General features: G+C 36.1%; 1 protein-coding gene and 1 pseudogene across 1 annotated transcript; one reads left to right on the top strand and one right to left on the bottom strand.

Annotated features, from left to right (window-relative positions):
- Positions 1-59331: 59331 nt before the first annotated feature.
- LOC131043386 (large ribosomal subunit protein bL28c) lies at positions 59332-107971 on the top strand. Its single transcript, XM_057976577.2, has 2 exons — positions 59332-59706; positions 107442-107971. The coding sequence occupies exons 1-2, from the start codon at positions 59502-59504 to the stop codon at positions 107672-107674; spliced, it is 438 nt and encodes a 145-aa protein (XP_057832560.1). The 5' UTR covers positions 59332-59501; the 3' UTR covers positions 107675-107971.
- Positions 107972-113722: 5751 nt separating this feature from the next.
- Positions 113723-115332, bottom strand: LOC131043358 (putative xyloglucan endotransglucosylase/hydrolase protein 13; annotated as a pseudogene).
- Between the last annotated feature and the right edge of the window lie 28847 nt (positions 115333-144179).

The following is a 144179-nucleotide window of genomic DNA, read 5'->3' as shown; positions in this document are numbered from 1 at the left end:
ATGGGTTGTTTTATACTCAGTTGTTTTAGCATCTCAACTTCCATTCTTTTTTACAGGAATGTGTTGGCTATTGGTTTGTATTTGTCGCATCAAGCATAGTTGTTGTTTTGTTTTATATTGTAGCAAATCCTTTGTTGGTATGTGTTGTGTAATTTGTTCGTCTAAAGATGGTTTTAGCAACTTTTGTTGTTGTAGCAAGTTTTCTATGTAGTTTCAGCATGCCACATCCAATCTCTTGCTAATGTAGCGAATTTCATGATTTGTAATTTGTAATTTGTTTTATCTTTTCTTATTCCAATATAAAAAAGAAAGGCATCTCTTAAGTTAATAAACAAATAGCTACCAACTTCCACTTCTCTTTGATGTATATAGTGCTAACATAATAGTAATTAGTTATGATATGTTGTATGGTATATTAAGGATTTTTCTCGTTCATTGGGTCATACTAGTCTGATCTAGGCCATTTGGTCAATGACATTCTACACAAAAAGCTTACAAAAATATCAAAGTTTCTTCACTAGAAATGGAAGTGAATGTATGGTAATTAAATTCATCTTCGTATATAATCCATGTTATAAAAAAAATTGTTGAGTGGTCCATATGAATTATGTTATTAATGTAAGGTTTAAATATTTAAATCTCTAAGTGTGACTAAATTTGGGACCCTTGCCCGAGTTGGAGTTTTTTACATAACTTTTAATTTAACTCTTTTTTTATAGTAAATAGCATTTTTTAAAAGTGATGTTTATGTCATAATGCATAACTTTTTTCATAGAAAGGATAAAATTATAAAAAATATATATATAATTTTGTCACACCAATATCTAGTGCATTGATATCTTTTCATAATTTTTTGTTGCATATATTTTTTTTAATTAATTTTTCAAGTTAGAGTAATTATAATTTGGATAAAGGTGTGTGTCGTATCACATAACTTTTTTCTAGTACATTTGAATTTTTATTTTTTTTGTCAAAATATAATTCAATACCTAGGGTTCATATTTTTTTTTTGAAATGTTTTTCTCCATTTTTCTATTTTTTCACATGTCTGAGATAAAGAACTTAATGTTTGGTGAAAAACCTACATTCATAAAAAATATAATAATCAAATTAAATATATTTCAAAATTTTACTTTTTGTAAAGCTTATAATAAGGACTACATACAAGTACAAAACATAATGAATTCATTTGATCCTCCAAAAGGAAAAGGAAAAGTGGTTTTTTGGTGAGCATTTCGATAGGTGCAAAGGAGACTCAATTGTAAGTATAATTTAAGACTAGAGGGATTCTTTCCAAGGGAGTTGATCTAACCCTTTTCAATTAAAATGTTGTAAATGGAACCTCTCAAGGCTTAAATCATTATATTTTCTTAAAAACTATGGGATTTTAGGCAAACATAGGTTTGGACTGTCTCTTTTCCCCTTTCACAAGTATACTTCGACTTCTACTTAGATTAAGAATGAAAATAACCTATATGTTTGAAACTCATGTGATGTATCATCTCTACAATAATTGAGGTAATATTATCTTCAAGATCAACATTGAATTATTATATCCTATTAAATCATATGATATAAGTTAGTTCTATTAGATAAAAAGTTGATTTGAGTTAATTATGTTTCCTAATATCTATTTTGACAGTCTCTATCTCTCTAACATACTCAAGCAACTCAAAAGGGTTAATTGTGTAATTTACCTCATTATTCTATTACACTTGATATTGCATATGGGTCATTTTAGGAGAAATTTTAAACCTAAAGGGTTAAAACAGCTCTTTGAACATAGATATATGTTTGGATGGCCTAGAGCCTTATTGTGGGAATGATGTATGAAGCAAATTTGTTTATCAAATCTCAATAAATATATACCTTAAATACCCATCAACTCTCTCTCTCTCTCTCTCTCTCTCTCTCTCTCTCTCTCTCTCTCTCTCTCTCTCTCTCTCTCTCTCTCTCTCTCTCTCTCTCTCTCTCTCTCTCTCTCTCTCTCTCTCTCTCTCTCTCTCTCTCTACATGTATATACATAGATACATATATGTCTCTCTATAATATATACAAACATATATGTCTAAATGTATATGTGTGTGCATGTATGTATATATGTTTGTGTATATATGTGTATGTATGTATGTATATGTGTGCATGGATGTGTATGTATGTATGTATGTATGCATGGTATATGTATATATGTATGTGTATGTGTATGTATGTGTGTGTAGAGAGAGATATGTATGTATGCATATCTAACACACACACACACATAATTGTTGGAATAATTTAGAAAATATTACAAAAATATATCTCCAAATCAAGCTAATATCACAAATATCTAAATGGTCACTATGTCTAATTCCATGTGCTCCTTCATAATCTTAAAAAATATGATACATTTTGCAATTATTATTATTCACTAGGGATGAAACTCAATAAGATATAATGAAAATTGATTTCCACATCATGTAATGTTTCTTAGTGATAATCACATTTTCTATGGCACCCATACTATTGTTTTCTACATCAACCACGTGACATTTCATGACCTCAAATATTTATTTTTATAAACAACTATTTTTCTCCACTTAAGGGTAATGAACTTGATGTTTCCACTTTAAAATATTCTCACTTCTTAAAGATTCAAGACCTTGGTGGCATTCCTCCTTTCCCTTGTAAACAAGTAACATGAATATGTGTCCACCCTTGACCTAGTGATACATGTTTACCATTAAATACATTAATAATTTCCTATCATACATTTAGAAGTTTCTAAACACAACTCCACATACATCCAAAGAAACAACATCCACAAGGTCACTTCATTAAAAAGTTAAGAGGTTAACAATAAACCTTTAAAACTATATTTCCTAAATTAATAGACAAATCATCATCCTCTTTAATGCAACACAAGGCATGAGACTTTAGGAGTGTTGATAAGTATTTAAATCGGTATTTTCAAATAATGTTTGTAAAAAGAGGTTTTAAAAAGTATAAGAAATTTAGCATCCTTAACTTGAATAATAATGCTACAATGTTTGGACTACCTCTTTTCATCTTGTTCCACAAGAATTTAAAACTACACTTCTTTGTCTAGTGAGAGAAATTTTAGAATCAACCCATAGAGTAGTATAAATGACATTTCTACCAAAGTTAGGCATAATAATTTTTTACCTTTCTTGCCCTTTTGTTGTGGATGAATCTCTAGATGAGGCTTCTAATAGGTTTCAATTGTTTTAACATCGTCATCACAATGGTCATAATGATTCACAAGATTTTAAATGGTGCTCATAACACTTTCCCTCTTTAAATTTTCCATGGCTCATTTTGGCTTTGGAGAGGTTAAAGGACTATTTGCTTCAAGGTAGTGAGCATATGCAATGTTCCTCCATTCATTTTGACTAGCTAAAAAAACATGGGCCTCTAAAGATGGCTATGAAAGCCTCTCATACATATCATCAACAAATCCTTTTGCACAACCTAGTCTTATTAGACAATCATTCTTTAAAAAACATTAGTGCAATCTTACACACATTTTGGACTTCATTTTATTTCTAAAATCATCTAGAATTGACTTCTCCATTTTCTTTGTTAAGACCAATTTGACCCCATGAGATTTTTTCTGGCTTAGAATAGACTATATACATGACATAGAAATTTCTAAATTTTTTAAATGACCAAACTCCTAAAGTTGGATTTTCCAAAATTTGATTGTTAATTCATTAGACCATACACCAAAAACCTTAAGTTGAGCAAATAAGATCATATACTTATAAACCAACATAGGTCATTTGTAAAATAGATTAAATGTTGTGAAATCATCATAAACTTATTTTATCTAGGGATTATTTCATTGAATACTTGGGTATCTTTGGATATCAAGTGTATTAGAAAAGGGTTATGACTATTATCAAGAAACTCAATAGGGTTCCTAAGCCATACAATAAGTACCACCTTGCTTTTTAGCACAACCAAAGGCAAGAGTGCATCACAAATAGATCCACCATAGAAGTATTGGTTCATATAGCAAGGAAAACCTCCTAAACCAAGATTCATGGAATGACTTAGTCTTATATCAATCATGGTACAATCCAAATTCATTGCAAGGTTTATATTACATATCTAAGTTTAGATGAATCTAATTTCAAATGTCAATTATAATAGAACAACAAAATCATCATAAATTGACACATGAAAAATGATAAGAGTTTTAGACCTCTATTTTTTTTCAATTTATCGTTACGCTTCAATCCCAACTATGTTAATTTGAATACAATTTTAATTACTAGTAATAAATCAAATTATAAAGAATTGTTTTATTTATTTTATTTTTTATTGGTTATTTTAAAACAAATATTTGATATTAAAGCTAAATTAGACATGGAGGAGGAAATTAGAAAGAATATTAGTAGGCTAATCCACTCATAGAAGGCTTGAAGAATGTGGGTAGGCTAATCCATTGATGGCAGACTTGAGAAGGAAAATGGGAAGAATGTTAGTAGTCTAATCTACTCATATAAGGCTTGAATAATGTTGGTGTGCTAATCCACTCATGGTACACTTGAGGAGGAAGTTGGGAAGAAGTTGGGCAGAATGTTGATAGTCTAATCCACTTACAAAAGGCTTGGGAGTGTTGGTGTGTTAATCCACTCATGGTAAACTTGAGGAGGAAGTTGAGAAGAATGTTAGTAGGTTAATCCACTCATAGAAGGCTTTAGGAGTGTTGGTATGCTAATCCACTCATGGTAGGCTCTAGGAGGAAGTTGGGAAGAATGTTGGTAGGCTAATCCGCTCATAGAAAGCTTGAGGAATGTTTTGGTATGCTAATCCACTCGTGGTGAGGAGTGTCGGTATGGAGGAAGTTGGGAAGAATGTTGGTAGGCTAATCCGCTCATAGAAAGCTTGAGGAATGTTTTGGTATGCTAATCCACTCGTGGTGAGGAGTGTCGGTATGCTAATCCACTTATGGTAGAATATTGGTAGGCTAATCCGAATGTTGGTATGCTAATCCACTCATGGTATGCTCGAGGAACAAGTTGGGAAGAATGTTGGAAGGCTAATCTAGACTTGAAAAAACATATGGTAATCAAGATTCCGAGTGCTGGTTCACATCTTCCAAACATTGTATCCCATTGTCCATTCTAGGCTAACATTATGGCAGAACCGTGATCTCCATTTGATTACAGGAGTTAGTGTGAGTCTGTAATGCAAATAACTGGACTTGGGTATAATCCGTATGTTATCGTCTCATTATTTTCCCATAGCAGTGTAATCAACCTCATTACCATACTGCATTTGGGTATAAGTCATATATTATTTTCCCATAGCAGTGTAATCAACCTCATTACCATACTGCATATGGGCATAAGCCATATTTTATGGTCTCATATTCTACCATAGAAGTGTAAGTAAAACTATGCAATTCTGTTTATCAACTTCATGAATATTATGTATAAGAAACATGAATTTTATGTACTAATCAGAAGCATTCGCAATAAATTTCTTGATCAACATCTGACTTACCTGACAGCTAAGCGAAGGTCCAGTCTTCATATCCATCACATCCACCCAACCGCTAGCCGTAACAGTCAGACACCAGCGCTTTAAACTCTTTCTACCCAACTATAACATGGTACAATTGTGTCATCTTCTCTCTGTAACGTAACGTAGATGTACAGAGTTCTGAACTATGTTACAGCGAAGCAAAGAAAGGAATGCATGGAATTTTATAGGGTGGATATGGAATTACGTACCTTGTGAATGAATCCTGAAAGAATAGAAGTGGGAAGAATTGATCCTTTCACCGCCATGGCTGAAAAACTGTGGTGTTCAGAGGAAGATGAAAACTTAACTGCTTCTGGGGAAGAGGATCAATAGGAGGAGTTTGCAGTAATGATTAGAGAAAATATCATCTCAGAAGTGAGATGTGCATGGAAGAGATTTGTAAGCGCCAGGAGAAGAGGGGTGGCCATGTGTTCACAAGAATCTCTGCGCATCGGACAATACATTCTGCCACATTTCAGTTCAATGGAACAGAACTAAACAACAGACGCTTTTTTCATCCACAGACACGTACTCCATATCTAATTAGAGCCTTTTGCTTTTTCTTATTCGTTTCGTGAGTTCTCCCGTGTACGTTAAAGGGAAGGCACTTTTTAAATAAAAAGGCCGTTTGTTTTGTGATTCAATTTTTATGTACAAGTTTATCAAGAGTAGTTTTTGTGTACAAGTTTATAGGCTGAAATTTCTTTCGTCAAATTTGTTCGGGGTACGATCTTGGCTTCATCTATTATGATGTCAAATCCTTGCACTCAGCAAGACTTGATCTCTCGTGGACTCATTTAGAAGCTTTCAACTTCACCAATAGAACAAAAGCCTGCTGTTTTTATTTTTAGAAAAATACAAAAAAAATTATTATTACTTTATTGTAGAAGATTTGAGTTTAGCAATAAATAAATATGATTGTAAATAAGGAAGTAGCCCTTTATGTTATTATAAATTAAAAGTTCATAATAACTTTTAGTTGTTAAATAGATAGAATTTGACATGTGTAGTGGGTCCTAATCAGTAAGGTTATCCCACTTTTTATTAGGGTGATTTTTTATCACTATCTACTTACTCTCAACTGGTGAGAGTGGTGTCAGCTCCCTCCTTGGTAAATTCTTGTAATTGTGAATACTGAACACTAAGAAAAATCTAAGAACTCTTTAGTAAAAAAATGGTGAGATTCCTCTAGTCGTTAGGTGGCCCACCCACATCATTGAGAGGATACTAGAGAGCAATAAGCAAGTTTTTACCATCCTCTGTGTTGACCATTAGATACAAACTAGCTAGAAGTCTATTTGGCTAGTAAAAAAGAAAGACTTTACTAATGACTATGAGGTTGATGCTGACTATTTATCGCATCTCCTATAATGACTATTTATTTATAATTCCTTCTATGTGATGTATATTCAATTATAAACATAAAGAACTATTTAGCCAAGATTTAAAACAAGGTAATCTCAAGGAATCACTCTCTAATATTTGGGAAAAGTGATATCATGATATCATTGAAAGTTTAATACTAATGCATTTAACAATATTGTTGAAAACTTCCCTTGAAATGAGTACATATATATTTAAAGTGGTATTTATATATTTGGTAATTTGTCTAACTCTTGAACAAAAGGGTATTAGTATTTCCTACTTTTGCAGTAAGACATGTTGTGTTCACACACACACACACACACTCTCATGTACACACATATCATGTTAATTTCTTGCTAAATAATTTTGGTCTTATAAGTGTTATGTTAGCTTTGTATATTTTTAAATTATATAGTTCTTTCTTGGGCTCTTTTCACAAGAATTTTTATTTCCTCCAATATGAGAAGAAAACCAAATAAATTTATAAGTGTATCTATGCCACTTAACCTAAATAAAATGTTAGAATCGTTGTCTATTATGAGGTGATATATGTGTACATCACTTTAATCAAGAATTTATATTCTACAAAAACTCTTGGTGTTGACTCGTGAAGGAGACCAATGTATAATATCAGCATCTATAAAATATTGTTTTCTATACTTATTCCCTCAATAAGTTGTTAAAATTCTAAAAAACAAAATTGTCTTCAACAAAAATATGAGTGGATCTCATGGAATAAATCTTCAAAATTTGATACTAAAAAAATCTTGCTCATCATTTTGAATGTTACGTTCATTCTATGGGTCACACAATGAATGACAATAACACTTGAAGATAAAAAGTTCATACATTTCCACAAAGACCTTTCATATGGCCTTGCATTCGTGAATTACCATCCATCCAAGCTACACAAACCATTTTTTTGTGATTGGATAGTTATCTATTAGATTTCTTAGTCATTTGAAAATATCAAATAAGATGTTTAATTCTCCATCATTTTATGAACAACAAGTAGATGAGGCTAGTAGATGTTATTTTTTAGTATATACATGCACGTGTACCCAATAAGTATTATTTACTATTGTTACTTATTCTAAAATTAATATGCAATAAAAGTTGACTAGATTATATTATTTGTACATCTTAATTTTCTACCTCAAAGAGACAACTTGTTCATTCCTAGTTATTGTTTATTAACTTAATATGAATTAAAAAGACTAGGAACACCCAAAAAAGAAAAAAATATTATACTGTACATAATTTCTTGTAGTATGGTCCCTTTTAGGATCAAAATATGAGAAGTAGCATGCTCAACCATTTTAGTCAAAATATAAGAAGTAACATACTCAACCAAACAAGTTTTACCATTTGGGTTGCTTCCAACATCTTTCTAAATTGAATTTGAATTGTACTTTTGCATGCAACAATATTCACCATTTTTTTAACATCACTCATTATATTCCAAGGCATACTTAACATCGAGTCATTGTTTCTTTGTTTTCTATCTTATCATTAATTTTCTCTACATTAATGATTTGTTCATAAATCATCAACATATCTTCTATGGTGTTAACTTTTAGTTTCAATTATCCCTACCATATTTATAACTACTCATATTACTAGCTAGAAGTCTACTCAGCTAGTGAATTAAAGACTTTACTAATGATCGTGAGAGTGATGCTAACTATTTATTACAATATCCTATGATGGTCCTATTTATTCATAATTATTTTCATGTGTTCTCTATTCAATTATAAACTTTTAAAGAACTATTTAGCCAAGATCTACAACTTGTTTTGGAAATTAGACAGCTAAAAATGATTTTCATACTGAGGATACATATAAAACTGATGAATAATGATGAATAGCAGATACCCCAACCGATACTGAGAGGGGGGGTGAATCAGTACATGGAAAAACTCTCTTAACAACTTATCTAGCTAAAGCAAAACCAACTGGTTATCACCATTACTGAACTTAACCATGGCAATATCGGTTAAACATAGTAAGACACCATACACCATAAACTGATAGGTCTGAATACTTTAAATACGATCAATTATGCAACATCAACTTCACCCATAAACATATGCATATGGTATGCTAATACCATAACCTATTAACCCTGAATGCATAATCCTTCAACCAAATACTTCATAAACATCACATGAAAAATGCATATCACATAATGCACAGATTTTTCACATGGAAACCCAAATGGGAAAAACCATGGTGGGGATGAATACCCACAAGCTTGTTTTGAACTCTTTTGAAGCTCGCCCTATTAGGAGCCTAGTCCGGTTAAAGACTTTAAATAAGGTTCTACTAGGAACCGGTCCTGTTAGAGATCACCTGGTTAAGGGATCGCTATATACCCTGTTAAAGGTTGAAACCCTATTGAAGGTTACCTTGCTAGAGGATTTAAAGAACTCAATGATCTTGAGTCACCTGGTTACAGGTTTTACAATAAGCTTGTTAAAGCTACCCGGTAAAGGGATTTTCCATCTATTGAAATGATTAGAAGACAACAGGAAAAACTACTATCTAATAACAACACTACATGCCAAGGCAGATCCTTTTCATATCCTCTACTTTGCAATCACACTCTATAGTTTACCTCTTATTGGTCTGGCAAGTATCAAGTATCTCTTCACTCGGATACATACACACAACATTTTCCAACAACTTTACAATAACAAACATCATCGACCTTATAGACAACAGATAGGTCGGTAACATAAACCCTAAACCCTAAGATGCTTAGGTTTACAACACAAGCGGTCCAATCCTGACTGTCCAAACATATTGCATAGACCATTACAATTTCAAACATTTCACAAGACAATCTGCATCGTTCATTCATCACCGCACATGGGAATCAGTAACCCATCACGCTCTCTTCTCATACCACTAAGAATAATGATCATTCCTGAGGTAGACTTCAAACGTGGTCGATCTTCTTATGCCTTAATCCTTCACGCACACAAAGCTGACATGGCACCTTCGATCACATCTCTTAGCTAACTCATCATAGAGTATCATCGGTTCATCGCACAAGCTGGATCACCAAACCGATAACCATAGAGCTGAGACTACCAACCAGTAATCACACTTAGTGAAACCCCGACACCGGTTCACTGAATCTCCTCATGCCTCTTCATATCGGTTCACCAACTTCTTCAATTTGCATACCGGTTCACTTACACTTATTGACATCAATGACAACATACATTATCATCATATCAACATACCGGTTCATCATATGCCAATGATATCCAACAAAAATATGGCTTTAAGGGAATCATTCTCTAATATTTGGAAAATAAATTTTACAATATCTTTTAAAGTAATACTTATATATCTAACAATATTGTTGAAAACTTTCCTTGAAATGAATACATATTTGATAGTGCAACTAGCGAGTTGGAATAAAAAGATATTAATATTTCATATTCTTGTATTAAGACACATAATTTCTAATTTCTATTAAACTATACAAAATAAGTAGTATTATCCATATTTATCATTAAGTGCCTACTATTAAATTTTGGTCTTATGAGTGTCTTTTTTAATAGATATAGATTATCAAGGAATGTATGCATATAATTTTATGTTTGCTTTGTATATTCTTAATTTACATAGTTCTTTTTTGGCCTCTTTTCACAATAATTTTCATTTCTTCCAATATTCAAGAAGAGCACCACATAAATTTGTAACAGGTGCATCTATATCACTTAACCTAAAATGAAATGTTAGGAGCATTGTCTTTTATGAGATGACATATGAACATCACTTTAATCAAGGATTGATATTCTACAAAAACTCTTTGTGTTGACCCATGCAGGAAAATATGTGTATAATACCAACACATTTAAAATATTATTTTCTATAGTTATTCCACTAATAAATTGTTAAAATTAGAAAAATATTTTAGCTTCATAAAAAATGTTTGTAGATCTCATGGAATAGATCTTCAACTTTTTATACTAAAAAAGTTGTTCTTTCCATTTTGAATGTTAATTTTATTCAATGGGTCATGCAATGAATGATAATAACATATGAAGAATAAAAATATCATCTTTTGAAAAATACCTTTCATATGACCTTGCATTAATGGAATTCAATCCATCCAAGCTACACACCAATTTTTTTGCTATTGCATAGTTATCTATTAGAATTCTTAGCCATTTTAAATAATTTTAAGATGTTTAATTCCCCCTCATTTTATGGACAAAAAGTAGATGAGGCTAGGAGGCCGATAAGTATTATCTACTATTATTACTTATTCTAAAATTAGTATACAATAAAATTTTACTATAATAATGTTTTGTAGATTCTAATATTCCACCTCAACAAGACAACTTGCCTGTTCTTGATTATTACTTATCGACTAATGTGTGTTAAAAAAAGTTAGAAATGTCACAAAAGTAACACTCAACTAAACAAGTTTTAACATCTAGGTTGCTTCCATCATCCTTCTAAGTTGAGTTTGGATTGTACTTCCACATACAACAAGATTTTCCTATTTTTGAATATACTCATTAAATTCCAAGGAATAGTTAATATGAAGTCACTCTTTGTTTTTTCTTCCATCACATCATTAATTTTTTCTCTACATAAATATTTTTTTCTTTGTTGTTTATAAAAAATTAAAATATTTTTTTATGGTGTTAACTTTTAGCTTCAACATCTTATCCCTACCATATTTCTAACTATGAATATTACAACTACATTCTATGGAAGGTTATCTCTATTTTCATTCTCCTTTGATTCAATGAATGGTACTTCAACACTCAAACAATCTAAAAATTCCTTGATAGATCTCTCCCACATGCCTCATTTTTATTTGACCTTCTATGCAAGATGTTCATTTTCCTTATCACTTTTTGAGGTGATTTTATTAAGAATGTTATTCCCACTACCCCAAAACTCTTTTGTAACATCATCTCTTAAACATTGTCATGTACCTCATTACAATATTCCTCTCAAGTATTCTTTTGTTTGTTAATAGGTGAAAATCATAAATCATAATGTTGTAGGTTGATCTACTACATCACACATTGTTAAAATATGACATAATATTTTTTATGTTTTGGTGGCACATTTTGCCACTTCTAGAAACTTGGCTAGACTTTTTGATAGCTTTAATAATTGAAATCTGTAAATAAATATCATTAAATTTACGGTCACTATCTAAAACCAAACATTAATAATTGATTATCATCTAAAACCAAACACTTAGGCCTATATCTATCACTACTCACTATCATCCCTAACAAAGAAAATATATAGATAAATAAACATAATGTATATTTACATAAAATAATAAAAAATTATCACTTGCTTATTGTTGACTCATTAATGCTTGTAAGTTTTTCTCTCACTCTAAAAATAGAATTCTATGTACATGAAGTAATCATTAGGCATAGAAACTAAAGGAAGGAGTCTAAAGTAAAATCCCTAAGAAGAGGTAAGGAGAATCAAATCAATCTCATTGAGTGCAAAATAAAATGTGTAAAAATATTTGAGGGTTTTAATTGTATTTATATGCATTCAAATTTGGTAAAACCTATCAGATTGTAAAACGGTGGGTGAAAATGTGGTGAATCTTATCTAATTGTTAAATGGTGGATGTAATGTTGGGTGATTAAGACCTTAATCCAAATTATAAGTGATTTTTTTAATGTAATTATGATCTTAACAATGAAGTGGATTTATAATGATAATGATAAAATTGGTTGTCATAGAGGATGGATTTTTAATGGTATTGAAACATGCCTCCCAAATTAGAGGTGTTTCCCTATTAATCATGCATCTAATATGTATCATAATATATTTATGTAAATTTTTCATAAATATTAGGAAAAAATTTTAACACCCATTAATATATTTATCATAAATGCATGGTAATTTATCCTCCTACCATTTTATTCTATTTTTCAAAATCATATGATCTAATTTGAATGATTCACCTCTTGGTGAAGTTTTACCAATAAAAATTATAGTTTTTTCATGAAAGAATTTTTAAAATATTCATATAACTCTATAATATAGTTAAGCCTTACACCTTAGATAAGTTTTTATTGAAAATATAAAAGAACTATTAGATATTCATGAGGTGCATAAATACTAATTGTTAAATTCACAACACAAATATTAGAGGATGACCAAAAAGAAAAGCATAATGAACCTCATAATGAATAGATTAGTTGTGAGTATAAAAGAGAAATAATAATGTCTAAAATAGGTAGAGTTTCATGCCTAAAAGCATACTTGGATACCATATAACACTATGTACTAACAATTCATAATAAATTCATAATATATGTACATGTAAAAAATAAAGGTCAGCCAATGCACACAAAAAAAATGTAATATAGAATAATCAAAGAAGAACAAGTAGAAAAATAAATAAATAAAAATATACATGTTAGGATGACGATAATCTTTTAGAGGATGATGAAGAACTATTAATAAACAATGACTATCTTCTCAGGTTCATTCATCAATATGTGAATGTTTTAAGTAAATGCTTATATTTCTTATTTTATTTTATCTTTTAACTTTTTTGCTTTGGCATTTTTACTTGTTTGTTGTGCTTTACATATGCATTTTACAAGTTATATATCTTGTTTCCTGTTTTACCTTTCACAATTTGGAAGCATCTTCCTTTTTTCCTAATTGACATGGTGTTTTATGCTCATTCACATCTTCTTTTGATAATTACTATTTCTAATTACATACTATACCTTTATTGTGCTATGCTTACCTTTTTGTTTCCTAGTTTCATATGTATGCTTACCTTATCATTGGTTTGATTTACCATGATCTATGTTTCCCTTTTTATGCCATTACTATGTACCTCTTCTCTTATCTTTGACACCTTATAATACGACATTGTCATATAATTATAATTTGATACGTATCTTTGATCATGTTTTGATGATATATATTTAGGAGAATCAATGGCCTAAGGTGAATTAAAACCCACTCAGAAGGTCTGAAATAGTATATGAAAATTCATTATACCCCCAACCATTTAAAGGACCTCCCAACTCCCACTTCATAATTTGAGTCAAGTTTCAAACTCAATATGTTTGAGATACTAGTCAATTCATTCAAAATTTTGAGCTAATGCTTGGGGGAACATGTTTATGTTATCTTTATCGTATAAATAGGTATGCTATTATTTGCATACCTATTGCTCACATAATATGTTTCTATATTATGCTCTTATTTCCATATCATCCTAATATACATGGGGTCACCGTGTCTTCCATATACTATATCATGCTTTAAGTAGTCCATATTCCCACTATATTTATCCTATTAGATTAGGGGCATCTTACCTACTCCATTTTATGTTATGCTATCATTACTTATTTTTCTTATATTAGGGGTATTAATGATTTTCCTCATATAAGTTTTTGTCCACATGCCTAATTGAATTCCAAAGCTATCTTATCATAGTATAGTTAACCATGCTTTCCCCTAACCTATTATGTGTGTTTATAGGCCTAATAGCATACTAAGAGACACAATGAGGACACCATATACCCTCCACACCACTTACATTGTACCTATAAAAATAATTTCCACCTTATAGTTTACCCATTTTGGGGGCGACCTTCTACCTTCATTCTTATATCTAGTCCATTTTTTTGCATTTCTATATTTCTATATGTATGACACATTCATAACACTTACACTATTTACATGATCCCTATGCTCACATGCTCGTAGAACTCTTAAACCACACTTACTTTACATATGTATTATTTTGCATCCCCTTTAAGTCCTTAAACACATGGTATGTAACCAATTGGAGGGGGTAAATATTGCCACTAACATTTCCTATGTTGATATTTTATGTAATGAATCATACTGCATAGAGACTCATCACGACGTTTACATAGATACAACATGATAGTGTTTAATATTACATGCAACCTTATTGCCATTTTACTAGGCATATTATCACCACACCACTTTCTCTATAAGTGCAATTTCCTACCCTAGTCCTACTTTTATAAATTCCTAGATAGTTAAAACAAGTTTATAATTGTTCATATTTCACAAGTGAGATAAAGCTTGTGTACATACTTAATTCTCTATTTGCAAGTTCCTATAGAACACACTACTAAGGAAGAACTCACATAAATATATCAATTTGGGTTTATTAATTTACATCCAGGCCCCTATATATCCTTTTTATGTCTAAATTTTTTCTTTACATGCTTGTTTGTGTGTGCTCATTTACTTGGAATATATGTTCATTTGGGTTTTAGAAGCACCTCTAAGTTAAGGCAAAATGTAATGGTGAACGTTGCATACCCTTTAAAATTTTCTCATGTAATTTTATGCCCATTTTGAGAGAATTAAAAAAAAAAATTACATAGCAACATATGCCATGCTTTTGTGTCAATTTTGGATCCTTTGTTGATCCCTATTCATTCTCATCTACTCTTATCTACACATATTCCCAAAAATTTAATTGTATATGTACCCTAACTACACATTTTTCTACATATTCACCTTATTTATTAACCTAGAATTCCATGTGTTCATTGTTGGCAATATTGCATTATAACAGACAATGAAAGATTGTTGGCATTTCATAAGGATATTGAGAAGGTTGTTTATGATTATGGATAAAACTGATTAAAGATATTTACTATCTTGATATTATTATTTTATCATTGATGTCAAGAAATTGATTTTCTAATTCAGTATGATGTTGCCATATCTTGAGAAGTATGATTTAAAAGAGTATAAAGATGTTGGTAAAAGACATAGGAAAGAATATGATGAATAAGGGGATGAATAAGGTATTCAATGGGCAACTACTACCGAGTCAGACAATGATGAGATCATGATGTTTAGATTGTTTTAACATCATACATATGTTGTAAATTGTAAAGGTTAATACTATACTATGTTACCAAGCAAAGAACCTAGTCGGTAAACCCTAAGGTTATCGCTATCGGTTAGTGAAGGCGGAATGTCTACCGAGTGAAGTTTAGTATTCACCGAGTTATAACTGAGTTGTAACTGAGCTATAACAAAATGCATTAAATGTTTGTATGCGTTATTTAATGAAGGAAGCTGATGAGTTGGAACTAATTAAATGATTGGTGAGCTGTGGATGAAGTTTGTTAATGAATCTAAGGCAATGGAAAGTCGGCATGAAGATCTACAATGCAGATTGAACTGCAATACCCTGGCACAAGTTCCAAGAAATGTATGCAAGTTCCAAGGTGGGGTAAAACATTTTTAGATCGAAAGATGCATTGAACCTGGACAAGATTGAAGATCTGATGGCTATGATTGATCATGGGAAATGTGATCAAGGAGATTAAGCGGTTACCTAATTGTTTATAAATAGGAAATTGTTGATAAACAATGTATGCGGGCAAGTGTATGTATAGGGATGCTACATAGTGACTATCGAGCACAGAAGCTTGAAGACCTGTTTGAATAACAGAGTATAGAAGCCCGACAGATAGACAAGATTAGTTCTATGTCTAGATTGTATTGAACAAATAGGAATCTGCTTTAGCATTTTAGATGTGAAGTTGCAAATAGATTTTATTACTGTTATTTTGTGAAAGTGACATAAAATCTCTTAACTGAGTGGACTTAACAGTCTTATTTGTAAAACCCTGTAGCAAGGTGACATTCTGATTGAGTGTTTGAAATCCTTTAACAAGGTCACTTCTAACAAGGTGAAGATCCTAACAGATCTAAGGGAAATCCCTTAACCGGGTCACATCTAGCAATGTGTTTGTAATCTTTAACAGGATTTGCTTTAAACCGAGCATACTCTAGAATAGTATATTTCTTAGTGGGTCCGAAATCCCACAATGGTTTTTCCCTATTTGGGTTTCCACGTTAAATCTGGTGTTATGAGTTTTATGATGTTTATATGCTTTTGAGTTTGCATGTTTGACAGTTTTGGTTATATTACTGATATATATGTTACCGAGGTTGAATCTGATGTTTTTATGGATGATTAAGTTTGTATGATTCACCCCCCCCCCCTCTCATCTTGTTGGCTACTAGATCTGTACTTATATTAAGTATCAAAACTATCAATTGGTATCAGAGTTTTGGACTCTGGAAGGAAAAGTTTAAAGGCACTTGAGTTAAAAGATCCAAAGATGTATAAGAGGGATGCACCAAAGCTGAACAAGTCAAGTTTCTCTACATGGCAGAAAAGGATGAAGCTACATCTATCAGGAGTTGGAGAATATGTTGTATACTATCTGGAGAATGATTTTGTTACGCCGAGCACCTATCCATTGACTATGGAAGAGATAAAGGCAAAGCAAGAACATATTCAAGCACTGATTGAAATAACATCTACATTGACTAATTCAAAGTTTAATGACCTAGAAGTCTACAATGATGCAAAGGCTATGTGGGATAAGCTCATATCAGTATATGGAGGAGATGAACATGTTCAAAGAGCAAAAGTAGATAGTCTAAGAGGACAACTTGAAACTATGAGGATGAATGAAGGTGAGAACATAACTCAGTACAGTACAAGACTAAAGGAGATTGTCAATCAAATCAAAGGAGCAGGTGGAACTATTGAAGAAAAGGATATAACAAGTAAGTTGTTGAGAGCCCTTCTACTAGCTTATGCAATCCGAGTCTCTGCATTCAATGAATTGAGGTCTATACCTAATATGCCAATTTCTTTAGATGCTACTATTGGTAAGCTACATGCATTTGATAAGTAATTTTGATAACAGTGGATCTTCGGTAAATAAAGTTGAATCTGCATTTAGTTCTTTTCATCTTGATGAATCTAATGATTACAATGAAAGAAAGTATAAGTACTCTAAAGGAGATCACAGTGGAGCAAGTGAAAGATTTCACAAGAACATGGAAGAAGTACACAAACTATATGAGGAGATCAGAAAGCAAGAAGAGTTTGAAGCACTACTAGCCAAAAGGTTACCGAGAGGCAAAGGTAAGTATAAAGGAAAACTACCTTTGAAATGTTTCAATTGTGATAAGATAGGACATATGGCTTCTAACTGTCCTGACAAAGATTTTACTGAAAAGAGAGATTACCGAGATGATAGACAGAAAGATAATCATTACAGAGGACACCGAGACTTCAGAAGAAGAGATAGAAAGACATGCTTAATAGCTGATGAGGAATCCAATGATGATAAATCAAATGATATAGATACAGAGGAAGTAGTTTATGTGGCTATCAAAGATGGATCAGATGAAGAAAGGTATGAAGAAAAAGCCCTAATATCTCACATAAACACGAATGACTCTTGGATTATAGATAGTGGATGCTCACATCATATGACAGGAGATAAACACAAGTTTGTTATACTAGAAGATTATGATGGAGGCTATGTTAGATTTGGTAATGATGCACCATGTCCGGTGAAAGGTAAAGGATCTATAACACTTCTTGACTGCAAGATGCAATGATGTTTATTGGGTTGAAGGTTTGAAATACAATTTGTTGAGTGTAGCACAGCTAAACAACATAGGTTACCGAATAGAATTTCAGAAAGGAATTGTCAAAGTTCATGACAAGAATGGAAAGTTAGCTGCTACCGAGACACAAACAAAAGGTAACACATTTCACCTTAACTCAACTCGTAACAAGTGTTTGTATGCAAAGATAGGTGATACCTGGTTATGGCATAAAAGGTTTTGTCATGTCAATTTTGATAATCTGATCAAAATAAGCAAGAAGCACCGAGTAAGAGGTCTATCAAGTCTTAAAAAACCTGAGAATGCTATGTGCCAAGGATGCCAGATGGGTAAGATGACAAGATCAAGCTTTACAAGTAAGTCTTACACTTCTAAGGGAATTTTAGATCTAGTGCATACTGATCTTTGTGGTCCTATGAAAGTTCAAAGTTATTATGGTGATAAATATTTCATATTATTTGTGGATGACTATTCAAGGATGATGTTAGTAATATTTTTAAAAGAAAAATCAGAAGCTTTTCAAATGGTTAAATGGTACAAGGCAAGAGTTGAAAATGAAATAGGAAGACAACTGAACTGTCTTAGATCTGATAGAGGAGGAGAGTTCACATCTGATGAGTTCAACTTATTCTGCAATGATCATGGTATTAAAAGACAAGTCTCTGCACTGAGAACTCCACAACAGAATGGAATAGCTAAGAGAAGAAACAGATCTATTGTGGATTATGCTAGAACACTGATGATTGAAAAGAAGGTGCCAAAAACATTTTGGAGAGAAGCAATAAGCACAGCAGTTTACACCTTGAACCGAGTTCAATTGAAGAAAGGTACTTTGAAGACACCATATCAGATTTGGTATGATAAGAAACCTAATGTAAGTTATTTTAAAATCTCTGGAAGTAGATGCTATGTTCACAAAGATGATAGAAATGGCAAGTTTGATCAGAAAAGTGAAGAAGGAACATTTCTAGGTTATTCTTCTAGAAGCAAAGCATTTAAATGTCTGATCAAATCATCTAACAAAATAGTAGAAAGTGCAAATGTGAAAATTGATGAATTTGCAAAAAGAAATGATGAAGGAAATTCCAAGGAACCAAAAGACTATGATGAATTTGTTTATGTTCAACCAAGAAGTCTTACCGAGAAGACTATTGAAGAAAATGAAGAGAATATCCAGTTACCGAGCCTGTATTAGCCAAGTATGTTAGAAGACACCATGCACCAAGTCAAATTATAGTAGATAAGGATGATTCAGTGATGACAAGGAACAAACTGAGACAGAACACATGTTTGATATCTGTATTTGAACCGAGAATAGTGAAAGAGGCATTTAACAGTGAAGATTGGATAAATGCTATGACAAAAGAGATTGATCAAATCAAGAAGAATGACACATGGACACTGATCCCAAGACCAAAGGATAAAAATGTAATCGGTACAAAGTGGATTTTCAGAAACAAGCTAAATGAAAAAGGAGAAGTCATTCGAAATAAAGCAAGACTAGTTTGCAAAGGTTATGCTCAAGAAGAAGGAATTGATTATGGTGAAACTTTTGCACCTATTGCTAGACTAGAAGGAGTAAGTACATTGTTGGCCTATGCTACTTTCAAAAAATTCAAGGTATATCAAATGGATGTCAAATCTGCATTTCTGAATGGAATATTAGAAGAAGAAGTTTTTATTGAACAACCTAAAGGATTTGTTGAAGACAATAATAAAGATCAGTTATGTAAATTGAACAAAGCTTTATATGGTTTGAAACAAGCGCCTAGAGCATGGTATGAAAGATTGCACTCTTATTTGATTAAGATTGGTTTTATAAGGATGAGTGAGAACAACAACATGTACATGAAGAATGAGGAAAATGGAATACTGATCTCAGCCATATTTGTTGATGATATTATATTTTGTGGAAATGACTCTTTATGCAAGAACTTTGGAAATGAAATGAGCAAAGAATTTGAGATGTCATTAATCGGTGAGATAAAGTATTTTATAGGTTTACAGATACTGCAAATGAAAAATGATATTTTCATTACTCAATCCAAGTACATAAAGGAAATCTTAAAGAAATTTGGAATGGAGGATTCAAAACTAGTAAGTACTCCTATGACTACCAACTGTAAATTATCAAAGAATGATGAATCTGCATCTGTTGATGAGACACTTTACTGATCCATGATTGGAAAGCTACAATATGTTGTTCACAGCAGACCAGACATAGCACATGCAGTAGGTATAGTTGCAAGATTCTATGCAGATCCTAAGGAAACACACATGACAGCAATCAAAAGAATTTTTAGATACTTGAAACGCACTGAGGATTATGGCTTAGTATATCAGAAAGGAAATGATTTTGATTTAAAAGTTTATACTGATGCTGATTGGGCAGGCAACATTGATGACAAAAAAAGCACAAGTGGAGGAGCTTTCTTTTTAGGAGAAAGACTAGTGAGTTGGCTTAGCAAGAAACAAGGATGTGTTTCACAGTCAATAGCAGAAGCTGAATACGTTGTTGCAGCACTGAATTGTACCAACATTGCATGGATCAAACAACTGTTGGAAGGTATAAATGAGAAAGTTACCGAGCCAGTAGCTATATTCTATGACAATACTAGTGCCATTAATATTTCAAAAAACCTTGTTATGCACTCTAAGACAAAGCACATCTCTATCAAATATCATTATCTTAAAGAAGAAGCTCAAGAGAAGAAAGTGGTGTTGGAGTATGTTAGCACAAAGGAACAAATAGCAGATATCTTCACCAAGCCACTACCAAGGGACACTTTTGAATATCTCAGAAGTAAGTTGGGGGTCCTACCCCTATCTTCTACTCACTAACCGAGTTCGGTGAAAGCATCAATCCGATGACTCTATTGAATATCTTTTAGGAGTTGATGTTGCATTACACACTTTAGGATATTTTCTAAAGGTGTACAGGAATTATTATAGGACATTATATAGGGAACAGGAATTAAAGGCAAAATGCTCTGATCGAGACTCAGTTGATACACAACAACAGGAAAATCACTTCATACAGAAAGAAATTATATTTTAGTTCTTTACTTTTTGGCATTGTTGTCAAAGGGGGAGAAGACTAATATCAGAGGAGAAGACTGAGAGAAGACTGACTGAAGATTGGAAAGAAGACTGAAGAAAGAGGAGAAGTCTAATGTATGGGGGAGAGGATTTCAGCATTACAGAATCGCAGCAATCTGAATCTTTTAAGGTCAAATAAATTGGTTTTGCCATCAATGCCAAAGGGGGAGATTATTGGCAATATTGCATTATAACAGACAATGAAAGATTGTTGGCATTTCATAAGGAAATTGAGAAGGTTGTTGATGATTATGGATAAAACTGATTAAAGATGTTTACTGTCTTGATATTATTATTTTGTCATTGATGTCAAGAAATTGATTTTCTAATTCAATATGATGTTGCCATATCTTGAGAAGTATGATTTAAAAGAGTATAAAGATGTCGGTAAAAGACATAGGAAAGAATATGATGAATAAGGGGATGAATAAGGTATTCAATGGGCAACTACTACCGAGTCAGACAATGATGAGATCATGATGTTTAGATTGTTTTAACATCATACATATGTTGTAAATTGTAAAGGTTAATACTATACTATGTTACCAAGCAAAGAACCTAGTCAGTAAACCCTAAGGTTATCACTATCGGTTAATGAAGGCGGAATGTCTACCGAGTGAAGTTTAGTATTCACCGAGTTATAACCGAGTTGTAACCGACCTATAACAGAATGCATTAAATGTTTGCATGTGTTATTTAATGAAGGAAGCTGATGAGCTGGAACTGATTAAATGATTGGTGAGCCATGGATGAAGTTTGTTAATGAATCTAAGGCAATGGAAAGTCTACATGAAGATCTACAGCGCAGATTGAACCACAATACCCTGGCACAAGTTCCAAGAAATGTATGTAAGTTCCAAGAAATGTATGTAAGTTCCAAGGCGGGGTAAAACGTTTTCAGATCGAAAGATGCATTGAACCTGGACAAGATTGAAGATTTGATGGCTATGATTGATCATGGGAAATGTGATCAAGGAGATTAAGCGGTTACCTAATTGTTTATAAATAGGAAACTGTTGATAAACAATGTATGCAGGCAAGTGTATGCACAGGGATGCTACATAGTGATTACCGAGCACAGAAGCTTGAAGACCTGTTTGAATAACAGAGTATAGAAGCCCAGCAGATAGACAAGATTAGTTCTATGTCTAGATTGTATTGAACAAATAGGAATCTGTTTTAGCATTTTAGATGTGAAGTTGCAGATAGATTTTATTACTGTTATTTTGTGAAAGTGACAAAAAATCTCTTAACCGAGTGGACTTAACAGTCTTATTTGTAAAACCCTCTAGCAAGGTGACATTCTGATTGAGTGTTTGAAATCCTTTAACAAGGTCACTTCTAACAAGGTGAAGATCCTAACAGATCTAAGGGAAATCCCTTAACCGGGTCACATCTAGCAATGTGTTTGTAATCTTCAACAGGATTTGCTTTTAACCGAGCATACTCTAGAAGAATATATTTCCTAGTGGGTCCAAAATCCCACAGTGGTTTTTCCCTATTTGGGTTTCCACATTAAATCTGGTGTTATGAGGTTTATGATGTTTATATGCTTTTGAGTTTGCATGTTTGACATTTTTGGTTATATTACTGATATATATGTTACCGAGGTTGAATCTGATGTTTTTATGGATGATTAAGTTTGTATGATTCACCCTCCCCCTCTCATCTTGTTGGCTATTGGATCTGTACTTATATTAAGTATCAGAACTATCATTCATTCCCAATCTTGATATATAACAAATTCCTTCTCCTTAGTCTTTCAGGCATACATGAGTGATCTTGCCTAGTTGAAATCTAACCCAACATTCATATTTTAAAATTCAAAAGATTGACTCCCACCCGTCCCTCATAGTTAGTGTGAGGCAACTTAGTACACACTTGTGTGATTATTCATTATGTCAATATCTACACATTTATTTAAGCCCCTTTTATATATGATTATCATTTGTATTTACAAGGAGCACTTTTATGAACATTTTGAATTGGAGCATTGAAAATAATGGTAATTTTCATTATAACTATTACTTACATGCTTTCCATACTATCAACCCACATTTTTCACAAATGTAAACGTCAATCCAATCTAAGGGGTCAACCTAGTAGAACTTGGCACTTGCGACTTAGAAAATTCCCCTAGATATTTTAAAATCAACCAACCCTTATGCCAATATAGGTAAAAGGGGTCATAGTGAATTGGATGGCAAAATTACATTTTGCACTAGAGACAACACATTAGAGATCATATTCATGTGACCAAAAACTGGTCTAAGGCTACAAAATCAACCCATAATTAGTCACTTGTTTACACAAATTATAAGAATTGAGTATACTAAGAACATCTATTTTTCACACTAAATTATGAATGTTGTGTGCTACATCTTGATTCTACAAACTAAATACCTATTCATTTTATATCTACTTTTCTATTAAATTAAAATTTAATTATTTCAACATTTTACCTAATTATGATTAAATTGTATTTTATTTTAAAATTAATTAATTAATTGAATTGAGTAATTCATTAGGAATTATTATTTTTATATACAATGATAAAAACTAACACATTGAGCATTTTAGAGGACACTAGAGTCTAGAAGTTTATAAAATTTGATAATTGCCCTTGATTTAAACTTGTTAAGGAAAATAGACTTTGCTACTATTAAAGTAAAATGATTCTATTTAAAATTATTAATTAAAATAGCTAATATAAATATAAATTATTGTAGATAACAATATTGTTATTGATGATATCAAGAAAATGAAATTTTAAATGTTAAATATTAAAAAAGTAAATGCAAAAGATAGGGCATCTAGTTCTAGATATGAATTTGATGGACAACTTGTTTAACTTGTTATAAATGTTATTATTAGAGTGTCTCAATACAAGAAATGATAAATCTCAATTTGTACTTCACCTTAGGATTTGAATATCTATCAACTCTAACAAGGGTAAAGTTTTTGAATCTAGGTTGAGTTTGCAAGTTTGGGTTATTCCAATGGACATGAAACTAAGCTTTAGCTATAAATATGATTTGACATATTGTGCACTCATGTTTCCTTGTTTAGCTAATTCTCTATGTTGATGACTAATGGTATTTAAGTATACCTTTAGAGGATTGTAAAATTGCTAAGTTACACATTTTCCTAGGTCATCCCCTAGGACAAGATTAGCTTTATGATTATGTGAATGATCGAAGGCATCACTCTTTAGGCATATAAATACTTCTAAGATAATTGGGAAAATTTGAGTTCTTTGTAGAGCTTGGATGTAAGTGTTCCTAGCATGCCTTTACAAATGGTATATGAATAATCAATTTATTTTTAAAAATGAATCTGTAAATGAATAAAATTAAATGTCTTTGCATATAATGACAACATAAGAAATATGTAAAACTATATTTAATCAACTCCTAGTCGAATTTTGAACCCCCCCAACACAAGCCTCACCGGCGGCCCAGGAATAAACAGTTTTTACTTTATCGGCCCGACCCGTAGGGGTGGGTGGCCCCCTACTATTCTATGGGGTAGTTCCGGGCAGTTCCAACTAGAAGAGTAGGGGTAGGGCTCCAATTTTATCCCACTATCAATCGATATTGAGGTAGGAAAAGAATGGGTAAGAATCAACCAAAATTTGAATTTAAAAATTAACAATTTGGAGGTTAGATTTACAAGTTTAGAACCAATCTCATGCTCATAAGATTGATCTAAGACATGAAAGTAATAACATCTAAGTAGATAATAAATATAAAAAAATGAGTACAATAATGGACAAAATAAATTAGAGATGTATGGACATATGTAGATACATGGATAAGATATGAATACAAGTTGTAGAAATGTGTTTTAATGGATAAGTGATGGCATTGATGAATGAGAACAAATTTTATGTAAAATATACCGTTTATGATCAATGCATAATTGCATTAAGAAATTTTCTAAAAATAAACACAAACCTAAATGAGAATTGGAATATGTATGCAACTTTCACCATTATAATTATTATATTTTTTAGAGTGTCATTGCATATTTAAAAAATGGTTTCACTATAGTTGGAACCCCTATAAACTATTGAGAGAATAGGTTAGGAACCCATAATTATTATATTTTTGGGAGTGTCATTGCGTATTTAAAAAATGGTTTCACTATAGCTATAACCCCTATTAACTACTAAGATAAAATGGTAATATTGTTTGAGTTTTGTATGTAGCTACTTACTAGGAAAAAACGGCTAGGAAAACTATTAATGATTGAGTAAATCTAAGACTAAATATGACAAGAAAGAGAGCATGTACAACCTATCTCATAGTAAAAACTAGTCATAACTTATGGACCAAGACTTCAAGATTGTCATTTTTAGAAAGAGTGTTTTTCAAGTTGGTAATTTCTAAGTTATTTATATAGTATTATTTTATATTTTCTTGAAGATGTTTAGCATTTACATATTTAAGTGTTACACTCCCTAAAAGGGGGCATAAGATTTTGAGTTGGCACTAATGCTACATTTTAGTGCCTTGAAAAATGAGTTATTAGTTGTTAAAAGTTACTAATTTAGTGATCTAGCATGGAAAGCCTATTTTTAAGGGTGTTGTGACATATTTTATGACAATTGTAAGGGCTGAAAATTGGGGAGATCATTTTGGACATGAGAATCAGGTTGATGGATTATTTATGAAAAATTATGACAAAGAGCATCACATACCATTTCCAAATATTTCGCAAGTATGAGGAGTGTGAGAATTTTTACCTCCATTATTTGGAGTTATTTTTGGGTTTATATGGTCATTTTTGCCCATTATTTGGAGTCTATAAGATGGTAGTTTGTATTGGAAGTTGTAAAAGTACATAGATGCCATCTAAATTCAATGCAAGATGGAATGTTGATAAATGTGTTGTAATCTCTTTCTAGATAATACAAAATTGTCCTCTTTTCTAGTGGCTTTTAAACCCAAAGGGGTTTTCTCCACATAATCTCTATGTTATGTGTGAGTGTAAGTGCACAAAGATGGGAGACCAAAAAAATTTCTAGCCTACCGTTTGCCCCCTAAAGACCGTAACACAAGCACATTATAATATGCTTGTTTTATGCTTCAAAGTGATTGAGCATCGTGCTTGATTAATTCAAATCATAATGCAAGCATGTTGTAACATTCTCATGTTTTGGTCATTATAGACTATAACACATGTGAGAATGTTATAATATACTCATGCTATGGTCATTATAAAACATAATGTGAGTGTGTTATAACAAACTTATCTTATGATAAATTTAAACCATAATATGTGTGCATATTAAATGTTACAACCCTAAAGAGTGGGGAGGGAGGGAGAGAGGGGAGGGGAGGAGAGATGTAGAGAAATGAGAGAGAGGGGGAGAGAGGGAGGTAGAGAGAAAGAGGAGGGGGGGAGGGAGGGATATAGAGAGGGGAGAGACAGACAGACAGAGGGAGCTAGCGAGGTAGGTGTGTGTGTGTGTGTGTGTGTGTGTGTGTGTGTGTGTGTGTGTGTGTGTGTGTGTGTGTGTGTGTGTGTGTGTGAGAGAGAGAGAGAGAGAGAGAGAGAGAGAGAGAGATTTTTTGGAAGAGAGTATGTATATTATCCAACAAAGATAATATTATTAGATGGAATATGTAGGAACATCCACCACTATGTCAAAAGTAGGTAGATCTAGAGTTAAGAGGGTAACATCTTCTAGTTTCATTATTGGGTAGAGGGCATGCGAATTTTATTGGGGGGAATAAATTATGGTTGTGGTGAGTATGAGAGTATATGTGTCTTGTGTTATAAAAGGCTTTTTTTGGGGTTGTAGGTTATAGCTTGTGTGTAAAAATATATTAAAGAAAGATAAATAGAATAAAACTCTCTTGGCTTCATTGGTGTTGATGCCTCTTATTTCGCCATCCATGTAGCGCAAAAATCCTCGTGTTGAGGTCCCTTTCAATCCACAAATTGTCGATGATTCATGATGCTTCTCTGCCAGTTTAAGGAGCGACAAAAGCCCGTGGTTGGAGAGATAAGAAGAATTGTAATGGAGTGATAAGGAAATGTTTGGAGAGATAAGGCATATGGAGTGATAAGGAGAGATAGATATAAAAAATATATGTAAGCGTGGCATTCATAGCATCGAGGGGGTGTTAATACCTCATCATACAATCCCTCGGGGAGGGGGTCCCCCATTGTGACCCCCACTGGTTCGTAGCTTCAATTAAAAAAGTGTTCTTAATAAATAAAAATCACAATATTACCAATAAAAAAATAATCCATAGAGCCTTTCCAAACACAATCTAGTGAGCATACCAATTGTAGTGTCGTAAAATTATACTTATTTAATTATTGAGTCTATGAGCAAGAAAATACATGAAACCGTGTAAATTCAGGCACATTCACAACAAGGTCATCAAACGAAGTGTAAATAAAATAAATAAATGAAAAATCCAACCATCCAAGCTCCTTTGACGAAGGCCTCGATGCTCCTCCTTTCTTCTCTAATTTTGTCGGTATGTTGGCTCAATCCATTGTGCAACTCATATGAAGCAAGGGAAAAAGAATGATAGACAAGAATACTTGAATATTCGAAAGCATATGAACTCAAGGGAATGATAGCATAAATGTGAATTCATAAGATGTCAAATGAGGAGACAAGAGCTCAATTTATAGAGTTTTGAAACCACATTGAGTGGACAAGATCAGCTCAATCCGATGGTTGAGATTTTGTGCAAGGATGAGTTAAAAGAGAAATTGTAATTAGAAGTGAAGAGAAAAAGGAGTTAACAACAAAAGAAAATGGAGGATTTTATTTGCACTCCAAACATGTCATTTAACCTCGACTAAGAATCATAGAAGACTATAACATGAACTATGATGACAGGAGAGAAAAGAGGACAGGGAGAAATGAGGTGGAATTAATAATTAAAAAATGTTAATTACACTCATAACTCAAATTAGCCAATTAATATATAAAAATATTAATTGTGACATTGACAAAGAGGGTGAATAAATATATAAATTTATTTATTCAAAAAGGGACATGTTAACAAAGGATTTGAACAATTATTTAATTAATCAACATTGGGGAAATAATTTGAATAATTTAAGATACCAACCCTAATGATTAATTAGGTCCCAATAATGATGATTGATTGGCTAATAATTGATAAAAATTAATCACAATTGACTAAGGTTGACAACAAAATAGGACAAAGGATAAAAAAGACCCAATATTGATAATGATTTTGATAAAACACTGATAAGATTGATAAGATCAATTGACAATGACTTGACAAAGAATTGATAAGATCGATTGATAAAGTGTCATGAAAGGTTGATAGAGTGTCACAGAGGACTGGTTGAAATTGATTGATAAAGAGGTTGATAATCAATGACTGGTTAATTACCAACAAAGAGGGAATTAAGTCTAATTGTCAAGATGAGACCAAGTCGAATTATTTGAAAATAATAAAATGCCAATCATTATTATTTAGGACCAAATGCGAATGAAAAAGACTGATTAGGGTTGGATTTGAAATGAACTAAAACCAGAGGAATGATACAATGCCAACATATGATGAAGATCAAATGCGACATAGAACACATGTTAAAAATTAGGTTAGCAATGTAGGAGTGATGACCAATTCTTAGTGTCTACAGAGTCCAATTTCACACTAAATATTGAACTAAAATGAGTTATAGGAGAGTGTGAAATTGAACTAAAATGAGCTCAATCTGTAGTTCAAGAATATGAGTCCTATCCTAGTTTAAAAATTCAACACATTCCTACTTGGGCCCTTACTTTAAGTGTGCCCTTTTTGCTATATCATTTTACGCTTATATGGGTCTTATCTCATTTTAAATTTCAAAGAAATTTTTTCCCCACTAAAATATTGTCATTCCTAATATACATTACAGATCCAATATTAGGGCCCTATTATCTCATTTCCCTTAAAGTTCAGAAATATTTTTTCAAAAAATATTTGGCTGAAATTTCAGGAGATTAATGTGTCGGCCTTGATATTTCCATATTTATCCTTGAATTTGGGATATGACCATTTTAAGTTGGCAAAAAAGTGAAAATACCTTAAGATCCCTATATAAGATATCATCCTTAATTCATTTATCATCTAAAAGTTTCATTTCAAGAGCAAATCTGAGTTTAAGGAGCATCAAGCTATAGCAAGAAAAATTCAATATTTTTTTCATGATGGATTTTGTGATGATTTATCATTCTATTGCATCAACACTTGGAGGAGTTATCCTAAGAGTATTGCTTCATCAATTAAAGGCATAATCATTTCAATTCAACATTTCTATATAAGCATTTTGTTTCAGATTTAGCCTTGACCCTACTAGTGGTAAGCTATTTTTTTTTATCATTATTGTAGGGTTAATTCCAACCCAGGATTTGAGTTAGCCAAGCCCTTATACAACCCATTACCATTTCCCTCTCCTTTTGTGTATGTGCAAGCTCAAGAATAGGCTTTAGGTCTAGTTTGAAGATACATAAGTGTTCAGGACTTAGAAATAGGACTTCTTAGGAAAGTTCATCAAAAAAGGGCAAAGATACTAACAACAAGTGATCAGTGCCTAGCATCATAGTCTAGGTTTTTTGACTTGAATGTTGACTAGAAGGAAATTTGGAAGCTCTTGAGATCATTTTAACCCATGTTCTGCACCTGGACAACTATTAGGATTAGGGCTCCTAGCCATAGTGTCCACCCATTTTGAGCTCATATTTTAGACACAGGTTCTTCTTTGTATCCCATTTCTAGTTTTACACATATTAGTTGATTCTCATATCTGCATTTGTTTTTTTATGTTATTTATTGTCAGTGTTGCATGATTTAGTCTAGTTCTTTACTTTCATCTTATCTAATCAATCAAATCAAAATAGAACAATCAACCATTGCGCCTAGCTCTCCCAAGGCTTTGTATTTGGGCCTAGTGGCTATTCTCCAATGAAATTTATGGGATTGGGTGTGATTTCTATTTTGTATGTTAGACTAGATAACCTCAGTTCCACTTCATTACACCAACTCTAATACCAAATGATGTAGTTTAGTTAGGGGGTCCAATGAAAGAAGGTATAACCTAGCAACCAACACACAATATAAACTTAAATAAATTCAAAAGATATAATCAACTTTACCAACTATTTGTATCACATTTTAACTTTCTTACAACAATACATTAAGTTGTAGTAAATTGTAACAACTATCTCCAACTAGGTGAAAGGGAAAATAAACAAACCACTATGTTGAAGTGAATATTGCCTACATTGATCTCAAATTGGCTCAAGCTCATGGATTCAAGAGGGTCTGAATTGATGGAGACTCCTTTAACATTATTAATTGTTTAAAGAAGACTATTAATCCTAGGTGGACCATCCAAGGGTTGATCTCAGATTGCATTGATATTATTAAGACATTTGAAGAGAGATACATTACTCATATATTCCATGAGGGAAACCAAGTAGTTGATTATGTTACCAACCTTGGTGTTACTAAGGATGAGTTTCAATGGTGGGGTCCTAATGACCCCCTTCCCCTTGATGCTAAAGCCTTATTTTTCCATGAAAGTCAGTAATGTTACTGTGATAGCTCCTTGCAATTTAACTATGATCACCTATCTTTTTGTCATCATTTTTCTAGGGAGTCTAGGTGGGGTCTTTAAAAAAATTTTGGGTTTGAAGGCCATTCTCTGTGTCACCCAACTCTACATGTTGAGTGCTTTTGTTTTGGATGGTGTACACTAGTGTGGTGAGTGCAACATAGAAATGGGAGGTGAAAAAAGTTGAATGGAACCTAGGTCTTGTGATAAATAGAGGAAGGACCTACAACTTTGGGGGAAATTAATTGAAGGCAGGGTCACTCCCTTCATGGAAAATCTCCATGGAATTGACCCTAAAGCAACCAAGGTTTTTGTGAGGAGTTGGAAGCAACAAATTGTGAAGGTGTTTAACATGGATTTGGAGATTACTAAGGACCTTATTGGTAAAATTACTAGTTTTTCCACTAAAGGTAGAAATATCTTTCAGGACTGTAAAGCCTTGGACACTTCCCTAAAAAAAAATTAGAAGGGAGAAGGATAAGTTTTTGAGGAAGAAATGTGAAGGATACAATAGAAAATCAATTAAGCCCTAGTAGGCTCAGGTTGCGGATGTGATCATGAGGTATTTCATTCTAGACAGTTGTTTCTCCAATTTGTTTGGGCATTTAAGTTTATTCTGAACCATTTTAGGCATAATCAATTAGTCTCTTTTCCTTTTTATTTGGTCTCTTCCCTAGAGGTGAGTATTAAGAATCAAGGGCCCCTGTGTTGCACGAGGGGTTGATTTTTCTTACTATGGATTATATGAAGTGTAATAATGTGTTTGTCAATCTTGAGGTTACCAAGCCTTGAAAAAAATACCCCCCAACCCAATTCCATTATTCTAATATGGAGATTGATACAATGGACAAAGCTTCGTATGACAAGGAGGAATGGGTGGGAAATGAAGAGGAAGAGTATTATGAGTGTTATTCCCCTAAAACTACCACTAATAAATGATCAAATGTCCATATTGATTGGTCTAGTGGCTCCTCTAAATATGAGAGTGCAGAATGATGCTCCTTTGCCATGAAAACTAGGAATGTTGGCAAAGGTAAAGGCCCTACTAAGGAGAAAGAGGTTTGTGGGAAAGGTAAGGAGAAGGAGGGACATGTTGTTGATGTAGTGTCATAAAATTGTGACCCCTACAATTTGCGACCACGTTAGGGTCTTCGCGTTGGCAATTTGAATTGCCAAGCCTGATCAGAGACCCGAGACTTGCCCATCCCCGGAAACTACACTTTTTTGCCCTTCTCACTGCTTGGACCTGCTTCATGTCCTGAGACAAGGGAAGGAAAAGGGCATGGCATCCCTATCCTTGACATGGTGCCCCTATCCCTGCCCTATTTTGGGGCCCCCTCTGTCCTATCTTTGTATTGGTCTTTGCATAAAGAGGGAAAACTTCCCTTGTGTCAGCCTATGACGAAAAATCAGTCAATTAACTCTAATTGATGAGTATATAAGTTGCATTTGTCCTCTCTTTTGCATAAGTTCAATAAGCGAAGAGTGGGCATGAGTTCAAGCATTCAAGCATTCAAGCATCCCTTTCAAGCATCGAGCATTCTCAAGTCTCCCTTTAAGGATAGGTGTTGCATTCAAGTCAAGGATTCAACCATTGAAGAGGAGATCCCTTTCAACATAAAATTTCATACAAGAAATTCTATTACAACCTCCCTTGAGGTGAATTACATTTCAATCTTTCATTTACATTTACTTGCAAGTACTTTCTTTCATCATTTGGTTAATTCCAAAATTGGGGTTTGACCTGAAGGCAAACCCCCAATCCCAACCCCTTTTCCTCTCTTTTCTGTGTGTAGGTTGCAGGTGCACAGCTATGTTTGCATATTTGGACTCCATTTGCAAAGGTGGAAAAACCCTTTTCATTTCGCAGATTTTTCAGAGGACCGTGTGCACTTTCAACACAGTCCCAACAACTTTTCCTCAAATTCGCAAGGCAGCTTCATCTCGACATATTATAGCCAAATCCAGGTGCACAACTTCATCCCACGCTTCTATTTCAAGTTATAATTAGTTCTTTTCTACTTTTACACTTAGTCTCAAAACACGTAACTCAATCATTTTCCACTCTAAACGAGGGGTTAGCTTGTCATTTTAACACTATTATCAATTCATTTAGTATTCAATCTCTTCCCTAAGAGATTGGAACTAGTGAATCCCTCCCCTCCTCTTTTAAATGTAATGTGGATAAAGTGTTTGAAGGGAAATCCGCAGTGAAACTTTCATCTCTCCTCGGAGGGAAGAAAATCTTTCCTCTTGATCTCTCCATCATTCATCTTTTCACCACATCACATTTTGGTGAATTCGACATCTCGCATGCTTTATTCTGAAAATGATTACATATTTTTCATTTACAAGTTTAATTTTTTTGCAAACTTAGTGGTTAATTCATTCAAAACCCTAGTTTTTTTATAAAAAATTGAAATTGAACTTGTGCTTTGTAAAAATCGCTTGTTATTGTCTTAGATTTGAAAATTGCTTTGTTTGTCAAATTCAATTTCTTCATTGTCTTGTTCAATTTACAAATCAAATTCACAAAATTAAGAGGTTAATTGTCAAAACCCTAATTTTCAAAAATCATCTTGAAATTGTGCAAAAATTGAATTTCCATTTAATTTTCAGATTTGTGACTGTTTTCAGACTTATCTTCTATCCTAAAATTCAAATTTTTAATTTCCCTCCTTTTTCAAAATTCAAAATTTTAAAAATTAAGTGGTTAGGTCCTAAAACCCTTTTTTTCAAAATTAATTGGATTTTGTACAAATTTCAATCAATTTTAGTTTTCTAAACATTTTTCAAGGTGTCCCTATCCCTTAGGTTTGACCCTTTTCAAATTTGCAATTCAATTCCTCTTTTTTCTCAAAACCCTAATAGGGTCCTATTTTCACATTCAAACCTTAATTTGGTCTATCTAGAGATCGTAAAATCCACCAATTTTTTGGGGTTAGCCTAAAAATCATTGTAACTTTCATCCCTAAAAATTTCGAAAAAAGTTGGTCGGACTGTGTGTACTTTCAACATGGTCCCTGACTTTTTTCCCGAAATTTTGGGAGATTGTTATGACTGTATTTAATAGCTTAAATCCAGAAGATTGGCTGACTTTGTCGACTTTTGATCACTCTAAAATAAAAAATACCTTCAAAATTCAACATCTCAAATTTCAAGAAATTTTTTCAAATTAAGTGGTTAATTATAATCTGCCCTTATTTCAAAAAAATTGATTTTGACAATTTTAAGATTAAGCGGTATCCCCTAGGCCATAATTTTAAATTCCAATTTCCTTTCATTTTTCATAAAATTATTTTTGGAAATTGTGTCATTTTCTTCTTTCAACAAAGTTCAAATTGTTTAATCATTATTTTCCCAAATTTTGCATTATTCAATTTTTGTACACTTTGTTTCTATAATTCAAAATTCAAATTCAAGATTTCAAATTTTCCCTCTAGTGCATGAGTTTTACCACTATTAGTCCTACCTATACTATCCCCGTTAGACGAAGCATTAGAATTAAAGCTTCCCAAGGCTTAATTATCGAGGAGATGGAGCATAATCTGGGTAACTTCTTTAATGATGATCACGCTAATTCTTCCCATCCTAATCATGTCCCCATCTATCCAATTGATGAATCCCATGATGAAGAAGAAGCTTTGACTAGAGTTTCCATAGATCAAATTTCAAAATTGGACAATCAATTTGATAACTTTCAACAATGGATGCCCCAAGAATACCCTAATAGTGAAGCTCTTCCATTAATTGAAGGCCTTAAACGCATGATTCAAAGTGATAAGAATAGAATTGATATATTGCATGGCATTTCTCATATTGTTGATTCCAATGTCATGCCTATAAAGAGTTGTGCCGAAAAACCTAGGTTATTCACAACCTTCAACACAAATCAATTCTTCTATTCCTTTGATTACTCCTATGGCTAGTATTCCTACTTTTGCCTCAAACATCATGGCTACTTCAACTCAAAATGGCTTTCCTACAATAATTAATCATGGGGGAAATCCCTCTTCTTCATTTAATCCTCCATCTTTACCTATGTCTTCAATAAGCATTCTTATTATCCCTCAACCAATCAATGTGACACAAGGGGGCGATTCATTCAATAATTTTATTCCTCCTTTAAGTGTCCCTCTACCTTCTCAATCAACCATGTCTTCTACTAAAGCGACCATTAACAATCTTGCTCAAACTGTGTCTTCCTTACAATAACAAATTGCTTCCACGAGTCAATCCAAGTTTAGTGTGCCCACATTTGATGTTGTGAGACCACTTTCTCTTGATATTGTTAAAGTCATCCCACCTAAACATGTTAAGGTCCCTCAATTAGAACTCTATAATGAAATTTAAGGTGATCCTCTTATGCATGTCAAAACATTTCAAACCTTGTGTACTGACTTTGCTTATGACCAAAGATTGCTTGCAAAACTGTTTACAAGAACACTAAGAGATAAGGCTTTACAATGGTATTTCTCTATGCCTTCTTGTTCTATCACTTATTTTCAACAATTATCAAATGCTTTCATTCAACAATTTCAAAACAACATTGGTCCTAAAATCACTTTGACTGATTTAAAGCATTGTAAACAAGGTGTTAAAGAAAAAGTGATTGATTTCATTGGTAGATATAATCATTTGTGTGCTCAAATTTATTTTCCAATGCCTCATAATAATATTCAAAGAATTTTTATTTCTAATTTACAAAAAGATATTAGGGAAAAGCTTCTTCTATCTGAGTTTACTTCCTTTCCACAGTTGTGCGCAACACTCCACAATTATCAACTGGTTGTGAGTCAAATGGAGCAATCTACTCCTATGGCTCCGAGTGATAAGGGGGAGAGTGCTCAACAACTGTTTGTGAAGTTCAAACCAACAAAAGGCTTCATAAAGTTCAATGATACAATCAACAACAACAATGTCAATGCTACAATAGGTGTGCCTCCTATTTCTAAATTTTTCAAAAGAGAAAGACAATTTACTCCTTTGAATGAATCTTTACATAGTATTATGTCTCAATTGTTACACAAAAATGTTATCAAACTTCCTCCTATAAAACCAATTGATCCACCTAAGCTAGCATCCCCTTATTTTGATAACAACTCCTTTTGTCAATTTCATCGTCAGCCTGGTCATGATACTGAGAAATGTTTTGCATTGAAGAGTAAGTTTCAAGATTTGATTGATAATAACTATATCTGTGGCAAGTGTGAATGATAAGGGAAACAAATCAGTAGCTCTTCCTAATCAAAATCTTAAGATTTTACTGATCCTTTGCCTTCTCATACCTCTAACGTGATTGAAACTGAATATACCTCTTTCTCTCCTTTTGACCTTACTACCATAGCATCGAATTTAGTGAATATGGTAGAGAAACAAGAGACACCTAAGGATCATTGTATTACATTTGACCCTAGTGAAACCATTAGGGCACTCAATGGCCCTTTATACATAGTTGTGAAGGTTAAGGACAAACCTTGTCGTGGTGCTCTTGTTGATCCCTCTTGCATTGTTAATGTCATCACTGAGGAGTATTTTTTCATGTTATGATTGCATAAATTGATCTATGATGACACTAATGTGGTTGTGAAGCTATTTGATGGATTCTCTTGTCCTACCATTGGTTCTATCACCCTTCTTGTCAAAGTTCACACTAAATCTATGGATGTCAACTTTGTTATCATTCCTTTTTCCGAGCAATTCCATGTGAAGCGGGGCTACCCTTGGCTATCTTCCATGAAGGCTATTGCTTCTCCCATTCATAAGTGTTTGAAATTTCTCCACAACGGAGAAATCATAACTGTTAACCATATCTTATTTCAACCATCTGAAAGAAGCCCGAGTGTTCCTATTGATTTCTTTTAGCCTAAGCAATTTCAATCTCTTCCACAAAAGAGCGATGCTCTTTTCCAATCTTATCAAAAGTGGAAGAAAGATATGATCTTATCCTTAAGTCAACCTAGATCCCCAACAATTGACATTCCTATCATTCTTGAAGATGAAGTTCTTCCCCTAACGGATAGAACTAATCTTCCTCCTAAGGAAGATCCTCAACCTTTTCTTATGGATGTAACTATGCCTTCTCCTATTCCTTCTAAGGTTAGACTTGTACCTCCTCCTCATGATGGACCCGGTCTCCTTCCTATACCTAATATTCCTCGTTTATATGGCGCAGTTCCACCTCCTTTCTCTTATAGAGAGAAGAGATCCACCTCTCCTCTTGTCCAACCTAAAAGACCTCAACCTAAAACTTCAACTATCAAAGAGGAGACTATTCCTTCTTCAACAATTGTTCCCCCTTCTTCCTAGTCTTCTGCTAAGACTTGACGAAATCGTTGTGCAAGAGATCCGACGACAGCATTGTGCTCAAGCTCGTGAAGTTGTTCCTCAAAAAATTCAATCTCCCAAGACTCTAACAGTTGATATGTTTCCCTTTTCTCCTAAGCAAGATGTTGAGCCTACATCTCCAAATCATAAATTTCAAAAAACATGTGATGGTTTTACTCCTATTCGTGTTTGCACTCCTCTGTCTATAAATCTAGATGAAGAAATGAGTGAAAATCTTATTCATGATAGCAATACAACCCCTAATGCTTCTGATAGTGACTATGAATATGTTGATGTGGACAAACATTTATCAACTAAATTTTTAAAAACCCTAATCCTAGCTCCTAGAATTGAACAAAGTGACTTACCACATGAGCATAGTCCTTGTTTGGATCTTGTGTTAGCTCCATTTGTTATGCTCAATGTCACTCCTCTGGCATGTTGCTTGCCTTCCTGAAATAGTGATCAGCAAGATCAAGAGGCAGATGTCGTGCTAGATTAGCAATATTAGCACCGTAGATCTCCCTCTCTCCTTTCTTGCTCTTTTGTGACTATTCTTCTATGTGTATCCCCATTCTTCTATTTTTCCCATAATGTCTACTTAAGGATGATGCAAAGCATTGAGATCTATTTTGGTCTCTTTCATGTTGAATTGAAAGACATCCTCTATTCCCTTTCTTCCAAAGTAATGTCCTTTCTTTGGGGAACGACGATTATTATATGCAAGTATACATATATGATATACAAGAGTTATCATACAACATACTGACCCTGAGGAAAGAGAAACTATCTCGTGTTTTGTGTTCATTATCCTTGGATTTATTCCTCGATTGGGGGACTGAATCCTTGCAATAATGTGCTTCCTCTCTTCTCTCTCTTTTGAGTGTATCCTACCTTAAAGAAATAGCTCCCGATAAGGCATGCACGGTCGCTTTAATGTGGGGGCATACACTTTGCTCATATTTTCCTCCTTGATACTTAGAGTTATTTAGTGAACTTAGCTTTGCTCTATAATTTTGGTATCTTTTCATGACTCATAGTGAGGGGAACCTTGCTACTTGCAGTCATGGTTTTCCCTTCTTGATCGTCCCTTTTACTTTGTCAATCGATGTCGTAAGATCCTTAGTCCATTGGGGGCTTGGTGCATCTTGCCTCCTTGACGTGGTAGAAGTCTTTCAATCTTGTTTCCTTGTACTTTACCGACAGTATTGGTGTATGCTTATACTCCTGCTAAAGTGGGGGCTAAATTTAGTGTCATAAAATTGTGACCCCTATAATTTGCAACCACATTAGGGTCTTCATGTTGGTTATTTGAATCCCCAACCCTAATTGGAGACCCGAGACTTGCTCATCCCCGAAAACTGCACTTTTACTACACTTTGCACTACTTGAACCTACTTCCTGTCCTGAGACAAGGGTAGGACAGGGGCGTGGCACCCCTGTCCCTGCCCTATTTTGGGCCCCCCTCTGTCCTATCTTTGCATTAGTATTTGCATAAATCAGGAAAACTTCCCCTATGTCGGCCTATGATGAAAAATCAGTCAATTAATCCTAATTGATGAGTATATAAGTCACATTTGTCCTCTCATTTGCATAATTTCAATAAGCAAAGAGTGGGCATGAGTTCAAGCATCCCTTTCAAGCATTGAGCATTCTCAAGTCTCCCTTCAAGGCTAGGTGTTTCATTCAAGTCAAGGATTCAACCATTGAAGAGGAGATCCTTTTCAACATACAATTTCATACAAGCAATTCTATTACAACCTCCCTTGAGGTGAATTACATTTCGGTCTTTTATTTACATTTACTTGCAAGTACATTCTTTCATCATTTGGTTAATTCCAAAACTGGGGTTTGACCCAAAGGCAAACCCCCAATCCCAACCCCTTTTCCTCTCTTTTCTGTGTGTAGGTTGTAGGTGCGCAACTATGTTTGCAGATTTGGATTCCATTTGCAGAGGAGGAAAAACCCTTTTCGTTTTGCGTATTTTTTGGAGGACCGTGTGCACTTTCAACACGGTCCTGACAACTTTTCCTCAAATTTGCAGGCAGCTTCGTCTCGATATATTATAGCCAAATCCAGGTGCACAACTTCATCCCATGCTTCGATTTCAAGTTATAATAAATTCTTTGCTACTTTTACACTTAGTCTCACAACACATAACTCAATCATATTCCATTCTAAAAGAGGGGTTAGCTTGTCATTTTAACACTATTATCAATTCATTTAGTATTCAATCTCTTCTCTAAGAGATTGGATCTAGTGAATTCCACCCCCTCTTTTAAATGTAATGTGGATAAAGTGTTTGAAGGGAAATTCGCAGTGAAACTTTCATCTCTCCTCAGAAGGAAGAAAAGCTTTCCTTTTGATCTCTCCATCATTCATCTTTTCACCACATCATAGTTGATAAGGACAGTGGAATTAAGAAAGGGAAGGAGAAATAATTTCAAAGTGATAATATGGATAGAGTTGATAAGGAAGTGAGTTTGGAGGAGATGAAAATTTCTTATGTGAATTAGAGTATGGTGGAGGATGATGACTTTGGGTGTGATAGTAGGGGGCATATTGATGATATTATAGGTTGGTCTATGGAGGGAACTATGGGCCACCTTAGATTGGCTCTTTGATGAAATTGATATTGTTAGTGAGAAGGTTCAGGATCTTCAATGTAGGATGAAAAAAGTGGATAATGACCCTGAGAATGATAAAATTAAATAAGATAAATTTGAAAATGTTGACCATTTTGGAAGATGTTTCTAAGAATGTCTCTACTTTACAAATTAATTATGAGAATAGGATTCAAATTTTGGAGAAGACCATTCTTAAAGTCCATCAAAAGATGAAAAAATGGTGAATGTTAGTAAGTCTTGCATCTAGAATAGTGTTGAGGGACTCAAGGTGTTGAATGAATAGGCTAATAAATTGATGCCCAAGGACAAGAATAAGAAAGGTAAGAGTAGCGGGGTTAACCTAGGTGATGAGAGCACAAACAAAGGTGGTAATACCAGAAGTAATGTTGGTAAGGACAATGAAAAGGACATGAACTATTAAATCGAGGGGCCTTAAACTAAAACTTGTAGCCAGTTCAAAGTGAAGGACACTTAGAGTTAGATGATTTAGGAGGTGTTCAACCTCCATGAAAATCTTATCAAAAAATATTTAGAAGATGCGTGTATTTTGAAGGAGCTCTAGTAGGCCTGGTAGTATTTATTGTTTGTTGTTGTTATTTTATTGATAATTTGTTGCTAGTTATTTGATGTTTATTTTATAAGTAGATGTCTGTTGTAAAGGGTTCCAAGGTCCCTTCAAAGATTTGTTTACCTATATAATAAAAAATTATCTCCAACTAGACTATACTCTCACTATGAAGCTTCTTACAATCTTCTTTTCATTGATCCCCTTATTCAATCTCTAAGGATCTACACTCTTTTCTTAATTAACTAAACAAATATTCCCTTTCCTCTTCTCATTAGATCCTCACTTCTCTCTTTTCAAAACAAATATTAGTCCCCTCTCATGAACAACCCTATTCCCCCACTGAGGTTTATTAGATGATAAAATAAATAACAATAAAAACTAAAAATCACTTTTGTCCAAGAAAAATATTACAAATCATGTTTTAATCCAAGTAAGGAATTAACCACTCATTTCAAGAATTAACTATATACTAGTGGAATAAGAAATCAACCAAGGAATGGTAAAAAAGAAGTCACATTGTCAAAAGAACAACCAAAACCTTGTGAAACAATAGAAAAGATAAATGGCCCAAGAAAATTGGCATGCAATCAAACAATAATAAAACTATTTTTATGCATTGTTGCAAAATTATAATGGCTAGAAAAAACTAAGGAAAAATTGCACATAGCCCACAAACAAGAAAAAGAAATGCTCATGACTAGACACTTCTAGATTACCATATGATCTCAAAGATATAACTATATTGTTTAGAATCTAAGAAAATCTTTGAAAAGGTAGAATGTTTCCACAAAAAATAGAAGGAATATATCATGATGCCCTACAATGCAATTTCTATGTGAAATTAACTTTTTCATGAATATAGAAAAATTGCACATAGTCTATATTATTGAAAGTAATTAAAGTCAATTGAAATACTTGATCTATTGATGTTAAATATAGAAGAAAAAAAAGAAGTGAAAACCCCTTTATTATTTAGAGGGTAATAGTTGGATATTCGAAAGATAAATGAAAAAATCTCCTTTTTAATTAGAAAGTAATTGTTGGCTATTTGAAAGAACCCCCAACCTATTTAACTACAATGCATTAAGGAATGATAAACTTGAATTACTTGGTTATCCCAACAATAACATGTCATAAATATCTACTGTAGGTCTTTTCACAACATTACATCTTATAGCACAACTAGTTTAATAGAGTCACCCAAAAACTCAAGCAACCAAGGTCACTTGCAAAACCAAAATATGCTTCTATAAGAAAGAAAAACAAAAGCACTAATATGCCAATAATGGATGCAAAATATATTATATCAATAGTGATAAATGAATGTGCTCAAATATACATATGAGGCCTTGCCTATATAGGCATATTTGAGAGGTAAGACTAGCTAGGATGGTGACATTTCTCTTAATCCAATGTCATGTAATAACTAGAGGATAAGATCACATGCCTACAAGAAAGTTCTAGAAATATTCTTCACTCCCTAAGTAAAATTAACATGTGGACATATTTGAATAGGTCTGAACTAATGAATAGTTTGTTAACACACTTTTTCACACTACAAAGAGGGAAACTAGATAAGGAATACCCATGTTCATATCGACATCCTTATCAATAATACATAGATCTTGTAGTAGAGAATATAGTCCTTATCACATTTTCTATAACAAACCATTTACATAAGAACTATCATGTATAACATTAGTTTAGGATTGCAAAAATATGAATAAGGCATATAAATAATAATTACAAGTGGTCTAAAATATACAAATAACCTACATCCTTTATGTAGAATTGATGTAAGAAGGCAAGTTGATAAGAAGCTACAAGACAACAACAAATAAATTTCAAGAAGAAATTGAAAACATTAATTGCTACTATTTTGGTGATGTAAGATTGTATATGGATTTGAATGATCTTGCTTTAGTTTATACTAGTAGGAAAACTATAAAATAAGAGACTATCTATTATAAACAGTTAAAAAATAGTCATAACTTAAGGAGTATTCTACTTTAAAAACACTTTTTAAGGACACATTTGTCATTAATAGACTTTCAATGTTATAAGTGACAACTTCTACCTTTACGTAGATCACATAAATAAAAATAGATATACTAAAAACACATCTCTAGGCTTGAACTACCAAATGCCTTCAAATCACATTATATATAATATAATATTACTATCTTGATGATGATTTGAGAACTCATTCCTAAATTTAATTTATAAGGATGCTAAGGCCATACAATTGGGAGTATCTTGGCCACTTACAACATTTCTTATGTCTTAGAGATATATGAGCAACTATGCATTGCATATTCTTGCAAATAAAAAAAACAAAGAATATCAATTAATTGATATATTCTTTAAATAAACCATTGTAATTGTTAGAGTATTCGGGTAATAAGTTGGTTCCAAGCCAGACCGAGTTGAGAAATACAACACCACAGGAGCCTAAAGATCTCTGCAAGTTGAATAACCTGTTACAAGGAGAAGCAAGGAAGCAAATAACAAAAAAGCAATACACAAAAAATATGCTCAAAATATGTGAGCTCAATATTCACAAAATATGTAATGTGATAATCCTTACAATACAATGAAAAGAATTAACCTCTAATAGGTCAAGAAACCCTAAAAAGGAAAACCTAGGCTTGCACATAATAATTAATAAAAGAATTAATTATTATGCACCTAAAGTTAGCTTAAGTGTAAAAGAGATAAAGGGAACTTAAATAATTAAACAAATAATTAATCAAGTAAATACCTGAATACTCTAACACCGCCCCTTAAGCTAGACTTAGGGAGAAGCTAAAACCTAGAATAGCTTTGATACCATGTGAGAGTTGAGCTCTCATCTTCTTGAGAAAATTTTATGTGTATTGCTTTTTTGTTATTTGCTTCCTTGCTTCTCCTTGTAACAGGTTATTCAGCTTGCAAAGATCATTTGGGCTCCTGTGGTGTTGTGTTTCTCAACTCTCACAATAATATCCCTTTTTGAAAAAATTATAAACCCTAATTTTTTAAAATTCTTTTGTATGCAATACAAATGAAACACTTAATAAAAACCATAAATAACCCATAAAATATTATTTAAATATTTTTTTTGTATGCAATACAAATGAAACACTTAACAAAAGCCATAAATACCCATGAAAAAAATATTTAACTATTCGTACACTAAATGAATTTATTATTTGTAGTAAATTGGATATCTATAAGGACACAATAGAATAAAAAATAGAAATTATTTACATTTATCACTCAAAGTTTCTAGATAAACATCATAAATCAAACCTACTATTTAGAAAATACACTCAAACTATGGTACAAGTTGCATAAAAGACTACACGAATATGATCTTGGTAAGAATGGAATGGTATGGTGGTGGCAAGGAATGAATTGTAAACTTTAGTGTGAATTTCTTTAGAACTAGACAAAACCAATTCACAACTACTAATGATGACTTAAAAAAGGGTGCATGAAGTGTACATGACATCCATATAACTTATACAATCCTATAGGTGTGAACATTATAGTGATTAATGATGAGGATTTTCTATGCCACAACAAATGGGATACCAAATACTTAAAATTTGAAACTTGATTTGCAAATTCAACACAACTAAGAATTTCCAAAATCCTCCTTTACCAAAATAAAACTAGAAATGACTTAATATTTTTGTACTAGTGTGATTATTGGATGAAATCACCCCAAAGGACAAAAGAGTTTTCATCCTCTAATTCAAATTAGATAACAAGAGGTTTTTCATCTTGCAAATTCTCACTCTAAGATTTTTCATCCTTGGGTAAGAAGATGAACACAAGTGCTCAAGTTTTGAGAAAAAAAGGGTTCGATTTTAATAAATAATGGATGTTTTCATTTGAGTAATTCTCTTCCTTCTATAAATTCCATATTGGCTCCTTTTAATTTGAATGCTCTTTTTTCTTTGAAAACTCCCTCCAAAAGTGCTCACTTAAAATAGTTTGATCAAATATCAAATATAAGGCCTTATTTTTTTTTGAAAAGAGGGGTAAAAATTTGTTCAAAATAAATCAAAAAGTATAATCATAGAAAACCATAGACTCGACAAGAATGAGTCCCAACCAACTAGAAGAAGATCCAAAAGGATCAACCTAGAACAAAAAATTATAATCCCCAATCATCCACATCCCATCCCTCAAGATTCTCAAAAGACCACTTGGCTTGGCAATTTGCCACTTTATTCCACTCTCTAGGAATATGACAAAAAGAAACATAATCCAAAAAATTGCAAAGATTCAAAATTTGTTTGCCCACTAAGGCCAATTGCCAATGAACTCATTCAACAAGTCAACAATAACTTGTAAATTAGACTCACAAATGATCCTCCTCCAACCAAGGGAGTACCCTCTCTCAACTGCATACAAAATAACAAGAGCTTCCATTAGATTATTAAAGCGATGCCCTTTGTAAATAGAGAAAAAGAACATAACATCACCCTTACAGCCTCTACCAATTCCCCCAATTCCTACATGACCAGGATTCCCATGGGAAGACCCATCAGTATTAAATTTCAAAACTCTCCCAAGAGAAGGAAGTCATATCCCTTCTTGATGAATCCTTTGTTTAGCTTGTCATGGTCTCTTGCCAGCCTCGAATGTACTATTACTTTCCCCCAAATTTAAATTCTTAATATCATCTTGATCACTAGGATCAACAACCACAAAAGGTCACACTTTGTCTTCTGAAGTCTGCTGATAATTTTTATCCACACCTAAGCTTCCCCCATCTTATTATCTAGAAATATCTTGTGATTCCTTTCCAACCAAATATTCCAAAGAGTAAGAATAGGACCAATTACCCAAGCCACCTAGAGAAAAGAAGTCTTAGCTAGAGGTCTTCCTAGACTATCCCAAAATTCAACTAAAGAGGTGGCATGAACATAAGCATGATGCCACGCCGCCCACCACTAATGCCAAATCATTCTAGGATATTAACATTAAAATAATAAATGAGAAGTGTACTCCTCATCATTATAACAAAGAATACACATGGAAGGGCCATGAAATCCCCTCTTACAAAAATTCTTCTAGGTGAGACACTTATCTTGGGCCACCAACTATAAGAAAAAAATTACATGTTGGCTAGGAAAACTTATTCCAATCTTGCTTCCACCAAGGCTTACCCACCTGACCATGCAAGTTCCTATCCAACTCCATATAACCCGAGGCTACAAAAAACTTTCCCTTTGGATCAAGACTCCAAGCTAGAGTATCCCTTCCCGCAAGAGAGTTGTATAGTATGCTTGCTAAGATCCTAACAAGTTCCTACCAATATTCCTCACTACCACCACCAGGACACTCTTGAGGATCTTTCTAGCAAGTCACTTCCAACTGATCCATAGTCTTAAAAGTCTTAAAATCCTCCACCTTTTTCCAACCATCCTCAGTCAAAATATTACACACAAGTTGAATATGAGTAAACTCATGCACAATAGGGGGATGACCATCCCAAGAATCCAACCCAAAAAGAGCAACAGAGCCCTTGTTACACATCTAAAATAAGCCCTCCTTGATAATCTTTTCTCCTTGATAAAGCTTATTCCAAATCATCAAATCCTTTCCCACCAAGCAATATTGAGGCACATTGAGCTGGCCACCCCACAAATGTACTTATGGGTAAGCACTCTAGCCCAGTCTTGATCCTGACAAGTACATCACCTCCATTATAACTTAGTAGCTAACACTTGATCAATCATACCAATCAGTTGGAGACCAAGACTGGCTTCTTGCTTCGGCCTACAAATAGAATCCTACTTGACCAGACTCCACTTCGAGGGAAAAACATTTCCAAACCATAAAAATTGGTGATAAATGGCATGAAACTCCTTAACAAAGCTACAAGGGGTCACCTGCACAAAACATTTGTAAATAAGCCAAGCTTGAACCACTAACTTCAAAAGAGTCACTCTTTCTGCATATGAAAGCCATCTATAAGTCCATTGACTTACTTTCCTACAAAACTTGTCCATAATTCCCTGCCAAAACTCCCTTCACTGAGATCCAACAAAAATAGGAATCCCAAGATACATAAAGGGAAGAGTTCCCATTCGAAATATAAGAATCCAAGCAATCTTGCTCTAGATAAGCTAAGGAGTATTAAAGAAAAAAATAGAAGATTTATCCCCATTAATTCTTTGCCTCGATGCAATCAAACAAATGTCCAAAGCTTTCCAAAAATTCACAGCTTCATTAATATTGGCCATACCCATCAAAGCTATATCATCCACAAATCACATGGGAGAATGAGGAGGCATTGAGTTGCTCTAGCTCCAACCCTGAATCAAACCTTGTCTAACCTAAGATTTAATTAATTTTCCCAACCCCTCAACCATGATAATAAACAAATAAGGAGAAAGGAGATCCACTTGTCAAAGACCACAAGATGCACTGAACAGCTATGACAGTTCCCCATTAATAAGAACAAAAAATGAAGAAGAGGTAACACAAATCAAAATCTAGTTAACCATTCACCCCCAAAATTGAAGGTAAGGAGAACCTTTTGTAAGAAAGCCCACTTCACCCTATCAATATCAAATTTCATGAACATTACCTTCTCTTTAGAGGTCGCCATTGAATGAATAGCCTCCATAGCAATCACAATCCCATCAATAATCTACTTTCCCCCAACAAAACCCCAATGCTCATAAGAAATCAGAGTCCTAAAGAAAACCTTAAGTCTTTTTGCAATTAATTTAGTGATAATAATTTTTGAAGATGTAATTTCCTTTCTATATTAATAAAATCCAATATTATCGATTAAAAAAAAAAACACTTGTATAAGGTTTGTAAATAGGATGACTAGTTATACGAGCTTGACCTTAAAGGGGAAATTCTTTGATTAAGTTGTCTTGAACAAGAATACAATTAGGATGAATTATATAATGATGTCTCTGTTGGTGCCCAAAACCACAAATTGGAAAACCAAAGACTTGCCTAATCCTCAGTTGATCCAATCAGCCTTGGCCAATGAATAGGAATGGTCGAAGACCAAATTCCTCTGCACTTTATGCTCCACTAAACCTAGGTGGGTGTACCTTACACTCTCAAGAAGAAAAGAGGTTTGTTTTGAGTGGATTTAAACTATGGGAATTAGCAATTGTAGGGATGGCAAAAGGTTTTCTTGCAACTGTGCTAACAAAAGTGCTTTTTATTGAATGCCTTTAAAATTGATAAAATAAGTGTGAGTATAGTTGAATTATGCAAAAGATTACTGCTAGGACTTTAAGCAATTATGAAAAGAGCAGTACTTATAGAAATTAGAAGATTTGTTTCTTTGATAAGGACTTAATGCATACAAACTTATTCAACAAAGATTAATAGCAGACCAATGCCTTTATCTAATAGTTAATGAATAACTTTGTGGACAAGAATCACTATCAACTCAAGAAACAATTATAAGACCATCACTGTGAAGGTTTCATTATGTGTTGCATGAACAATAAAAACCCAATTTTACATTCGATACAACATCATGTGATGACACATCACAACAAATCCAAAAGATTTATCAAGAGGACATATGATTTCATCAAACACAAAATTACACACAACGATCTGAAGATAAAAACATGAAATCTCGTATATTAACTTCTGGAATAAGAACATACACAAAAATTGCACTTACAAATACTCCAATACATTCAGTTTGCACTGAATAAACTTCTCATTCCTACTAGGCCTTTCTAAAACATAACACTTGCAGCCCAGCCAGCGGTGGTGCAGGAGCACCCTTCCAAGCTCTCCCTCCTTGTTTTGTTGGTATTATGCTTCTTATGAAGCCATTGTATATAAAATAATGAGCCAAGTGCTCATAGGTCCTAGTTAGGGTCCTAGAGGAGATCTTAGGGGTCATAAGTCAAGATTGAGATTTTCTTTCTTGAAAATGGAAGGTATGTGTGTCTTTGTGGTGTTTAGGGGTCCTTCATAACATGGTGGTGTCCTTAGGTTGGCCCAATGTGGGTTTAGGAGTCATGAAAAGCAACATTGGGAAAGTTGCTCAAAAGTTGCATGACAACTTTTAAAAGTTGTCAAGCAACTTTTCCACCAAGAGGTCTAAATCCTTAGTTTGGCGTGGAAAACACTAATATGGGCACATAGACTGAGGCAAAGGTGGTATAAGTATTTTAAAACCCTAAGTTAATGGGTTGGATGTCAGAGATTGTACGGCCCAAGCAAGAAAAGCTTGACTGTGACTGTTTGTTGGTTACCAGTCAGTTTGAATGAAGCTACCGAGCAATTTAATGGATTGATTTGCATGTAAGATTGTGTGGAGTGTCTTCTATGGTGTAAATATCTTCATTGTGAGCAATTAGATTAGGTTTCTATTTTCAGGTTGAGTGTGTTTGTAAATAGTTGTAAACTGTCTTTTCTCTGTCTAGTTTTAGACTGGTTTGGGCAAATGAAGTCATAACTCCATTCCCCATTGTGGAATCACCATGAAAGAATGGGGAATGGAAGTGAAGACCCTATACTATAGTCCCATATAGTAGGGCCCTTGAAAATGCAAGGAGGCCAAACAAAGACCCACTCCTAGGCGAGATTGGACAATGCCCGGCTAGGAGAGGTCAAGTTGCAGAGGTCTTGAAGAGCGAGGTTGGTCAGAGGAGAGTGCACCCTTTGGAGGAGGTGCAGAGGAGTGAGTGAAGTACCACTGGTGTGAAGGAGGAGCCTCCACCAATCCAGACAAGGTGGATAGAACACAAAACATCCACTGTGACCCAGGCAGACCTTAAAACCCTCACAAAAACCCTTAAAACCCCCTAAAATTCGCCCTAGGCATTGTACGGCCACTTGGAGGCCCAAAACCAAAGAAATCCTCGAGCCCTTGCCAAATGAATGGTAGACCATTTTGGGAGTTTGGGTAGTTTGTGCATTGTTTGTGAGAGGGAAACCTAAAGGACCGGGTAGGAGGCCTAATTGGTCCTAATCCTTGTAACCCTATTTTGTAGGCAAAACACAAAATAGTGAAATCAGTAAGGGGTTGAAGGCTTGAAACCTCTTGGAGGCACATGAATGGGTGGAAAGACCAAGAATTAGACCTAATATAACCTTGCTAAGACCTTGGAAGGTGTAGAACAATCCTAGCCCTTATTAGCCATAGTAAGGGTTTTTGAGTCTCATGAATAGGTGAGACCTTAGGAGCAGCATTGCAACTCATTGGTGGGTGGATTGGGCAAGGTTAGGGGATTCCTCAAGCAAAGGAAGTCCTAGAGACCCTAGGGTGTGTAGAGAACACCTGGTGATCCAAGGAAAGGATCTAAGAGCATAGACTAGGCTAGTCTATCCCTAACCCCATCCCATCAGATTGGTATCAAAGCTTAGTAAAAGACTTGGAGCACTGTGTATGTCTCTATATACTGGTGAATCAGTAGGGGAGAGCAGAATGGTTACTAATGTAGAGCTGGCTAGAGAAGTAGAAGAGCAGAAGGAGAAAAATAGACTCCTTGAAGAAGCTATGAGTGAGATAAGGGATAAACTGCAGGAAGTGGTGGATCAGAGGACACAAGGACCTTGGGGTGAAGATACCAAGGATAAAGGCAAGAAAACTATAGACATAGATGATATTATCCCTGAACCAGATCCCTTGTTCAATGAAGAACTATTTGTGAAGGCTATCAAGGCTTTGAACACCAAAGCTTTTGAAGGATTGCCACATTTTAGTGGAAGAATGGACATAGACACTGTTATGGAATGGATTGAGGGCATGGAAAACCACTTTGAGTGTGAGGGAGTGACAAAGGCTCAAAAGGTTAAAGTTGCCAAATCAAGATTAAGGGGAGCAACTTTAACATGGTGGAAGTACCTACAAGAAGAAAGAGTTAGTATGGGGAAGCTACTTATTGCCAATTGGAAGGCCATGGTGAGTAAGATCAAGGAGAACTACTTACCAGAGGATTATGAAATCCAACTTCATAAGAAGAGACAGGGATTGAAGAAAAAAGATCTTGATGTAACCTCCTACACCGAAGAATTCCAAAAGCTATGTCTTAGATCCAAAGTCCAAGAAGATGAATATATTAAGGTGGCTAGGTATCTAAGCGGCCTAAAGTGGAACATTCAAGAGGAGATAAGCCTATGGACTCCTACAACTGTTCAAAAATGTCATCAGCTTGCAGTCAAGGTGGAAGAGAGGAACAAAAGGAAAGGAGACTCCAATAACAGGGGTAGAGGCAGAGGTAGAGATCAAGTGAATCACCGAGGTGGTTACCAAAGCAAGGCAAATGAGCAGAGGAACCAAGGAGAAGCCAAGCTGACTGAGCATGGCAGTGAAACCAATCTTAGAGGAAGAAATTCTAGAGGAAGAGGTGTGCAAGGTGGTCCAAATAGGGGTAGAGGTACCGGCAGAGGTAACTCCTACTTTGCAACTATGAAGTGTTACAATTGTGGACAATTGGGACACCCGACATATAGATGCCCCGACAAGCCTACATCATCAAACAGTGGAAAGAGGATTGCTTATGCACATGAAGACTCTTCAAGCAGCAAGACACCTGAGGTGGACCATATTGAATCGGAGATTGGAGAAAATCTAATGTTCAACAGGGTCTTGATAAGACAACCAGTCAAGAATGAACCTAAGCATAGGAGAGAATTGTTTAGGGTGAGATGCAAGATTCTTGGTAAAGTTTGCAAGGTGATAGTTGATTCAGGGTCAACTGACAATATCATATCAGAAGAGGCAGTTAGGAAGCTGAAACTCACAGGGATACCCCACACTAACCCTTACAAGGTGACATGGTTGAATCATGAGTAGAGTGTGCTAGTCAATGAACAAACTTGGGTAGAGTTTTCTATTGGAGGATACAAGGATAAGATCCTTTGTGATGTGTTACCTATGGATGCATGTCACTTATTACTAGGAAGACCCTGGCAATTTGATAGGAAGGTGATCTATGATGGAGAGGAGAACTCCATTCCTTTAAGAAGGATAACAAGACCTTCAAAATTCAGTCCTTGACAGAGAATGAAGAAGGAACTTCAAAGACACCTAGTGTCTTAATGGCTACTGGTAAAGAGTTTTTAAACTTGCTACATGAGGAAGAGATAGTGAAGTGTGCCATCTTTGTGAAGCCAAAGGAGGAAGAAGACAAGTTGCAGGCAAAATAACCCAAGGAGGTAAAGCAAATGTTGCAAGAGCATAAGGATATAGTGAGTGATGGAGCACCTACAACACTCCCACCAAGAAGGTCTATAAGCCATCAAATAGACTTTGTTCCCAGAGCATCCCTACCTAGCAAAGCTGCATACAAGCTTACACCTGATCAAAACAAGGAGGTAGCAAGGCAAGTGCAGGAGTTATTGGAACAAGGACTGATTAAGAAGAGCATCAGCCCATGTGCAGTCCCGGTAGTGCTAGCATCAAATAAGGGAGGCAAGTGGAGACTTTGCATTGACTCAAGAGCAATCAATAGGATCACCATAAGGTATAGGTTTCCTATTCCTAGAATAGAGGATCTAATGGACTGTTTAGGAGGGGCTATGCATTTTACCAAGCTAGACCTTAAAAGTGGTTATCACCAGATAAGAATTAAGGAGGGTGATGAGTGGAAGATTGCTTTCAAGACCACAGAGGGATTGTATGAATGGCTTGTGATGCCATTTGGACTCACCAATGCTCCAAGCACCTTCATGAGGTTGATGAATGAGGTGTTGAAAGACTTCACAGGTAGATTTGTGGTGGTGTACCTAGATGACATTCTCATCTATAACAGAACCAAAGAGGAGCACCTTGAGCATTTGAGGTTAGTTTTAGAGAGGTTGCATGAGGAGAAGTTATCAATCAACCTAGAGAAGTGTGACTTCTTGAAACAAGAGCTGGTCTACTTAGGATTTGTGGTTTCTAAGGGAACCTTGAAGATGGATCCAAGCAAAGTGGAGGCAATCTTGAATTGGCCTGCACCTAAAACAGGGACTGAAGTTAGGAGTTTTCATGGATTAGCTCAATTCTATAGGAAGTTTGTGAGGAACTTTAGTGGCATATGTGCACTAGTCCTTGACACCATTAAGGGAGGCCTTAAAACTAAGTTTAAATGGACTGAGCAGGCTGACAAAGCATTTCAAATGTTGAAGCAAGAAGTAGCCACAAAACCTATCCTACTCCTACCTACGTTTGATAAGCTATTCACCTTGGAGTGTGATGCAAGTGGAATTGCAGTAGGTGGTGTATTGAGTCAAGAGGGAAGACCTGTGGCATTTTTCAGTGAGAAGCTTAATGAAGCAAAGAAGAAGTACTCGGCCTATGACCTAGAGTTATATGCATTAGTGTAGTCTCTTAAAAAATGGAGGCATTACCTACTTTCAAAGGAATTTGTGGTGTTCACAGACAACCAGGCATTAAGTTACATCAACACTCAAGAGAAGCTTAGCAATAGACATTTGAAATGGATGGAATACCTCCAATCCTTCACCTTCACCATCAAGCATAAGAAGGGGCAACTTAACAAGGTGGCAGATGCCTTAAGTAGGAAGTTGTTGACAGTTCAAGAGTTACAGTTGCAGAGCATAGGAATAGAAGGTTTCAAAGACCTCTATGAAGGAGATGAAGACTTCTCATCAGCTTACAAGGTTTGCAAGGAGTTTGAGAACCATTTCCATGGTGAGTATGCAGATTACACTCTCCAAAATGGTCTCTTGTTCAAGGGTAATTAGTTGTGTGTACCAAGAGGATCCATGAGGGAAAACCTCATCCAAGAGAAACACAATGGCAGTTTAAGTGGACACTTTGGAGTCAACAAAACCTTGGATTTAGTACAAAGGTACTACTATTGGCCAAAGTTGCCAAGGGATGTGAAAAGATATGTATAATAATGTGGTGTATGCCAAAGAGCAAAGGGAGGATCAAGCAATGCTGGTCTTTATCAACCATTGTCGGTCCCTAATAGACCTTGGGAATGCATAAGCATGGACTTTATAGTAGGACTTCCCAAGATAAAGATAGGTATGGACAACATCTATGTGGTAGTAGATAGATTTTCCAAGATGAGCCATTTCATTCCATGCAAAACTACACATGATGCTAGCTATGTTGCACATCTTTTCTTTAAGGAGATTGTTAGGATTCATGGACTCCCTTTAAGCATTGTTTCAGACAGGGACAACAAGTTCATGGGCCATTTTTGGCAAACATTATGGAGGAGACTAGGAACTAACTTGTCATTTAGCTCAGCTTACCATCCCCAAACAGATGGTCAAACTGAAGTCATCAATAGGGTGTTAGGCAATTTGTTGAGGTGTCTAACTAAGGAGTATGGGCAGACATGGGACCTAATCATTCCTCAAGAAGAGTATGCATATAATGACAGTGTGAATAGGACCACTGGTAGAAGTCCTTTTGAGGTTGCGTATGGCAGACATCCAAGGGGAGTATGTGAGTTGAGAGACCTTAGTACTTTGGAGATGAAGAGTGGGCAAGCAGAGGACTTCACTCAAACCATCAAAGAAGTCCAAGAGCAAGTTAAGAAGGCCATCCTTGAATCCACTCAAAAACTAAAGGCCAAAATGGATGAGAAAAGGAGAGAAGTTCAGTTCAAGGTGGGTGACTATGTGATGGTCCATTTGAGCAAAGCTAGGATGCAAAGTCGTAAGCCTACCAAACTGCAAATGAAAAGGGTAGGACCTTGTAAAATTCTGGCAAAATATGGTGAGAACGCCTATAAAGTGGATTTACCTTCAGATTTAGCTATATCACCAGTCTTTAATGTAGCTGATCTGATCATGTACAAGGGAGAGATAGCAAGGCAGACTGAGAACCAAGCCAAGGTATTAAAAGACTTGGATGTGAATACCTTACCTCAAGTGAAGAAGCCTATAGCAGAGGAGATTTTGGAGTCAAGAGTGAAGAAGTCTACCAGACACCAGGTCTACATGGAGCACTTAGTGAAATGGGCAGATCAACCAGTATCTGAAGCTACTTGGGTGGAGGAGAGCAGGTTCAAGACAATTGGAATAGACCCAGCTCTCATCTCTTCTTCTATTTCTTAGTTGTGTGCAGAGGGGGAGTATGGTGCAGGAGCACCCTTCCAAGCTCTCCCTCCTTCTTTTTTTGTTGGTATTATGCTTCTTATGAAGCCATTGTATATAAAATAATGAGCCAAGTGCTCATAGGTCCTAGTTAGGGTCCTAGAGGAGATCTTAGGGGTCATAAGTCAAGATTGAGATTTTCTTTCTTGAAAATGGAAGGTATGTGTGTCTTTGTGGTGTTTAGGGGTCCTTCATAACATGGTGGTGTCCTTAGGTTGGCCCAATGTGGGTTTAGGAGTCATGAAAAGCAACATTGGGAAAGCTGCTCAAAAGTTGCAAAAGTTGCATGACAACTTTTAAAAGTTGTCAAGCAACTTTTCCACCAGGAGGTCTAAATCCTTAGTTTGGCATGGATAACCCTAATATTGGCACATAGACCGAGGCAAAGGTGGTATAAGTATTTGCAAACCCTAAGTTAATGGGTTGGATGTCAGAGATTGTACGACCCAAGCAAGAAAAGCTTGACTGTGACTGTTTGTTGGTTAGTAGTCAGTTTGAATGAAGCTACCGAGCAAGTTAATTGATTGATTTGCGTGTAAGATTGTGTGGAGTGTCTTCTATGGTGTAAATATCTTCATTGTGAGAAATTAGATTAGGTTTCTATTTGCAGGTTGAGTGTGTTTGTAAATAGTTGTAAACTGTCTTTTCTTTGTCCAGTTTTAGACTGGTTTGGGCAAATGAAGTCATAACTCCATTCCCCATTGTGGAATCACCATGAAACCATGGGAAATGGAAGTGAAGACCCTGTACTATAGTCCCATGCAAGCAGGGCCCTTGAAAATGCAAGGAGGCCAAACAAAGACCCACTCCTAGGCGAGACTGGACAGTGCCCGACTAGGAGAGGTCAAGTTGCAGAGGTCTTGAAGAGTGAGGTTGGTCAAAGGAGAGTGCACCCTTTGGAGGAGGTGCAAAGGAGTGAGTGAAGTACCACTGGTGTGAAGGAGGAGCCTCCACCAATCTAGACAAGGTGGCTAGAACACAAAACATCCACTGTGACCCAGGCAGACCTTAAAACCCTCACAAAAACCCTTAAAAACCCCTAAAATTTGCCCTAGGCACTGTACGACCACTTGGAGGCCCAAAACCAAAGAAATCCTCGAGCCCTTGCCAAATGAATGGCAGACCATTTTGGGAGTTTGGGTAGTTTGTGCATCGTTTGTGAGAGGGAGCCCTAAAGGACTGGGTAGGAGGCCTAATTGGTCCTAATCCTTGTAGCCCTATTTTGTAGGCAAAACACAAAATAGTGAAATCGGTAAGGGGTTGAAGGCTTGAAACCTCTTGGGGGCACATGAATGGGTGGAAAGACCAAGAATTAGACTTGATATAACCTTTCTAAGACCTTGGAAGGTGTAGAACAAGCCTAGCCCTTATTAGCCATAGTAAGGGGTTTTGAGTCTCATGAATAGGTGAGACCTTAGGAGCAACATTGCAACTCATTGGTGGGTGGATTGGGCAAGGTCAAGGGATTCCTCAAGCAAAGGAAGTCCTAGAGACCCTAGGGTGTGTAGAGAACACCTGGTGATCCAAGGAAAGGATCCAAGAGCATAGACTAGGCTAGTCTATCCCTAACCCCATCCCATCAAGCGGCCCCAAAATTGTCTCCCCTTTGTTCTGTGTGACTTCCCTTTTATAAACATAAAGGATAGTTGCAGACAATTTCATCCCCAAAGGACACACCCTTTGGTTTAAGAAATAATTACAAATGAAAACCCTAAAATACATACTAAATAAATGCTTTAATAATGTTCTTTTATTTTTCGCCTTGAAAAAGTTCCTTGGCTTGATTGTGCAAATTTTTAAATATTCATTATCACCCAAAGATAAGTCAATCAAATTCCTTGATTTAAGAATTAATCATATTCTACCCTTGATTAGGGTTTGCCTTTGAAAAATTAATAACCTTTTCTTGCATGTAAATACTTGGTTAGAGTAATCAAAGTATTTCAACCCTTTTGGAAAATATTAATTTACCCTAGCATAGATTTTCAAATAATAACATATGATTCATAAAAGAATATACTTCCCTTTTGAAAATGATATCCATGACAAATATTCCAATAATGCGATAAGAATACATTTTCACCTTTTAGGGCAACTTCAATTCTTTTGGAAATATGAAATATATACTTGTAAAAAACCAATCAAACCATTATCCATATGATATAAATGATTTACCCTAATGCATATGTTCAATTTATTTACTTAGGGTAAATATATTTGATGAAAGAAAATATCAACCATTTGATAATCAAATGTTATTCATTATTTTCACTATATGTCAAAAGGCTTTTATAAATAAAATGTAATTCCCTTGACAAAATATTCCTCGCTATTAAATAATATTACAAAATAACATTGAGTGAGAAAATGTTATATTTGAGACAATGATTTAAAGAATTTTTTGCAAAAATAAAAATCATTTTATCTCCAAATATTATATTAAGCCTTCGGGTAAAAAACACTTCTTGTGCAATATGTGCCAAGGGAATATGATTTAATTATTTGCACAAGAATGGTATGGTTAGACACTTGTAATAAATCAAAATTTTTGCATTAGGGATATTTTAGAGAAATAAAATCTTCAGTAATATAATCCCTATACAAATAAAAAATATTTTTGCCCTTAAAATTGATTTTAATCCATAATAGTATAGCCATTTTATCATTGGAACAAAAATACTTTTACCAAGAGAAGTAACAAAAAATCATTTTGATAATAAAAAATCTCAAGACATAGGCATATCAAGCATATAGCATTTGAGAATATTTTTACTTTTGAGTCACAAAACTTCCCAAAGTAAATAAAACTACCTTATTAATCTCCTCTTTGGAAAAATTAAAATTCCTCACTTTTTGTCTCAAAATACATCAATCATATTGTATAAATAAAATTCACCCTAATATGTATTCAATTCATATATTTAGAGTAGAAATTATTCATATGAAAATAATGAAAGATGACAATCATAATTTAGTAAAGTTCATTTAAGTCATCATTTCACCATGCTTCAAAACTTAAGGTAGGAAGAACCTATGTAAATATATTTCCCTTTTGATAAAAAAACATTTCTTTTCCAATACATTATAAATAAAATTTATAAATATTGCCCCCAAAATAGGAAAATATAATAATTTACTTTTTGCAAAGTAATTTCATGAATGATAAAAGATCAAAGTAAAATATTATTTTTAAAACCTTTGGGTAGAAAATACTTCCTTAATATGTACCCAATAGATATAATTTGCTCCTATCCCCAATGGCAAAAATAAAAATAAAATTCAATAGCTTCATAGTGGAGTGTCATCGGGGAAGCATTCTTTTTGTTGCACCGATCTCCCGATGAAAAAGAACTAAAATGCAAATGCCTCCATCAGGGTATTGCTGGGTTATATATGGGCTCATTGACACTTTGAAAACAATAAAAATATCACAAAAAGGCCCTCCAAGGTGAGATATATGGTCAGGGCAATCATTTTAAGACTAAAAACATCATTAATCACTCATATCCAGCTCCAAAAGATGACCCAAACTGCAAAAAGACATCATTAATCACTCATATCTAGCTCCAAAAGATGACCCGAACTGCAAAAAACATCATTAATCACTCATATACAGCTCCAAAAGATGACCTGCAAAAACGTGAATGCATTTTTTGTTGCTGTTGTTTATTATCTTCGACTAATCTTTATGAGCTAATTTTAATTCTTTTTGAAATAAACTCATTATTTCTTTTCCGTGCAGGTAACAAGACTATAATTCATGTTAGTTAAAAATGTCATATAAACCTTTGTTACCTTGCAACATAAATAATTTAAATAAATAACATTATAATATTAATTGAAGTTGCAAGAGAAAATTATTAATATCCAAATGCACTCATTTTGATAAAAAATCTAAAAATGTATACTTTAAATTCAAGAAAAGAGCATTTGAGTTAGCTTTATAAACATATCAAATGACACTGTTTGAATATGAAATTTGAAACGAAGGTACTTGGATATACACAAAATGCAAAAGAATAATTAGTTTGACATAATAATGTTTAGATGGAAAAAAATTATGGTTCAGAAGGGCGTACTTGGAAATTGAACTCTTAACGTGTTCATAGGTTTTCAGGAGCGGATCATAGGTTTTCAGGAGCTGATTATAGGAGCTGATTATAGGTAGTGCATACAATTGCATCGAGAAATCCGCTTCTTGGCATGAATTATAACTCTAAAATCTTCAAATTTTAGGGTTCCAAGAGTCTCAATACTTCACCCATATGAACATCATCTACATGTGTTAAGTATTAAGTAAACACTAACTATTTTATTGAAAGTAAAATATTTTTCACTCAAATTATACCATTGATTAAACCTTTTTCTCTACTTTCCACAAAACAACAAATTAAATTAAAAAAATCCAACAATTCATTTTTAAAAAATACCTAGTTCTATAATATAACAATTTTTTTAAAAAAAATAAATAATAAAAACAAAAATATTCTTGCGGCAGGGACTACACTGAAAAAAGCTAGGAGATACGCTCCCAAACGTTACAATCTGCAACGACAAGACAAATCAACAAAATTAAAAAATTGGTCATAAATTTTAATAACCATTTTAAAAAATTGATACAAATTAAAGGAAAAAAAAACAACAATTTAAAAGACAACGTTTTAGAGCAAAATTTTGACATCGACATGTTTTCATTTTACTCCAGAAGATAAACAGAAATAGCCAGGCATAATCTATTCCCATTCAATTCTTCAAGTGGATAAGAAATCCCAGGTCAATATATCCTTTGAAAATCTATAAATAGGAAAAGCGATTCGGGGAATTTCAAGTTTGGATTGGTAGCAGTAGACATGGCAACAACTGTTTTAGGTCGTCTGTCTCAGAGCATATGCCCAACAAGAACTCAAATTGCAAATACAAATGCGAAGGCAGATGCGCTGAGTTTCAGCAATTCCCAGTTTTTGAGGGGCGCTACTCTCAAGATGGCATGCTGCTCTCCTTTCACTGCTACCAAGCTTGTGACCAAAAAAACCTCTGTCATTCAAATTGTTGCAAGTGAGTACCTCACTAAACCCATTATCCATGGTTACCATTTTCTTTTTGGTTCTGTAGAATTTTAACTCAGAAATTTGACTAGTAGGTATAGTTTACAAAATGAATTTAGAGACGGTCTTATGAATTCATGCAATGGGTTCAGCTTTACTGGTATTGTAAAAGCTTGTTCATGGGGTTTGATAAGTGCGTATACTTTCCCCTGTATGAAAATAGACATGAGTTTATTGATTTATGCAGCGGTTTCACAATTTGGAATTAGTGCATTGAAATTTAGACTGTAAATCTTTTTACTGTTCATAAAACAATCATAGTGGGATTCAATAGGTGGATATAATTTCATGTGTAAAAATAAAGGCGGGTTGTATAGGGTCCAAAATTCGAGAAATTTATAGAAATTTAATAAGTGGGTAATTTCTAGCTGGAAAATACAGATAGTTTTCTGATATATGCGCTGGTTTCAATTTTTTTTCATCAACACTTAAAGCTCATACATTTCAATTTTTTTTGGGTTTTGTAAGAGGCTGTTTCTGAAAACTCGAGCATATATAATTTCTATTAGGAAAATATAGATAGGTTTATTATTTATGCATTGGTTTCAAATTTTGGTAGTAACCGATTTCAAATATGCATGGTTCTAAACTTATTTGTCTCCGAGAAACATTTTATTAGATGAGGACTGGTAGTGTAAAAAGGAATTGTATCCCATTAAAGATAGCTAATTACTGGCTAGGAGCTCAAATCTCATTATCACTGTCCAAAGTCAAGCGGTTCAGTGAAAAGTAAAATATGTACTAAATGATATTCCTAATCTAAATTTTCTTAAGCTATGTGGGACGGTGCCATTTCTGAAAGATAAACAAAAAGAAGCAATAATCTATGAAGATTGCGAAGGTGTACTAGAAAATTATTTTGAAGAATATTGATATAGCAGGGCATCGTAGTTATTTATTGCTGAGGACAAACATTGCTCTCAAATTTCTACTGTAGAGTGTTTCCTTCACTGCATCAATCTCTGCATCTCATCACAAAATAGAGTGAGAAACTGCAAATTACTTTCCATAAAAACAGGTGAACTGGGAGGCTATAATCTTACCAAATTTTAGACAAAACTGTTACATTTTTGAGAAAGTCATAAGCGTTAGTTCTGCTGCTTGCTGAGTTATCTGTATTGCCAGTAGAAATCCTAATCTTCATTGTCATAAAGAAGACAAAGGAAAATAGGGTTGAAACATGCTATTCTTAAAGATAATTTTCCCCAAGAATATTGTCCCCCTTTCTTGCAACCTCAACATTGCCTATAGAAAGCAGCATAGATCCTAAATGATCGCCAAAAAACTTTAAACATTTCTTTGCCCCTCCAACATAGAAACAGGTCCAAAGCCTTGTAGCACATACATGTGGAAAGCCACAACATAGACAAAGGTATAGAGGGCACTTGGAATATCTCATGATATAGACTAAGAAAACCTTCTATAGAATCTGCCAGTTGATAGACAGCCTTCAAGAGTATCTGCGCCTAGATTAGCACCTTTTAGCTTCACATCTCAGGAGAAGACCGTGGTGCACCCTTGATATCCAACTGTTTGCTGTTCTCTTCACAGTGGAACTAACATTTCCATTCTCGAGGACATTTTGGAAAGCCCCTTAAAAAAGAGAGAAATGGCACTAACCTTGAACTAGGAAGAAGATGTCCTTGTCCAGGACCAGAAGCAAACAAGGGAAAATGAGCCAGGCACAATAAGGCCATCCAATAAAAGATGTCCACTTTGGGATAACTAAAAGATACAGTACCTATCCAAAGCCAAGAAATGAAGCAAGCTCAACCAAGTGACCGAATCTTCAAGAAATCAGACATGTGCCAAGACCAGTGATGAAATCAGGATTCTTGAAATATGATGGATTCAGGCCACTAAACTTGCCATAAAGGATCCTTTAATAGTAGATTCTGGAGACCTTAAGAGTCACCAGCTCTTAAACCTAACGAATAGATCTCTTTTCTTCTCTTGGCTAATCTATGCAAAAGAAAAGTGCATGATCCAAATGGTTATTAATTTATATTTGTTCTCTCAGAAACTATTTATATGTCATGATTATATAGATATTGCTTGTTTTCTCATGTAAACATTGTCTTGACTCTTAATAATTGAACACCATACATGTAAGACGGAATTTTTCAGAAGAGTCATCATGCAACTTAGAAGATCAATTGCCAAATGTTCTTTTTACCAAGGGTTGGAGTTTTATCACTAAGAGTCTAAGACAATTCCTTACCCTTTAAAACTTGCAATACCAACAGCTCTTGCTATTTCAGGCAATTTCAGCTGCTCTTTCTATTTCAAAACAAATAAGTATAGTGTTGTTCAGCTCATATAGTAACAAACAGTAAATTTCATGTTCAAAATACCATCAATCATTCACTTGAAACTAGAAGTACACAACCTATTCATGATCCAATGATGATAATTTTCACAATTTCTTAAACCATCATTACATAGATGGGAATGCTATCCGATCAGAAGGCATAACAAGTCATCCACAGTCCATAAAAGTTAGTCCATATTATGTGTTCCTTTAAATAGTCAAATAAGTTTTTTGCAATTTGTAGGAAGGAATGGGATGATTTTGAAATCCTTGGTGGAATGGTAGTTGTTTGTAGATGGTTCTATTGTTGTAGTTGATCTTGCCCTTTTAGAAAATAGTGGCTTGCACTCGAAGAATGAAGAATAAAGAAGTTTGAAGAATGTTTATCACTATACTTGAAAAACTCTAGATCACATGCAGTGTGAGTTTTGGGTAGTGATGTGAATTTGTTTATTTGTGACGGATGATCTTCTTGTTGGGTATGTTGTCTGTGTTGCTAACATCTGTATGAAGCTTATTGTTTTTTGAAGATGGTTTTATTTCAGTTACATCAATAAAAATATTAGATTTTATCACCATTGTGCTTTGCTTCTTGTGATCATTGACTAGTCAATTATGGGAAGAGGGGGTTGTCTTTCTTGGAAAATATGGTTTGTGGTTATGGAGTGAGCATCAATATTAAGGGTGGAAATTGGATCTGTGGTTGGAAATAATGGTAGAATCTTCAAGAGCTAAAATGGAAAAGCTTGATCGGCAACATTATGTCTTTTAGAAGATGCAGGGGTGTTGTAATGTTCCCTTCTTGCACCTAGTTCAGTATAAGGTTTCCATTAGCCTATTCCTGGTTTCCATAGGCTAAGTGAATATGGTTAGGGGACTCAATGTCCTGAGGAGAGCTTTAGCAAATGTTTTCAGAGTATTTTGGCAAAGTTTCTTTTTTTATCATATGGCTATTTTTTAGTAAGTGCTATTTTTAGTAGCTGGTCTTGGCTTCTAGCTTCACTTAGTTCAGTGCAACGCTTTCCAGTTCAGTGCCTTGGTGAGTTCTGAGGGTTTCAGGTTGATATTTGATTTGTGTTACTTAAGTTCTTTTATAACTCAAGTGAGGGTGATAGGTTCATGAAGTGTTCCCCTTGTTTAGTGCCTAGGAAAGTGGCAACTTTAAGTTGCTTTCAAAAGACACGTTGGGTTTCTAAAGTGGTGCCAAGGCGAAGGAGACTTAGCAAAATAAAAGATTAGTATCATTCCCTCCTAAAGTGATGCGAAGACATAAGGTGAGATAAAGTGTTTTCTAAAGTCAATATATAAAAGATTAATATCATTCCCTCCTAAAGTGACGCCAAGACATAAGGTGAGATAAGTGTTTTCTAAAAAAAGTGAGATAAAGTGTTTTCTAAAGTCAATATTGTGAGCTCAAGAAATGGGTCAAAACCTTTCAGGGTTCATTTCATGTTACTTTGAAAACTGAAATTGGAGGGAAAAGTATTCAAATTCAAATGAAGGTTGCCATAAACTTTTCCTCACATTATATATTTGAGTTTGAACTATCATTTTCATATAGATGAATAGACAACTTAATGTTATGTTGCTGGAATGAGCTCAAGGAGTTCTTCTTTTGCTGGTTGAGGATGAAAACCCTCTTCTTGTTTGTTGGTTGGTGGTGAGAGACCCACCCTAGCTGGTTGGTGCTCTTGGTTTGAGAAATACAGTGATTTTAGCTTTGTGGGTGACTTTGGATTTGAAGAAGATGAAGATTTACTCAGTTTTCTGATATGGGTTTCTAGTTTTTGGTGTGGTGTGTGCTTTCTTGAGTGGTTTGGATTTTGAAGAGTTTAAAAGCTTTATTAGTGTGCTGGTGTGCTTTTCCAGAGTAACAAAAGATCATATTTATGCTAATAACTCAGTTGTTAGTTATTTCCTTCTGGGCAATGTTTTAAAGGATTCCTCTTTGCCCGGCGATGCATCTTGAGTGGTCATTTGTTATCTTTGGTGAAGAACTGAATTTTCTAGGCTGATCGCCCCTCACAGGAGGGCTGTACAGCTTCATTCCTTCCTTTTGAGCGCCCAATACTGCTGATTGAAGATTTGCTTTTTCTGGAGCAGATTTAGTAGAGTTTGGTGACTTGAAGCATCTCCTTGATAATTGCTCTTGTCCCGGTGTTGCCTAGTTTTGGTGCTGGAACATTTCCGAGCATTCCTTTCCAAGTTAGGAGACTATTTAAGGTCTGATATATTGTATCTATCTGATTTGTAATGATGTTCAATATGATTTGATGCAAGGAATGTTTATTCTCTTTCTCTTGCAATGTTATTTCTATGTATGCAACAACATTATGAATGAAATCTGAAAGCAACAAACAGCAAACAATTTTCATTGGTCTAATAAACGTGAAAAAACATATTAAAAAAAAATCAGGGGTGGACATTTCAGGTAGAAATCTTTATATTGGAAGTGAAACATCATGATGTTTATCTGTTGATATATAATTTGAATATAGTTGTTATAATCAGATTTTTGGACAACCTACTGTTACTCTCCTTGGTTTTGAGTTTGTTGGTTATAATGATTTGTCCAGAAATAGCAAAAAATTTACCAACAATTGGATAGGTTGCAATCGGATTAACAACCTTTCTCTGCATTTGAAAGGGGCAGCTCCCTTGTAAAATAAAATTCAAAATGAAGTGGGGCATGCTTTGAATCTGAAAGCAGGAAAGGTGCTTTTACTTAAATAAAAGAGTGAGCACGAACAAGTATCTATCAAAAAAGGGCAGAAAAGAATGCAAATTTTGAAAATCATCACTAGAGATTACTCAAACATAAGAACAAGTGCATCTAGATAGTGAGCGAGATCTCTTTCAAATGTAAATATTGCAAATTTATTGTAGAAAAACCCTCAAATTGCAGAAAATGGTGACCCAAAGTTCATCAAATTTCTGTATTCATATATCAAAACAGAGCTCAAAGTCTCCTCCAAAGAAGTCTTTACAATGACTGTTTGTTTGCATCAAAAAGCCTCCTTACATGAGAACCATTCTTGAACAAAGTTCTCAAGCCCCCTTTACATTGTCGGTATTTTCTTTTATTTTATAAGCACAAATGAAACCATTTCTGGTTCCATAATAAGCTTCTTGAAACATTTTCTTTTTGTTTTCTTTTTTTATTTGAATATCGATTTCAAATATTTTGCTCATACAAGCACCAACATTAGACCAATACCAGCTCCTTACGAGCAAATGCATTAGAAATCACCTATTGAAGACCAAGATTCACTACCTAGAAATCCACTTTTATTTAGAAACCACCTTTATAATAGAAGCCAACTATGGAAGACCAAGAGTCACAACTTCGAATTCCATTTTAGATGTCTTTATGTGAAATTAAACTTGGGTCTCCTCATTGAAAACCCAACGTTCTAACCAATTAATTTCAATCCCTCGGACAAGAAACATTTTATTTAAGAAAATAAAGTCTGTTATTTAAGCAATGCTCAAGCTTATTTTAAAACAAAAGATAAAATTAAGCTGTAACACCCTTTTCATCTCCTTCTGTTGTTTGATCTTCATTGTGGACATGTGTGCTTTGTTGAATTCATATCCAAAGAAGATTGTTAACGACGATAACATTACCAAACCTCGTCTCAAATTGTGAAATTTTGCCAAGATCAAGAGCTCAATGAAATGTACAAAATAGAGACACAATATAGGACAAGAATAAACTGTATTTTCATCAATAGAAAATGATCAATAATATCAAAATTACACACAATGTAGATGAGCTTGCTTATATAGGCAAGGCTAGGGATATGTGAGCACACAAACATGACATGTGGCTCAATAAGAAACAAGGGTAGGTAGGAAATAGGTGTGGGTAGGTAGGAGAAATAATATAATAGTCCACATGAGGTGGATCACCCACTGAATGTGGAGTGTGTTGACGTGTATTTTGTACACAATCATACATAGAATAAAATACCCAAAGGCATCTTATCCTCTCTTGAATAAAATCTCTAACTGCTGAAGATATCGCAAGAAGGATCAGTTAGGGTGACTTCAATGTTCTTTTAGGTAGGGTCTCTACGTGTGGACAAGCACTAGTGGTCGTTGTGATTGCTGTTTCATCAAGGGGCCTTACGTTTCCGAAGAATTTTCTAAACTAAACAAGCTCTCAAAAAATATCAAAGGGCAGGGTTTGCAAGAGATCTAATCTAGTCTAACCCTAAGAATGACTCCATGTAGACGAGACTTGGCAAGATTCTACCAACTTCAATATTGCCATAAATTAACAACTCAATTGAAATTGATGCGATCTTCTAAGGTAACAAATGATTTTTCAATACATCAAGTATCAAGGACACCACCATGAAGGTACATATTCAAGATACAACAACGATTGAAGGTTTAAGCGATTTAAATATCTCCAGTCGACCACGCAAGGCGTTCCTACAATCAGCAAGAAGCTAGTGGTTTGGAAAGCGAATCCTACCAAAGATCAAGTCCAACACTTTGTCCTTCGAATTAACACACTACTTTGATTGAGAATGATTCATTAAAATGAACAACCATGAAGATAACCACGAGAATTACAATAAAACACCATAACTTCAATATTTTATTGATCTCAAAGCCATCATGTACAACAATTGTTTGTAATTCCTCCCTCAAAGCTCAATCTTGCTACAAAAACAACTTGCTTCTAATCTCTCTAATTTCTCCTTAATCTCTAATTTTTTTTTAGTTCTAGTTCCTAGTTCCAAAATGAAAAGAAATGAGGGTATATATAGCATCCTCAATTACAATGAACGGTCCAGATTGAAAGAAGATCAATGGCCAAGATTAGGACACCTAAACCCTAATTAGGGTTTATTACAACCATTACATAACATTTAATGCTTGACCAATGATAAATTTCGATTGCTTGGACACATGTCCTCTCTAGAAATTTCCACCAATGGATAGCTAGGGTAGGTACATCGGAGTTTGTGCCACCTTCTATGAATTAGGTACGTTGAACCTGGACATTGTTGAGGTGGACCAATCAGACTGGAGGAGTGATGACTAGGATGCCACCTCGTCTGACACTTGTAGCTTGGTAGATATTCAATTTGATGTCGTTGAGAAGCTATCTTTAATTAACTCTTGTTCTAACTCCTTCTGTCCTTGATTTGCAGGATGATTGATGTACCTCGCCTTGGAATGCTGGATTGGAAGAGGTTGCCCCTATCTTTACTTGATCGTCCTTGATGAGACCGTCCTTGATTTGGCTTGATTTTCCTTGAGGGGAGAGTCTTCCGACTTGTGGATCTTTCGAGCTTGGGAGTCGCCATCTTGGTACCTACACAACATTTCACAATAAGTAATAGATTTTGCAATATATAACATAGATTAGATTAGAGATTGAATTTAGGAAACTTCATGATAAGTCTTTGAGTTATCATTTCCTAAATTCGATTGAGCTAATGGAATTTCAAAATTTCAAAATTCAAAATTTAAACTATGACGATCAAAATTCAAAATTAAGGCAAGGGATCACATCACCATACCTCTCTTGAGAGCTAACTCTAAAATGCAAAATTAAGAAATTCGCCTAGGCAAAAATCGGAGTTTGGAAGATTTCAACGTGATTCCCTTCAAACGAACGTCCTCCTTAGCAACTTCGCCACCTTTGGGGTCTTCGATGTCTTGATGGCAAGCTCGCTTCACTTGAAACTAAGTTCGCACTCCCCTTTGATGATGTTTCGCACCTCCTTTATGAAATTCGCACTTCTCCTAGTACTCTCCAAATCGCATGCAAAAGAATGTTTGAATGATGATTTGAAAATGAAATAATTCACCTCCCCTTTATAGGCGCTCACCCTCTCATTCACCTCTAGGCCGACTTTGCAAAATAAGGCAATTTAAAACAATTTTTAAATAAAAACCAAGGGCCGACTTTGTAAAATATAAGATTTGAAATTTAAGCGCTCACCCCACTTTAATTTTTATTTAAAATAATAATTAATTCATTTAATGCCCTTGCAATTAATTCATTTGATTTTTTAAAGGCAAAAAATAATTAATTAAATGTCCATGCGCAAATTTTACATGCTAACTTTAATTGAATATTCAAATTTTATTGATTTTAGCATTTAATAAAATTCAAAAATGTTATTAGCGCCAAAATTTGGGAGATGGAAAAATACAAACCATATCGCTCTGGTCCTTGGGAGAGGGACAGGAGCGAATTAGCATTTTAGCCTTGATTCTTTTGTCTTTTACGTTCAAAACTACCTTCTCCACGTGCAAACTGGCACCTTCGTTGGGTTTCTCGAGCTTGATTGATTCAACTTTGTGGATAAATGCCTCTTAAGGTCAATATCGCCCTGGTCCCTTGGTGAGGGACAGGAGCGAACCTCGCATTTACTCCTTGGTCCTTGTTTCTTTGGTCACCAATTTTCATCACTAGGCAAGTAACAACGTTACCCCTTCACTCCGTGCATACTTTACTTGGCTTTTACAAAGCACATTTAATATTTTGGAGGATTTTCGCCCTGGTCCCTTGGTGAGGGACAGGAGCGATCCTTGTGTTCTAGCCAAAATTCGTCATCTCTTAACCTTAGCTTCTCGTTCATGACCTTTCAAATGACATATTCGATCTTGTGTACCTTTGCTTGACGTGATCTTGTGGGGTGAATGATTGATTTAATTAATATCGCCCTGGTCCTTGACTGAAGGACAGGAGCGATCCTTGGTGTCCTGGGCTCATCCTTGTTTCTATCAACTTGCAAACGCCTTCACAGTGTAAAACAATGTCCTTTGGTCCTTCTTGAACATTTGAAATGTGATTAACATTCAAAACTTGAACCCCCATAGAGATTTCGCTCTGGTCCCTGACTGAAGGACAGGAGCGAATTTGGGCATATTGTGTAAATCCTTCATCATATTGACTTGCAATTGTCTTTGAGGCGCAAAATGATGTTCTTTACTCCCTTTCGAACACTTGAAATGTGAGTGGCAACTTAAATTTGGACACATTTGAACATTTCGCTCTGGTCCCTTGGAGAGGGACAGGAGCGAACTTGGGCATTTCCATCACCTTTGCAGTCTTTGATACTTCATTCTTCGTCGAGACACCTCAAACGTCATTGCCACCTTGTACTTTGACTTGGAGTGACTTTATATTTGTAAGGAAGGCAATATAACCAATATTTCGCCCTGGTCCCTGGCTGAGGGACAGGAGCGAACTTACACTTGTAGGCTCAATCGTGCTTTGCTAACTTCCAAATTTATCTTCAACGGATTCGTTGTGCCCCCTTTCACTTATCCTTGGCATGGCATTCGTTTTATCTTGTTGCGAATTTGATCTAAGGAAGAAATCGCTCTGGTCCCTGACTGAGGGACAGGAGCGCCTAGGCAAATATGGGCCTCGCTTCGGTGTCTTGCAATCTTCAATTTGTCTTCAATGGGTCCGTTACACCTTCTTTGCTTTCCTCAAACCTAATCTTCACTTGATCTTTGCCCAAATTTTGCCTTATAAGGAATTTCGCTCTGGTCCCTGGGAGAGGGACAGGAGCTATCATCAAATTTCGCCCTGGTCCCTGGCTGAGGGACAGGAGCGATTTTGCTTCTAAGTCTAATTTTCCTTATGATGACATTTCCAAGTTATATTCAACTGACAGGATGTACTTCCTTGGTTCTCCTCAAATCGCGAAATTGTTGAAATCTTGCAAGGACAAGGCAAGGTTGGATTTTAAGCTCCGGTCCTTCAGTGAGGGACAGGAGCGATTTTTGCTCCTGGCACATTTCCATGTTCGCGAAATTCTTCAAATTATATTCAACGGAAAGAACATGCCTCCCTTTATCTCTTCCAATCCGAAAATCATCTTGATCCTGCAAGGACAATAAAATTTTGAGAAACAAGCTCCGGTCCTTCAGTGAGGGACAGGAGCGATTTGTCTTCCACAGGCCAAAATATCACGATTTCAAGGGTTTAATCACTTCACAAGGCAAAGTTAGGTCATTTCCAATACCCGGGATCAATCATCAAAATTCCAAAATTTGGTCAAAATCATTCAATCATACAAGATTCCATAACTCATCATCAACACTTAGGCAAAAATTGGACTCTGCATCAAAATTCCGACTGAACCTAGACCAACTCACTTGACCACCTGACGAATTCACCTTATTCAAAATTGCATCCTACGGGAGGAAGCTCAAAAGGCTCTCAAGATTGACTGGATTCTGGCCTGAAAACACTAAAACGGGAACCCTAAGGCTTGACCCTAATCCAGACGACTCAAAAAACCCTAAAAGCAGAGAGAGAAACAGGCAAAACCGAGCAAAAAGAGGGGGTCCCCATTTTAATGGGGCGATGTGTGAAATGGTCACAACAGAGTGTAACAACAAGATCAACACCATAAAAGGTGGAATTTCTCCTACACACACTATCTCAATGTGGCACAAACACCCAAGTGTCTCATACCCAAACTACTATGAAATGCATTTCCTAAGTAAACTTAAGTAAGTGTAATAATATCCAAGATGAATAATTATTTACACCAACACCCCCCCTTAAGTGCAACTTAGGGGAATGCACTTAAGTCTACAATGCAATTAAGCAATGCAAGATGGGTCCCGGCTACGAGGCCATGTTAGGTACCCATGTACAAATGCAAATGCATGCAAACCAATGCAATGAAAACTCTCACAAAGAGGGGAAAGAGAGAAAAACCCAATGGGAAAAAACCCTCCCCCAAAAGAGAGATGAAAAACATACAAGAGAACTCTCATAGAAGAATGTGAAGGACAAAACCCCATGTGAGGAAAAAGTCCCCCCCATAGGAGAGAAGAAGAGAAGCTAGGAAGCCCCCCCTTAATGTGGAATCTGCACCAATGATAGAAGCTCGATGTATGAAGAAACTGCTCCATGAACGTCGAACAACATTCCTCCCCTTAGGAAGAAACAAAACCAAAGGTGTATCCATGAAGTCTCCCCAATCATGAAGGGAAGATGTATGAAGAAAACTCATGATGAAAGGAATCTCTGAAAACTGCTCAAGTGTCCCCATGTCAATGCTGAAAGATACCCCCTCCAAAGGTGGTAAACTGTGCCACACTGCTGAAAAAGGCACTCCAAGATCTAGTGGAGATGGATGTAGAACATTTCCCAAAGACTCACATGTCTCCTCAAAACATAAAGAGACCTCCTCCAACTGCTGTACATAAGTATCCACAATCATGTCAACCTCTAAAGAATGATCATGTAGAGAATGAACAAGAGGGTTAGAGTGTGCCCTCACAACAATTGAAGAAGGATCACCTTCATCAAAGAGAAGATGAATGTCATCAATGATGTCTCCCAAATCTGCAATGTAGGATTCCACAAACAAACCTGCAATATTTGTCAGGTAATCATCCCATGAATCTGAAGCTGGAAGACAATGAATATCCTGCTGCACTGAATCACATGAAGGCAAAACTGTTGCACTATCCGCATCATCAGGTGCAATAGGTGATGTGATATCAATATGAGGAGATGAAATACAAGGCTCAAGAATGGGGTCACATGTGAGAATCCCCATGTTCAAGTGCTTAAAGTTCTCCTCAAAATCTGAACCATCACAAGAAGTGTGATCATCATGTTTAGAATCATCAAATGTGAAATCATCATCATCAACAAAATCTGAAAAGGAGTATAACCGAGATGCATGATCAACCACCCCAGTCGCAATGATAGCTCTAGTCTCCAAGTCTCTAATGAAAACTGAGTCAGGTGTGAACTCCACAACTCTCTTAGTTGCGCCATGTGTGATTTGATAGATAGAAAGGAGATTGTTTGTCAAGTGGGGTACACACAACACATCATTGAAGGAGTTATCCCCAATGTCAATGGATCCTTTCCCAATCGCATCCATGTATGTATGATTACCCATCAAAATCTGTGGCATGGTGCAAGGCTCGAATGTAGAGAACATAGACTGCGAAGATGCCATATGATGAGAAGCCCCTAAATCTAGAAGCCATCTCTCTGAATCATGACTGATAGTAGCACATAGAGCTTTTCCTTTTCTTGTTCCAAAAGAGTGAGTCTTCCCACTTGTAGAAGCCATGAATGCTTGCCCTTTTCCTTTTGAATGTGAGGAAGTGGAAGTTGATGAATCATCCTTCTTGTAGACTTTAGGCAAATCAATGTTATGCTTTTTGATGATATGTGTGAGCTCATCAATCTTCTTAGAATGGCAACGATGCTCCTCATGACCAATCTTTTTACAATAAGCACAAGTAGGTCTCTCCCTCTTTGGTGAATTATCTCTCTTGGAAGAGGATGAATCTCCTTGTTGTGGAGAAGATGGTGCTTTTTCTTTAGGCTTTGATTGCCATTTCTTCTTGTTTGAGTTGTCCTTTCCTTGATTTCCTTTGTTCCCTTGATTTGCCACTAGTGCTCGAGACTTAGAAGCCTTAAGAATGCCCATGCTTATCAACTTAGTTTGTTCCATCATCAACATTTCATTGAAAGCATCAAATGTAGGCATTTTGTAGCTTGAACCCATTGTCATCCTATGGGTTTGGAAACTAGAAACAAATGCTGCATATTCTTGTGGAAGCTTGCCTATCAAGTTGAATATCAATTGAGTATCCTTTTTATCAATGCCACAATCTTTGAGTTGTGCCCTCAACTCATTTGCCTTAGTGACATAATCTTGTATAGTATCAAAGTTCTTGGGATCTAACATGGTGAGATCACTATCAGTTTGATATCCCCTAATCTCATCAACTTGACCATACAAGTCTTGAAACTTTTGCCAAGCATCCTTGATTAGAGTACACTTCTCAATATGAAAAATGAGATCCTTTAATACATGCTTTCTTAAGGTACCAATTGCCATGATATTTTTAGTGAGCCAATCCAAGTGACTAGTTGGATCAACCTTAGGATCAGCGGGAGCAACAATAGTTCCATCAATGTAATGAGTGAGTCCTTTTTCCATAAGTTTACTCCATGCATCAATTTTCCAAGTAGCATAATTATGAGGAGTTAAGAGAGGAAACTTAGAAGAACCCATAGCAGCGAAAAGGAAGGAACACAAGAGCACAAAAGCACAATAGACACCCCCCCAAATTCACTCAATCAAAGTACCCCCCCAAAAATGATGATTTTGGCACTTTATATGTAGTGCGTGTACAATAGGCCACTTGCAAACAATGGCAAGGTGGACTTCTGATTTTGTTTTACAACTGCCCCAATAGGCTGAGAACTACAAAGCAAAAGATCAGAAGATAGATCTATGCAATACAAATGCCAAATTGGCCAAATAAGACCATATGATGAAAGTACAATTTCTACCCACAATTGCTGCAAAATGATAGCATATTCTGAGAGTAGACAAAAAATAACGCATTTTAAAAAAAAACGGCACCTGAAAAGGAGTTCGTATGAGCTTGAACGGAGACCTGGAAGTTGCAGAAACGGGGATTGGACAGGTACAGTCACCAAAAACTGAGAATTCTGAAAAATCTGTCCATCAAAATCAGAAAATAATTCCACCACGTGAAAGTACACGAAATTCTAGCCTATTTAAAAAAAAATTGCACCCAAAAAGGAGCAAAAATGAGCAAGTTATGGCCATTTGAAGTTGAACTGCAAAATCAAAAAGCTCAATGAGAGGGGCCTGCAAAATTTTTGAAAAATGCTGATGTGGCGCTGATGTCAGCAATTCACTGTGTTAAATTTGACGGTCGTATGACCGTTGCAAAAACTTCGCCTCCCTGCTGACTGGGCGTCCGTACTGTACGGACTGCTGACTGGGCAGGTGACTGGTTTGCCGTATCGTACGGACGGCTGACTGGGCGGTGTGCGTTAGCTTTGCGTGGCAGATGACGTGGCAGATGACTGTGCGTACGGGTTTTACCCACGGGCCAGTGGCTGCCTGCCACGTGGCGGACGCGGGTCCTCCTGGTTAGTTGACCGCCGGGGAGGGAGGCGCTGTCGGAGGCGGGCTAGGAACCAAGGACGGGGGCTGGTGTCGGGAGGAGCCGAGCTGCCGGCGGCGGCGACGTGGACGGCGGCAGGTACAGGCGCGGGCGACGGCGGGAGGACGAAACGACCGACGTTGACAGCGGCAGGTCCGGACCTGCAACACCTGCGACACGCAAGTACGGACTGCACGGGGGGGGTCTGCGGACCCCCCAAAAATAGCAAAAACCCTTTTTTTTTTTTCGAAAAATATATAATTTTTTTTTCGAAATTCGTACAATAATAGCAAAATTGGCGAAATTTTTTTTTCTCACCAAAATAGGCTGACTTTATAACCAAAATTCATGGAAACGGCCTTCTGGATGCAATGGCGGGGTCGGATCTGGTCTAGGATGCCTCCAAAAGATGCTGCTCCTCAGATCTGCCTCTTGACGTCGCAATAATGCCTCTTCAAGACGAATCAATGAAGCCCCAATGGCTCTGATACCATGTGAGATTTTGCCAAGATCAAGAGCTCAATGAAATGTACAAAATAGAGACACAATATAGGACAAGAATAAACTGTATTCTCATCAATAGAAAATGATCAATAATATCAAAATTACATACAATGTAGATGAGCTTGCTTATATAGGCAAGGCTAGGGATATGTGAGCACACAAACATGACGTGGCTCAATAAGAAACAAGGGTAGGTAGGAAATAGGTGTGGGTAGGTAGGAGAAATAATATAATAGTCCACATGAGGTGGATCACCCATTGAATGTGGAGTGTAACAACAAGATCAACACCATAAAAGGTGGAATTTCTCCTACACACACTATCCCAATGTGGCACAACACCCAAGTGTCTCATACCCAAACTACTATGAAATGCATTTCCTAAGTAAACTTAAGTAAGTGTAATAATATCCAAGATGAATAATTATTTACACCAACACAAACTCCAATGACTTTTCTTATTCTTCATCATCATTCTTTCTTTTAGTTGCAAGCTTGGGTTTGAAATCAGTGTGCAAGAAGAAACCTTTCTGTGCTATTTTCTTTTGGAAAACCATTGAACTCATGTACTAAGTTTTCAGTGCTTTCTTCAGTTGGTGAACGGGGACAATCATTGAAAACTTTACAAAAGATGAAGACCGATTTTTCATTTTGGTGAAAAATTAAGTTGACAAACTATGAATTTTTTTGAAACAAGACTCAAATGCTCACCTTTTTGGCAAAGAAAGAAGTTTATGAACCAAAGGAAATGCCAAAAAGAAGGGAGAAAAACAAAGGAAACAAAAAGCTTTTCGGTAAGAAATGAAGTTTTTATTTAGACTACAAGGATTTGGGTAGCCCCCCTATAAACTGTAGTGCACTAGGTAATCTTTTTAACATGACCGGTGACGTTGGCATGACACAACCTCTGTGACCACGTATGCTGGGGGGAGACTGGACCTCGTGACCTTGTGCCTACGACAGGAAGCTCTCACCAATCGAGCCAGGCTCCCAGCCTTGGTAAGAAATGAAGTTTGCTAAGTAGGGAAATTGTTGAAAAGATAGGTGAAAGATAAACGTAATTTTGCAGAGAATGAGACTTGTCGAAAAGGAAAACAAATGACTTAAGATAAAGCTACTGGTTTGCAAACTAAAAAGCCTGCTGTAAAAGGTTTGCAAAACAAAGATTTTGCCAAAAAGAGAAAATAGAAAAGGACTCTGTCAAGATATTTGACTGGACTTTGAAGACATAGATCAACATTTTGGGCATGATATACAATGACAAAATTTATTGGGCAACAGAGTTATTGGGATATCTAAGCAAGCTGTGGTGAAATCTTATGTTGGTAGACACTTGTGTGCATGGACATGACTACATGCTGAATGATCACATGTTATGCTTAGTCTTTTGTAGTTGATTTTATGACTTTAAGTTATCTCAGTGTACATGGACAAACCTTCATTGTGAGCTTGATTTGGAGTGTTTTACATGCTTGCTTAGCTAGTCCTGTTTTCTCTAAATAATAGCTCTGAATAGTCTATAACAGCAACATGGAGATGGTTCAAAACCTGTTGTTACAAGCAGTGTTGTAATGTCCCCATTTTCCTAGCCTTTTGGCTAAGTGGAGGAATAAGGAGAAATTACGTAAATTAATTTCTTATAAAGTCATTAAAATAAATTAAAAATTAAAAAGTGACTTTATATTTAATTAATTTGATTAAATAGTGACTAAAATAAAATAATAAATCATATAGTCACTTAATAAATAATAAAGTGTACCTACCCTCTTCTAGAAGGAATCTCATGATGAGTTATGAAAAGGATAAATAGAAGAGGGTGATTGATGTTCAGGCAGGGCTTGGAATTGGATTTGATAATTGATTGGGTTTTGTAGGACCGCAAGGTGTCTGCAAACTAGAGTCTTTGGGAACGGAAACTCCCATAGATTGCATAACTGAGGGAGTGGAAGACCTTACGACGGGTTGCAGCTGAGAGTGGAAGATATTCAGTTTTCCACATTGTGCGTAACGAGTTGATGGTGGTTGGGAAGGACAAATCAGTCCTTTCACTTGAGCTTAAGGAGATTTTATATCAGGTTGGAGAGCTTTGACACATTGCCTTGATTTTGCCCATTAATGGTGGTGGATGCATCCTCTTTGAGATTTGAAGACAGCAATCTCTGCTAGGGAAGAGAGCGATTTTGTTTGTGTATTTTTGAAGGCAAATCGAACCAAGTTGCATGCTGGTGGCCAGACTGCAGCAGACTATACCTCACACGATTTTGTCCATTCACCATCCCTTAGGCATCGATTTTAATGTTGGAGGTCAGCGATGACATTGGCATGATAAGGCGATTGAGGATGCTAAAGGGTAATCAGCACGCTTAACCAAGGATAATCACAGTCTGAAGAAAGGTTCGAACTGCATCCTCTTATCCACGATTTTGTTCACCACATATCATTGAAGCATTAAAATTCCAGTTGGAGGTTAGTGATGTTGATGAGAGACTTAGGCGCCTCATTTCATGGCAATTTGAAGATGAATTGGAGAGAGATCGGTTTCCAACTGTTTCAAATCAGAAATTGGACCTGATTGCTACCATCCCTCATTTTGGTTTCTAGGACGAGTATTGGGCTTTGAAAAAGTTGGGCGATCCATTTTAGTCAAAAGGGCGATCATCTAGGGAGGTGTCTTAAGGAGATTCGGCTGCCTTGCTTTGTGTTCTCAGACCATACTTCACAGCAGCAGGGGCGATGGGTATTGAAGATTGAAATGGCACATTAAAGAGTCCTTCACTCATGCCAATGTTTGCTCCTAAGGGAGTCTTGCATCAGGTTCCTCATTCACCTGCTCTCATTAAGAATTTTCAGTTTGTGTGATTGGTCATAACTGCAGCCACTAAGTTCTCAGAAGTCTGAAAATGATAGTCCATGTATTCATTTACTAGTTACCTATATCTAGTCATTAGGCTGTCATATGAAATGTAATATGATTCATTATATGAATAAGAAGATAGTTTGGGGTTTGCATCATATTCTACTATTTTTTTCTGAGGATGCATGACAAGTGTTTGTCAAAATACCCATGTGCTGTTAACACTTGATTTGATGACTAAGTTTGGAATATACTCATAGGAGTGAGTTGTTTGATCAATATCAGTTTTAAGGTTTATCTAAAGCTGTTTGTTAATGATATTTATGTGTGCAAATCATCAAAGCACACTTATATTTGCTGTTAACTTCTTGTTCCCAATCTGAGACAAACTTATCAGCAGCTCATATAAACCAAATTCAGAAACTATTGGCAAAATATTCCGTGTTTTCAGTCATCATTGGGACAGGGGATATTACAAGTGTTAGCATTTGCATTAGGGTTTGGGAGCAGCAATGTGGTTGCTTGGTTGAGAAGTTGCATCGGTGGAAAAGCTTGTTGCATGGGTTTTTTTGTAAATAAGTGATGCTAACTTTTCAGGATGATATTATTGCAGGATTAAGTTAAAAGAGAAAGAATAACACGGTCTTTTGGTAATGGTATGGTAAGTGATATTATTGTTGAGGTTATTTAATTGCAAAAAAATATCAAAGATCTGCATAGTAGTTTGCAGTGGATGGAAGGTTTGGTTGCAGGTTTTTGCAACTAATACAAGAATGATTGGGATTGTTGTATTCTTGGTGTTTTATCTTTAGTGTTGTGGATGTTTTATGGTTAAAACAATGGCATTGTTTTAGGATTACTATACGTTGGAATCGTTTGTTTGATGATGAATGATAACTAATGCCATTTACATGAGTACATGCTGCAGGTAGAAGAAGATTAGAAGTGTCTTCTTGAGGATAATATATGCATGTAGGAAGGAGTATGTAGAGTGTTTATGATGGGTGCTGGTGAGAGGCATCTGGTTTCATAGCAAGCACTAGTTTGTGTTTAATTAATTTCTTGGTTTTAGTGTTGCAATTTCTGGTTGAAAATCAATGGATTATTTAGATTTGTGGATATTGGTGTTGCAGATTTGGTAAACCCTTGACATGGAAGAAAGAATTTGGGATAAACTTGGTTGTGAGGCAATGTGGTTTTGTTTCACTGATTTAGTGCTTCCATGATACCTTAAATTGTATTGAAGTGTTTGTAAGTTTCTTGATGCAGTAGTCATTTGAGAAAGCTTATAAGCTGGAGTATACTTGCAGTTTTTATGGAGAAAAGTTGTAGCTGACTTGTAATACTAATAGTTCTATAGTAGATCTATAATGGACCTATAGTGCGCTTGGTATACTTGTAGTTAATGGTTTTGCTGCTATTTGTTTTCTTATTTTGGTTGCGAGTTACTTTTGGTAGATATTGACCATGTGTATGAAAAGCTTCTGATCATAGGTTGTTTGTGGGAGATTTACGAGAAGCTTCTGATCATAGTTTCTTTTCTTACTTTGGTTGTGAGTTACTTTTGGTAGATATTGACTTTGTATGAGAAGCTTCTGATCATAGGTTGTTGTGGGAGTTTTATGCAGAAAGATAGTCGATTATTACATATTGTTCTTCTTGGTTTTGAAGGTGGTGGTTTTAATTTTCCTTTTGGGGGCTCTTGGTAAGTAGCATTTGGAATTTTTTGATTGTGTTAGACATACGACCATGTGTGATCTTCAGATTTCAGGAGATATATAATGTATCATGATGCCCTGGTTTGCTCAATTGTAACTTTTAGTGGGAATGTAGGCACTGATATGAATCTCTTTTAGTGATTGACGTTAGTGTTGTGGATTACTCTTGGTTATTGTTGTGCACAGGTTGTGGAGTTGTGATAATGATATGATTTGTTAGTAAAGAATATTTTTGCTTCATATTTAGTGAAGTTGTTGACAACTTTGGGCCATGTTGAGCTTTGTTGGGTTATTGAAGCTCTTGGTTGTAAGTTGATTCTTTGTTTTGAGAAGTTACTATTTATTTATGTCATATGATGGTCTTAGATAGTATTTGGATTATTGGCATGATTAATCAGGGTGCTTGTCATTTCTTCGTTTTAGACACGTGAGATTATGTGGTCATGATTGATTTCTTGCAGTTTGCACTGTTTTTGCAATGGGAACCTTGACCATGATTTTGGTGGTTGTAGCTTGGGTACAGTTGGTTGATAAAAGTTTGCATGTGGAGTTGTATTAGCATGGAGGTATCAGTTTTGTATTTGTTGCACTTAGAGATAGGTGCACTTTCTAGTGTGGATGAAATCAAGTTGCCATTTTTTGATTTCTTGGAGTTTGCACTGGCTTTGCAGTGACAGCCATAGTATAGATTTTAGTATTCTGCTTTTCTTGGGCTAGTACATTGATAACTTTGCTTTGGTGGACTCTCGTAGTGCAAGCTTGTAGCAAGGAGTGGTTGGTTTTATATAGTGATGGAAAATTATTGATATGGAGGATAAAGATTATGATGCCTTATTTTTTGACTTCAGATTGCAAATAGGGTTCTAGGCATACATGGTTGCTTGCATATTTTTATTGATTGTAGATAGATTTTCCTTTCAATGATGCTATTATGATCACTTTGAGTATGTAGCCAAGGTGTTGTAGATTTGCAGGTCGGAGTATAGTGGCATAACGTGATCTGATGCCATTTATTTGTCTCTTTTTTCTTATACATATATATATATATATATATATAATGCGCCCCTAGGTAACCATCCCATGATATTACCACTTCTAACAATGCCTGACAAGTGAAAAGTAGCAAATTTGATGTTTGCTTCTTCATACATTGGGTTAAATGAAAAGTTCGTGTCTATCTTTTAAACCCAAAGAACACAAAGAGATAGATAAACTAGGTTCACAACAGAAAATCTGTGCATCTTCAATAAACCATGAAGATCAATCTTCAAATTAACATTAAGAGTCAAGACCCATCTGCCAAACCAATTGATTTACATGGAGTCATATGGGTCTTAATGTTAATTTGAAGATTGATCTTCATGGTTTATTGAAGATGCACAGGTTTTCTGTGGTGAACCTAGTTTTATCTATCTCTTTGTGTTTAAAAGATAGACACATACTTTTCATTTAACCCAATGCATGAAGAAGCAATCATCAAATTTACTACTTTTCATTTTGAAGGCATTGTTAGAAGTGATAATATCATGGGATATAATCAATTCATATGATGAATTCAGACAAAGGTTTATTGATAAGTTTGATAGGAAGGGCCTTGCGATTTGTTTATGAGAATTGGCCTAATTGAGACAATATACCATAGTGGACAACTATGTAGCAGAATTTTAGAGGTCAGCAGTGATGGTTTCTGAATTCTCCAAAATGAGACTTATTGCTCTTTTCATGAAGGGGTTAATCAGCCCTCTTAAAGGTTGGGTGAAGGTCTTTGACCCACCATCTTTGCAGGAAGCCATTAAGAGAGCATTAACTTTGGAAACATTGGTACTCAAGAACAAATTTTACTCTAAGACACCATAGTCGGACAATAGAAGAAAGCATTTCAAAAGAACACATATTATCAAAAAGAAATACCTCAAAAAACAAGCAAGGTGGAGAAACCAAGAATGAACTAAGAAAGAAATTGTGCTTCTTATGCAAGGAACCATGGGTACCGGGACATAGATGCCTTGGTAAAGGACATGCACATCAAATAGAGATAATTTCATATGAGGAATCAGAAATGGAGGAATTTGAACTAGAAACGAAAGTGAATGAACTGAAATGTGAAAGTAAAAGAAGTAGAAGAGTGTGTAGGAGGCACCTTGCTACTCTTTTTGGTGCTCCTAGGTATCATCCTTGTAGAGTTTGTGAAGTTATGTAAGGGCAGAAAACTACATTTCTAATTGATAGTGGGGCAACCCACAAATTTATAGATGAACATTTGGTTGTAAAGAGGGAATTGGAGATATAGGACTTTGAAGATTTTAATGTTATAGTAGTAGATAGCTTTACCGCCCCATGTACAAAATTGATACAACAGCTTGACATCAGTCTATATGGTGTACAATGATTTCTGTGTAGTGGGCCTATGGAGAGACCAGCATGGTCTTAGGAGTGCAATGGTTACATTCTGGTCAAAATTCAAGGCCCACCAAGTGGCAGATTTATTTTTTCGGGAAGTAATAAGGCTACATGGATTGCTTAAAAATATTGTTAAGTGATAGGGACAACAAATTCCTTAGTTCTTTTTAGTAAGAATCGTTTCATTTGCAGTTAAGTAAATCACTCCATGCACCAAGTATCACCCCCAAATTGATGTTACAAAAATAGCAAATAAGTATGTGAGTCGTATTTGAGGAACCATTTTTCATATCAACAATTAACTTGGGTAAAGTGGTTGTATTTGGGAGAATATTGTTATAACACTTCTTATCACATATCTATTGGTATGTCTCCATACATGAATTATATGGTTATGATGCTTTAACCTTTGCTGACTTAGTGTTCTCTAATAGTAGAGTGCTAGCAATTAGTTAACTGGTTAAGCTTAAGGAAGATGTGCTAAGAGAACTCAACGTTCACCTCTAACAAGCTCAAAATCAACATAAATTCAATGCAGATTAGAACCATACAAAGAGGACATTTGAGGTTGGAGGCTTGGTTTTTTTGAGGTTGCAACCATATAGACTATCTTCCATCAAGAGAGGAGTTGAGAAACTCCAACTTAGGTTTTTTGGACCCTATAGGATCATGAGGAGAATTGGAGAAGTTGCTTATGAACTTGAGTTGCTAGAAAACAGTAGGATACACAACGTGTTTCATGTTTCGTGCCTCAAAAAGGCACTTGGACAACACATCACACCTTCAACAAAGTCGTCTCCCTTGGATGATGAGGGAAAGTTGATATATTTTCTTGAAGCTGTCATTGGACACAAAGATAAGAGATTAAGGAATAAGACCATAATAGAATACTTGGTGTTTTGGAAAAGTCTCCTATTTGAAGATGCTACATGGGAGGGTGCAAAGATTCTTGAGCATGTGAATCTGCAATTGTTTGAGGGCGTGCAATTCTTGGAAGGGCGGATTGTCATGTACCCATTTAATTTAATCTAGAGACCTGTAGCCCATTTCTTATTTCCTATAGGTTAAGGGATGAAGTTAGGGAAATAATTTAATAATCATATTTGTTTCAGTTGTCTTGGTAACTTTATTTAATAATATTGTAAAAAAGACAAAAGACAAACTTATGTGTTATTACTATTTTATTTATGTGGGCCTAATGAAATATTTTATTGAAACGTGAGGCAGGAAAAGAAAACTCAAAATAAAAAAGGTGAATATAAAAGAAGAGTTTGTCACTCAAAAGGGCATCCATTGTTATTGTTATCAAAGCCCTTTTTTAGAGCTTGGGCGCTTGTTCATCTACACAATTGAGGACGAAAGCAACTTGCTGCAAAAATTTGGATGACATAATTCCTTTTGGTTTCCATTCAGATTGGACAATGAAAAACCTCATGTGCAATTGTGGTGATTCTACTTAAGGATCATAGAGGTGCTAAAAGATTGCACATGCAGTTTGTGATTGGAATATTCAGTTGTTGAAGGTTTCAGATTGATTCCAAAATTGTTGAGGTTTATCAGGGTATCATATTTTATTTACTATTAGCAGACCTTGTTTGTTTAATGGTATTGCTGGACGCAACATTTCTTTCTTATTAGCTGCTGTCATACATAGTGGTCGGTCATACTAGTTTTAAAAAGGGACACACACACACACTTACATATAAACATATAGTTGATTTTCCCTTTCAAGCTGCTGCTTTATGGATTACTAAGGCAAGTTGTTTAGGTGCTGCTTTACCTTTTGAAGAGGATGCTGCACCATATTTTGGGTCTGCATTTTGACACTGCAGTACTTTTCTTCTTGACTGACCATGGGCCAAACTCAAGAGTGGGCTTACATCACTTATCTTGTAATTGGTTCCAGCTTCATTTGATTTTAATAATAATTAAATATTCTGAATTTTAAATGTTTGGTGCAGTATAAAACAATATTTTTTAATTATTAGTGTATGTGGATTTCAGTTATTATAATTAAATTTGGCTTAAAAGAGTTTATGGATCTAGTATTTTACTGTGTTGCATGGGTTGTTAGGGTTTCAAGCAGATCCGAAGCAAATATGAACTAACAATTATATGCAGATTTAAATACAAAAGATAAAGGAATAAAATAGGACATAGATGACACAGAGATTTAACGTGGTTCACCCAGAATGGGTTACGTCCACCATACACAGCCGTCCAATCTTTCTTATTATCCAGCAAAAATAGTACATCAACATTACAATCCCTTAAGCATCCCAGCCGCTTATAACATGCGTTTTTAGGGCAACAAACAAAGTCGGCCTTTTTAGGGTTTTATTACAATGTCGGTTTTCATCAACAAAAAAAATGGTAAATTTTTTTTTCTCGGGGGCTACCGCCCTCAAACCCCCGTAGTGGGCTTCGCTTGCTTTGGGGGCTGTCGCCCCCAAACCCTCGCCTGGGGCCCGGCCCGGACCCGGACCCTTGCAAGGATACGTGCTGAGTGTACGGTACTTTGCTGATTAGTCGCCACACCTCAACAATCTCCCACTTGGAGACTGGTCAGGCTCCACACCGAACAATCTCCCACTTGGAGACTGATACTACACGACACCACTGTACATGCAACATCCGCTGGATAAAATACTAGGACTCGACTGGTATACATTCCACAATTATCAATCAAGAAGACCAACAGAAACTGATGAAGAAATCAGCTTCTTCTGTGGAACTGCCTTCGTGAACATATCGACAGGATTCTCACTTGTGTGAATCTTCTCAAGCCGTAATTGACCCTCCTCCAAAACAGTCCGGATGAAGTGGTACCTGAGCTGAATGTGCTTTGTCCTTGAATGAAAAGTAGAGTTCTTCGCAAGATGAATGGCACTCTGGCTATCAGTATACAATTGGCGATCCTCCTGTGTCTGACCCAATTCCTCCAGAAAACATTGTAACCAACTCATCTCCTTGCTGGCTTCTGTAGCAGCAACATACTTAGCTTCAGTGGTTGAAAGTGCAACAACCTTTTGTAGCCTAGAAATCCAACTGACTGCAGTTCCCCCTATAGTAAAAACATACCCTGTAGTGCTCCTCCGTGAATCAATATCACCTGCCAGATCAGAGTCAACAAATCCACTCAGAGAAGCATTAGATCCTTTGAAACATAATGCCTTCGTAGTGGTTCCTTTCAAATACCAAAGGATCCATTTCACAGCATTCCAATGTTCCATACCCGGATTACTCATAAATCTGCTCACAACTCCCACTGCATGTGCAATATCTGGCCTTGTGCATACCATTTCATACATCAGACTGCCAACAGTTGATAAATACGGGATGTTAGACATTTTTTTTACCTCTTCCTGTGCCTTTGGGCACATCTCTTTAGTCAATTTGAAATGACTAGCCAAAGGTGTACTAACTGCTTTTGCATCCTGCATGTTAAATCTTTTCAACACCTTCTCTATATACTCACTTTGGGACAAATTCAAGGTTCTATTTTTTCTGTCCCGTGTAATCCTCATACCCAGAATTTGCTTAGCTGCACCCAAATCCTTCATAGCAAATGACCTGGCTAATTTATGTTTAAGATCATTTATGTGTTCCATGTTAGACCCAACAACAAGCATGTCATCAACATAAAGCAACAGGATAATATAACTGCCATTATCCAATCTCTTAAAATATACACAATGATCAGAATGACATCTATGATAACCGTGTTCAGCCATGAAGCTATCAAATTTTAAATACCATTGTCGGGGTGCTTGCTTTAGGCCATACAAACTTTCCTTCAGCCTGCACACCAAGTTCTCCTTACCTTTGACCTCATATCCCTGTGGTTGCAACATGTAAATTTCCTCCTCCAAATCTCCATGGAGAAAAACTGTTTTCACATCTAATTGTTCAAGATGTAAATCATCTGCAGCCACAAGACTAAGTACAGTTCTAATTGAAGTCATTTTTACAACTGGAGAAAATATTTCATCATAATCTATACCCTTTTTCTGTGCAAAACCTTTTACCACAAGTCTGACCTTATATCTTTTCTGACCTCCTTCCTCCTTTAGCCGATAAACCCATTTGTTAGGCAAGACTCTTTTTTCTGCAGGTAAAGGGACTAAGTCCCAAGTCTTATTTTTCATCAAGGACTCCATGTCCTCTTTCATGCCTAGCTCCCACTGTTGTTTGGCATCCACCTGCATTGCTTCTTCATATTTTTCTGGTTCACCAGAATCAGTTAATAATATAGAATACAAAGAAGGAGAAAATCTTTCAGGGGGTCTACTTGACCTTGTAGAACGTCTAACACTTGCAAGAGTTTGTGGGACATTCTGTTGTTGCTGAGCATTAGGTACCTGTGGCATTTCATTTTCAGGAATCTCATCTAACACCACATATTCTTGCTTGTCCTGTTCATGCTTCTTTTCCTGCATCTATTCTTTATACATAACCTTCTCATTGAATATAACATCTCTACTTCTAGTTATTTTCTTATTTTCAAAATCCCATAACCGATAGCCATATTCATCTATCCCATATCCAATGAAGGTACATTTCTGAGATTTAGCATCAAGCTTAGTTTTGTTTTCTTTATCAACATGAACAAAAGCTTCACAACCAAAGGTTTTCAGAAAAGAATAATTTACCTTTTTACTAGTCCATGCCTCCTTTGGAATACCACCATCCAAAGGGGTTGAAGGTCCTCTATTTATCAAATAGACAACAGTATGTACAACATCTGTCCAAAAATGTAAGGGCAATCCGACATGCAATTTCATGCTCCTCGCGCGTTCCATGATAGTCCTATTCATTCTCTCTGACACACCATTTTCCTGTGGAGTTCCTGGAACTGTCTTCTACTTTCTAATCCCATTTAAGGAGCAGTAATCTTCAAATGCCTTGCTGCAATACTCACCTCCATTATTCGATCTGAGACACTTCAACCTTTTTCCTGTCTCATTCTCAACCAAAGTTTTCCCTTTTTTAAAAGTTTCAAAAACATCTGATTTTTGTTTTAGGAAATATACCCATGTTTTTCTGCTTGAGTCATCAATAAAAATAACATAATAACAAGAGCCACCAAGAGATGATACCTGAGTCAGTCCCCATACATCTGAATGTACAAGCTCTAACTTCTCACTCTTCTTCTCTTTCCCAACCTTGAGAAATCTGACTCTTTTCTGTTTGCCATAAATACAATTTTCACAGAACTCTAAATCAATCTTCTTTAGTCCTAGCAATAGATTTTTGGAGTGAAGGATTTTTATCCCTTTCTCACTCATGTGCCCAAGCCTATGGTGCCACATTATCGAATCTGTTCTTGCAACATCTATTGTTGCTGTCCCTGCAGTAACTTTATCTGTAGCAGCTAAGGTAGAGTAAGTGTTACCTACCTTTGCACCTTTAGCTACTACTAATGATCCTTTACTGACCTTCCAGATACTGTCTGAGAAGGTAACTATGCAACCTTCACTACCTAGTTGCTCTGCAGAAATTAAATTTCTTCTTAAGTTAGGAACATGTCTTACCTCCTGCAAAAACCAGTCATTACCATTCTGCAACTTGATCTTTATCTTTCCTTTTCCAACAATTTGACAGGACTCATCATCACCCAAATATACCTGTCCAAAATCACCTTGAACATAATCTAGAAAATATTTTCTATGGGGTGTAGCATGAAATGAAGCCCCAGAATCTATTACCCAGGAATCGTTAGCATTATCCAAACATAAGATTAAAGCATCTTGTAAAGTATTACTTGCAATATTAGCTTCCTTACTGTTGTTTTCATTTTTGTCTTCTTCTTTGTTTTTCCGAGACCAACAGTCTTTCTTTAGATGACCAGGCTTTCCGCAGTACCAGCAATCTTTCTTTCCTCTAGATTGAGAGCGTCCTTTCTTTGACTTCCCTCGTGACTTCTCATTCCAAGGGCCTTTTCCTCTTTCCTTTGATCTTCCTCTGTTCTTCACATTCAAAACACTACTTGATGATGTTGGAGTCTCACCTGTGCTTTTCCTTCGCATTTCCTCGCTTAGGATAACACCAACAATATCATCAAATACCAAAGTATTTTTTCCAGAGACAAGAGTTACTTATAGCCATAACCAAGCTATTCCAACTTTCTGGCAAAGAACATAAAATCAAGAGAACCCTAACCTCTTCTGCAAAAGTAATTTTTACCGAAGACAATTGACTGGTAATTGTATTAAATTCATTTAAGTGCTCCGCTACAGATCCTCCCTCACTCATTTTCAAATTAAACAAACGCTTCATAAGAAATACCTTATTCGAAGCCGAGGGTTTCTCATACAGCTTAGCCAATGTCGCCATCAAATCTATAGCCGTTTTTGCTTCTGTTATATTGAAAGCTACAGACGGTGCAAGGCACAATCGAATGGATCCCAGTGCCTTTCTATCTAAAATGTCCCATTCTTCATCTGACATTGTGGTCGCTTTCTTTGCCTTTTATTCTAATGGCTGCCACAAATCCTTTTGATACAGGTAATCCTCCATCTGCATTTTCCATAACTGATAATTCTGGCCGTTAAACTTTTCGACCTTGAATTTGGAATCCTCCATTGCTCCCACTCAAATTTGAAAGTCCTGCCAATTTACAGAAAACCTCGCTCTGATACCAATTGTTAGGGTTTCAAGCAGATCCGAAGCAAATATGAACTAACAATTATATGTAGATTTAAATACAAAAGATAAAGGAATAAAACAGGACACAGATAACACAGAGATTTAACGTGGTTCACCCAGAATGGGTTACGTCCACCATACACAACCGTCCAATCTTTCTTATTATCCAACAAAAATAGTACATCAACATTACAATGCCTTAAGCATCCCAACCGCTTATAACATGTGTTTTTAGGGCAACAAACAAAGTCGGCCTTTTTAGGGTTTTATTACAATGTCAGTTTTCATCAACAAAAAAAACGGTAAAATATTTTTTCTCGGGGGCTACCGCCCTCGAACCCTCGTAGCGGGCTTCGCCATCTTTGGGGGTTGCCGCCCCCAAACCCCCGGACCCCGGCAAGGATACGTGCTGAGTGTACAGTACTTTGCTGATCAGTCGCCACATTTCAACATGGGTACCCGAACCCAACCCCCTAGAACTTGAACTGGAGATTGGTACATGTCTCCCACACCAGAGACTCGTAAGGAGATGTCTCTAAACATAGGAGACTCCATGTCAACGAACCCTCCCATCTCAACCCCAAAAAACACGTGCAAAAGTCAAAAAGTTTGACACGACGCATGGGCAGAAGCAAAAACCACCGATGTGAGCTCCATTTTCAGACATTTGTATGACATTTTGATTTGACTCATTTCACATTTGTGTACTTAAAATTCAAAGTTAATGTTAATTCTTGTTTTGAAAGTTCAATGTCATTATATTTTCAGATTTTCTATAAATTATTAAATTATATTTTAAAAAAAATTGGCATCTCCAAGTACCCCCATCTCCTATCTTGAAAAAATAGCCGTACCGGTACCGGTACCAGTCTCCAGCGTCTCCGAGTACCCCCGTACCCATGCAACCTTGGTATTTTATGTTTCTATTTAGCACTTTGTCAATATTTTTGTATAGTAAAAACTCAAAAAAAAAGAAGAGAACTTTAAAAAACATAAAAAAGGGTCATTATAGTAGTTTTGTGCTCAATTAAATAATGCCACATGGATAGGTCATTATGGTGGATTTATGTTCACTTAATTTCACGTGGGTAGTATGGGTGTTTTGTTCTTGTTTGATGGTAGTTTTGTGTGCAAGTAAATGTTGTCACATGGGTAGGTAACTATGGTTGATCTATGGTCAATATTGCATGAGTTGTATGGACATTTTGTTTTTGGCTGATGGCATTTACATAGATGATTGTTAATTGTGGTAACACTTTGCCTCCTACTCAAAGGGTAGTTGTATGAGCAAGCTAATCAAGAAATGGTTGATTTTTCCTTTGGTAGTGGCAAATGAAGAATGGAATAAAGGTGGAGTAGAAACGGTCAAAAAGTGTAACATTGGAGCAAGGAGGTGTTGCTAGATGTTGCTTGATTTGTACCATGGATGTTGGATAGTATAATCTTGTTTTTGTTCTTCATTTTAATATGTAATATGGTGATAAATGTTTGGTTGCAAGTGTGAGTTATAACAAGTTTATAGAGAGAGAAGATATTGCATGTTGTGTTCTAGTCTACAAGTTGAAGAAAAGGGTTTAGAGATGGGTGTTAATCTCCATGATATGGAAGTTGACTCTATGTACTATAGATGTTTATTTGCTGAATGATACAAGGGTTTCATGGTGGAGGGGTGAGGTATTTTACCCGAAAGGTTTTTTCCTCATGTACATTTTGCCCTTTCTTGATGGACGTTCTTTCTCATTCTTGTCTTCTTTTCTCTCATTTCGATTTCTCCTAAAAATGTATTTAAAAGCCATTATTAATGATGGAAATGGACCCTATTTCCCAACAATTTAGAAGTGAAAATGGTGCATAGAGGTGGTGGTGTAAATGATAGAAATGCTAGAACATTGCATGACTATTTGGCTAACATGTTGAGGGCCATTTAGGTGAGGCTCAAAGCTACTGATATGGCATAGAGGTGAGGAATGAGTAGCATTAGATGTTAGTGATGATGGGAAAGAAAATTGAGAAATACATAGATGGTGTGCGTCAAGTTTACAAGAAGAACTATGTATCATAGAGAAATTTTCCTTGATGTCGATGAAGGTAGGGAACCTTAGGAATCTTATATCTGAAAGATTTGTTGGATAGAATCAATAAGTTGAAAAACCATTGTGTTTGAATCCACAAACGATCCAAACTATGTGAAGTATAATGCCACAAATTTGAAAGGGCATGCTCCCTTGTGGTGGAATCTAGTTAAAAAAGACCACATACAAAGGGAAATAAGATTATCAATTGGGATTGTTTGGTCTCCAAGTTGCAAGGGAAAATTATACTAAAAAAACTATTTGCTAGATTTGTTTAGAAAAATCTAGAATTTGCACTGATGAGAGACCACAACAAAAGAATACAGAGTAGTTTTGTTGACCCAATATTCACATTGCTCACGTGGAGGATGACATGGCAAAAATCTATAGGTATGTGAATGGTTTTGGTGCTTCTATTTAAGATGAGATTTGTTTGCTACAAATTTATTCCTTAGAGGAAGCCTACTAGCTTGTGCTTCATGTAGAGGAGTTATCTTGTAGCCAACATGGCTCATATAATAAGGGCAAGGTAGAAAAAGCAAGTGAAAGACAAACCTAGGTGCAAGAGCTTGTTCAGTCTATTAGTGTTGTGCATACTTGCAAGGATGAGCAAATCTCTAAGGAAGGTGGAAGAAGAGGAAGCAAAACCTGTGGTTAAGGCTTTAGTGAGACTAGATGTGGTCATGTAGGTCATAGGGCATTTTAATATCTAGATGCTGTGTAAGGTTATGCATACAAATGCATTCATGTTGCATAAGGATGCGAATGTGCATTGAGGAGTGATTTAAAAATCATCTCTTTGGAGGCTTGAGAGAATTCAATGATGCACAAGGTTTTTCTTAAACCTATAACAAGCCATTCTATACTTAAAAGAAAATAGATTGCTGTCTAAATAAGATGAAACTCAGAGCATTTCAAAATAAAACATAACTACTTCAGCTATGAAAACTAGCTAATTGCTATTCTGCATAATAAGAATCTAACTGATTCATTTGAAAGGAAGTTAATCTTTTATTGAACAATAACATGGAACATATATCATTATGCTATTCAATGTGATAACTTTGTTTTTCAAAGGAAGAGTTAAAAGTTAAAAGGTTACAATCAAAAGCTTCCCAACTGGAGATCTTCTGTATCAAGCCTCAACATAGCTTGGGAGAGGAAGAGCATCATCAAGGGCTTTTCCACACAACCACAGACTTGGCAGTCTCCTGTGCCCCTTCCAATTGGAAGTAGCCTGACCGTTCACGAGGGTGCAGACTAAGGATTGGATCTAGCTGCCATCTTGCCATCTGAGTTTGGTGTTTAGAACCTACATGAATCTAGTTGGTCACACACTATAGGTACCCCCTAACTAGTATGACCTTCTGACTAGTAGGTGTGTTCGGTTCATGTGAACTGACTGTTGCATGCATAGAGCAACACCACCTTGGCTAAGGTTTTAACATTGCAATTATGTTCCATGTGCTATCAGTATTCACCACCCTTGCTTAACTTGTACAAACTGGAGATCAACTAACTCCCAAGATACATAACATTTGGGTACAGCTGACCCACTGGTTCTTTAATCATTAGTTACAAATTTGTCTCAAGTCTACTATCTTAACTGTTTGCAACGATCTTCTCAGGATAGTAACTTTCACTCCAGCCCTACTGACTCCATGGTTACTGACCAACTATCCAGCCAACTGTTCAATGTCTACTGACAATAACGGTCATATGATAATAACATACACTTGAGCCCAACTGAGTCACCATATATATATATAGTATAAAGATTCAACTGACCACCGAATCGTAACCAACTGGTTGCATGTTAGTCACTTGTCAATTGACATTAATGGTCTCTTATGACCTTTAGGGGAAAGTGACATAAGAGGCTAATGCCACGGCTGAAATCACTGTGACATATAAGGCCAATGCCACGGCTGAATTCACTGTCTCGTAACTGACTCAATTGTCTACAAGGTATTCTATTAACAGAGAATGCAGTTATCCTGTTCTGCTGAGCATGTTTATCCAATTAAGACCCCATGGTCAAAATTCAATTCAGTTATTATTTTGATCAAGGGTTTAAGCATACACCTTTCAGGTTTGCATATAATATTTTTTTTGTAATCAGGCCTTACGTTCTTAACTTCTGTTGTTACCCAACCAACTCTAATTTACTTGCTTCATGGTGAGCCTATCTGTATATTAAAAATGGATTTGATGTTGATTCATTCATAGCCCATCTTCTTGCAGATTACATTCTCTCTATTCATCATTTATTCTGTGTTGTAATTCTATACATACCGCTTTGCCATACCATAGCTGAGGTATGCAGACGGTAAGATAGAATGCTCAGACGTATTAAAGTTTCTTTAGCTTATTTCATTCTCTGTTTATAATATTTAAAAGATTCTACTTTCAGATTTACATCTTTCATTTATACATAATAGTCTGATACCACATAGAGAAGAGTTTCTTTTCAGTCTTAAGATCTTATTCTGAGTTGTTACCGCTACCATAACAGTTGGGTTTGACATAACTATGACTTACCAGTCCTAAGATACCGGTTCTTGGCATTTTAGGCTGGGTCCGAGTCCTGTTTCTTGTCCGGTCCTGGTCCTCCCTGGGTTCTCCCTAGGTTCCACCAGGGTCCTGCCCAGGTGGATGGGTTCTCTGTGGGTCCTGCGTCCTGCCCAAGTGGAACCCAGGGAGAACCCAGGCGGACCCACCCAAAAACGGGGTCCACGGGTCATAAAAACATAAAAACCAATAAAAAAATACTTTTTAATATTTTTTTAACATGTTAACCCATGTCTCTCTGATTTTTTCCAATATGCTTCACCGGTCTGCTTTGAATTCTGTTCTTATCCTCTACATAAGGCTGCTCATATATTCTCTTGTTCTATCGCACCAAGCTGTTCTAGACTACTGCAAATCTGCTTTTATTTGTGTCCTTAGTCTGTTCATCCTTCTATCCTAATGCTATTCTTATTCATCGCTGTCGTGCTCTAACTTAGGATCCTTTTTTCGTGGTTGAATGACGTCGTATTATATTATTCTCTATAATATCTGATATGTTTATAACTGCTGTAATATATCATTGCAGCAGTCACATTGTATATTTCATTTTTGTATGGATTGTATCATTGTAATAATCAATAATGGTAGTGATAGTTTATAAATTATTTAATTATATTTTATAATTTTGATGTTTGAACACACATATATATATATATTAAAAAATACATATATATATGTACAAACAAACTTGTACCCGTACCCAAGATTTTTGTTGTTGTTGCTGTTGCCGAATCTGCGAATCCGTACCCAAATCCGTACTTGAATCCAAACCCGAACTGGTAACTTAGCTTATAATAGAAATAATTGTTTAATCTTTAATGCAATCAATTGAACTACTAAGCGTCTTAAATGTTCTCTCTCACTTGATTTCATTCTAAGTAAGAATGAGACTTCGATGCACCATGCTGGTATACCATAAGTAGGGTAACCAGGCGGTCTTGGTTTTGGTTCATAGATCTTAATAAGAAATAACAAATTTTCTCATAAATAAACACACACACACACACGTATGTATGTAATATAATATAGATGTAATATATATGCATATGTAATACACATACACATACACATACACATACACATACACACCTCCTTATTTGGGTAGACCACCTTTATTCTCTACGAGTCCCATGGTAATAGTGCAAAGTTTCCCCAAGAATATGCTGCGATAATAAATAATCCCTTGCTAGAGGACAAATAGATAAGGATGATATAATGTAGTGATTGCTGATCATCATGAGCAGTAACAAGAATGCATATGTTATTGGCAAGAGACACTACTCAGGTAGTCAGATGTTGTCATTGATGGCAACTCATGCTAATGCACCTATCGCAGTTCATGATTTGTTCATACCGGAAGACAGATTGATTTTTGGTTATAAGGTCCGGTGAGATAGAACATGACATTCGGTAGTATGCAGTAATTTGGTTGGCGTTTCACTTATATTGAATATTTTGGGTTGCGGATTTGTGGGAAGCTTTATGGAAGTGTTATTTACCTTATTCTAGGTTTGTGGCCTCCGGTGATGATTCTTGAGTGAGTTAGAAGGTTTGGTGTACAGGTTTTTGGGTAGAACAATGTTCATCAACAGTTTCGTGTGGTTTAATCGTTGTGCGGATTATGTGGATTGGTTTTGGTGGCTGATTTTGTGATTAAGGATGATCAGCCGTCATATGGGAAGCGTGTGGATAATTGTTTTTGGTCCGCATATGCACTTGAGTTCAGATTGAGCCGACTTGGTATAACGTTTCATCGTTTGTACCGTGTTCTTGAAGCCGACATGTAGAAGACCTAATTTGATGTTGCGGGTATAAAAGACTGGTGGATATGATCATTTTGGATATCGGTGGTTGTGTGGAAAGTATTTGTGAGCGATTGTGCGCAGTTTCACATGCGCAAGTAAAGGATCTGTGCTCCAGAATACAACAAAACAACAAAACAAAGCAATGTAGCAGAGTAGAGTAAGATTGAGTCTTTTGAGCTTAACCGGAACTATTTCTAGGCATTTACAAATGCCATTCATTAGTTCATTACTTCTTGTAATCATTGTAAATGATTGTAAGGCAGTGAGCCTTCCGGGGTTGTAGCCCTTATTGTAAATTGAGTAGTGAGCTCTAGGCAGTGTGCCTGAATGCATGTGCATTCCCCTTATGTAACATTTCTATACTTCTAACAGAGTATGTTAATATTGTGGGTCTCAATCCCACCGTGGTTTTTCCCTTAACCGGGTTTTCCACGAATAAATTTGGTGTTATGGTGTTGTGGGTATTTGCTTTATGTGTTTGCATCTTTCTTTCGTTGATTTGTATTAGATGGTTGAAGAATCAGATTAATAATGTTAAAGATTGCAGAACACTGATTCATCCCCCCTCTCAGTGTTCCTTGATTCCAACATATATATCGTAGAGGAAAAAACTGATGATACTAGCTTGAGTTTTTCTGATGCTAAGGTGTGGTTGAGCCAAAAGCTAATGAGGGCCAACACCATTTCGCATCCAAGAATTCCCTTAAAAGATCGCAAGATCAAAGAAAATCGCCAAGAAGTAACGTCAACCATCTTGTTCGACGGAGTTTCAAACGGTGGCGAGAAAGAAGTAACGTTTTCTCCCACCTCTAATAACTTTAAAAAGGGTTTGGCTTACTAGCCTCTAAATGATTCTTACTTTAAAATATTCAATTCTTTATGAACTTATATATATACATATTCTCATTTAATAATCTTGTTCCAATTATTATCAATATTAAAATTATTTAGCCAAGAGCAACATCGAACACTTAACTCCAAAAAGATGTCCAAGGTTAGACCAACTACCTACTAACTGACAAGATGGTACAACCACCCTAAATGCCGAGGTGACAACTTAACTTCATAATGACCTAACACCAGGTTCAAGGTTCGATGGCAAGTTCGACCAATCTTGAAGTCCACAAACCTCTCCTTAATGATACTCTCCCTCCCTTCGAGGGCGTTGCTAATCTTGCATCCACTTGGTAACATAAAAATGGTTAGACCATTCATATCTTTTCCAAATTCACAATATGAAATATCATTGTCAAATTAAATCATTCATAACCATAGCACAACCAGTTAATGATTACACATTCACATATGCATGTAATAAAATATAATTGATATAACTATCACAATTGCATCTTCATTTAGCAATCTTTATTGAAAAGAGGGATGCAACAAAACCTATGCCTAATGAAAAAGAACCACGATTGAGGAAAACTATGGCTTGCAATAAGTGTATGTTTGGATGAAAGTGTTGTAAGTTCATAGTTTATAGATGTAGCACAAACAACTTAGTGTCCATGAATGTGGTTTAGAAATATGGGTTGAAGACTCACACACCTTATGCCATATAGAGTATCTTGCTTCTAAAAGAGACAAATCACAATTAGAGAATAGTGTTGAGTTGTGTTTCATATTAGAGTTTATGCAAATGTAGTATAGTTCAATGTGATTTTGGTGGATACACACCATGTGTTGTTGGGTAGACCTTGACAATATGGTAGATATGCAATCATTAATGGAAGAAAGAACACCTTCAACATCACGAAGGGTGGGGGGAAGCTTGAATTGTTGTTGATAAAGGTAGAAGAGTGTGTTGAGGGCAAAGTGTTGTTAGCAAAGGAGTTAGCAAAGGAGTTTCTCAAGGAGCTGACAAACTTTTAGGATTGTCATGTGCCAATAGTCAAGCCTATGTAGAAGGAAAATCAAAACATTGAGGAGCACAACTCTAAGTATCTGTAATGTCCCCTTCTCAACAGCAATCAGCTCAATCGACCGTTAGCCTATTTCAGAGACTCGTACGCTAGTCGGAAGCATAAATTAGGGTTTCCTACCTCTAGGAGGATGTTTTAGCATTTTTGGTGGCTTGCATGTTAGAGTTTGTCAATTTTGGTTTTGGATTCCTTTTGGGTTTTCAGAAAGCTTCGCAATGATGGTACATACATTCATTCTTTTTTTCTTTTTGTTTGTTTGTATATGCGTTCTCTGTTCTAATTGCATCTTGATACTTTGTATCACATCTCAAACGCAACTCGAAAAAGATTTGATGGTTATGACTAATATAATCTAATAAAAACTTAAACTGTTATAGGGGCTTTCCTTTTTGTACATGAGATGAGCGTGGTAAAAAAATATTTCCATAGTAAGTAGTGGAGTTTGGCAGACTTACTATTTTTAATAAGTGGAGGCAAGGGCAGTTTATTTCTTTGGGTTTTTTCTGGGGTTTTAGAGAGCTTCATGATGGTGTAACATGCAAATGAATCTGAAGACTTTTCCAGACTTACTATTTTTAGTAAGTTGCGACGACTGCTCAGAATGTGGTAAAAATCACTTTGGAAACATTTACTATTTTTAGCAGTATGCTATTTTTAGTAGGGTTTCAGCTGGTCAGTTCAGATGGCTATTTCCGGCATGTCAGTTTGAGAAGTTTGTCTTCCAACATTTTGGAGCTTGTTTTGGCAAGTTAAGTATTTGTGTAAAATTGGTGTTTTAAATTAAATAATAACTTAAGGCAAGGTTGGACAATTTATTTAAGGGGGATTGTTTAAGTTATATTGATATCTAAAGTGATTTCCTTAATTATATGTTGGGCAATTCATGGTAGAGGAAAATATTTTATAAGTGAATTGTTGTTAAGGCAAGATGGATGCCTTAGGAGGAAAATAAGATAATTTTATGATATAATTCACTTTATTCTTTGGACTCCATAATACACTTTATTGATGCATATTTTATAAAGTGTATTTGCCACCATGTGATGGGCGATTTTGGAAAAATGAAATGAAATGCAAATTAAGGAAATTTGAATGTCGCGTTTAATCCCATATTGGAGGGAAAAGAAGTTTGATTTGGGGAGGAAGTTATAAATGTGCCTTGGCCTTCATTTGAGACTATTCATGTTTATTTGCAACGAAGTGTTGTCGAAATTCAGAGTGATTGCTTCAAGGAATGCATACCTCCTAGCTGATTCTTGGCTTCTTGCTTGAAAGATAGCAACTAGTTGAGATTGAGAGACTGTTCTTTACACTGAAGAACAGATGGAGGTCATTGATGTAATAACATTTGATGTTTTTTGATGTGTTTTGGGGTGTTTGTGTGTTTCCAGGTTGTAGGTCAGTTGTAGTGCTGAAGTGGTTTTGTCATCATAAGTCTATGGGTGAATTCTTGTGGCTTTTGGGTATTCTCTCATCATTTTCCTAAGTCCTAGGCGATCCTTTATGCCAGTTTTCAGGGCCTAATTTGGAGTTGTGAAATTATTAGAGCAAATCGCCCTCTTCCCAGGCTGTACCATGCTAGGGTTGTCTATAAATGTGCACATTAATGCTTTGAGCCAGTTTGCAGCTGTGTGTTGGTCTTAATCAGATCGCCTCTTTCTTAGAAATCATTTGCAATCAGTCTCGAGTCTTTTCGTTGAGTTTTGGAGGAGTTGTGTGCATTTTAGTGTGGTTAGAAGTTGCTGGTCTGTGTTATTCAGCTTGCTGGAAAAGTATATCAGATTCTGAAATTTGGAGTGTGAGGTTGTTTTTTGGGGTAGTTGGTCTTTTGTAGCTTGTGGAGTGCATTAAACATTATTTGCAAATTGGACAATGATATCTTTTAATCTGAAAATTCGTGCTATGTAATGTTAAGCTGATTAGTAGTACTAACAACTATTTTATTTTGAATTGTATCACAAGACCCACTGAATAAGTGGAAGAGGTTGGCTTTTCCGCCTATCTTATCTCATTGTACTTCAGTACTCCCTCTGAATAAGAGGTTGAGTGGAATGTTATTAAGTTTTTCAGTCCTCCCGTTGCATAAGTGGTTTGAGTGATCTATTTCCTTGTTTGTAATAATTGTCCTCCCACTGCATAAGTTCCTTCTTGTAATAATCGCCCTCCCGTTGAAAAGTGGTTGAGTGATTCTCTTTTAGTTGTTCTTGCCTGTTGGACAAGCGGAAGGGGTTGGCTTGCCGCCCGACATTGTAATTTCAGTTGATTTTTGGAGCAAACGATCCTATTCACCGTATGCTCTCACCATTCCACATTGAGCTCTTGGCGATCAGAAAGTGGAAGGGTTCTTTTTCAGCAGTATTGAGTTTATATTTCCTAACCTTAATGGGTGTTTGAAAATTGAAATAATTCAAAAAAAAGTAAGGGGGTCGTTTCAGTGTCCTAAAGTCTAAGTGTCGCTCCAAATTGTTTTGGATGTAATGGAAGAAGGGATGCTAGAGGAATAGTCACTTGTGCACAACATAGCTCATTGCACGAATATGATTTTGAGTTCTAGTCAACTAAACAAAGTGCCACATAGGTGAGCCTAGGCATGAGTAACAAATTGAATAGACAATGAAAGAGCTACTTCAATGAGGTCTCATCCAGGATAGTATGAGCTCTTGTGCACCACTTCCAACACTTGCACTAAAGAAGGGTGGAGAATGGAGAATGTGTACGAACTTCAATGTCATCAACAAGATCATGATCAAGTGCATGTTTTCATTGTCATGGATGGATGACATAATGTATTGTGTGACTAGTGCCAAATACTTTTTGAATATGAGAAGTTGCAAGTGAACCCAAATAATTGTCAAGATTAGACATCATTAGAATATGCAAAATTGCATGTGAACCCAAATAATTGTGTTATTGAACATTAGGCACTTGCTGAATGAAGGTTGTTTGACAGAGAGACCCCACCATGTAGTTTTACAATAAGCACATTCGGTCTATATTTCAAGAGATGGAGAAGTTCAACACTCCTTTGCACATGGCTACCTATGGATGGAACCCATTTTGTCTATCTTTTAGTAGGCCTTGTAGATTTGTCCCTATAGATGATGGCAATGTGAAGGGGGGCTTAATGAAGGCTGTTACGAAGATGTACACTACATTACTACATAGGAAGTTGCATTGATTTGACACTAGTGGATGAGATTTGCTGAACTTAGGGGCTACATGAGTTTGGCAAGATAAATAGTGAGAATTTGGAACAAGTGAACTCAGTGAATTGGTGGTGGTTGTTTGAGCCTCCATCATTGACACACACACTAGCCATTCAACTCTTATCATAGGTTTGTATATCCTTAGTTTTTGAGAGCAAAGTTTGAAAATAGGGACTCATTAGTTGAAAAACTTGACTAAGACTCAAGACTTGACAAAACGCGACAACGAAAAAAATTCATAATTGCACACACACAAAAAGAAATAATACATTTAGAGAATACAAAAGTTTAATTTGATTACCAATTTGTCATAGTTAAAACATCATATTTGTCATATGACCTTCAAACTCTTTAAATTTGATATTTCAAAGTTTCAAAGTTGAACAATACATTATAATAGAATAAACTTATATATAATAAATGGACAACACTATAACTATTTACATATGATGATATGTCAAAAAAACCAAATGTAATCTATTTCTTCTTCCCATATGTCAAAAAACAACCAAATACAATCTAGATCTTCTTCTTCCCACTCAGAGTATAATATTTTTTGCCTCAAACTGAAGATAAGTCGGTATCAAAATGATGATTGATTGTTTCCTCAAGAGTTTTTATTTTCATCAATCGCATCCAACTCTATATCTTTTTTTGCTCCTCTTTCCAGTTCAACAAGATCTTCATCAGTAAGTAGGACATCATCATGTTTCTTGATAATCCAATTATCAAAAGGATCAATGTCACCAAGTAAATGGTGCGATGAGGAGGACACTCCACCTTTTTGGTTGTACCAAATAAAGACAAGGACATTGAGGTGCTCTTGGATCAACTTGTTTCTCTTCTTCATGTGAACACTCTCAAATAGTCTACAATTGCATTTAGACTCAAAAGTACTATAGGGCTGGAGCAAAATGCAGATAGCTAGCCTCAAGATACCTTTGCTTGATCAGCTTAACTTATTCTTCCATTTCCATGAGCATGTTGGGACCAAGAGTTATCCTATCCTCTAGCTTGTCGTAGCTGATAGGACTTCTATGCCTCCTCTTGTATGGTGCTTTGAAGGGTACCATCTCAATGGCTGATTGATATGAATTATTGTAAGCAAATTCCTCTAGAGAAAGATAATCTTCCCATTTGTATTGCTGGTCCATATAGTACATTCTTAGGAGATCTTCCAAAACTTGATTTACTCTTTCTGTCTATCCGTTTGGGTTTCTAGAGCTGCAACCAGGTTTGCTAGAACCTGGATATCATTCTGACGTCCTTATTGGATATAATCTTCTTTGATTCCCCATGCAAATGAAAAATCTCTTGAACAAATTTTCAAGAAATTACAGGTTCTCCATCAGTCAAAATTTCTGGTATAAAATGTGCTACCTTGGTGAATTTATCCACCACTATTAAAATTGCGTTGTCTATTTTTTGTCATGTTAAACCCTGAACAAAGTCCATGCTGGTGATCTGCCATTTCCAATCTGGATCAACGTGTGGTTGCAACAGCTCTGCTGGATGTTGGTGCTCTACTTTATCCTCTGACATTCGAAACACCCAACCACAAATCTTGCAGCATCCTCCTTTATTCCTTTCCAAAAATATAGAGGCTTAACATCTGCCAACATTTTTGTTACACCTGGATGTCCGGAATACAGTGCCGAGTGTACCTCCATCCAAACTAACTTCTTTAATTCTGAAGATTCTAGAACATACATTCTTCCTTTGTATCTAGAAGTCCTTATAGTTCAACACTGCACCCTTCATATCTAGAATCTTGAGGATTGTCTTGAAAACCCTCACAGACTTGATTGCAATAGTCATTCCCTTTGAGATTCTGTAATTACTCGTGCTCTTAAATTTGTGTTAACAGTTACTATGGATGTGTTAACAGTAACTATGGATGATAAATGTCTTTGGCGACTCAAAGCATCAGCCACTCTATTCTCTTTACCCTTGGTATAACTAATTTCAAAATCATAACCTGGAATTAGCTCCAAGCATCTTATTTGGTGAGTATTCAAATCAGGCTGGGTAAATGTATTTTAATCCTTGGTGATTTGACCTAAGCTCAAATGGTTTTCCCATTGAGTAATGTCACCACATCTGGAGAGCATGCACAATGGCTGCCCATTTAAGATCATGGGGTGCGTAATTGTTCATAATTTTTCAACTTTTTGGACTCGTAGGCAATTACCTTCTCATCTAGCATAAGGACTGCACTTAACCCTTCTGCGGATACATCCGTAACAACCACAAAATGACCTTCGGAATCTGGCACTTTCAGAATTGGTGCAGTTGTCATCTTCTCTTTCAGATATTCAAATACTTTCTGACATTTCTCTGCCCTCTCATATCTTCTTCCCTTTTTCTGAAGAGTAGTATTAGGATGAGCTATTTGTGAAAAGTTCATTACAAATTGTATAAACAATCCCTAAACACATTGCTCATCAAATTCCTGAATGCTGCTGGGTGTTGGTGAGCCTGAATGATAAAATACTAAATTCATAGTGTCCATATCTTGTTCTAAATGCTGTCTTATGAATATCCTCCTTCTTTCAATCCCTGAAATCTGGAATTTTGTTTGTCTTCACAACCCAGCCCTGAAATATGGAGAAACCTTGGTGAGAAATTATCTCCTTTGGACATTTGATGAGCATGCTTGTTTCTTGGACACCGAATTAATGTGGTTTCATAAATGTTGGAAATTGATTTGCAGACTATTATTCTTCACTAATTGGATTGGCCTCTAGTAAAGGCTTGTATGAATAAATGGTACCTGATCGTGCATCATGTTTTGTTGGTTCTTAGGTAATTCAATTTAGTGGCACTCATAGATGATGGGGAATCATCTTTTGGATTATTGAAAAGGATTGTCACAACCAATAAACATATAAGCTAATTTTGATTAGCAAGTTAAATCTATAAGTTACAGGGTTCGCCCTTGGACCCCCTTGGTACCGTTTCTGGTTCGAACGGGCTCCTGGTTCGGGTCCGGTTTGGACTGGGCTCGACCAGGGTTCGAAAAACCCAGAGGTGGTTCGTCCCTGGTCGAACCCAAGCGAACCCAGGTCGAACCCAGTTGAACCCGAGCAGCCGGGCGGCCCAAAAAAGCAAATTATATGCAAAATATAATTTTTCTTTGAATCCCCTTGCTAAAAAGTGAAACTTATACCCTAAAAGTGACTTCTAAAACATTGTATTCACTCATTTCACCTCTAAAAGTGGCATTGGCTCATCTAATGTCAATGTCAATGAGGAGGATGAATTAGATGATCCATTTGATGATTAAACTTTATATTGTTGAAAGTTGAAACAATGATACTTGAATATTTTGTCATTTTGATATTAAACTTGATGCATATGATGCTATTATGGTATCATCATGATGCTATGATTACAAGCTTATGTTTGTTTTGTTGTTTATATGATGCTATGTGACATGCAAATTTTAATTCATGCTTATAGGCTTCACAAATATATATATAAAATTTACATGTTTTTGTACTAACGAACCCAAATGAACTCAAACCCCTTTTCAAAATTTTGCCGTACCGGCGTACCGGGTTCTTCGGATCCAAACCAGTGCCCAAACCCGAACCGGTAACTTAGAGTTAAATATTTTAGAGTGTATATTGTTTAATTAATGTGTTTATTTTCTGAACTTAACTTGAAGATTATATGGATTTTATGAACTATAGGATGAGCTGCAAAGTCTCAAAGCCTATATATGAATATGGCCTACTGAACATAAAAGGTAATCTATATTCTTGATCACCTTTCTTGCAACACTGTATGGCTATTAAAACTTTTCTTTTCATGGTCTTGAGCATTCCGTAGTCTTGTGGAATCATACAAGAACTTGCCAATTTGCAATGGTGGACTCATTGTCATAGGTGGTCTTCGGTGATGTTGAATATAATCTACCTATTTTAGTCCAATTTTGTGACTCTAAATTGAAAAAAATCGCATCACTATTAATTATTGTGCACATTCACTAAGTTATGAGGTGTCTTAGAAATTAGGATGACCTAACTGGAATAGACTAACAAGATGGGCTTAAATAAGATCACCATTGATTTGTCACATGTAGTTATATCTAAGTTGCAGAGTTTAGTTTTGACTTTTGAGATTTACAAGAGAAATCAAATTTGTAAAATTTGTTTGCTACAAATAGTCCATGCATGAGGAATTAAATTTTTTGCTGATATTGATAGGCAACTTTGGATCGCATTCTTTCTTTTTTTTTTTTCTAGACCAGGTTGCTTGTTTTGAGATATAATTGTAACATTCAATTGCTGCTAGTGGCAATCTTGAGTCATTGATGTGGCTTCCTTGAACCTTATTAGTGACAACCGTTGTTCCAAGCTCTTTTTTCCTTTGGCTAATTGGTTGCCACCTTGTTTTGATGTCTCCATTGTTCAATGAATCCAAAGTTGCATGTTTTTGGGGTAGAACTGTTAAAAGAAAGAAATATGGATCCCTTAAATATATGGGTAGTTAATATATGTTAATTGCATCCTTTATCCATATTATTAAGAATTTGAATTACTATTATCAGGTTTTTACTATTAAGAGCAAGCAACTGGCCCAATGTCTAAAACATATATCATTGCAACTGGCCATTAATAGTTCATTTGAACGGAGGCTTTATTAGGGATTGATCCCTTGAGGGAAATAAATTGGTTGATGCTTCATCATTTTATATGGTCATCAAAGGTTGTTTTTAGTTGGTAAGAGACTTGTACAGGATGATAAACTATGCTTTTGTTCCAAATAACCTGATAGTTGTGGACGATATTGTGGTCAAGGGTGACTGCAGCAAAAATATCCTCCATCCATGGAACTTCTTTTCTTCGTTAGAGAAATGTAGCATTTGCTATATCTAAAGAGAAAAGTTAGTGTTATCCATGGTGTTGTCTGCAGCAGCCAAAGAAATCTGGCTTGCATCTGGAGAGTAGTCCTCTAGTTTCAGATATACAGTTAATTTTTCTGTGTAATTTGACATCTTAAAATTGAGCATAATATGTCCAAGGCAGCTGAAGGAACTGGTCTAATATCTTTCTGGCACTATTGTTTAGCGATAAGTGATTATAGATACAAAACATGAGATGTCTCTCAACCAAATCCTTACCAGGTAATCACAAATAAAAGGGCTGTGAGAGTTCATTGTAGGTCTGAAGGAATCTCTGTACTTTTGAAAAGGACTCCCGGAGAATATATATCCCCTGATTCCTTCTGTTATCTGTTCTGCCTTGATTATGGTGGCAGTCTTACCATACTTGTTCTCTTTTTCAAAAGGTTACCAGTGGTCTAGCAGGTTGTGTGTGTTGTGGACTGTGGAGTATGACAAAGATTGGTGAGAAGTGGTTCACCCCAAGGATTCTTGTTCAAATGCCAAACGATCAAGAACAGGCATGCTGATTAAGTCAGCTTAGAATATGCCCCATCCAATCCTTGTCCTATTGTAGTAATGATTCATCTCTGCCAATATTCCTCAGCCTTTGCTTTTCTTTAAGGTTTTCATTGATCAGGCAGGGTCACAACAAAGTCATCCACTTGCCTGAGATGACCTTTTTCTCAGGTTCTTTGAACATCACCGTCTTCCCGCCTGAAAAAGATTTTTCCCAAATAGATATTTTTCTTTCAAAAATTTCATGCCCTTGAACTCTCCCACAAGCATTATAGTCATGGAAATTTCTCAAATAAGTTACTTTCCGTTTCCGGAATGTGTGCCTTTAGGCCGGAAATGCGTTTCCGGGTAACACTGCTATATCCACCTAAAACAGTGGCATCTGTTTTAAAAACTGAATAACATTTTTGACTTTGTTATAACTAGCAATTGTGCTCTGATGATCATGCACATTCTATTTCTGTGAAGATAAAACATCTGATGCACTTGCCAAACCTATTTGATTTTAGTTTCCAAGAAGATTTACATGTTGCCTTTGCTTGTCATGATTCATATCTGTTCATGACTGGAAGAGTGAAGGTCAAACATAAAGAGGGTGCCAATTTCTTGACCAAGTCTCATACTTAAAGTCTTAAACAGTTGCGTTGTTCTATGGTGTGTGGAATGGTGATCAAATCTTCCTAGATATACCGATTTCCAATTCAGAGGTACTTATTGGAAGCTCTTTCTAATAGCAACATCAATTTCGATACTTATTTAATCAGAAACTCTCCATCAAGGATTAAAATCTGGTAGTTCTATGCTACTAGCAAGTACCATGGGTTACTGCCATATTCAGATAAGCAGATGCCCTTTCTGTATCTTGTCCTATTCTAATCTCTACCGTTGGGATGGTCCTGTTCTGCATATGCTATTGTATCAAGAACCAAAAGTCTTTGATGGACAGAAACCTTTGATGAACACAGTAAAGAACCTCACCGAATTTCAAGTTCATGATACAAGCAATGCAAAATGAGAGCTATATCAATTTTCAACAATTCTTCCATCCCCTCTAAATAGAAGTACTGCATAATAGATGGGCAAGTGCTGTATGTTTATCAACTGGTTTGAAAGGTAGAAAATGAACATCAGTGTTGCTTGCTTTAACCTCATTTTGGATAGTTTGCAAACACGTTGTCAAGAATTTTACCAACATAAACTTGTTGAGTGTGAGATCTTTAATTTTTACATGCTCTATGCCCCTCCAAGTCATTGCAAAGCTCACATGTGATCATATAACTGTCCTTAGGGGATAACGCAAGTTAATGCTTTAAATAAATACTGACTGTGTGGTCCAGGAAGAAAGGGAAGGACTTCAGCAATAATGCTGTGTAAGTTCCAGCTAGAAAAATATTCTTCTTTCGTGTAGCTTGGAACATCAAAAGGGAGTCACCTTCTCACATGTGATCATATAACTGTACTTAGGGGTTAATGCAAGTTTGATAGGAAGCCTACTGATGCATTGATTTCTCTGAAGCAATCCTTTAAGTTTAAACAAATACTGTGTAGTCCAGCAAGAAAGTGAAATACTTCAACAATAATGTTTTGTAACTTCCAGCTCGAAATATTCTTCTTTCTTGTAGCTTAGATTGTCAAAAGGGACTCACATTCTCACATTAGATCATATGGGGCTAATGCAAGTTGATGAGAGGTCTGCTGATGCACTCATTCTCTGAAGCAATGCTTTAAACAAATACTGTGTAGTCTAGGAAGAAAGTGAAAGACATAAATATAATGCTGTGTAACTTTCAGCTATAAATATAATGCTGTGTAACTTTCAGCTGGAAATATTCTTCTTTTGTGTAGCTTGGATTATCAAAATGTAGTCACCTTCAATGTATAGGAAGTTGACATTCTTGCTAAGGTTCAACTTCAGACCATTCCAGACTGATCTGTTTGGTCTTGTTATTGCAGAAATAAGTAGCCGGTGTAGGCATCTGATATTTAGTCATCATGATATTTGAGGAGACCCAAGTAGAGGCTCCATTTCATTCTCATGATCTCATCATTCCCATTCTTGGAAGAACGTACTTAATCTTTCCTCTCAAAGAGTGATCAATGTGTGTTATATTAGCCGGGAGAGGATTTCTAATGCAACCATTGTTTATGCTTTATTAATGCAATACTAGTGGGTTTGATCAAGGCCAAGATTTGGTGAGATTGTGTCTATTGTAGACAAATATATTACTAATTTTTATATTGTATTTGTTGGATTAATGACATTATTGGCAATCATTTGGATGTTGATTGATATGAGTTGTGTGTTTGTTCTTTCAGGTCGAGTCTGCCCTTTTACTGGCAAGAGGTCAAACAACGCAAACAAGGTATCCTTTTCTAATAAGAAGACCAAAAAATTACAAATGGTCAATCTACAGTACAAGAGATACTGGTGGGAAACAGGTAAACGATTTGTTAAATTGAGATTATCAACCAAGGCAATTAGGACAATTGAAAAGAATGGGTTGGATGCCACAGCCAAGAAAGCTGGTATAGACCTGAGAAAAATGTGAGATTTGTGCTGGTGCATCAAATTAATACTTAATGCATGTATTTTTGGAGAAAGAGAGACAAGCTTATTAAAATATAGACTCAAATTTTCAGGAACTTCAATTCTTGAAGATCAATGTTTCTGTGAATCTATATCCAGATTTTAAAATATTCTGTGGATGACTGAAAATTCAGGGCACTTTTATCAGGGAGACAGTCACTGAAGTTCGTAAAAGAATTAGTGCATTCTTGATTGTTTGAAGCACCTTAACATTTCTCCCATCTGGGTATGATCGGAATATATGGCGTTTCGAGAATTATCATTTGGCGATACATTAAGTTGTGTGGCTTTGTGATGAGTATGTATTATAGATTTAGTTCTATGCCATCATGGTTATGTGACGAGTATATGTTATAGATTTAGCATTCGTCTTGTGCCATTAGGTCGTGATGTTATATTAATAGATGCATTTAATGCTCTCTTATTGTGATTTTGTCACTTGGAAATCTGACTATTTGTAAAGATTTATTAATTCGTTCTTATATTTTTTTTGGCACGTTAATTTAATGTTCTATGCATTTAGGGTCTTTAAAGCATGCGTGGCCCGTGCATAAATGCATTGGCTTGGAGGGTGTTTTATGACCTGTATAATTGCTTCAAAGGTTTTGGATTTACTGGTTTCCATTTTCTTTTAGACTTTACCATCAAAGTTAGATGCGTTGTTGCCTCAAACATTAAATACAAGCTCAAATGTTTTTAGTTTAAAAACAGCATTTGAGAAATTTGGCATAAGATTAGAAAACATACTTTAAAAAAACTTTATAAATAAAAAATAGAATAAACTTTGAAGTATACAAATCTAAGCAAGAGATGGATGCGGTATGGAATTTTGTATCAATCATCTTAACATGAAAATAGAAAGGAAATGAGAACGGCGAGCAAACTTGGGAGCTGTAGTCACAAGAGGTAAAAGATAGAAGCCCTCTTTTGGTGGACACTTAACAACTACAATCTATATAAAATAATAGATTAAATTGGACACAGTAAAATGACAATAGAGGGAGGCAGGTAAAAGTAATAGAATAAGGGACAATTTAGGGGTTAAATAGGAGGGAAAAAAGTAAATGATGACTAAACTAGGAACTAAATGTAAGACAGTCTGGTAATTGAAGGGAAATATAGTATTGATAATCTAAGTGTGAGTTGTGCTAAATATTTTCAAATCCAAAACCACAAAATAGACCATGCATTCATTCAAACAACACCAAATATATCTTGAAAAACATTTCTTAAAAATAATCCAGCAAGAACACATCACTCCATAGATTATCAACAAAAGTATTACGATATGATGAAAATTTCACTTGTGTTCAAGGTGTCTTCAATTCTTTGTTTTTGATCCAATTTTCATTATCTTTGCTTGTCATACAAAACCATGTCCAAATGCTAAACCAAGCACTTGATTTATAGAAACAAGGCAAAACAAGAACAAGTGGTTTCCAATAACATGTGGGCTCAAAACCATAAGCCTAATCATAGTTAATATTCTTCCACTTCAACTTGTGTGTTCGACCTTATGATTTCATCCCCATGGATTGAATGCAACATGCTCATGAGATTCTTTCCAATTGTAAAGGCATTGAAGCTATGCTTCAGTGATCACAAAATAATTCTTACGCCAGCTCACTATTGCAAACTTCTAAAACTATCGTTTCACACACACACACACACACACACACAGATATATATATATATATATATATATATATATATATATATATATATATATATATATGTATATATATATATATGTATATATATATATATATATATATATGTATATATATATATATATATATATATATATATATATATATATATATATATATATATATTCAAATTCAACAACCTGCAGCAATGTGGAATGTGAAAAATAGAGTTGAAATACACAATAATGAACACAAAGACACCAATCGTACCTTGGAGAAAACCCTAACAAGGTGAAACATTCTAGCAAGATTATGCCCAAAGGCATTTCATTCACTATCTAAAGCATCTTGACAAGTGTTACAACACATTTTGGGCTAATTGGAGCTTTGGTAAACCTCACACTCCTATTCTTCAAATGAAACCTTTGCATATGTGCATCAATCGAGGTTGAAACCATGAAATCTTGACTTCCCATTTGTATATATAAATTGAACATATGATAAATTAATTGATTCAATGCTAAAAGCCCTTCAAATACCAAATACAAAACAAAATTGTCAGTTTCACTAGTAAGAGATCACTATGACATTTGCTAGATCATCATGGGGAATGGTATTTACCTAATCTCTGTGGTAAACACACATTTGTCCTTTGCTGCAATTAACAATTTTGTCATCCTTTTCACTTGATGGTGACATTTACAACTTAACGAAAGGATATCAAGGTGATTCACACCATACTTGTTACCCTCCAATCTATCTCACAAATTGCCATGTATCAAGAAACATCGGATTTACCTTAGAAAGGGTCTCCTAGTCACATGTTTTAAGTGAATTCATACATTTGCCATCAAGAGGCTTTTGGTCTCTAAAAGTTTAGGGATAACTCAAACTTGGAAGTCTCTATCCCACTTTTTTGGAAACCCACTTGGCCTTGCTTGGGAGTTGAAATTTGAGATATATCAACCATGTCCTATGCTTGCCATACCTAGGCTGCATCACTTTATTATTGACATCAACGTCATCTTCTTGTACCAGTTACTTCTTAGATGTAAACTTATCCATGGATGGTAAAACAACCTCATTGTCTTGATCCAACAAAGAAGTTTCAAACAAGCACAACTTATTGATTTTGATGATTGAGAATATTTTCAAGTATTTAGGGAAATCCAACCTAAATTCTTTTTGCTCCACTTTATCTATGATCTCAAAATGGTTGCATCTAAAAAAAAATTAAGGTTCCTTGAAGACACTTGAAGCTTCTTCCTTCCTAAGTATATCCACTTCATGTTACCATCACAAAACTTGCGCTTCATCATGTGTTAATTATGCCAAAACTATACTTAGTTTGAGACTCCTTGAGTTTTGGTTGTACTTGGAGATCTATTTGTGTAACTTAGCTAATGAACATGTGTTAGCTTTTTCCAAATTTGAATCTCCTTTTTCTAGCTCATCTCTTGATTGTTACACACAAACATTAAAGGTGTAGTTGGAAAATAGCCAAAGCAAGCTTCAAAATGAGATAAATTTGTAAATCAGGAATATCCATGCTATAGAAGTGTTGTATGTATTTCAAATGTTCATCCCAACACTAAGGATGCCTGATTGTACCCATGAAGGATTGTATCAAGGTCATATTAACTACCTCTATTTCTCCATCCAATTGGGAATAAAAAGCTGCAAACCTCCTCAACTTTGTGCCCATCATACTCCAAACAATTCCCCCAAAAAGTGAGTGCCCAAGAAAATTGGATAATATCACAAAAAATGATGCTATTGTAGATAATTGTCAAGTTGATAATCAAGTATCACTCATAGAACTTCAAGGTAATGTACTTGGGCCAACCTATTTTTATCTTGGAAGATATACAAAAAATTGGTATATTTATTTCTTCTAACATGCTAGAAAAAGTAATATTGATTATAAAAATCTAAGTTGAGAGGAGATGGAGGTAGAGTTGGGGTCTTATAAGACTTAAAAGATCAAATTCAACATACAAGAAGATAAAATTGAACTAGGTAATTTAAGTATCGAGGTAAACTTATTGGTCACTAAACTAGGGTCTTGTGACTAAATCATGGGGATGGATTGGTTTAGTAAGAAACACACTAATCTAGATTACTTTAATACGAAGATTGAATGCTTAGATGATCAAGGGAGCCTACTGCTACTCTAGAGAATCCAAATACTAGTAATGGTGAGAAAAATCTTAGCCATGCAATCCAAGAGGATGAGAAGGGAAGACAAATATATCTAGTAAAGGTAGACAATGGTAGTGAAAATGCTAATCCTAGAATAAAAAAATATCCAATTCTTGATGAATTTTATGATATCTTTCTTAAAGAGATAGTAGGCTCACCTTCTAAGAGGCAATTCGATTTCTCCATTGGTTTAGCTCCAGGGGTTGAGCATATTTTTAAAGTCCCTTATAGAATGAATAAGACTTGAATATGCAAATATAATATTTTATGAAGAAGGGGTTGATTTTTCCTAGCATGTCTCCATGGGGAGTTCTAATGTTGTTCATCAAGAAAAAGGATATGACATTGAAATTATACATTGACTATCAAATGTTGAATAAGCCAACCATCCAAAATCAATATCCTCTTGAATTGATGAATTGTTTTCAAGCAAACGAACGGAGCTATGCTATTTTCTAAAATAAAATGAAATAAATTTTAAATAACTTTCAATTAAAAATAATCAATATTAATTTATATAAGATAAAATATAAATAACAAGTATAAATTTTAAAAACAATAAAATAAAAAATATATAAATTATAAAAATATTTTAAAAAATTTCAAAAACCGAAGCCAAGACTAGATAAATAGGTAGTAGGTTCAATAGGTTTGATTGAAATTAAGTCAATTCTTCAAATTCACAAGGTTCCAAGCCAATTTGTTAGGACCCCCTTTATTTACTCAAAGGTGAACTTTGATCTAATTGAAGCCTCCTACTGTTTGATGGGCCACATGGTGCCATGCGGGTATTAACATGCTTCAATCTAAGGGGCCTCAATTGAAGCCCCTTTATATCAAATACTAATGTTTTTTTATGTAGATTTTTAGTTGTGTTTCTTCTTTTGTTCACTAGTGGAAGACATTACCACATTTTCACCCTAATTTTGATGTATAATATATTGGGAGACACCATGAGCATTGTCTTGATGTGTCTTATCTCTTCTATGGTATGCAATAAGGAAGATGGTCAACAACTTAATAGAACTCTATTGAAGATTGGGATCTTGGCTTGGGCCAAGGATTTCATTCCTTAGATTGTAGAAGGTGGACTTTGTAAGGATACCAATGGTAATGAGGTGTAAGTTTGTAGAGAAATGTAAGAAGTGATAGAATATGAAGACACTCTTTATATTCTAACTATTTCCCAAATGTTAAGTATGAAGACAAAAGTCAATTACGAGTTTACTAAAAAGTGTAGATGGAGGAAATTAGAACCAAAGAGGCTATGATTAGAAGCTTGGGATTCAATTGGTGAGGGGTCTTAGTGTACCATGGAGACTTTTTATTCCTAAAGGGGAGCAGGTTGCTTTTAGCATTTTATTGGTTTTGTTTTGCTTCACCTATGATGACATGTAAAGCTTCTTTAATATTGTCATTTGATGTCTTTATGATTTTTTGTATTGGTTTATGGATGTTTTCTTAGATTCTATATTGGTAGGATTTTACAAAAACTTGAGTATTTAGATTTTTTAGGTTGTAACAACTTAGTATTATTGAATGAATCTCCGATTTTATAGAGTTGATGGCTTCAACTGATTTCCTTTATACTAATAATAAATCTTAAAAAAAAAATGACCTTTCTATATTAATTTAAATGTTGAACATAATCAAATCAACTTTTAATATTGACTAATCTATTATTATAATTTACACACTAATTATATATCATAATTATAAAAAATAATAATTATTAAAATAAAAGTTAAAATTTAATTAATATATTTAAAAAATACTAATTCTAATAAGAAAAATATTGTAATTAAACTCTAAATCATAAGTAAAGAGAGATCACATAAGATTGGAACTGAATATGTATTTGAACTGCAGATATTACTATGTCTTTAGAGAATACCTTCGCATGTGATAATCGAAGCATCACCATTTATCTCTTAAATATTATTTCGAAATAATTGTTCCAGTTGAAACCCAGTAATAATGACAAATGTCTTTGAACCAGAAAGAAAACATTTTAACAACAAAAGTTTTATTTATGAACTATAATATTTTTCATCTCAGGCTAATTCGAAGAGATCTCGAAGGAACAGGAATAAAATATAATGGATGGGAAATTGTGGATTTGCCCATGGATAGAAAATTGCTGCAATTGGGTTTTAGTTTTAGGCTTGGAATGAGCATTCAAGAGGGAGTTGAGTGTAATTGAACCTAGGTAGATCATCACAGTAATTGTAAACAAGATAATTATCCCAAACCCACTTCATCTGTCCCTGCTGGGATAAGTTCAGATTGGTATAATCTGGTCCATTCCACCAGTGATTTCCCTGGTTAGTGGAGGAACACAAAGCAAGGCTGCCATTATAGTCCTCCACGTTCCAAACACAGCCTTCAAGTGTGAGATTTGACAAGGAGGCCACAAAGGGTGCACTGGAAAAGTCAATTTTCACTTTGCCTCCTTGTGTTGCCCACTGGTCTCCATTAAACAGGCTTGAAAACATACTCATTGGCTTCTCTTTCAGATATGGCACTCCATCCCCTTCATGGTTGCGAAACACTCTGATGGGCACTCCATCTACCATTATTTTGAATCAAAACATTCAAATCCTGCTTAGTCACATAAGATCATATGGTGAGACAAACAAATGGAGAGAGGCAAAGGATTTACGTGATCTGAGATGGGTTCCAGATGATTTTGTAAGTCTTGAAGTCAGCAGTAGGATCAAAACATAAATAAAATTGTTGCTCTTTGCCACCTTCACCTTGGACAAAGATGTTAGTGTGCAGGATGTATGGTTGCCCTGAAGTGTTTCCCAGGAATTCCATATCTATCTCATCATGTTGGTCTCCACCAGAGTGAAGCTGCAAAAATAACTCTGTTAGATGATCATGATGCTTTACAATTAATTGCAGCTAATCAATTGAGGCTGACTAGTATGGCACAGATGGTTAAATCCTTTCTCACTCACAATAAACAGTTGATATCAATATACTAACTTCGAAAAGTGGCCCTTCTATTGAAGTTTAGGTGGTGCATCTAAACCAAATTCGAGTAAGACCCATCTCTTAGTAGATTATTTGAAATCATACTCACTTTTTGGAGTAGGATCCATCTATAGTATGATCTCATGAAATCATACCTACTTATTAGAATGATTTAAGATGAACACTAAAATAAATCAAAATATAGATTGTGTTGCTTAAATCAAAATCAAATAGACAATCCTACTCACTCTTCAAATAGAATGTTCTCTATTAAAATTTACTTATTAAAATGATTTCAGATAAACCATCTAAAAAAATAAAAACTTAGTATTTACTACTTAAACAGAAATCAAATAGACAACCCTACTGTATAAGATGTTCCCTCTAATCAACTATATATAATTGATCATTACTATATAAATGAAACTATATTACTCACATAGAATGTAGTGACAGTGCCTGCGGAATTTCCAGGGACTAGCTTCATACTTATATCGAATTTCCCAAACAAAAACTCTTGTTTTGACAGGATTAACGAACCTGTTTGCAAAACATCCCACTGACATTATTAACACATATAAGCATATAATGTTTTACTGAACTAAATTGCATAAAATATACCAGCAGCCTGATCAAGAGTAAGCTGCAGATCCTGGCCACTGTTGAATATGTTAACATGTTCATTGCCCCATTTGACGTCTACATCTTGGTAGAAGTTGCCATAAACCATTGGAGTTGCAGTACACAAGAGCAGACCCACAATACAATAGAAAGGAATGAAAGAAGCCATAGCCATGGATTTGGCTTAATGTAGTTGAAATGCTCTCAACGGTGAGGAAAAATGAGAGCAAATGAATGGAGAAGGCTTCGTGGGTGTTCTCATAAATAAGAGAAATTGTAAGAAGACTAAGACCCAGCTGTATGGGGAAATACCAAACTAGTAGCTGTGCCGTTTATGATTATTGGCTTAACTCCTATCCCTGTGCTCAATTTGAATGGAGTCGGTCATTTTAAACAATACGGTCGCAGGTGAGATCCACAATTGTTAATGGCCGGTAAGATATATATTTTTGGTTTTGATTTTTATCATTGCCACGGACCGATTTTTTGAGAGAAATAGATGCTTTACAGGAAATCCGTTAGTCTAATTGTAAATTGTATGAATAGAGAAGGTAAAGAATGTTCAATTAAGCAAGCGATATTTTGTTCGAAACAACATATATCGGTAATAAGTGCATGCATGAGAGTGTTAATGGATGTATAGGAATGACTATTATGAGATGAATCATCGGTTATTATATACAGTCATATCATGAGCCATTTAAGGAAGTGCAGTATGGTCATAGAGTTATTATTTTTTAGATATACCAAGATAATAAAGACACGTATTAGCAGAAATATTATAAATTATACAGGAAGAGTAGAGAGTTTGTTTAAAATAAAAAATATTTATGATTAATATCTAGAAATAAATGTTTAAAAGTAAGGATTTATAAGGTACAAATCAATGAAGGGATATTAGATAAAAAAAAAAACAAAAAAAAACATATAGATCAGATTTAGAAATAGATGTATAGTATTAGAAATGAGAAAATTTAAAGGTCAAATATTAAGGTAAAGTAGTAAGGGGGTTTAAAATGTTGGTGTCATCAAAATGTAAAAAAATAATGGAGATGAATTTATAAAATAATAAAAGAAAATGAGATGGTTAGAAGCCCTTAGTTCTAATTTGTTAATTGGATTTAGTTGGTGATTTATATTCTACTATAATGTATGCTCAACATCATTATCCGTGTTGCCATTGGAACAATGCTACTTTAGTTGCTAAGAAATTTCTCAAGGACTTTTTTGTACTTTTGGATAGGGTTGCATATAGAGTGTGTTCCACTTTCCATAAATTAATAATGTAGTCCATACACATCCTTTGGTCTTAGGAATTTACAAAAGCACTTACACCTATGTTTGAAACTCAATGGTGTTGAAAAACACCATTAGGAGCCTATCATATATATAAAGTGAAAGGTTATTGTCTAAGAATTAAAGTCCCTTGGCATTATTTTTGATTTTTCATTCAAGGTGCCTATATGCCCTTGTAGCCCTATGTCATGTACCAGTTAGAGAAATTATGGTAGGGATTTGATCATATAAATGTGTTGTTATGGCCTTATTGAAATTTTGTAATGGTGGTTCATGTTGTCTTGTATGGATTCCTACTTGGATTATTCAATGAACTTTATTTATCATCACAAATCTCCTTTATTAGCCCAAGGTTATGACAAGATGGCTAATTTTCCCATTGCCTTCTGATGACATGACCACAACAAATGCCCACCATTTATAAAATACGCCTCTCGACCACTACAATATTTTTTACTTCACACCAATTACCAACTTAATTGACCAAGCAACTTTGTTCTAGCTTATGTGTGTTGATTATCACCTCCACTTTTGTTTACACTAAAAAATGGTAAGCTCCAAGATGGTGGGGTCATCTCTAGATCTAAACCTAAGTCTTGAGGGTTCACTCATGATGACCTTGCATATGTATTCCCATGTGGTAAATCAAATACTATGTAGTTTGCACTCAAATGTTAGAGGGAGTTCATTCTCTCCTCTTGTATAAGATTATTTATCTCACTTTAAACCTTGACTATTAATTAAGTGAAACTATTAGCTTAGTTCTATTACAATAGAAGGATAATCATTGCTATCAAGTGTTGGTTCCATACCCATCATTACCAATCATTAGTGTACAAACATGCTCATGGGTCATATCATAGTTCACACACAAAGTGATTGTCTTGACAATTTGTCACATATAAACAAAGGATTAGCTCATACTGATCCTAGGTACACAAGCTAACTATCTCCAACATACATCACATACACAGTTAGTAGCTCTAAGTTGCATCATAAATACATAGTTATTGGCTCATATGAGCATCACAAATCTAATAGTGACCGACTCATATAAAAGAACCACAAAGATAATAATGAATGGCTCCTACAAGCACCACAAAAATAATAATGATCGACTCATATACAATGGCTAATTAACACCCGTCCAAAATACATCCTAGATAGGAAAGGATTGTCAGTGCATTACACACTACACCGTGGGTCTCATTCCTTTCCCTAGTCTTCTACATTAGCAGATAAATGGAAAGAGGATTTGATATATCCCATTCTACATCGAGGCCCATCCTCAACCCAATAGGGTCAAGTATACCATAAAACAATCAATAAAAGAATTTGGTGCATCCAATATTACACTGTTGGTCCATCCTCAATCTAAAGATTCCTGAAAGTAGTGAACCAACCTATTATGCCTAGCATATCTGTTTCCCCATTTGGTTTCCTTGAGTCAAAATATGGACCCCCTTTTTAGTTTCTTTCTTCCCTTTTTGGTGTCGACCTCGGAACTCTAGAATCTCGGAGTCCCGAGGTCCCTTTTGGGTTTTACCTCGGAACTCTGGAATCCCGAAGTCTCGAGGTTCTTTTTTTGTTTTTACCTCGGAACTCCGGAGTCCCGGAGTCCCGAGGTTCTTTTTGGTTTTGCCTCAGAACTCCGGAAACCCGGAGTCCCGAGGTTCTTTTTGGTTTCGCCTCAGAACTCCGGAAACCCGGAGTCCCGAGGTTCCTTGTTGTTCCAACCTTGGAACTCCGGAATCCCAGAGTCTCAAGGTCTTGGGTCTTTTGGCCTCAGAACTCCGGAGTCCCGAGGTGGTTTGTTTTGTTTTCCTCTCTGTCGACCTCGGAACCCCAAAACCTCGGAGTCCCAGGGTCGTGTTTATGGTTTTCGTACGGAAGGGTTTTGGGAGGCTATATATAGGAGATAATGAACTTTTTGAGTTCATTTGTGCATTCAGAGTTTCTCCTCCCTAGCTCCAAGTCGCGAACCTCTGGACTCCCGAGCTCTCTTTCTTGTGTCCGTTCGATTTTCGATTCACTAGGTTGGTGAATTAGTTTTCTCTCCTTGTGTTTTTGTAGATTAGGTGTCTTTTCGCGTTTTTGTTCCTTTTTTTTTGTTTGTTCTTTTGTGTTTTGTTGTTTTTGGGCATGCCCTAGCTTTCCACCTCGGAACCCTGGATCCCCGGAGTTTCGGGTTTCATTTAGCCTTCCACCCCAGAACCCTGGAGTTCTGGGTTTCGCTTTCCCTTCCACCCCGGAACCCCGGATCCCCGGAGTTCCAGGTTTTGCCCTAGCTTTCCACCTCGGAACCCCGGATCCCTGGAGTTCCAGGTTTCATTTAGCCTTCCACCTCGGAACCTCAGATCCTCAGAGTTCCGGGTTTCGCTTTCCCTTCCACCTCGGAACCCCAGATCCTCGGAGTTCTGGGTTTCTCTTTGCTTTCCACCCTGGAACCCCGGATCCTCGAAATTCCGGGTTTCCCCTTCCATTCCAACTTGGAACCCCGGATCCCCGGAGTTACTGATCGCCCCAAATCTGGACCTCGGAACCCCGGATCCCTGGAGTTCCGAGAGGTTTTATAGACTCCACCTTAGACCCCAGATACCTGGAGTTCCGAGCCCTTTTTCTTTGTGCTTACCCCAGGACCCCGAAGTCCCGAAGTGGATCAAGAGTTATGTTTAATATTGAAGACTAAAATTTGTGTTTTGATTGTAGGTTACAGTGGTTAGATGGACTCATCCGCCTGTTGTTCTCAAAATCTGATTCCCCTTAAAAACCCTTATAATAAAATGATAAACTCTGTTTGCAGAAGAGAGATCAAAGAGAAGGAAACTTTAGAGTGACATATGACAAGGTTTTACAACCTTCTACACTTTGAACTTATCCAAAGTTCAGGCGGGTATACCTTATGTGAATTGACTTCACACTTTTAAAAGACAGATCCACAGTAAACCAATCCGAAAACCAATGAATCCTGTCGCCTCAAAACTAACTGAAACAAAGAAAGAAAGCTTATAATCATGTTCAGTATTGACCTACAAGATATGTAAAAGATAACCACAATTGATACCAGTGCCTTATCCAGGCCACAGAGTCATCTAAAGTTTAAACAATACTCCCACAATCAAATATCTCCACACATCCCATCACCTCGGCTTCTATAAAACTCCACGTATGCCTGACATACATAAGAGTTTATCCTTATGAAACTAGACTGCATTCATCAAATTCAAAATCTCCCACAAGGAATTCACTGATAGAAATGCTTCATGCATATTTAATTTCCCTCCTGGAGAGAAAAGATAAGAAACGCCTCTATTAAGACTACCTTACAATCCAATCCTCAAATGAATAACCCTAGATTACTTATATTTGAAAATAGTAAATATTTTCAAGTAGACCAGAGGACAACACAAAATTTAGGCTCGAAAGTTGATAGTCTGTATATTGATATTAATTTTGAGAAAATATTACAAAACTCAGAGTATTCTCCATAAGACTAGAAAATCCCAGATATATTTCTGCAGAGTTTTCTTACAAATTCTTGCGATCCTTTTTTAGAAGGTCCTGGTATCCATTTATAATATCATGGATGCATACAAGCTTTGGACCTTTCAAAAGAAAGTTTGTTACAAACAACAACCTTTTCCAAGAAGTGGTTATAGGTCCTTTTCAACATCTGCGGCTTCTTCTGCTTGTTGTTTCGTTGCACCCTCTTGTAACCGCTCCCGAGCATCTTCTTTTTGTCCCATATACTTATCTTTCCACTCCTGATACACATCATCACTAGGCCAAGTAAAACTAGCAACCTTTTGTTTCATATCTTCTAGCCGCTTCCAAGTGACTCGTACATGCCCAATCTCTGTTTCTATGAAACCATAATGAGATTTCACTTTTTCAATTTCCTCAATTGTTTGGACAAACAAGGATGTGTCATCAGTACTAATAATCTGATTGATTCTTAGGGACAAATTGTGGTCCACCTCTTTCAACCAAGTCTTCTCTTCCTTTAGCTAAACAAGACCAATGAAACCTCCTGGAAATATTTCAAATTTATGATCTGAATATTCTTTTCTATAAAGTTGGGCTTTTCTTTTATACTTGTTCTTTCCACTGAAAGAATATTCATCTCTTTTATAAACTCACATGTGGACCTAAGATTGTCTTTCTCTTCTGCATCTGCATGGGAGGAACACATGAGCTCTAACTCCTTACCTCTAGGTACCCACTTGTTCAGGATTAGTTCCAAAGTGGCTTCTTCTTCTTTGAATTTGATCAAAATCTCAAGAATCCTCTTCATATTTATGTATACATTGGAGGTTTTGATTGAGTCAGCAAACTTCAAAATGGTGGCTTTCACCTTCTCCTCATATTTGTTTGCATACAAGGTCTGAGCTTGTTTCAACTTTTCCAACTCATGTTGGACATTTTCAGGTAATTGAGAATTGGAAGGCATGGGAGAAGGGGGGTATTCAATGATGGGACTAGTAGGAGTGGGCCTTGCTGGAGAGGAGACTATCATGAGTGTAGAAGATTCACCTAGATGATGTTGACCTATCAGTTGACTCTGGAGTCTAGCAATTATGCTGTCTCTATTGGCTATTCCTTCTTTAGCATCATTGTAAGCTTTTAAAACAGTCTCCAACTTCAGTTGGAGATTAGCCTTTTCTTGTGCCTCTCTCTCTGCTACTGCCACATTAAACTTTGCTGTCTCTAGTACCGTGCTAGCAACTTCTACTACCCCTGTGTCTTGGACTCTTTTAACAATCATGCCTCCAAGGTAGCTTGACCCTGAGCTATCCCTTTTCTTTCTATTTTCATCTCTTTTTAGAGACCACATGACTAGGGCAACATTATCCTTGCTAAAGGTCACTCCTTCCAATGGCTTTGTCTCCTTCCTTATTGCATCGAGAACCAATGCATCAGCTATATCCCATTCAGGGAGAATCAACACACCAACCTTATCCAACATCTCTTTTCCTTTCTCAGGAGTGATGGCTTTGAACTCCTCCTTCATTTCTTGCTTAACCTCTTCCTCCACTTGGGCTCCATCCTTGAGAGGCTGTTCACTTACCTTTTGCTCACATATGATCTTAAATTGATCAATATTTTGCTTCCATAAAAACTGCATAAAAGCTCCCGATGTGACAAAATTACTGTCAGCTAGGAATTCTTCACTAGCTTGCTTAATAGTAGGGTCCAATTCTTGGCCCTTTAACTCACCATCAATAAAATCCATTTCAGCAGTAAGTGGCTCTTCGGGCATCCCCTCTTGGGTCTCCTCGTAGGTATAGGCAATCTTACCGAGACTCCCTAGCTGCAATAATTGTTGAGCCATAGCTTGTTCATCTCCAATGTGGATAGGAGATTGAGATGGAGAATATTGAGGCTCATCAGTTTCAATTTCCTTTCCCACTTTTTGCCTCTTAGGGGAATCCTGAATGTCAATGACATCTTCAATTTTCCTCTTCCCTTTTGAGGTGGAAGGCTCACCTGTCACTGGCATCATCACAATGTATTTTGACCTTTTGTGCATTACATAGTCACTAGGTGGGATATCTCTAGCAAAGGCAGGCTTAGCCAATACCATCTTAGCCTTATCAGGATCATTTTGCATTATGGCCTCCCTTTTTTCTTTTAAAGTCTGCATGAGGTCTTCAAAATAAAGAATCAGGAACTTTATTTTCTCCTCAAATGGGTTGAAGCTAGAGAGAGGAGGGTGAATTCACAATACTGGTTCCCACTTTTTGACCAACTTTGACACTTAGATGAATATTTTGAAAAAAAACTTCACTTTCCGACACCTATAACTTTTAAACCGTTAAGAATTTGAAGATGATATTAACTAGTGATTTTTAGCATCTTGTTTGTAGATTCTAAATATATTTTTTTCAAATTTGTTTGAATAAAAATTTATTGATTTTTCCATCTCCCTCAAAAAGTAGTTTTTTTACGGCAAACAACATTTTTTTAGAGTGTTGTGTATCCCGAAATGCATAATTTTTTTTCTATAAATGATAAAAACTTAATTCTTTTGAATTTTGGTTTGTAACATCAATACCTAGGGCATGGAGTTGGTTTGATAGTGATATGTTGAATATTTTTCATTTTATTAATTTTTGAAGTTCGACTAATTATAATTCAGATATAGGTGTACGTTTGAACACGTAACTTGTTCTATATATATCAAAATTCAATTTTCTTTTTTATTTTTAGAAAGAAAACACCAATACCTAGTGCATAGATATTTTTCAGATTTTTTTTGAATTATTTTACTATTATTCCCAATGCATTGAACAAAGAAGTTCATGTTCGGTGAAAAACCTACATTCATAAGAAATAAAATAAAAATATATTAATGAAATTAAATATATTAAAAGTTATACTATTTGGAAAGATTATAATAAGGACTAAATACCTAAAAAAAATAAAAAATAAAATGAATTAATTTGACCCCCCAAAAGCTAATGTAAAATTGGTTTTTTATCAGCATTTGATAGATTCAAAGGAGACTCCATTGCGAGTATGATTTAGAAGTAGAGAGGTTCTATCCAAGAAATTTTGATCTAAGAGCCTTTTATTTAACTCTCTTCAATTAATTACTTCAAATGGGACCTCTTAAAGCTTAAATCATTATATTTTCTAAAAAATGTACGATTTCAGCAAAAATCAAGATGTACCAAAAAGTGGGAACCAACTTTGTGAGTTCACCCAAGATCATAACTAGTGTCAAATTGATGGATAAAATCAAGGGCTTTCTTATATGCAACCCACTTCTCCTTCCTCAATTCCTGGTCATCTAAGCTAAATTCATTTCTAATCAAATCTTCTGGGAACTGGAATTGATGAGGCCTACCTTTGCACACTGCTCTTTTTCTGAACATGCCATTGAAAAAATCCTCGGGGTTTGCACATCTTAACACTGTAGTAGACAACCTATATGGCCTAAAGAATTCTTCAAAATATTTCCATCCACCCTTAGTGATCACAAAATGGTGAGCCATGGTAATAGTCGGGAAAATAGTCCCTTTACCTCTATTGGTTAGCTCTGCTTCTTATACTCCCCCAATTTGTCTTAGGACTTCTACAATCCCTATCTTCAATGGGACCTGATAGGGTAGTAAATAGGGGGTGCCTCTAAATCCAAACACTCTAAAAATAGTAGACACATGGTACAAATATATGTCTCCCCAATTGTGAACAATCTTGATATCCTCTGCAAACTCCTTTGGTTTGAGAAAATCCAAAAGAGCCTTAGGAATTCTAGGGTTTTCTCTGCATAGAAGAATCCTAATTTTAGATGCAAAGCATCTATCAAATTTTAGATAACTTGCATCCTCTCTATCCCAAGATAGAATAGTACTCAACAATTGCACTGACATCTCCTCTTTATCCTTTATCTTGATCAGGTCCATTTCCTTTGAAAAATAATCAACACCTTTGAACAAGAACATGTGCATTAACATGGAATACCATCCAAATGGCCTATCCACCTTACCATTCTTGATTCCTACTAGCCCTTTATGAATTGCATCAGCAAGGTATGATGCATAATCAAATGTTACAGCTAGGGAGGGGTTTAGAATTTGTGCAATCATTAACATATAATGGGTTGACATATTCTTTTCAACATCCTCTGCAAAGATCTGGCATAATGCCCAATACATACCTTTAGCTCTCAGAGTAAATAAGTTGAGAGAGAATGGATCCATTGTGCTGGGGCCTACAACTGTTAACCCCCCTATCTTTACAAAGAATTCTTTCAATGGGCCATTTCTAAGATGATCCTTTTGTGCGTTGTAAACCTGGGCTAATGACTCAAAGTCAATAGGCTCTAATAAATTGGAGGACTCACTGAGTTTAAACACTTTCCTGAATTCATCTTCATTTATCTCAATCAAGACTGATCCTTTTATGTTCCTGATGCATCTTGCCACTGGGTCATAATTCTATGCAATTAGGGCTAACAGATCTACATCCATAAAAACACCTGGGACCACGAGCTTTCCTACATCTCGTTCCCATATGCCATTCAAAGGAGCTGGGGAATTACTTTGCCCAAAACTGACTTTGAATAGTCCTAAGCCTGACAATCCTATTTCAGGGTCCCTCAACCAATTACCCTTATCATAGAGGCCATCTCCAAATTTTAGGCGAGGGTTCTTGGGTACTAGCTCTTTGGCCTTAGCCCCAACATTGGTGGACATGGTTAATTGCTCTAAAAAATCATCACAGATATTTCGGTCCTGGTAATTCACCTTCCCTGTTAATTCTCTTCTGGTTGCCATTTTGGTCAAACAATTATACCACTAGAAGCTAGCACAGACCTCCAATGAAGTAATTCACACAACAACATTTGAGAACAAACCAAGAGTTATCAAGAAAAGCACAAAAAAACCTGATTAATTTCCTGAAGAAAATCGCCTTGCAACAATTCGCTCTGCAACAAACTTCAATGAAACAATATTTAGCAATCAAGTTGATGCAGACTCAACGGGACAAGTTGGCATTTAAGTTTTTTGGAAATTAACTCCGCATGCTTCGACTTTCTTTTCAGAATTGAATTCGCCAAATTGAATTCAAAATTGGCTCCAATGGGTCATAATTCCTCTAAGTCTTTCCTCTGTTTCACTCCTTCGCTATGTCGCAGAACATAAAACTAGTGCTCTTTTCTTTCGCAAAACAACGTTGGCCGTTGGATCATGAGAACTTACATCGCCTTTATCTCCGTTTAATCTCTCTACTTCGCGGACTTTAAAAGTCGTTCACTTTTCCTTCGCGAGGCTGCGCCAATCGTTAGATCAAACTCAAATCACCCGACCTTTAACTCCAACCGGGGTGGTCAGTTTTACCTACTAACCGCGCCTCATTTTGACGGCTAACGGTATTTCGCCATTTCGCTAAAGTTAAGCTACGGGCATCTTCAAGCCACGAAACAACGAGAAGCGTTGGATCAATCTTGAGATGAATGCCTTTTAAGTGGGCCCTTTACCCAGGAATTAGTTACCCCACTTGTTCTTCGGTTGAAAAACGCCACATGGTAGTCGGTCATTAGCCCTAGAAACTACTCTAGGTTCCACCTTTGATCCGCCACATGCTATCTTTATTATTCCCACATAATTGCTGGTTACACCTAGGCGGGCCCTCAACCACTTTTAAAACCACGTGTCACCCGACACATCACAATCGAGCTCTACAAGAAGCGGCAGCTGTTATGCCACATCACGCCTCCATGTGATCTCCACCTGTCTTTTGCGACTTTGCGAACATTATTCTTCCTTTGGGTTGCAGCCACAAAACTACGAGAATTGTTAGATCAAAATAGACCTGATCTGCTTTTAGCCTTATGCCCTTCTTGTCCCTTGGGCCCACCAGCCTTTTCGCCACTTCGCGAAGGTTAACCTGCTAGCATCTTATCTTCACGAATTCACACGAGCCGTTATATCTCAAAAACTTGCTCATTATTTACTCCTTTCTATGACAACCTTGCTCGGGCCCACTGCAGACCACCAACTAAGTGCCTCGTCATTGCTCTGTCATTGCCAGCTGGACCTACCACATTTATTGCCACCTTTAGCGGGACCCGCCACCTTTTCGCTATTTCGCTGAAGGTAGAACTTGTGCATCTCCTGGCCGTGAATCAACACGAGCCGTTGATCTCTTTCCAACCCGATCATTCTTTAACCAAAGAAGATCACTTGTCTCGGGGACCCACCAAAACCTTTCGCCATTTCGCGAAGGTTAAAACATGTTCAGCTTGATCTCACAAAACCACGTCGTCCGTCCGATCAGATGAAACTTGATCGGTGTTTAGCTTTAGTCCAAACCTATATGCCGGGTCCACTTTCACCTTTCGCTACTTCGCGGAAGCTAACTTTTGAGCACTTTTTGGTCGCGAATCAACACGGGCCGTCAGATCAATAGAAAGTTGCATGATGCTTATAAGGCCCGACGGACATTAGAAAAGGCACATTAAAAGTGAACAAAAATTAAATATTTAAAAGGGACCGCCTAGGTAAATGACAAGGGGGGAACACTTTTATGATAAAGGGACCCATCACTTAAGTGAATAAAGTAATGCCAAATTAGAAACCAAAAGGGGTTTTCTCAGATATTGAAGTGACTTAAAACCTAAACCCTGAACCCCTTAGGATCTTAAAACAATTTGAAAGAACATGGGTGTACTAGACACAATTTTGAAAAACTTAGCCATTTATGGACTAAAAACATCCATTTTTAAAATAGTGATAACACCGCCAACAAGAGAGGTAAAGAAATTGACAGACTTCCAGCCACCATGAAGTACCAATATGAAGGACAGGTCCATGTTTCGAAGCTGGACGATCAAATTAAATGGGTCACGGACACCAAAGTGGGACACATAGAGATTGGGGATATTGCAACCCAATTGGATAAACCTAACCTAGATTCTCTCCACCGAAGGATAAAGAGGTCGGGTCTTGTGGAAGCTACTGTATTCCCACAGTCGCTTCAAGCACCAGAGTTTATAATGACCATCGCTCCATTCTATAATCCAAGGACCAGAAAGTGCATGGATGCACATGGAAAGATTGTTATTGACTTGTCACCGGATATGCTGGGGTTCGTCTTCAGAATCCCAACTAGGGAAGAGGCATTCTTATTAATAGAAGAAGAGGCCTTGAAAGCGTGGAACGAGAAGGTGTCAGCCAGGAAACGACACATGAATACCAACTGGTTGGAAGAGGAGAGGAAAACAAGGCTCAAAGCTACAGAGGTCCTGAGGGAAGACTTCAAAGAGCCTTAAAGGGACTTGATTATTATGCTCAGTAGGGCCATCGGCAAGCCTGACTGCAAGCATTTCCACCCTTGGATGTTCCACATATGAGTACCATATTGGTAGGAAAGCAATACTTTGATTGGCCACAAATCCTTTCTAATAACATTTGTAAGTAGATGAAGGAGGTACAACATACCCAGAAGTTCTTTTTCACGTCCTATGTCATTTGGGTAGCTGCCAGAGCCAGAAAGTTTCTAGGCCTATAGGTAGAAGGGCAGTTAGGAGAGAAGGAGGGACAGAAGAAGATATGAGAATATTATTCCCAACTCACTCTAACAAATGCAAAGACACACTTCAAGAGGGTTAATGATGCCTTCATCTTCCCTATAATCATAAAGTTGACTAGAGACGCAGGATATCGGATAAGCCCAGAAGCCATGGCTATTATCCAGGAGTGGGCATGTTGGTTCATCCAAAACCCACGCTCCACTTACATCAGAGTTAGTGGATTCACAGGGAATCCAATGCTGCTGCCTTGTTATTGCAACGATAGGGTAATCCTGCTAGAGTATGTGAGACAACTTCTTGGTCTCCAGTCACTGTTGTCTTCTAAACACAAAATAGGTATTGACTTCTTGGTGTCCATTGGGTACTTCGCCTATTCTAAAATATAGGTGGCAAAATTGGCCGAGCAAGAGCTTCAAGATTTGAACTTGAAAGAATATAGTCATACTAGGGAATTTTATGATCCCTACGGGAAACTTAAGCAAGCTATGCCTAAGGCATATGAGGGGCATAGGCCCAGCTTGGAAGACTTTTGGGCCAACTTGCAGGACAATTTTGAAGTCAGGGAGAAGAATTATAACAGGTTGTCCATGCCACAGGTTAGAGACTTTGGTATTGAGACTAACCTCCCTAAAGATCAGAGGGATGATGGAGAGTTACTCGATCCAATTTATAAAGAATCAGGAATAGACAAGAGGCCCCTCTCCCCAGTAAAATGGTCTACAAACGAAGATACAGATATGGAGAAGGTCTCCCAGGTGGTCATCAATAGGACTAAGCAATGGTTAAGCCAGAGGGTCAGACCCAGTACATCAAAAACAAAGCAAAAGGAATCCACCTCAGGGGTGCCGCAGTCAAGAGGCCATAAAGAGTATGCCCGAAAAACAAGGTTGGCTTCAAGACAGAATACCTCCACTGACCTAGGTGAGGAAGAAAAGCCTCAAGCAAGCACTGAGGACTTGCTGAAGAAACTCCAAGAAAAGATGAAGGAGACTGAACTATTGAAGAAGGCTGCAGACCTAGGAGTGACTGATGGGCTAGGCGCCATTCCACTTGCTAGAGTTCTCCCACCAAGGACTGCTATAGGCCACACTGAAGGAGAAGATACTCAAGATTAGGAAGAGAACCTAGAGGCTACCAAGGAGGTACCTGTTTAGCCACCTTCCACAGGTACAACAAGTGCTTCAGGCACGACCACTCCTGCACCACCATTTGTTGATTTATCCACAGGGCAGCTCGGAGTGCAAGGTTTTACACCCACTACTGAGAAAGTGAAAATTAGAAATGTCGAGTCTGACTCTGACTAGGAGGAAGAGGATCTCGACCAACAACAACCTCTAGGTAGTGAGCAAAAAGGAGGTGAAGCAGACGATATCCTAAATGAAAGGTTGATTCTAACTCCTCAAGACCAAGAAGACTTGCTTAAGGATATAGAAGCTGAGCAAGCAGAGATGGAGTTAGGGAATGAAGAATTGGCATTCAATGAGGAAGTTAGTGGTAAGCTAGGAGAGTTACACAAACAACAAGCTCTCCAAGCTAACTTAGCCCGCCAAATTTCATCATTCCAGGTTCCTGGCCAAACGGGAGCTGAAGCAGAGGAGCAGGTAGAGGAGCAGGCAGAGGTGCATGTTATAACTACTGAGATTGTATCACATCAAGGTGATAAAGTTGAAGATATACCAGAATGGTTAGAGTTTACCTTTGAAAAGAAAAAGAGAAAAGCAGAGCTTCCCAAGGTTACTCTACAACAAGCAATCACTGAGGAACCACCAAAGATTAAGAAGTTGAAGACGGTTCACCACCTGTCGAAAACTAGTTCCGGTGAAGTGATTGCAGATGTGGTGGTTTCATCGCAGGCCGAGGGACAAGATTCTCCCAAATACAAAGTATCACATATAAACCTAGGTAAGCAAACCAAGTGGGGAGAGTTAGATACCTTGGAACTAGCCACAAGCATTGTCAAAGGGCACGTGGAAAAGGAGCATAGCTCAAATGTAGAACTTAAAGTGCAGTTGGGGCAGTATAAACACCTCTTGGTAGAAATGTGTAAACCTTTGGACTCCTGTAGGACAGATGACCTACCTTCAAACTCATCCTTGCTAGAAGGAGATGTAAAGGCACTATTGGAGGTGAGACGAGTAGCTGCGGCCGCTAAATCTTGGACTCAGATGAATGCAGCCAAAATTAGGTTGTTTCTCTAGGACACAATGGAAATATACCGTAAAGCGGTACAGGAAGGTGGAGCTTTGGCAACCCATTCCACACAATGGGAGCGGAAGGAGAACACCTTTAATAAACAGCTCCAAATTTTGAAAGGGATACTACAGTCAGGAGAAGAGCTGATAGTACGAGAAGACCTCTTAGGAGGGGATAGTTGTGAGAATCTACAATCCTACATACATTTTGGAGTTGAAAGTAGAGATGTATCAGCAGTATGTCAAGGAGATGACTAATATTCGGGACCCTCTTCTCAGAGAGATTTTGTCATATGAAGATTTTTTAACGAATATACTAGGGCCTTTTGGCCTTGGAATAGCTGATACTAGAATAATGGACCAACAACAAGTTTTAAATCAATGTGATACATATGAGGCACAAAACTTAGGACCTGCTGCCCTTATGGACAGATACACACAATTGATTACTCAGTGTCACGAGGTGACATATACGGTAAAGGAGTTAGAGGAACAAGGAGTACATGCAGAGGAGACTTTGAAGAAGTATAAATTTAGAATTAAGCATGTAACCAATCCGCCGGTCCAAGAAGTTGCATGTATAATTGAAAATTATAAGGCATTTACCAAGAAATAAAAAAAAAGCTAGGCACACAATTGCTAAAGATAGCAAAGCTTTTTCTTGATTTTAAAACTGCTTCTCCTACTCAAGTCCCAATTTTGAAAGAAATCCTGCATGATTACGAAAACGTGGCTCACCCAACATGGTCTTCATAGTGCTCATGTAGCGTCCATTTCGTAGTTGTTAAGTGGAGTGTCCAGGCAGAAACTTGCAAGTTAACTACGACTCCTAATTTTAGTTCTTAATTTAGGATAGAGTTATTTCCTAAATAATAGAGTGAAAAACTTCTATAAATTGAGAAGTTGAATTCATTTGTAAGGGTCCCCAAATTGATGATTTGTGGCCCACTTAGAGATTTTTAGAGAGTTTTTGCAGATTGTTAAGAAGTTTGAGTTATTTTTGCTATACATTCATGGAGATTAATATGAAAAGCAGCTTGTAGATTGCCTGATTTACATCTATATTCTACCAAATTATTCTGTGTAATTGGTAACGTCTATTATTTTGAGGTAGCAACGTGGTAACATTTTTGTCTATTATGATATGAACCATATTGTGCATGTCAGTGGTGTATGGGAATTACTGTGATAGGCCATATTGTTGATGATTCTATGTCCACAGATTTGTGAAATTGATGATTTTGCAGGTTTTATGGAAGTCTGTTGTTGAATGCTAACTTGGATAATATTTGATAATTGCTCAAATTGTAGGGAACTAATTGAATAGTTTATTAAGTTGTCATTGTATTGATATTTATTGTTATTTTCTTGTTTCCCTTACGCTTCACATTTTATTTCCCCAGAGAGTCTTAAATCAAAAAATACAAAAAAAAGAGGAAGTGCAATTGTTCGTAAACCAACGAGATTTAGTTCTAACCAATAGACCTCTTTACAGTTATAACCACATTAGCCATTGATTTATCCATCACCATCGAGACTCGACTACAGAGACCTTGGGGTAGTGAGTTCTTCCGAACCCGTTACTTTTCAGGAGAGGTGGTGAGTGTTTGCATAAACTACTTGACTGTTGGTGGGTGTGTCAAAACACATGTCAACACAACCCACCCTGGTGGATTCCAACTAAATCACCTAAAAGCCAATAACAAGTTTTTACACTTAGGAAGAAGTAGCTTTTGACATATACCACTTGGTGACCTTAGTGATATTGTCAACTATCTTCTTCACCATCCTAGGTAGCACTTCACATGGTCACCCCCATGCTACAGGTGACTACTAGTGAACCCTTGTGATACAACGATTAGCTCTAGTTACTGTATATGGTGAAAAGTGATGATAAACTATTGTAAAACCATAAAGATCCAACCACAAACAATCTAAGTTGTACAATGAAACATTCACCAATACCAATAGAGATACCTAAGATCATGTAAATCAACAAAATTAAATTGTGAGATTTTGCCAAGATCAAGAACTCAATGAAAAGTACAATAGAGAGATAAAATAGATGACAAGAATAAACTATATTCTATCAAGATGAAAATACTGATCAACTGGATCATTAATCGTTACATACAATGAATATGAGCCTACTTATATAGGCAAGACTATATGGATATGTGAGCACACAAACATGACATGTGGCTCAATAAGAAACAAAGGTAGGTAGGAAATAGGTGTGGTAGGTAGGAGAAACAATATAATATTCCACATGAGGTGGATCACCCACCGAAGGTGGAATGTAACAAGAAGATAAGATCACAAAAGGTGGAAATTATCCTCTACACACTATCCCAATGTGGCACAAACACCCAAGTGTCTCATACCCAAAATACTATGAAATGCATTATCCTAAGTAAACTTAAGTAAGGTGTAATAATATCCAAGATGAATAATTAATTACACCAACACCCCCACTTAAGTGCAAATTAGGGGAATGCACTTAAGTCTACAATGCAACTAAGAAATGCAAGATGGGTCCTGGCTGCCAGGCCATGTTAGGTACCCATGTACAAATGCAAATGCATGCAAACCAATGCAATGAAATCTCTCACAAAGCAGGGAAAGAGAGAAAAACCCAATGGGAAAAAATCCTCCCCCAAAAGAGAGATGAAAACTATACAAAGAACTCTCATAGAAGTATGAGAAGGACAAAAACCCATGTGAGGAAAAAGTCCCCCCCATATGAGAGAAGAAGAGAGACTAGGTAGCCCCCCCTCAATGTAGAATCTGCACCAATAGTAGAAGCTCGATGATGAATGAAGAAACTGCTCCACAAACGTCAAACAACGTTCCTCCCCTTAGGAAGAAGCAAAACCAAAGGTGTATCCATGAAGTCTCCCCAATCACGAAGGGAAGATGCATGAAAAAAACTTATGATGAATGAAGTCTCTGAAAACTGCTCAAGTGTCCCCATGTCGATGCTGAAAGTTACCCTCTCCAAAGGTGGTAAACTACTCCACACTGCTGAAAAAGGCACTCCAAGATCTAGTGGAGAAGAATGTAGAACAATATCAAAAGACTCACATGTCTCCTCTAAGGATAAAGAGACCTCCTCAAACTGTTGTACAAAAGTATCCACAGTCATGTCAACCTCGAAAGAATAATCATGTAGAGAATGCACAAGAGGGTCAGAGTGTTCCATCGCAACAATCGAAGAAGGATCATCTTCATCAAAGAGAAGAAGAATGTCATCACTCCCAAATCTGCAATTTAGGACTCCATAAACAAACCTACAATGTCTGTCAAGGAGGCATCCTAATCAACTAAAGCTGGAAGACATGAAATATCCTGCTGCACTGAATCACAAGAAGGCAAAACTGTCACACTAGCTGCATCATCAGGTGCAATAGGTGATGTGATATCAATAGGAGGAGATGAAATACAAGACTCAAGAACGGGGTCACATGTGAGAACACCCAAGTTCAAGTACCCAAAGTTCTCCTCAAAATATGAATCATCAACATAGGAAGAATCAACCTCATAAATAGGACCAAAATATGAAAAGGAGTACAACCGAGATGCACGATCAACCACCCCAATCACAATGATAGCTCTAGTCTCCAAGTATCGAATGATAACTGAATCAGGTGTGAACTCCATAGTTTTCCTAGTTGGCCCATGTGTGATTTGATAGATGGAAAGAAGATTGTTTGTCAAATGGAGTACACACAACACACCATTGAAGGAGTTATCCCCAATGGCAATAGATCCTTTCCCAATCACATCCATATATGTATGATTGCCCATCAAAATTTGTGGCATGTGGCAAGGCTCAAATGAAGAAAACATAGATTGCAAAGATGACATATGATGAGAAGCCCCTGAATCTAGAATCCATCTCCCTGAATCATGACTTGTAGTAGCACAAAGAGCTTGTCCCTTTCCTTTATCTGTCTCAAAAGAGTGATCCTTTCCTTTATCCTTTTCTTTGGAATCTGAAGTAGACATTCTAGAAGGTAGGTTGATTTTGTTCTTCTCAAGAATATTCCTCAACTCATCAATATCCTTCTTGTAACAATGATGTTCATCATGTCCTGAATTCTTGCAATATGCACAAAAAAGATTATCCTTATAAGATTTTCTCTTAGGCGAGGATGTAGAATCACCTTGTTGTGGAGAGGAGGATTTTGCTCCATCTTGTTGTGGTTTTGAATTAGGTTGCTTTTGATTCTTGCCTTTTCCTTGATTTCTTTGATTCCCTTTATTAGCCACCAAAGCTTGTGACTTTAAAGATTTGAGAATCCCCATCTTGGTCAACTTAGATTGCTCAAGTATCAACATCTCCGTGAATGAATCAAATGAGGGAGAAGTGTATGAGGAACCTTGAGCTAATCTATGGGTGTGAAAGCTAGATACAAAGGTTGCATACTCTGATGGAAGCTTGTCCAACAAGTTATAAACCAATTGAGCATCCTTTTTGTCAATTCCACAATCCTTAAGCTTTGCTCTTAGCTCATTAGATTTTGTGACATAATCTTGGATTGTATCAAAATCCTTGGGATCCAAAGCTGTGAGTTCACTATCAAGCTTGTATCCCTTAATCTCATCAACTTGACTATACAATTTCTCAAGAATATCCCAAGCCTCTTTAATTGTAGTACACTTATCAATGTGAAAAATGAGGTCATTTGATACATACTTTCTAAGAGTTCCAAGTGCCATAGCATTCTTAGTGAGCCATTCCATTTTAGCATTAGGATCAGCCTTAGGATCAGGTGGTTTTGTTATATTCCCATTTACATAATTAATGAGTCCTTTTTCCATTAGTTTACTCCAAGCCTTAATCTTCCATGAAGAATAATTATGAGGAGTTAAAAGTGCAAATTTAGGAGAACCCATAGCACCAAAATGAAAAAACACAATATAGAGAGAGGCACAATCACACAAGACACCCCCCCAAAATACTCAGTCAAGAAAACCCCCCCCCAAAAAAAAACTAAAAAATAAAAAAATAAAAATGGTGATTTGTCACTTTATACTTAGTACGTATACAATGGGCCACTTGAAAAACAAGGCAAGGTGGACTTCTGATTTCAATCTTACAATTGCCTCAAATAGGCTATAAGAGATTATGAAATTAGACGAAAAATTATGCACTTAAAAAAAATGACACCTGAAAGGGAGGTCGTATGACCCCAAACGAAGCCTCTGAAGTTGCAAAATTTGGGATTAGACAGGTACAGTCATGAAGATCTGCAAATTCTAAAAACTCCATCCATCAAAATAAAAAATTCCTCCACCACTTCGAAGAACACGAAATTCTAGCCCATTTCAAAAAAAATTGCACCAAACAAGGAGCAAAAATGAGCAAGATATGACCATCTGAAGTCGGATTGCAAAACTGAAAAGCTCAATGAGAGGGGTGTAATTTTTTTTCAAAATTACTATTGACTTAGCACTGATGTCAGCAAACTAATAGCTTAAAATTGACGGCCGTCTAGCCTTTGAAAAAATTTCACCTCCCCGTGCATGGCTGATAGGGAGGTAGTGCAAGGTGGTTGTCAAGTGGCTAGTATGTTTGCTAAGTGATAGATCCTTACTGGTTTCAAGGTGTAGTCACTAAGGACATAGTGCAAATTATCTCAAAGGCAATCTAACAACTCACCTTGTTCCACCTCCCTATGTCAAACTCTCCTTGGCTACTCAAGGGCTTCAACTCCATAATCACTCTGGTTTGGTAATCCAACTCCTTACTCACCCAATTGGCATTCATTCTTCTGTCCCTGATCTGCTCTCTAATTGCACAAGGTCTCCTCTATGTGAGTTATAAGTTTGAGACAAGTTTTGTTTCCTTGGGTGTCTCTTTTGGTCTTCTACGTTTTGGAGTGTAGAAGCCTTCACAAGTGCTGCAACCTAAGTTTTGGAGTCTTTCCCACCAAAAAGGTTAAATTCATAAAAGGACAACTTATTTCAATTGTTATTGATGAACTTCATGCCTTACATCCTCCATTTTTGTACCCGATTTGACAAAAACTCAATTTTGAGGCCTAAAATGGGCTACAAGGAATTAGCCCTCCATTTGGGGTTTTGTGCTCACCCTGCTCAAGCGATGGACATCTAGACAAAAAGGAGTTGATATTCGGACACTCTTTTGGGAGTTCTTGAAGATTTTCAAAGTCTTAGGGTCTCTCGGGCCTCCTCTGTGACTATCCCAAAAATGGGTGAAAAAGGAGGGTTTGGTAGGGTTTTGATTGTGAAAACCAACATTCAAGCTAGAGACTTCAAAATTTGGAGAACAAGATTTTTACAAAAAGTTGCTTAATGCAACAATTTACAACTTTTCCATTATTGCCTCCTTCAAACACATCATTTGCAAAGAGCCAAATTACTTTCAAACATGTAAACATGTCTATCATTTAGGAACAAAGGAGAGTCATGTTAGCCCTGGACACAAGCATTAGGAAAAATACACATAATGGATCATTCACTATCCAAGCTAACTGTCACTGCGCTTTTTTGCCTTTCACTATTTTTTTCCACTATGACCTGCACTTTACCACTGTCAAACACTTTTGCAAAGGACTATTTGGTGCTTTTCTATCACTGCTCTGTCTTTAGAGTTTGTTGTCCTTCATACCTATTAAGTGGAAGAGGAGAATTTCATGTATAACTTCAACAAAGAATGTAAAAACCAGTCATAGTTGACTGTGGCAGCAAATTGGGCATTACAACTTTGCCTCAAAGATCATCAATTGATCTTGGAAACTTTCCAACCCATGGACAAGGGTCAAACACCTTTCCTTGCTCTTGTTTTCAAACAAACAAAGAAGATACAAGGTTTTACACACACCAATAAATGGTGGAGAGCAAACAAATGAAAGGAAAACTAATGCCAAAACAGTGACTCACTGTTTTGCTTACAATTTGCACAAACTGAAAGTGTAACCTTCCTTCTCTTGGCTTAGAAAGCCTCTTAGCTTTCAATTACAATCTTGGACAACAAGACAAGTCTGTCCACCTGAAGAATGCATTTTCTATGGAAGAGCAAAGCATCAAACCTTTACAAGACCCTAGCCAAATGGCACACTTGCCTAGGGCTCCATGGCCACATAACTCCTTGCACCTGCATTCTTGAAGACAAAACATGTATTTGCATAATTTACAAGTTGACCAACTGGTTCTTGGGAAGCCATGAACATTTTAGGACTCCAAGAAGCCAAGTTGGTCAAGCATCCTTGCCAATTCCTAGACAAGGCAGTGAAACTGTCAAATCAAACTAATTTTACTACAAACTCAAAACTTGATAAAATTAGATGCCACCAAAGGTAAAAGCTTAAGAAAACATAATAGAAACTAAAAATGCAAGAACAGTACGGCCAAGTACAACAGGTGTACGGACTGCTGTTCACATGGAGTTAAAAACTAGAGAAAAACCAAGTAAAACTAGTGCAAGTTTGCAAAATGCTTCATAACTTCGAATGATCAACCCTTACAGTTAAAATAGGAGATTAAATACCTCTCCAAGTTGGTTAGCCTCCTGTACGGACAGGTACATGTCCAAGGGCACTTAAATTTGACATTTTGATGCCTAAATGACAACTTTTGGTGCCTAGAAAATGCAAGATTGACCTCCAAGACTAACAATCACCTAAAAACACTTCTCACACCTAAAACCCAAGCATAAAAAATGTCTAAAACCTTTTCAAAACAAAAACCACATTAAAAACTCATTTTTCCATCATTTTGCCAGGCAACACCAAACTGGCAACTTTGAGCAAAAAGATGAAAACAAGAAACCAAAACCACACAATGAGTTCAAAACTCATCCAAACAACCTAGAACAACTTCAAAAACATCTAAGACAACTTTCCAACTTAAAACTAACAAAAATCAAACCTGTGATGAAAATGAAGCTGGGAATGAAGCTAGGTGCTCCTGCACCATACTCCCCCGGTGACAAAGAAGTCACGTGACTCCTTTGGGTAGAAAAGAGAGAGGAATACCAGCCTTGGTGAAGTCACTTTTAGGTATCCAAGTGGCTTCAGAAGCTGGTTGATCTTTCCACTTGATCAAATGTTCAAAGTAGTCATGCTTTCTAGTCTTCTTGATGATTCTGGAATCAAGTACCTGTTCAGGAATGGGAGAAGAAGAAGAGGGGATAGATAGATCAGAAAGGGAATGAGAAATGTCTGAAGCTCTCTGAGTCTCTTCTAGAGGCTGCCCCTTGAAAGGTACCAAATCTACAACATTAAAGATAGGAGACAAGGAAACATCAGCAGGTAAATCAATTTTATAAGCATTTGGACCATACTTAACCAGAATCCTGCAAGGTCCAATTCTTCTCATCTGTAACTTGGTAGGAACTCCCTTTGCAATCTAGACTTGTTGAGATGTACCATCACAAAATCTCCAACTGAGAATTGGACTTCCCTCTTAGAAGCATCCACCCTTGGCTTGACTCTTGCTGTGGTGTCCTGCAAAGACTGCTTAACATGTTCATGTATCTCTTTTAGAGATTGTGCCATATCTTCTGCTGTCCCACTAACATGTTGCAAGTTAGTCACATCATGTAACTCAAAAACACCTCTTGGATGCATACCATAAATAACCTGAAATGGACTCTTACCAGTGGATCTGTTTACACTGTCATTGTAGGCAAACTCTGCCTGTGGGATGAGCTGATCCTAGCTTTGTCCATACTCCTTGGTGAGTAAGCAAAAACAATGAGTCACTATTTTGGCATTAGTTTTCCTGTCATTTGTTTGCTCTCCACCATTTATTGGTGTGTGTAAAACCTTGTATCTTCTTTGTTTGTTTGAAAACAAGAGCAAGGAAAGGTGTTTTACCCTTGTCCATGGGTTGGAAAGTTGCCAAGATCAATTGATGATCTTTGAGGCAAAGTTGTAATGCCCAATTTGCTGCCATAGTCAACTATGACTGGTTTTTACATTCTTTGTTGAAGTTATACATGAAATTATCCTCTTCCACTTAACAGGTATGAAGGACAACAAACTCTAAAGACAGAGTAGTGATAGAAAAGCACCAAACAGTCCTTTGCAAAGGTGTTTGACAGTGGTAAAGTGCAGGTCACAGTGGAAAAAAATAGCGAAAGGCAAAAAAGCGCAGTGACAGTTAGCTTGGACAGTGAATGATCCATTATGTGTATTTTGCCTAATGCTTGTGTGCAGGGCTAACATGACTCTCCTTTGTTCCTAAATGGTAGACATGTTTGAAAGTAATTTGGTTCTTTGCAAATGATGTGTTTGAAGGAGGCAATAATGGAAAAGTTTTAAATTGTTGCAGAAGAAATAATAAAATGATAAAGGAGGTCTGTAGTGTAGAAATTAAGAGATGAATGACATGTGTCATAGGTAGAAAAGGCTAATGAATGAATTAATTAAATAAAGATTTATTTAATTAATAGAAGAAGTGAGATTCAATTAAATAGATAAAAATATTTATTTAATTTAGGGGAAGGACAATTTAAATAAATAGTATTTATTTAAATGAGGAAAAAGACTAAAAAAAGATAAATGAATGAATGAATTAAATAATAATAGAAGACTTAGGATAAAATAATTAAATAAATAAAAAATATTTATTTAATTAGACAAGACAATTTTTGGTGTCTACATTTTGCCTCTTTGAGACAATGCAGCTTGTCGCGTTGTTTCAAAGAAGATAAGATAAATTGATACAAAGTTGCCCCATGACGAGAATGATATGCCCCCTCGAGAGATTGGATGAAAATGTTTGAAAAGATTGCAGACAATCTCTCAATAAGAAAAAAAGGCTAGGAAGGACTGACAAGATAGGGTGACAAGGTCACGCAGGAAAAAGATTGACTAAAGAGGAATCAATAGAATCGTGTCTATGTCTTAAAAGACCAAAATTGATAGTTCCGTGATGAACATACGCTACCCATTGGATAAGCTGCTGAGAGGATTCACCCAAACAGGTCCCCTAGGAAAGACAAATTGAAAACAAGGCTAGAATTAACAATTTTGTGATAAACATATGTTGCAAATTGGATTAGCTGCTGAGAGGATTCACTCAACAGGTGCCCTAAAATAGTTAGGTTCGCTAAGATGAGTGTAGGGTAAGTCATCGAATTGATAAAATTTGGCGAGTTCTCTAGCAAGATGGGATATAGTGCAATGTGATAAACATATACACTAGGATGCAACGCTATGTGATAAACATAAGCACTAGGATAGAAGTAGCACTACGTGATGAACATGAGTACAACTAGGATTGACATAATTGATTTGATTGGATGCAGGAGTACTTACCCCATATTGATTCTAGAGATAGATTCCCCGTGACACAATAGTTATGAACAAATTTGACTACCAAGGACCACGCTGTGATCAAGGTGATGGGATTGAGATACATTATGTATATGCCTGAGATTTGGGCAAAAACAAGACTATTAACTGCTTTGGTGAAAAGATGGTCCCAGAGGGTCTGCAAGAGGGGACATACGAGATAATCCAGGTTGTATCAGTGTTTGTATAATGATGTAGATACCCCCCCCAAAAATGGTGATTTGTCACTTTATACTTAGTACATATACAATGGGCCACTTGCAAAACAAGGCAAGGTGGACTTATGATTTCAATCTTACAACTGCCTCAAATAGGCTATAAGAGACTTCGACAAATACTGTAAATGATCTAATCTAAGATCCAAGCACCAAATAGGCCAAAACTGACCAAATATTGAAAGTACAATTTCTACTCAAAATCACTGCAAACTAATGGTAGATTATGAAGTTAGACAAAAAATTATGCACTTAAAAAAAATGACACCTGAGAAGGAGGTCGTATGACCCCAAACGAAGCCTCTGAAGTTGCAAAATCTGGGATTAGACAGGCACAATCATGAAGATCTGCAAATTCTAAAAACTCCATCCATAAAAATCAGAAAATTTCTCCACCACTTCGAAGAACGAAATTATAGCCCATTTCAAAAAAAATTGCACCAAAAAAGGAGCAAAAATGAGCAAGATATGACCATCTGAAGTCGGACTGCAAAACTGAAAAGCTCAATGAGAGGGGTGTAAATTTTTTTCAAAAATGCTGCTGACGTAGTGCTGATGTTAGAAAAATGATAGCTTAATATTGATGGTTGTCTAGCCGTCAAAAAAATTTCACCTCCCCCTGCATTGTTGTCCATATCGTATGGATTGTACATGTGGCGCACAAGTGGCGATTTACTTGGTAGACAATACTGCTGACGTGTCAAAATATTATTCGCTCCGTACAATGATGTGGCAGTACGAAAAATGTTGATGTGGCATATGACACGTATGCCTATGTGTCGGTCGAGGTGGGTGCCACGTGGGTGGCCGGAGAGGAGATCGCAAGAGAAAGTTCGTCGACTACCATGAAGTGGTGAGCGACCGAACGTGGAGCCACCGAGGACCGGGAGGGAGGTGGAGCTGGCAGTGGTTGGCGAGCAACCAGAGAGAGGCCACCGATGCCCAGAGAGAAGCTTCCAGTGACAATCAAAGCAGGGATGGTAGGTGGGAGTCATTGACAACATAGACAGAGGGCGGTGCAAATCGGTGGGGGCTGTAGGCGGAGGCACCGGAAGAGGCGCAAGCCAAGTTCGGGGAGGAGACGAACAAGATGGCGGTGGGATGGGTCTGCCAGTGGAGAACGAAAAAATAGCTCGCTGATGGGAGGAGTTCGTAGCGCATGGGGAGGTGGCAGACGCAGTGGCTGGAGCACGGGCTAGAGCCGCCGTAGTACGATGCTTGCAAAGTACGGATGTGGGAGTGGGGGGGTAAACCCTCCTGAAATACAACTATTATTTTTTATTTAAAAATAACTTTTACAATACACACCCGAATTAAAAAAAATTCTGCGATTTATAAATAATATTTTGAAAAATAAAATACGCAGAAAATATATATATTTTTTTTTACAAAATCCATACAATATACCAGAATGGGCGATTTTTTTTCCTTCACCAAATATGGCCAAATTTATAGTCAATTTTCATGGAAACGGCCTTCCGGACTCAACCGTGATGTCCAAATCGCTGTACGACACCCCCCAAAATAGCACCTCTCCAGATCCGAAAATTGAAGCCTCCAAAAATGACTAATCAAAGAAGCCCTTTAGACTCTGATACCATGTGAAATTTTGCCAAGATCAAGAGCTCAATGAAAAGTACAATAGAGAGACAAAATATATGATAGGAATAAACTGTATTCTATCAAGATGAAAATATTGATCAACCGGATCATCAATCGCTACATACAATGAATATGAGTGTGCTTATATAGGCAAGTCTATATGGATATGTGAGCACACAAACATGACATGTGGATCAATAAAAAACAAGGGTAGGTAGGAAATAGGTGTGGTAGGTAGGAGAAACAATATAATATTCCACATGAGGAGGATCACCCACCGAAGGTGGAATGTAACAACAAGATAAGACCACAAAAGGTGGAAATTCTCCTACACACACTATTCCAATGTGGCACAAACAATTAAGTGTCTCATACCCAAACTACTATGAAATGCATTATCCTAAGTAAGCTTAAGTAAGGTGTAATAATATCCAAGATGAATAATTAATTATACCAACAAAAATAATATTACCATTCACATGTCTAGTATGGTTTCAATCTCCATTGTCTTCCTATCTCCATTGATCTTGCTTGATATGTTTGCTCTATGATTTTATGTGTGCACAAGAGCTCAACAAAGAACGAAAATATGGTTGATAGCTTGATCTCAAAAAGACTTGATTGCATAATTAGTGTGCTCTTTAGACGATTAGAATGATGAGGGTTGATAATGAAGGAGAGTATCCTCTTATATAGAAGACACTGCAAGAAATTGAGGGATAAGATTAAGAGGTATAAAAGATAAATGATCGGCTAGGATTAAAGGGTAGGTAGAAGAAATAATAAAATGATAAAGGAGGTAGGTAGTGTAGAAATTAAGAGATAAATAACATGTGTCATGGGTAGAAAAGGCTAATGAATTAATTAAATAAATAAAGATTTATTTAATTAATAGAAGAAGTGAGATTCAGTTAAATAAATAAAAATATTTATTTAATTTAGGGGAAGGACAATTTAAATAAATAAAAGTATTTATTTAAATGAAGAAAAAGACTAAAAAAGGATAAATGAATGAATGAATTAAATAATAATAGAAGACTTAGGATAAAATAGTTAAATAAATAAAAAATATTTATTTAATTAGAGAAGACAATTTTTGGTATCTACATTTTGCCCCTCTTTGAGACAATGCAGCTTGTCGCGTTGTGTCAAAGAAGATAAGATAAACTGATACAAATTTTCCCCATGACGAGAATGATATGCCCCCTCGAGAGATTGGATGAAAATGTTTGAAAAGATTGCAGACAATCTCTCGATAAGAAAGAAAGCCTAGGAAGGACTGACAAGATAGGGTGACAAGGTCACGCAGGAAAAAGACTGACTCAAGAGGAATCTATAGAATCGTGTCTATGTATTAAAAGACCAAAATTGATAGTTCTGTGATGAACATATGCTATCAATTGGATAAGCTGCTAAGAGGATTCACCCAAACAGGTGCCCTAGGAAAGACAAATTGAAAACAAGGCTAGAATTGACAATTTTATGATAAACATATGTTGCGAATTGGATAAGCTGCTGAGAGGATTCACTCAATAGGTGCCCTAAAACAACTAGGTTTTTTAAGCTGAGTGTAGGGTAAGTCATCGAATTGATAAAATTTGGCGACTTCTCTAGCAAGATGGGATATAGTGCAATGCAATAAACATATACACTAGGATGCAACGCCATGTGATAAACATAAACACTAGGATAGAAGTAGCACTATGTGATGAACATGAGTAAAACTAGGATTGACACAATTGATTTGATTGGATGCAGGAGTACTTACCCCATACTGATTCTAGAGATAGATTCCCTGTGACACAATGGTTATGAACAAATTTGACTGTCGAGGACCACGCTGTGATCAAGGCAATGGGATTGAGACACATTATGTATATGCCTGAGATTTGGGCAAAAACAATACTATTAACTGTTTTGGTGAAAGATGGTCCTAGAGGGTCTGCAAGAGGGGACAAACGAGATAATCTAGGTTGTATCAGTTTTTGTATGATGATGTAGATACCTTTGGTTGATTTTGTAGCCATATGATTTTGATATCATTGTATCATGACACTAATATTTTTTTTTTGATATATGAGATGATTCATTCTTGCAGAAGCTATATGCATATGTTCCTATGTTATGCTTCTATATGTGTTATGATGATTTTATGATGCTTATGATATGGATGCAAATATGTACATGACGATATGCAATATGTTTTTATTCTTTTATATGCCGATGAGTATATGGTAATGATATGATATGATTATTTAAAGGATGGAGATGCATGATGTGTTATTATTTTGGCATTTTATGTTTTATATGAGAATGTAGATACTAATTAATGATATATGCAA

Source organism: Cryptomeria japonica, chromosome 3 (genome assembly GCF_030272615.1).
Source record: "Cryptomeria japonica chromosome 3, Sugi_1.0, whole genome shotgun sequence".
Classification (NCBI taxonomy): Eukaryota; Viridiplantae; Streptophyta; class Pinopsida; order Cupressales; family Cupressaceae; genus Cryptomeria; species Cryptomeria japonica.
The sequence above is the reverse complement of the archived record's forward strand: the minus strand, read 5'-3'. Positions and strand labels throughout refer to the sequence as shown.

Bases quoted from the DNA above. Each gene is read 5' to 3' on its own strand.
- LOC131043386 (XM_057976577.2), top strand. From the start codon at position 59,502: ATGGCAACAACTGTTTTAGGTCGTCTGTCTCAGAGCATATGCCCAACA. The intron at 59,707-107,441 runs GTGAGTACCTCA...TTGTTCTTTCAG, and splicing joins TGTCATTCAAATTGTTGCAA to GTCGAGTCTGCCCTTTTACT.